The sequence below is a fragment of the Saccopteryx leptura genome, chromosome X (genome assembly GCF_036850995.1).
Source record: "Saccopteryx leptura isolate mSacLep1 chromosome X, mSacLep1_pri_phased_curated, whole genome shotgun sequence".
NCBI lineage: Eukaryota > Metazoa > Chordata > Mammalia > Chiroptera > Emballonuridae > Saccopteryx > Saccopteryx leptura.
Genome location: NC_089516.1, coordinates 23314342 through 23458520, shown reverse-complemented (window position 1 = coordinate 23458520; position 144179 = coordinate 23314342). Strand labels below are relative to the sequence as shown.

Here is a 144179-nt window from a genome sequence, read left to right as displayed (position 1 = left end):
CATGGCCTGTGATTAGTGGGACACAATTGTAATTCTTCTCTATCCTAATCCCAGGCACCCTCGGGCCCACCGGTGCTCTTTCTCAGACTCTCAGAGGTTTAGGAACACTCTCAGCATCATTCCGCACACCAGGCTGCTGTGCACGGGCCCGTGAAGCGACTTCAGGTGCATCTGCTGGGGAACCTCTCTTAGCGTCAGTATCCTTTGTTCTGGTGCCCTGTTAAATGAGAGGCTTCTCTGAGAAGCAGTCTCCTGACTACCCCCGGGATGGAGAGCACACCTCCTTCTATCCTCAGATTCCACCTGAGGCTTATATCACTCCTGGACCCATCAGAGAGAGAGAGAGAGAGAGAGAGAGAGAGAGAGAGAGAGAGGAACAGACACATCAGTTCGTGTATATGCCCTGACTGGGGATCGAACCAGCAACCCTCCACGCTCCAGGATGAACCAACTGAGCCGGATCACACTCTGGGACGATGCTCTAACCAACTGAGCTATCCAGCCAGGGCTCTAATGAGATTGTTACCTGATCTGGGCATGAATTACTCTTACATCATCATGCATTCTTACTCACTTTGTTGTTTATGAACAATCCTCATGTTCTGTTTCACATAGGAGGTCATAAATCGAGTGAAATGGAAAAAAATGTTCTTTGAAAATTCTAAAGCTCTTTAAAAATATAAGGTGACATTTCAACAAATGTCTTCATAATGGATAATATCTTCTTAGTTTGAACTTAGCACAAATTTCGGGGGGGGGGTGAAACAAAGCACTTCACAATTGATTATCTTAAAATCTGAATTTATATAAAGTTGCCTGGACCTGAAATTAGTTAAGAAAACACCTTATTTCTCTAGGGCATGATACCCTTTTGCAGGATATTGCATTAGCTATGTACCAGCCGCTGATTTTTTTCTAGGCATCAAAACTAGCTTTAGACTTCATTTATCTTCTTGTGTCACACACAATTAATTATAAGATGACTTCTTCAAAAACATTGACCATTCTATTAACATATTCATGTCACAGTCAGCCCAAACAGTCCATGGTCCTGAATTAAAACGAAGAGGAAAATGTGTGGCATTCAACTTGAAATCAGAAATAAGTTGACCAGAAAGTAGCAGAGAAATTCTACAGATAGTCCTTTCTCACTCCTGATACGTATTAGGCTATCCCCTAAGGCCGTTGGACCCACAATGCTGGATAGTTTACACTCTTTCCATGGTGAACAATTTTACCCTGAGACAATCTGATTTTAATAAATCAGATATAGCACTGGGGAGAAAGAAAAGTTACCAGAAAGGGATCACATGGAAGGGAGAAAGCTAGTTGCATCTACCTGCTTTACTTTGAGGATGACAAACTCTAATAATAATAATAGCTAATATTTACTGAGTACTTACTGTGGACAGATCACTGTGTCAAGATCCTGCACTTACAATATCAGTGTAATCATCACAACCACCATGAGTTAGGTACTTTCATTGTCTCCATTTTATAAATGAGAAAAATAAGACGCAGAGAATTTAAGCGACTTACCCATGATCAATCACACAGGAGAAATACTGGGATAATGAATGCACCTAACTCATAAGGTTGCTCGAGCATTAAATGAAATATTCCACATAAAGCAACTAGAATATTATAGAAGCTAAACAAACATTAACCATCAGGATAAGAAAGAGGAAGAGAACTGATCTGCAATGACAGAAAATCCAGTAAAAGCAAGAGAATCAAAGGTAAGATTCAGAGAGAAAAAGAGAAATACTGACAGTGACACCCCTGGTTCCAGCTATTCCTCAGGTCCAGGTCCTTCCTGAACTCTGTAAGTCAATAAATGCACCTTTCTGATTAAGCCACTGCTATGGCCCAAATGTGTCCCTTCAAATTCACATGTTCGATTTCATCTTCCAAAGAGGATGGCATTAAGAGGCAAGACTTTGTGTGTTTGCAATATTTCATAATATATTATTTCTAGTACCTAACAATAGTTAACATTTTATACTTTAAACTTCCAGACATCTCTGTGCATATGTATGTATATATATATCGGCAAATATCTAAGTTCAGGTTGTTAACAATATTGCGCTCATAGGCTTCATAGTACTTTTTCACTCCATAGTGTCATGAACATCTTTTATGTTAACCCTTTGAGTACTGAGTTTTTTTCATGCTTGCTGACCCCTGGGAGCGAGGTGGGTTTTTTTTTTGTATTTTTCTGAAGCTGGAAACGGGGAGAGACAGTCAGACAGACTCCCGCATGCGCCCGACAGGGATCCACCCAGCACGCCCACCAGGGGGCGACGCTCTGCCCACCAGGGGGTGATGCTCTGCCCCTCCAGGGCGTCGCTCTGTCGCAACCAGAGCCACTCTAGCGCCTGGGACAGAGGCCAAGGAGCCATCCCCAGCGCCCCGGCCATCTTTGCTCCAATGGAGCATCGCTGCGGGAGGGGAAGAGAGAGACAGAGAGGAAGGAGAGGGGAAGGGGTGGAGAAGCAGATGGGCGCTTCTCCTGTGTGCCCTGGCCGGGAATCGAACCCGGGACTTCTGCACTCCAGGCCGACACTCTACCACTGAGCCAACCGGCCAGGGCCTGGGTTTTTTTCATAAAATGAAATTAGTTCCAGTTATAGCTTTATGAACTTAAAATCATGTCTGTTTGATAACCAATTTATGGAAACAAGAAGAACATACATTTGCCTTTTTTTAATGTTGCCTTACACATTTTTAAAATAAAAATTTTTGTACAATTGTACTCTGGATGGTCAGGAGGCACGAGGACGTACAGGAATGGTCGTACTACTCAAAGGGTTAATGAATATATATTTTAAATATCTTAATGGATTATAACACTTCATTATATAGTTGTGTAATTTTTAACCAATCCTGTATTATCATATATCATATTTGTTTCCAATATTTCAAAACATTACATTATCTTACAAAGGTCTTTGTTCAATTATGTGACTATGGTATAGTCTTATAAAAAACTTTTTAAATCTTTCCATTGATTTAAGAGAGAAGCATCAAATTGTTGTTCCACTTAGTTGTGCACTCATTGATTGCTTCATGTATGTGACCTTATCAGGAATGGAACTTGTGACCTTGGTGCACCAGGACGATGCTTTATCCACTGAACCACCCAGCCAAGGTAAAAAAAAAAATTTTAAAGGAGTAGTTTCTTTTTCTTTCTTTTTAAAATTATTTTATTTATTCATTTTTAGAGAGAGAGAAAGAGAGAGAGAGAGAAGGGGTGAGGAGCAGGAAGCATCAACTCCCATATGTGCCCTGATCAGGCAAGCCCAGGGTTTTGAACCGGTGACCTCAGCATTTCCAGGTCGACACCTTGTCCACTGCGGCACCACAGGTTAAGAGGTAAAAAAAAAAAAATTTAAGCCCTGGGCAGATAGCTCAGTTGGTTGGAACATCACCCCGAAGCACAGAGGTTGCCTGTTTGATCCCTGGTCAGGGCACAGATAGGAACAGATTGATGTTTCTGTCTCTCGCACTTTCTTCCTTCCTCTCTCTCTAAAATCAATAAAATAAACATTTAAAAAAAATTTAAGTGAAGATGCTTAGGCAAAAGAAGTGTACTTTTTATTTTATTTTATTTTATTATTATTATTTTTTGTTGTTGTTGTATTTTTCTGAAGCTGGAAACAGGGAGAGACAGTCAGACAGACTCCCGCATGCGCCCGACCGGGATCCACCCGGCATGCTCAACAAGGGCGATGCTCTGCCCCTCCGGGGCATCGCTCTGCCGCGACCAGAGCCACTCTAGCGCCTGGGGCAGAGGCCAAGGAGCCATCCCCAGCGCCCGGGCCATCTTTGCTCCAATGGAGCCTTGGCTGCGGGAGGGGAAGAGAGAGACAGAGAGGAAGGAGGGGATGGGGGTGGAGAAGCAAATGGGCGCTTCTCCTATGTGCCCTGGCCGGGAATCGAACCCGGGTCCCCCGCACGCCAGGCCGACACACTACCGCTGAGCCAACCGGCCAGGGCTTATTTTATTTTTTATTTTTATTTTTTCAGTGTGCATGTGCACATGAAAGGGAGAGAAAGGAAGGGAGAGAGATGAGAAGCATCAACTTATAGTCGCATCAATTTAGTTGTTCATTGATTGCTTCTCATACATGCCTTGATGGTGAGGGGCAGCCAAGGTGAGCCAGCGGACCTTGGGCTTCAAGCCAGCGACCTTGGGCTTCAAGCCAGTGATCATGGGATCATGTCTATAATCCCAAACTCAGAGTTGATGATCCCACACTGAAGCTGGCAACCTCGGGGTTTAGAACCTGGGACCAGTGTCCCAGGTCGACGTTCTATCCACTGAACCAACCGGCCTGGGCTAGAAATGTACTTTTTTTTTTTTTTAATTTGTTCATTTTTTTAGAGAGAGAGGTTGGGGGGGAGAGAGAGAGAGAAGGGGGAAGGAGCAGGAAGCATCAACTAGTAGTAGCTGCTTCTCATAAGTGTCCTGACTGGTCAAGCCCAGGGTTTCAAACCAGCGACCTCAGAGCTCCAGGTCGACGCTTTATCCACTGTGCCACGACAGGTCAGGCCAAAAATGTACTTTTTAAAGCTTTACTATATATTGCTAATTTGCCCTTCAGAAAAATATATTCTAATTTACACTTCAAGTGTGTCTGAGATTGTGTTTTTCTCCATTTTAGTCTTTGCTATTTTTAATAATCTTTATTTATGGATCTTTGGAAACCTAAACTTTCCAACTGACAGAAGGCAGCTAGGGCTGTTTCTCCATAGCTAGCTGTCCAAAGAGAGATGTGTTTGCTTAAATGTAACATTTCTCAACAAACTCCCTACCATGATAAATTGCATTTTGCTGAGTCATAGGAAATGTGACAAGTTAGGAAAATATTGTCTCTGCCCTTGAATTCAGTGTTATATATTTTCTTATAGATATTTTTTAAACTGCTCTCTCCTTTACTTCAAATAGTGACTTAATGTGCCCTGGAGTCTAATTAGTCTAATTGGACAAGGAGATTAAAAGGTCTGAGAAAAGTGATTCAAAGCAAAGGGTTTTTGTTTTTTGTTTTTTTAATTCCATTGGCAATTTCCTGCTGTTTTTCGAAATTGCCCTGAGTGCCCGAGTGACACTTCCCCTTTCGTTTCTAACAACAGACCAATGAAAATTAAAATCGTGTTCCAGGTTTTGGTAAATGTGGGCCTCGCCCTTCCAGTTTCTGGTTTGACAAGTACTGTTGGGATGCAACAAAACAAAACAAAACCTTAACCAGGTTAATGTGGTGCCATGTAAAACAAGGTGCAGAAGAAGTCACCTCGAGCTTATTCAAGTTAACCCTTATTACACACTTCTCCCTAAGAAATTGCTTAAGTAAAATAGTAAGTTTAAAAATGTTTTAAGTTAAAAAGAATTGCGTAAGTAAAATATATTCTGGTTATAGTATACCATGACCCTAATTTAGATCTCTGTTAGCACTAATGAACATAGAATAGTTCAGAGAGGACCCAATGAATTCCTATTTTGAATCTGGTCAATGAAAAAGAAGAAGCATGCTCAGATTTCAGTGGACACCCAGAAAGCTTCCTTCACTCAGGTTTTATAATCCAAAGACAACTGCTTATAATTTTTACTAAACACTCTTAAATGGTCCTGGTAAGGCTTCTTTATACAGTACCAAATAATTTTATGGGCAATGCTCTAACTCAATTCAAACTACAGACCTATTGGTTTGCTGATCACTCAATTTAAATTCAATATGTGTTCCTATCTGACAAACTTCATGTTTGAGATTGTTCAGCCAATGCTTTAAATGGGCATGACTGGCTAATAATACTCTTTTATAACTTTTGGTGACATCTGTTAAGAATAACAAGTTATCCTGACCTGTGGTGGCGCAGTGGATATAGCGTCAGCCCAGAACACTGAGGTGGCCGGTACGAAACGCCGGGCTTGCCTGCTCAAGACACATATGGTAGTTGATGCTTCCTGCTCCTCCCCCTTCTCTCTCTCTCTCTCTCTCAAATGAATAAAAATAAAATCTTAAATGAATAACAAGTTAGCCCTGGCGGATGGTTTGGTTGGTTAGAGCTTTGCCCCTACACGCAGAGGCTGCTGGTTTGGTCCCCAATCAGGGCACATACAGGAACAAATCTGTCTCTCTCTCTTTCCCTTCCTCTCTCTAAAAACTCAATAAATAAATAAATAAGAATAACAAGTTATTTGCGTTTATTTATTTATTTTTGCCAGAGAGAGAGACAGACAGAGGGACAGATAGGGACAGACAGACAGGAAGGGAGAGAGAGATGAGAAGCATCATTTCTTCATTGTAGCACCTTATTTGTTCATTGAGTGCTTTCTCATATGTGCCTTGACCAGGGGGCTACAGCAGACCAAGTGACCCCTTGCTCTAGCCAGCAACCTTGGGCTCCAAGCCAGCCACCCTGGGCTCAAGCCAGCTACCTTTGGGCTCAAGCCAGCGACCATGGGGTACCACACTCAAGCTGGTGACCTCGGGGTTTCGAATCTGGGTCCTCTGCATCTCAGGCCAATGCTCTATCCACTGTGTCACCACCTGGTCAGGCTTGCAGGTTTAATTTAACTGACTGCTCCTTAATCATTGACTGTCAGATATGGATGGCAACTCCGTGATCTCACTATGGACTTCTGATTATTCACACTTATTAGAACCTCTACCTCAGCACCACTGTAAGAATTAGGGTCTTTAGAGCCCTGGCCAGATAGCTTGATTGGTTAGAGTGTGGCCTCAAAATGCAAAGGTTGTGAGTTTGATTCCCCGTCAGGGTACATACAGAAACAAATCGATGTTTCTGTCTCTGTCTGTCTGTCTCTCCCCATCTTCATCTATAAAATCAATAAATAAATTTAAAAAAAAAAAGAATGAGGGACTATCCAAATGGCCTCCTGATAGGTAAGTCAGTGAATTTATATGGTATAATATAGGGCTGCATTCTACCTCCCCTCTTCAGTTTCTATTTTGACTATTTGCAAATCTCTTTTAGATAACCTAGAATCATACCCTTTCACTTTAACTCCCAATATAGAATCGAAATTATCAGTATGATTCTTTATTGATATGACCTTATAGCAATATTGATAGGCAATTAGTTCTGTTATCTGGTTATTATCAGACACACCCCTTGCCAGACCAGGCAGTGGTGCAGTGGCTAGAACATCCACCTGGGACACTGAGGACGCAGGTTTGAAACCCTGAGGTTGCTGGCTTGAGCAAGGGGTCGCTGGGTCAGCTGGAGCCCCCGCCCCCCTGTCAAGGCACATATCAGAAGCAATCAATGAACAACTAAGGTGCCACAACTATGAGTTGATGCTTCTCATCTCTCTCCTTTTCTGTCTGTCCCTGACTGTCTGTTTCTTTCTCGCACGGGCTAAAAAACAAAAACAAAACAAACAAACAAAAAAACCCCGCAAAGACATAGCCTTAAGGCAAAACTATAAATATATATGCCTGTCTATTCCAGGTAAATGAGAACTCTTTCTGATTTACTTTACTGAGACAGAAAGGAACACATCTGCCAAATCAATGTCTCCGTATCATGTACCTAAAGCCGCGTTAATCTGCTCTAACCCAGATACCGCACCCAGCATGGCATCCATCCATGATCATTCCCCAGGCTCCATCCAGTTTCTGTAGGGGCCAGACTAGCAGATTAAAGACTTTACGAAATCCTCTTAGGTCCTTAGGGGTAGCACTAATCTCCACCATGCCCGGGGATGGAACATTGTTTTGAGCTATGGGGGTGGAGTAGAGGGTAGGGGATTATGTTTCATCCGTTGAGTCTTCTCTGCTATGAGAGGTCTTACTGCACATACAAGCCAAGCACCAAGGTGTGGTTAAATCAAATGCCAAGTCTGTTAATATCAATTTTACATTCAAAGAGTAGGAAAATGCCGAAAATGCCTAGCAGGTGATTCCATAAAACCAGTAGAGACATTATAAGCTAGAGATTTTGGCTCCCATATGCCTGTACTTTACCATGGGGCCATGATCATGCTCTCAGCCTCTGTATATCAATATCAACTCAGAGCCTATGTCTAATTGTCCTCAAAATGTCTGCATGTTTCTCTTTCCCAAGTGTACGGCCACTGAGTAAATGACCGCTAGCCCCTTTGGGAAAGCACTGGGGGAGTCTCTGTGTCTATATTTGCCGTAGGGTAGCAGGTTTCCTCCACCAGGGGACCTGAGGCTAGGTCTTCGTGGACCTGTCCTTCATTCAGTGAAGGCCTGAAAGCTGGCTCGGGTCCAGGACATGGGCAATAGCTCATGGCTTTTTTGTTGGAGCAACACTCTAAACGTTCTGCACATTCACGTTTGCCTCTTTTTTTTTTTATTAATTGACTTTTAGAGTGACAGACGGAGGGAGAAAGAGAAAGAGAAAGAAACATTGATTTGTTGTTCCACTTATGAATGCATTCATTGGTTGATTCTTATATGTGTCCTGACTGGAGATCAAACCAGCAACCTTAGTGTATATGAACAATGCTCTGACCAACTGAGTACTTGGCCAGGGCCTGGCCTCCTTTTGATTATATTTACTAAGTAGCACCTTTGTTGTATACCCATCAGTTTTGCTCCTAGGGAGCTATAGGTTTTTAGCCATCTTTACATTTCTCTCCAGGTTAAGGCTTCTTGGCAACCACTCCAACCTTTCTGGTCATGATGATCATTGCATCCCGATAACTTCTGTGGTTAAGCACCACCACCTGTTCTTTATTGCTTTTGAGTCCCATCCCATCATCTCCCTTGCTATCAACAAGCCAACCCATGTGATAGCCTCTCTGTCTTAACCCTGGCCGGCATGCAGAGGAAACCACTACTAAATGTCTTAGCAATGCTGATACCTGGCTCCCTAATGCATTTCTGATGGTCGTGGTGAACAAAATATCCTCTGGGTTTTTCTACAGAGCATAATCCACTGGTGATTCATCTGGTCTCATATAATATATGCATTCCTGTCTGCCCACGTCCCTCAGACTCTTAATTTCTTGTTCTATTGTTTGTTATGGCAATGAAGGCATTTCAACTTTGCTTAGGCTGGGCTACCACTTTCTCTCTAGGCATATAAAAGCCACCCTACATGGTGGATAGAGCGTTTTACTGGGATGCAGAGGATCCAGGTTCGAAACCCCAAAGTCACTGGCTTCAGCGTGGGCTTATCCGGCTTGAACGCGGCCTCATCCAGTTTGAGTGCGGGTTCACCAGATTGAGCATGGGATTATAGACATAACCCCATGATCGCCGGCTTGAGTGTGGGATTATAGACATGACCCCATGATCGCCGGCTTGAGTGTGGGATCATAGACATAACCCCATGGTTGCTGGCTTGAGTTCAAAAATTGCTGGCTTGAGCCCAAGATTGCAAGGGGTCACTCCCTCTGCTGTAGCTCCCCCCCTCTTCGGTCAAGGCACATATGGGAGAACAATCAATGAGCAACTAAGGAGCCTCAACAAAGAGCTGATGCTTCTCACTTCTCTCCCTTCCTGTCTGTCTGTCCCTATCTGTCCCTCTCTGTCTCTCTCTATGTCTCTATCACAAAATAAATAAATAAATAATAAAAATAAAAGCTACCCTAACAGTGAGTCTGCCCCATCCCTGGGGGGGGAGGGGGCTTGCCAGAATATTAATTCAGTAAATTCTCCTTGCCCTGGCTGGTTAGCTCAGTTGTTTGGAGCTTTGTCCTGAAGCATGGAGGTTGCTGGTTCGATCCCCAAGTCAGAGAAGACAGGAAAATATGTTCCTGTCTCTCTCCTGCTTTCATTCTTTCTCTCTCTCAAATCAGTAAAATAAACATTAAAATAAATAATTAAACTCCCCTTTATGCAGTCTTCGTTTCTGTCCCCACTGACAAACCCCTCTCAACACCCAGACCCTTGGTACCACGCCCTTCCCATCCCATCCCAGCTCTTGCTGGCATGTTTGACAGGTCTTGCAGCTCCCTTGGAATATGGTCCTTCTCCTCCTTTATCAAGTTCAGCACTTCCCCAGCTTAGTTATTGGCCTGGCAAGCAGGAGACATAGTGAGACATAGGGGGGCGGGGAGGAAGGGGGTGGTGCCTAATGGGGCAAAGACTGCAGTATCTTTGTCCACTGGCGGCAGGGAGCATGCTAACTCTTAATAGGGAGGGCTGGGTCACCTCAGAAGGCTTTCAGGGGCCAAAGGAATCTGGTGTTAAAGCAAAATATTCGCCTGACCAGGCGGTGGCGCAGTGGATAGAGCATCGGACTGGAATGCGGAGGACCCAGTTTCGAAACCCCAAAGTCACCAGCTTGAGAGCGGGCTCATCTGGTTTGAGCAAAAGCTCACCAGCTTGGACCCAAGGTCGCTGGCCTGAGCAAGGGGTTCCTTGGTCTGCTGTAGCCCCACGGTCAAGGCACATATGAGAAAGCAGTCAATGAACAACTAAGGCAGGGGTCCTCAAACTTTTTACACAGGGGGCCAGTTCACTGTCCCTCAGACCACTGGAGGGCCAGACTATAAAAAAAAACTATGAACAAATCCCTATGCACACTGCACATATCTTATTTTAAAGTAAAAAAAAACAAAATGGGAACAAATACAATATTTAAAATAAAGAACAAGTAAATTTAAATCAACAAACTGACCAGTATTTCAATGGGAACTATGGGCCTGCTTTTGGCTAATGAGATGGTCAATGTGCTCCTCTCACTGACCACCAATGAAAGAGGTGCCCCCTTCCGGAAGTGCAGCGGGGCCGGATAAATGGCCTCAGGGGGCCACATGCGGCCCGCGGGCCTTATTTCGGGGACCTCTAATAATGTGTAGCAACAAAAAACTAATGATTAATGCTTCTCATCTCTCTCCATTCCTGTTTGTCTGTCCCTGTCTATCCCTCTTTCTGATTCTCTTCTGTATCTAAAAAAAAAAAAAAAAAAAAAAAAAAAAAAATTAAACTGAGTACATTTAAAAGACCTCATTGGCTTTATTCAGCAATTCACAAATCAGGCAGCACTCAGTGTAGCAGGTAGAAAGGAGCTCAAAAGAGCTGTACAGTTCAAGAGGGTTTTATAGACTGAAGTGAGCAAGAACAAGGAAGTTATGCTGGGCATTTGCTGATTGGCTAAAGCAGGGTTACTTTCCTTATATGCAGCACAAAGGAAGTTTTGGAGCCGGGTCAGGTAACTTGTGCTGCAGGCAAGTGCTGATTGGTTGACAAGGCCTTCCTTTTCTGGGAGAGCCAAGCAGAAACACTTAGTAAAGTTTGGGTTTGCTGTCATAGAATTAGCATGAGTGACACTATCTTGGGACTAATCCGGTTTCTTTAACACTGAGAAGCCCATCTCTTCAGGGGTGTCCACCCATATGTCCTCATCCCATGTATCAGAGTCCCAGGTTGTCCCAAAAGGGATCTGACCTTGACATAATAGACTGACTCAGCTGATCAGATTCAATTATCTTTGAAGATCAGTGAATATAACTATTAAATCTTGAGTTTAGTCCTCAGCTTTTTCTGCTCTCCACTGCAGAAGATAAGGGCCTCTTTGTAATCTAGCAAAGAGGCCTTCTGGCCTCAATACCGATTTTCTTTTCTTTTCCTTTTTCTTTTAGTGAGAAAGAGAGACAGAGACAGAGGCAGACAGGAAGGGAGAGAGATGAGAAGCATCAACTCATAGTTGCAGCACTTCAGTTGTTCATTGATTGCCTCTCATATGTGCCCGGCTCCAACCAAGTCAGTAACTCCCCACTAACGCCAGTGAACTTGGGCTCAAACCAGTGACCTTGGGCTCAAGCCAGCGACCTTGGTCTTAAGCCAGTGACTATAGGGTCATGCCAAGCATCCCATGCTCAATCTGGTTACTCTGTTTTCAAGCTGGCGACCTCAGGGTTTCTTTTCTTTTTTTTTTTTTTTTGGTATTTTTCTGAAGCTGGAAACGGGGAGACAGTCAGACAGACTCCCGCATGCGCCCGACCAGGATCCACCCGGCACGCCCACCGGGGGTGAAGCTCTGCCCACCAGGGGGCGATGCTCTGCCCCTCTGGGGCGTCGCTCTGCCGCAACCAGAGCCACTCTAGCGCCTGGGGCAGAGGCCAAGGAGCCATCCCCAGCGCCCGAGCCATCTTTGCTCCAATGGAGCCTCGGCTGCGGGAGGGGAAGAGAGAGACAGAGAGGAAGGAGGGGAGGGGGTGGAGAAGCAAATGGGCGCTTCTCCTATGTGCCCTGGCCGGGAATCAAACCCGGGTCCCCCACACGCCAGGCCGATGCTCTACCGCTGAGCCAACCGGCCAGGACCAGACCTCAGGGTTTCAAACCTTGGTCCTCAGTGTACCAGGTTGACACTCAATCCACTGCACCTTCACCAGTTAGGCCACACCTATTTTTTGATTGTTTATGAACTGCCTTCAATTTTTCATTATCTCTCTGTAGGATGTCATTGAAACTTAATAGCAACCAAACAATTCCATTGTTCTTGTATCTACTGACACTTCCGCTCCTCCCTGCACCCTACCACCTGGACTTTTCAAATCCCTGCACCAGTCAGAGAATTGCCCCTCCACCAGAACCTTCTCCCTAATCACCAGCAGTGTCAGTTTTAGCCATTGGATACATTAACCCAGGGCCTCTCCACATCCCACAGAGCACCCAGGATGAGGTCCCCATTGCCAGGAAGGTGGTGAGTGGCCAGTCACCAATCCCCATCTTTTCTTCTGCTCTCTCAGACCACGCCCAGTACCAACTACAAATGTCAGTTCAAATCTTCTGGGTAGGCAATGGTGAGACAGAGTGCAAAGTGCAAAGTTTATTACTGGGGAAATTTAACACTTGGGGAAAATGAGGAGAGAGAAAACAGAAGCAACAGAGAAAGCCTTCAAACTGTGATGCAGATCAGACGCCTATAAAAAAATGGAGGAGCCTGACCAGGCAGTGGCGCAGTGGATAGAGCATCGGATTGGGATGTGGATGACCCAGGTTCAAGACCCCGAGGTCGCCGGCTTGAGCGTGGGCTCATCTGGTTTGAGCAAAAGCTCACCAGCTTGGACCCAAGGTCGCTGGCTCCAGCAAGGGTTTACTCAGTCTGCTGAAGGCCCCGGTCAAGGCACATATGAGAAAGCAATCAATGAACAACTAAGGTGTCGCAATGAAAAACTAATGATTGATGCTTCTCATCTCTCTCCCTTCCTGTCTGTCCCTATCTATCCCTCTCTCTGACTCTCTCTCTGTCTCTGAAAAATAAATAAATTTTAAAAAAAAAATGGAGGAGAAAGTAGCATGGGGCAGAGAGAGCCCTCAGACTGCAGTGCCAACCCAGTGGGGAATCAAACAAAGATTGCCCATTAGTGAGTCCTTGAGGTGGGCAGGAAGGGCTGGGCCTTTACAGGCACATTAAGCTCAGTCATTGGCTGGTCTTGCCCCAGAAGGGCGGGGCCTCACAGCTCTGTGCTGAGGCAGGTCCTGAAGATACTGAAGTTGGAGGCTGTTGGCTAACTGCACTCCTGGCACCTGATGAACAAGGTCTTTCTTTTTTTTAAAGATTTTATTTACTGATTTTACGGGGGGGGGGGGGGCAAGAATAAATTGCTCCCCTCGAGCTGTTCATTGGTTGCTTCATCATTTGTGCATTGACTGGGCAAGCCCAGGGTTTTGAACCAGCGACCTCAGCATTCTGGGTCGGCGCTCTATCCTCTGTGCCACCACAGGCCAGGTGAGCAAGGTCTTTCTTTTTTTTTTTTTTTTTAATTTTTTTTTTTTTTATTCATTTTTAGAGAGGAGAGAGACAGAGAGAGAGAAGGGGGGAGGAGCTGGAAGCATCAACTCCCATATGTGCCTTGACCAGGCAAGCCCAGGGTTTCGAACCGGCGACCTCAGCATTCCGGGTCGGCGCTCTATCCTCTGCACCACCACAGGTCAGGCGCAAGGTCTTTCTTGAAGGAAGATGCAAGTGACACATCTTGTTTGCCATAGCAGCAAAATTACCAAATGTCCACCTCATTTTCACCAGTAATATGAGTATCTTCTGTACTAAACAAGTAAGTCACGCAGACTTTTATTCTCATGGTTCTTTTTTAAAGAAAATTGCCTCACCTCCAACTTCCACAGAGAGAAAAGTAGATAAGAAGTAGAATCACTACCATTTATTAAGCACCTGCTATTTTTAGATACTAAACAAGGTGCTCAGTATAAATTCTCTTGAACCTTTATGCCACTTACTGTGCTAAGATAACTCTAATCTCCAAGGCTAGGCCATCCCGTGCTACTGACAAAACTGAACAGAACAAAGTGGCCACCTTCCCTGACTCAGGTTCAGTTTCACTCTGGTCCCCTTTTCCCCACTGCTTTTTTTTTTTTTTTTAAACTCCAAACCAGTGGGACTTTGGCGGCCATGCATTCCTGGTTTTATCTCTCGGTTTCTTCTCCTTGTGATTACTCTTTAGATTTGCTGCTCATTTTCACTTGGCTTACCTTCTAGGCTTCCGTCTCAGACACAGTGTTCCAGACTTAGGTCCATTTTCTGAACCACGCCCTGGTACCCTCAGGTCTCTGTTCCCAACCATTAGTGTCAAAGGTACCCAATCCAACTCCATCTTCCATCTACCCAGGGGTCATCCCTGCTTGGTCTCCATTATTTGTGGAGCAAGAAAAAAATAAAAGAATCAGGCAAGATGGGGATTATTACCCCAATTTTACAGATGAAGAAACTGAGTCCTAGAGAATTTGGGTAACTGTTTAAAAGCTAGTATATTGCATAGCTATGTGTCTTAGTTATTGTTAGGAGATATTATTTAAAATTTGGGAAACAAGGAAAAAATTGGGTGGCATGTTGTAAAGCCAGAAGCCACAGCCAGGGCCACTATCACAGCAGCCACCTGGCCCATGCAGGTTCGCATTGGATTCGGACAGTCGGTAAAGAAACAACGGAGCCACAAACTGGTGGGCCATAGTCTTTAATCCTAGCTTGCACCGGCGGGCAAGTAAAAACACACACTGGGCTCCAAAACCCACTCACATTCAGTGCTCACAAAGCCACTGACTTATCCGAGTTTCCTAGAATCAAAGGTTTCTAGCTCACCAGCCTTATTCTCCTCAGTTCCCCATCTCCTTCCTTCTCCAGCGTTAAACTGCACAAACTGGCCTCTCACTCAATACTCTGCCATCTTGGCTGCTTCTCCTGGCCACAAGGCCTCTTTCTGCTCTCTGTTCTGCTCCCTCTGCTCTCTCATGCTAATCATCCCAGGAACCAAGAGAGCAAGCTCCCACTCCGTCCTCATTTTATAGTGTAGAAATCCAAACCCTTAATCCAATATACAAAATAGAGAAGTCTCTAATACAAAGTCACTTTCTGAGGCATGATTGGATTGTACCACCCCACATCAAAAAGGGTGGGAAAGGCTTAATCCCAAAACCAAGCCCCAGGCTACAAGGATTCTCAACACACATTAATATCACCTGGGCAACAGCCTCACGTGGGCAGTACCATCTTTAACAAAGTGAGCATAATACATTTTATCTGCCCAACACATGTCCTTTCAATGCCATCTTGGGATTTATTTTTTAATTGAATTTATTGGGGTGACATTGGTTAATAAAAGTATACAAGTTTCAGGTGTGCAATTCTATAATACATCATCTGTATATTGTATTGTGTGTTCACCACCCAAGTCAAGTCTCCTTCCATCACCAATTACCCCCTTACCCTCTTCCACTTCCCCACAACCCCCTTTCTCTCTTGTCCATCTTGGGATACTGACAGGATCACCCAATGATTATTTAATTATCTGGGAAATATCTGGGTACAACTGCCAATTTCTATTAATGAAGGGCTTGGACTCTATTGGGTAAATGTTTTTAGGTTTGCTCGCTTGTATTAGGTCAGCGCCACGTGTGTGTAGTCTATGGAAGGCTGTGGTGCTTGCCCTCAGGGCAGCAGATTGCAAATTGCAGATTGCCTTCCTGCTTGGGAGGGGCCATTGTTGGCTACTGTTTGCTGGAGAAGGGGTTTCCCCCCCACCCCAGCCCGTTTTGCTGGATGCAGAGTACAGAGAGGAGTGTTGAGGGGTTTGGGAGGCCTGCTGAGGCTTGTGGGGATCTGTGAGTCCAGTAAATCCAGAGAGTGAGTCAGGGCTTGGGAGCCCTGAGTGAGAGAGAAGTGGTCTTCCCTGCCTGTTTGCTCATCTGCTGGTACGAGGCTCTAACAAACGGAATAGCCCACCATCTTCTCGCTCCACAGTTCCTTTACCGTCTGCCTGAATCCAATGTGGAACATACATGGCCATGGCAGTGGCCACTGGCCTTACGGACTCCAAAGGTATATGGCAATTTTTCTTTGCAATAGAAAATACAGCCCCAAAGTTACAGTTTCTATTTTTCTTTCATTTAATTTATTGATTTTAAAGAGACGAAGGGCAAGAGAGAGAGACAGGTACATTGACCTGTTCCTGTATGTGCCCTGACCAGGCGTCGAACCTACAACCTCTGCGCATTGGGACAGTGCTCTAACCAACTGAGCTATCCAGCCAGGATGCAGAGTTAGTTTCATTGCCCTTTGGACATTAACCAGTTTTGTCTCCTACTTAGTAAATTTATTTCAAACTGCCTTTCCTTTTGGATTATAAATATGTCAGTCCTCAAAATGCTCTTTGAACCAGCATTACCATCTTATTGAGCTCCTCATTAATGAGTTGAATAAAGTTTTTGACATATATCTATTCTATATTTGTATAAGAGCCATGTTTTTAATTTTTTTTAATTTTTAATTTTATTTTATTTATTCATTTTTAAAGAGGAGAGAGAGAAACAGAGAGGGAGAGAGAGGAGAGACAGAGAGAGAGAAGGGGGGAGGAGTTGGAAGCATCAACTCCCATATGTGCCTTGACCAGGTAAGCCCAGGGTTTCGAACTGGCGACCTCAGCATTTTCAGGTCGACGCTTTATCCACTGCGCCACCACAGGTCAGGCCCATGTTTTTAATTTTTGAAAATCACTCTTGGTGCTCTCTCCCTCCTGGAGCACACCCACACCTTCACTCCCTCTCAGGCGTGCTCCTCCTAAATTCTAAGGGACCCCACAAGACTTGCAACCAGGGGAGCAGTGGGCAGCGGCAGCGTGTCCTGGGCTCACCCTGATCCCGTCTCCAAGGCCCTGGGCTCACCCCCGATACCGTCTCCAAGGCCCTTTACCTCTGACTTCCCAGTGAGCCAGAGCAGCCCAGACTCGGCCCCATTCTGCCTAGGTTCTTGCCTGCTGCTTCTTCTCTCCTAAGCCCTTCCTTGTTTTGCTGTCCCCGGCTTTAATAAATGTACTCTCAAAATCACCTGGAAAAAAACAATCACTCTTTGCAACCATGATGTTTGACTTCAAAGTCCTTGGTCTTTCCCTAGACTAGATGACCTTTCAAGATGGGGATGCCAATATCTATTTGAACAGAAAAAGAGCTGTGACCCCTGAGGTTAATTTTCTCTAGAACTGAAAGATATCTTTTGCTGCTTATCTCTGCTCATGTCAGGGACCGGCCCTCCTCTCGGGCCTTGTGTTTGAGAACAGCTTTCTTCTTCTGGAAATTTCTGGGAAAAGGAATAGCTCAGGTACACTGACCGTGAGATCTGCCTAAGAAATTGTTCCTGAGATTTTTGAAATCTTTAAACAAAGCCTAAGTGTTTGAAGCAAAGGCTTGAATTCCACTTTGAGGGCTCTTTTGCTTTGGGAAGCCTTTGGGATACATAAAAGTAAAGCCAAGGTGCTATTCCAAAATGGACTATAAAGAGCTAATCTTCTCTGTACACTGTAACAAATGATCTCCATTGTGGGCATGATGACACGCTGAGAGTGTATGCTGCTTTGCGTCACAGTAACTATTATTGTCTGGCAAGATGCTGGAGTTCCTTCTTCTACTCTTAAAACACAGAAATGCTAGAAAAGATATGAAAAAAAAAAGTTAAACAAAGTTGAGCTCAAAAGCAAATCCCTGGGTGTCAGAAGAACAAGGGATGTTAGAATGAAAGCGGTGAAGAGGAACTGGTATCAGGCAACTTTTGGAGTCTTGGCCCTGGAGACGTAACTCAGGGGCTGTGCAATTGACACGAGAACAGGACTAGAATCCAAGCTAAAGGAACAAGTCAAATCAGGAAACCAGACCTGAGCTCTCTAAATACAGGTAGGCACTAAGAAGAGTATCCCTGTTCTTAGGCAGAAAGAAGTAGAACGCATACAAGCACAGTGCCCACTGTGGACCACTGGAGGAAATAGAGCTATTGTAAGAAACTGGAACCCCAATCTCTGCCTGGGATGGGGTACAAGTTTGCACTAGCTTAGAATATGAATTTCCTCTGCTGAGATACTTATTTGAAACTGATCTTAAATCTATGAATTTTGCAAAGCCAGAGAAGAAGCAAATGTTAAGCCAGCTGAGACCCCCCCTCAGATAATACCCACTGAAAATGAGCTCACAACAAAAAATTACAAAGGACATGAGGACGTTCTCTTCCCTGAAAGTCTGCCCTGAGTGATGCTATTAATCAGAGAATCCATTGCAAGGAACCACAGAGAAATCTTATTACGTGTAGAGGAACCATCTTCTCCTTTTCACTAATTCCTTTTTTATTTTTTATTTTTTAAATTTACTGATTTTTAGAGAGGAAGAGAGACAGAGAAAAATTGTTGTTCCACTCACTCATGCTGTCACTGGTTGATTCTTGTATGTGCCCCGACGGGGGATCAAACCCGAGCATCCTTAGCATGCTGGGATGATACTCTAATCAACTACCCAGCCAGGGCCTTTTCTCCTTCTTCTTTTTTTTATTTTATTTACAGAGACAGAGAGAGAGGGATAGATAGGGACAGACAGTAAGGAATGAAGAGAGATGAGAAACATCAATCATCAGTTTTTCGTTGCGACACCTTAGTTGTTCATTGATTGCTTTCTCATATGTGCCTTGACCGTGGGTCTTCAGCAGACCGAGTAACCCCTTGCTGGAGCCAGCGAGCTTGGGGTCAAGCTGGTGAGCTTTGCTCAAGCCAGATGAGCCCGCACTCAAGATGGACAACCTTGGGGTCTCGAACCTGGGTCCTCGGCATCTCAGTCTGACGCTCTATCCACTGCACCACCTAGTCAGGCTTCTCCTTATTCTTAATGAACCTATTAAAAAGGAACATCTGCCTCTTTAAGCAATGGAAAGAGTAGTGCCATAATGAGGGCACTTCCCGAAGCCAACTCTGAGACAGGATTCCAGTGCAAGTAGTTCATTTAGGCTGTACAGAAACTGCCTCAGATGGGGAGTGATGCAGAGAAGGCAGGCAGATTAGATGCATTAAGCCAACTGCTGTGGTGAATAGGTGGAACTTAACTCCATGGGGCAACTCTGGTGAAATGGTATAAAATACACACCTCCAAATTATCCCACCCAAGGGGCAGGGCCAGAGCTCGGGTATTAATAATAAGTATAATTTGTAATCCAGGATAATTATTATAATCAGAGTTTTGGCTAAAGGCTGCTCTCAGAAATTTCACTCCCTGGCATTTCTGTACTGCTGTGCCAAGCAGAGCTGTTCCACGGCAAAAACCTTTAGACGCAAAGATGCAGCTACTGGCCAGTGAAAGTCGGAGAAAACACACTGAAACGATGAAGATGGGAGGGCTGTAGACGGGGCACTGAGTATCAACTACCAGCAACTTGCGGCTGCGTGTCTGCCTTTTCATTCTCTTTGACTACATAGGGGTGGAGAGAGTGCAGGCACAGTATAGAGTCTCTTCTCAGGAACACATTTATATGTTTCTTTTTTTCCTCTGACTCCCCCGTGTTCAAGTCCTGGGATGCCTTTGTATATAGCTCAGGGGTTGGGAACCTATGGCTCGCAAGCCATATGTGGCTCTTTTTTTGTTTGTTTTTTCTTTTCTTTTTTTTTAATATATTTTTTTAATTTTTATTTATTCATTTTAGAGAGGAGAGACAGAGAGAGACAGAGAGGAGAGAGAGACAGGGGGGAGGAGCTGGAAGCATCAACTCCCATATGTGCCTTGACCAGGCAAGCCCAGGGTTTCGAACCGGCGACCTCAGCATTTCCAGGTCGACGCTTTATCCACTGCGCCACCACAGGTCAGGCGAGATGTTTGTTTTTTCTGAAGTTGGAAACGGGGAGGCAGTCAGACAGACTCCCGCATGCGCCCGACTGCGGGATCCACCTGGCATGTCCACCAGGGGGCGATGCTCTGCCCATCTGGGGCGTCGTTCTGTTACAACCAGAGCCATTCTAGCGCCTGAGGCAGAGGCCATGAAGGCATCCTCAGCACCCGGGCAAACTGCTCCAATGGAGCCTTGGCTGTGGGAGAGGAAGAAAGAGAGAGGAAGGAGAGGGGGAAGGGTGGAGAAGCAGATGGGCGTTTCTCCTGTGTGCCCTGGCTGGGAATCAAACCCGGGACTCCTGCACGCCAGGCCGACGCTCTACCACTGAGCAAACCGGCCAGAGCCCAGATGTTGCTCTTTTGATGGCTGCATCTGGCTTGCAGACAAATCTTTAATAAAAAAATAATAACGTTAAAAATATAAAACATTCTCATGTATTACAATCCATTCATTTCCTACCGCTCATGTTCATGGTTGCGGGTGGCTGGAGCCAATCACAGCTGTCCTCCGGGACAACACCAAATTTTTATTGGATAATGTGTAATGTATATGGGTTGTTGTGAGGTCAGGAAGTAAACTTCCCTCCTTTTAATCAAGTAGTCAGCTAGCTAATTGCAGAAACCCTTTTGACAAAGAAGATGGCTAAAAGAAAGAAAGATGAAGAGTATCGTACTTTTTAGCAGGAATGGACAGAGGAATTCGCCTTCGTGGAGAGAGCAGGTTCTGCAGTGTGTCTAATATGCAATGATAAAATTGCATAGATGAAACAGTCAAATATAAAGCGGCACTTCGACACACGCCATACTACATTTGCATCGAAATATCCAGCGAGGGACAGCAGGAAGAAAGCATGTCAAGAGCTACTGTGCAGAGTGCAAGCTAGTCAGCAACAACTCAGTGTTTGGACCCAACAAGGTGACTGAAATTCGGCTAGCTTTGCTGGTGCTTTAGCAATTGTGAGAAATGGAAAGCCATTCACAGATGGGGAGTATGCCAAAACATTCATGCTTCATGTTGCCAATGAACTTTTTGATGACTTTTCGGATAAAGACAAGATAATCAAAGAAATAAAAGACATGCCTCTGTCGGCAAGAACTGTTCACAATCATACCATCATGATGGCAAATCAAATTGAGGCAACACAAGTGAAGGACATAAATGCAGCACCATTCTTTTCTCTCGCTTTGGATGAGTAAACAGACGTAAGCCATTTATCCCAGTTCAGCGTGAGTGCAAGGTATGCTGTCGGTGACACACTACGTGAGGAAAGTCTTGCTGTTTTGCCTATGAAAGAGACAACAAGAGGGGAGGATTTATTCAGGTCTTTCACTGAGTTCGATAAAGAAAAAAATCTACCGATGGATAAACTTATTTCTGTGTGTACTGATGGTGCTCCGTGCATGGTGGGAAAAAACAGAGGATTCATAGCGCTTCTTCGTGAACATGAAGACCCATGCTAAGTTTTCACTGCATCCTACATCAGGAGGCGCTTTGTGCTCAGATGTGTGGAAAGCAGCTTGGTGAAGTGATGTCGCTGGTCATTCAGGTGGTCAACTTTATTGTTGCCTGAGCTTTAAATGATCGCCAGTTTAAAACACTGCTGGATGAAGTTGGGAATAATTATCCTGGTCTGCTTCTGCACAGCAATGTGCGTTGGTTGTCAAGAAGGAAGGTGCTCAGCCGTTTCGCAGCTTGTCTGAGCGAAATCTGGACTTTTCTTGAAATGAAAAACGTTGAGCATCCTGAGTTAGCTAACACTGAGTGGCTCCTGAAGTTCTACTATCTCGTGGACATGACTAAACATCTGAACCAGCTCAATGTGAAAATGCAAGGCATTAGAAATACAGTTTTATCCCTTCAACAAGCAGTGTTTGCATTTGAAAACAAGCTGGAACTCTTCATTGCCGACATTGAAACAGGTCATTTACTACAGTGGTCCCCAACCTTTTTTGGGCCACGGACCAGTTTAATGTCAGAAAATATTTTCACGGATTGGCCTTTAGGGTGGGACGGATAAATGCACAAAATAAAATTATGTGACCGGCGTAAAAACTGTGGTACTTTTAAATATAATTGTCGAACTTACGATATTTATTGGGCTAAGTTAAACGAGGAACGAGCATGTCCTCATTATTCAGGCTGTATTTAAATTTGTTATTCTGACAATGTTTCCTGTCTAACATCAATATGTAATATGATAGGTTCAGGCTTGCTACCAATCATGAACCTACGACAATAAAAATAAACATGAATCCACTGTGTACTCGTATGCAACTTTATTAGAAGCGTCCTCTTAACATCGCACCAACAACATAACATGAGTAACATCCTCTCTGCCTCCAAACACTTTCCAGTCGCTATGGTAACGTTTAAACATGCCTTAAAAATAAGATACAACACAAAAACAAATATAAAGTGCATGAAAAATACAACTCACCATTGTTATGAATATTGTAAGTTAAGGGTTATTTATTATAATGTTTATATAGAATGATAGTAGTCTATCTCTCAACAACCATAACACTAAATCAGTGGGAGTCCTGAGCTTGTTTCTCTGCAACAAGACGGTCCCATCTAGGGGTAATGGGAGACAATGACACCCGAAGTGTGTTGCTTATGTCCAGTCTATTCCGTAATTTTGTTTTGGTTGCTGTCACTGCAGAAAATCCTGCTTCACACACATGTTGGAAATGGCAACAGGGTTTTTAGTGCTTTTGTGGCGATCTCGGGGCATTCTGCCATGACTTTAATCCAGAACACTGGCAGAGTTGTAGTCTTGAACATATATTTAAGGCCGCCATCATTTGCGATCTCCAGTAGTTGATCCTCTTCTTGCATAGACACGCTGGATTCATCTGGTTTGTTGACAAATGGATCACGGATCTATCCCTTGGCAATTTGTGGGTCTTTTGTGGTTGGGCAGTAATGTTCAAACTCTTTTAAAAGCAAATACAGGTGATCGTGCACCAGCTGGGACAATGAAGGCTTGGGCTCAGTCTCTTCCCAAATTCCCGCGAATGTTTGAAACATGTCGAATATACCCCTGTTCACGCGTCGTCCCCACAAATCCAGTTTGGCTTTAAATGCAGCTACTTTATCTGCCAACTTGACGACAGTTGTCATTTTCCCCTGAAGTGACCTATTGAGTTCACTGAGGTTAAATATGTCGCAAAAGTAAGCGACTTTTGCGACTCATTCCTTGTCACTGAAATGTGCTGCTAGAGGTGACCTTTTTTTCTGAGAGAAATCTCTGCAGTGGCTCTTGTAATTCCAACATTCTGGCCAGGGACCTCCCTCGGGATAACCATCTTATTTCTGTGTATAAGAGAAGGTGTCTGTGCTCCACGTTCATTTCCTCACAAAGCTGCTCAAACAGGCGCGAGTGAAGGGGGTGTGCTTTGATGTGGTTAATAACTTTAACAACATCATTCAATAAGCTGTTAAGTTCCTGTGGTATATTTCCACTAGCCAGCATTTCCCTGTGAACGACACAATGCATAGACTCGCATTCAGGTGCAACCTCCTTAATCCGAGTAGTTAAACCAGACATCCTTCTGGTCAAGGCAGCAGCTCCATCTGTGCATATGCCGACACAAAAAGACCATTTCAGTTTTCCTGATATATAGTCATCCAGAGATTTAAATAGTTCTGTGGCTGTGGTTTTGGTTGGCAATGATAGTGCACATAACATACCCTCATGCACATCCTCTTGATAAAGAAAACGCATGTAAACAAGTAGCATTGCCTTGTTGTCAATATCTGTAGATTTGTCAACCTGGAGAGCATACCACAGTGATTTATTAACCCTTTCCAACAATTGTGATTCAATGTCCTCTGCTATTTCCTCAATGCACCGTGTGACAGTGGTAGCCGAAAGAGGCATCTGTGCTATCTTTTTAACCACAGCCTCGCCTGACCAGGCAGTGGCGCAGTGGATAGAGCATTGGACTGGAATGCGGAGGACCCAGGTTTGAGACCCCGAGGTTGCCAGCTTGACTGTGGGCTCGTCTGGTTTGAGCAAAGCTCACCAGCTTGGACCCAAGGTTGCTGGCTTGAGCAAGGGGTTACTCGGTCTGCTGAAAGCCCTCGGTCAAGGCACATATGAGAAAGCAATCGATGAACAACTAAGGTGTCGCAACGCGCAATGAAAAACTAATGATTGATGCTTCTCATCTCTCTCCATTCCTGTCTGTCTGTCCTTATCTATCCCTCTCTCTCTCTCTGTCCCTGTAAAAATAAATAAACAAACAAACAAACAACAAAAAAAAAACCCACAGCCTCTCCTAGAAGTTCACGACAAATGTCTTTAGTAGCTAAAAGGATCAATTCTTCACCAATGGTGAATGGCTTCTTAGCCTTAGCAACACGATTAGCCACCAAGTATGATGCTCTCAGTGCACTCACATTTATTGATGTAGTGGCCACCAGTAATTGTTTCTGTCCTTCTTGTTCATGCTTTTTTCTTTCGAAATACTCAGAAGTCTTGTCTTTTAAAGTAGGGTGCTTGGTCTCCAAGTAGCAAAGCAGTTTTGAAGGCTTCATTGCCTCATTACTTAGCCGGTCGCCACATATTATGCAGAGCGGCCTTGGTGCGCGAGAATCACCAGTTGCGATAAATCCATACTTCAAGTAGGATTCCTGGTATTGTCTGTTAAATGAAGCCTTCTTTTTCTTCGAGGTCGTAGGTTCTTCTTCTGTCTCCTCACTGGCCCTTTTCCACTTCGCAAAAAAACTTTCAATGGAATTTTGTTTTTCACTCATTTTGCTAGTTTATGGGTTTAATTTTAGCGGCAACGTATCATGTGAGCGAGACAAGCGTCAGGAGTAAGTCTTAGATGGATGTAACAGAGGGAATCTGGTCATTTTTTTAAAATAAAATAAAATATCGTTCAGACTTAAATATAAATAAAACAGAAATAATGTAAGCTATTTATTCTTTCTCTGCGGACCGGTACCAAATGGCCCACGGTCCGGTACTAGTCCATGGCCCTGGAGTTGGGGACCACTGGTTTACTACACTTTGAAAAACTGAGAGAGTTTAAAGATGCATGCACAACAAGTGACCCTGCTCAACATCTTGGTCTCCAGCAGCTAGCGGGCTTCACATCTAATCTCCTGCAGTCATTCAAAGCGCGCTTTGGAGAATTTCGTGAGCACACTCGTCTTTTTAAGTTCATCACTCATCCACACGAGTGTGCAGTGGACAGCACTGACCTGAGTTACATCCCCGGTGTCTCCGTCAGAGATTTTGAGCTTCAAGCTGCTGATCTGAAGGCATCAGACATGTGGGTGAATAAGTTCAAGTCACCAAATGAAGATTTGGCAAAACTTGCACAACAGCAAGCAGAGTTGGCGAGCAAACACAAGTGGGGAGAAATGAAAAAACTTCAACCCGTGTACCAGCTGATTGTCAAAACTTGGACCGCGCTTCCCGTCACATACCACACACTGCAGCGTGTGAGTATTGCTGTACTAATAATATTTGGCTCTATGTATGCATGTGAGCAGTCTTTCTCACATCTAAAGAATGTTAAGACCAACCTACGATCACATTTAATGGATGGAAGTCTCAATGCCTGCATGAAGCTTAACCTCACCACACATCAACCAGACTACAAAGCCATCAGCAAAGCCATGCAGCACCAGAAGTCACATTAATGGTAAGAAGTACTTTATTCATCATTGGTTAGCAACAGCATAACAACGTTATTAAAAAGAATTCCGCCCTGGCCGGTTGGCTCAGCGGTAGAGCGTCGGCCTGGCGTGCGGGGTACCCGAGTTCGATTCCCGGCCAGGGCACATAGGAGAAGCGCCCATTTGCTTCTCCACACCACCCCCTCCTTACTCTCAGTATCTCTCTTCCCCTCCCGCAGCCAAGGCTCCATTGCAGCAAAGATGGCCCGGGTGCTGGGGATGGCTCCTTGGCCTCTGCCCCAGGCGCTAGAGTGGCTCTGGTCGCGGCAGAGCGACGCCCCCTGGTGGGCAGAGCGTCGCCCCTGGTGGGCCTGCCTGGTGGATCCCAGTTGGGCGCATGCGGGAGTCTGTCTGACTGTCTCTCCTCGTTTCCAGCTTTAGAAAAATACAAAAAAAAAAAAAAAGAAAAAGAATTCAGAGACCTATTGTACTTTAAAAGTGTTGGCTTTACATAAAATGCACACATTTACTTGTATTTAGTGTTAAACATATTGTATGGCTCTCACGGAATTACATTTTAAAATATGTGGCGTTCATGGCTCTCTCAGCCAAAAAGGTTCCCAACTCCTGGTATAGCTTTAAGTGGATCTGATTGATCTGATCTTCTTCCATATCTTTTTGTGTTAACCCTGAAGCCTTTAGGGCAGTGGTTCTCAACCTGTGGGTCATGACTTTAGGGCCTTCACTTTAGATACCCAAAGCACTCAGGCTCTTGCAATCCAAAAAACTCACCTCTCATACAGTATGCAAAGAGCTTCGAAAGCATATTTTGGCCCTGGTTCGTTGGTTCAGTTGTAGAGCATTGGTTTGGCATATAAATGCCCTGGGTTCAATTTCTGGTCAGGGCACACAGGAGAAGCAACCATTTGCTTCTCCATCCCTCCCCCTTCCCCATTTCTTTCTCACTGTCTCTTCCCTTCCCACAGCAATGGCTCAATAGATTTGAGCACATTGGCTCCAGTTGCTGAGGATGACTCTGTAGAGCCTCCTCCTCAGGTGCTAAAAATAGCTCACTTGCAAGCATGGCCCCAGATGGGCAGAACATTGGCCCAGACAGGGGTTGCTGTGTGGATCCCAGTCAGGGCACATGCAGGAGTCTGTCTCTCTATCTCACCTCTTCTCACTTAGAAAAGAAAGGAAAGAAAGAAAGAAAGAAAGAAAGAAAGAAAGAAAGAAAGAAAGAAAGAAAGAAAGAAAGAAAGAAAGAAAGGCTATTTTGCAGCACAAAAAAAAAAGATTATCTTTTCTCTCTTTCTGCTCATTTTAATATGGGAAGAGATGCAAGGGTATAAAGAAATTACCAATAATGAAGAACATGTTAGTTTACATTTCAAAATACTATTCTGTTATAGGAAATATGGCATTACTTTGTTTTCTATAAATCACTTTAAATTGTGTTTTGAGTCTCCATTCCCACTGGGCAGATGATCTCAATCATTATTAGGACAATTCCCCTGTCACTGTTAGATCAGAATCTAGCAATCTTATAGAAAAAAAGGAAAAAGGGCCTATGTAGTAAAGAAATTGACCTTGCCAAAAGAGTGGTCTGCTATTTGTCCTAGCTTTTGGATGTGACACTTGGAAATTTCCAAGTGATAGGAATGTCGGTTATTCACAGTGCACTCCGTGGACCACACCTGATAGGTTATGTTAATGAGATGACTCAGGGTGGAGCCAGCCACACTAGAAGGGTTTTCTATATGGGTTGGCCATACTACAAAGACTAACCATGTGATGAGAGGTGTGGGCTTGAGAATTAATTCAACCACAATCAATCAATCAAACGTATATAATAAAGCCACTCCCCAAAAAAACTCTGAACACTCAAGCTTGGGTGAGCTTCCTGAATTGATAACATGCATGGAATACTGTTGGAAATACTCTGTGCTCATTGTTACACATCAATGTCAGGAGAGTAATGCATCCTGAGAACAATGGAAGTTTTGGGACTAGAACCTTTTGGAGGCCTCCTAGACCTCTGCATCTGAGGTTAATGTCAATGTATTTTTTCCTTTAATAAATATAACTAGTGGAGTACAGGTATAACAGTTTCAGTGAGTTCCATGAGTCTTTCTAAGGAATTATCCAACCTGAAGATGGTTTTGAGAAACCTCTGCTTGTGTACTGTTGGTTTGAATATAAGTTGGTATAGCCACTATGGAAAACAGTGTGAAGATTCCTCAAAATATTAAAAATACAACTGTTATATGACCCAGCAATTCCACCTCTGGGTATATATCTGAAGGAAATAAAATCACTTTTATGCAAAGATATCTGCACCCACATGTTCACTACAACATTATTTACAATAACCAAGACATAGAAACAACCTAAGTGTCCATCAGTGGATGAATGAATAAAGAAAATGTGATGTATCTATATTTATATCTCTATATCTATCTATCTATCTATCTATCTATCTATCTATATGCCATCCTAATCTGCAGGGGATACATTCAAAGATTCCCAGTGGCTGCTTGAAATCACAGAGAGTACCAAACCCTATATATAAATATATTATGTTTTATTCCCTATAGATACATACCTGATATGTTAATTTATAAATTAACAAAATAGAGCAATTATAACAATATGCTGTAATTAAAGTTATGTAGGCCTGACCAGGTGAAGGCATAATGTACAAAGCATCGACCTGGGATGCTGAGGACTCAGGTTCAAAACCCTGAGGTTGCTGGCTTACCAGCTTGAGCGTGGGGTCGCTGGACTGAGAGTAGTATAATCTACATGATCTCATGGTCACTGGCTTCAGCCCAAAGATCACTGACTTGGCTGGAGCCCACCCCAATCAAGGCACATATGAGAAGCAATCAATGATCAATTAAAGTAATGCAAATACAAGTTGATGCTTCTCATCTCTCTCCCTGCCTTCCATCTGTCTCTCTTTCTATCTCATAAAAAAACAAAATGTGGGTACTGGCTGGTTGCCTCGGTGGACAGAGTGTCACCTAGGTGTGCGGACATCATAAGTTCACTCCTCAGTCAGAGCACACAGGAGAAGCGAACATCTGCTTCTCGCGTCCTCCCTCTCCTCCTTCTGCCTTACTTCCCCTCCTGTAGCCAGTGGCTCGATTGGTTCGAGCATTGGCCCTGGGTGCTGAGGATAGCTCAGTAGGTCCAAGTGTCGGCCTCAGGTGCTGAGGATAGCTCGGTTGGTCTGAGCATTGGCCTCAAGTGCTGAAGATAGCTCAGCTGATTCAAGCACTGGCCTTAAATGAGGAGTGCTGAGTGAATTCTGGTTGGGGCTCATGCAAGAAACTGTCTATCTCCCGGCCTCTCACTTAAAAAAATTTAAATTTAATTAAAAAAAAAAAAGTTATGTGAATGTTGTCTCTCTTTTAAAATAACAGATAACCAGACCTGAAGATGGCAGCGAAGTAGGCAGACGCACAGACTACCAGCTCACACCACCGAACTGGATTACAAACTAATTTATGAACAATCAGCATGAAAAACCAACTCTGGACTACATGAACAGCTCTCAAAAACCAAGGAGCAAAGAAGAAGCCACAACAAACCTTGCAGAGAGTGCCTGAATCTCCCCTGCTTACAGGAACAGAGGGGGGGGTGAGGCTCCAAAGAAAAGAGCAGAAAATACTGCTCACAGCCACTTGCCTGGTTACCAGGGAACGAGGTATGTTGAAAGGGCTGGCTTCTCTTCCAAAAAGAAAGGGGAGAGAGCCTGACCTGTGGTGGCGCAGTGGATAAAGCGTCGACCTGGAAATGCTGAGGTCGCTGGTTCGAAACCCTGGGCTTGCCTGGTCAAGGCACATATGGGAGTTGATGCTGCCAGCTCCTCCCCACCTTCTCTCTCTGTCTGTCTCTCCCTCTCTGTCTCTCTCTTTCTCTCTCTTTCTCTCTCCTTTCTCATTTTTTTAAAATGAATAAAAAAAAATAAAAAAAAAGAAAGGAGAGAGAGAGAGACAGAAGGCGAGGGGCAGAGGAATGCAGGGGACAACCTAAGAAGCTAACTCATCCAGGCTGGCGGTGGCCATAGCTGGGGGAAGAGCTGATCCTTCCACAAAACAAAAGACTAAAGTGCTTCCAAGTCACAGATCTCCAGACATCTCTCCAGCTCCAATCAGCCCAACAAGACACAGCTGAAAACAAGAAGTAGGGAGGAGGGGCAGGAACTCGGGTCTCCATGGAGACCTGAGATACACCTCCCCCTACTGAAGCTGAGAAAACACCCTGCCCCCAGACAGAGTAACGAGCAGAAGAGGACTTCAGGGTCTCAGGTTACAGCCATTGCATTCCTGGATACAGTTTCAAATAAGCCCCCTGCTGAGATCAATAAACAAGACTATCACCTGTTAAAAGAAACAAATAGACCTGTGGTGGCACAGTGGATAAAGCATTGACCTGGAAATGCTGAGGTCGCCGGTTCAAAACCCTGAGCTTGCCTGGTCAAGGCATATATGAGAGTTAATGCTTCCAGCTCCTTCCCCCTTCTCTCTCTCTCTCCCTCTTTCACTCCTCTCTAAAAAAAAAAAAAAAAAAAAAAAAAAAAAAAAACCAGGAAAAAAAAACAAATAAATCAAGACTTCAGAGCGACACAAATCCAAAAGTGAATTACAAATAAAAGCTGATGCCAACCCAAGAAGACCTAGAAATAACACAATTGAAAACGAGGCAGACAACAACAAGCCTAGACTCAACTAGCTCTACAAAAAAAACACCCAAACACACAGACATAATGAGAAGACAGAGAAGTGCAATCCAAATGAAACCACAAGAGAAACCTCCAGGAAATGAACTGAGTGATATGGAAATAACCAAACTTCCAGATGCGGAGTTCAAAATAATAATTGTAAGGATGCTCAGGGATCTTAGAACAACAATGGATGGTCATTACGAATACCTAAATAAAGAAATAACAAGTATAAAAAAAGGATATTGAAATATTAAAAAAGAATCAGAGATGACAAATACAATATCAGAAATGAAGAACACAATGAAAGGAGTTAAAAACAGGATGGATGGAGCTGAGGATCAAATCAGCAAACTAGAGGACAAGTTGAATGAAGGCATGAAACAGAGAAGAAAAAAGAAAAGAGACTCAAAAAGTCTGAGGAAACTCTTAGAGAGCTCTGTGACAACCTAAAGAGAAATAACATCCGCATCATAGGGGTTCCTGAAGAAGAAGAGAAAGAACAAGGGATAGAGACTTTGTTCAATCATATCATAGCTGAAAACTTCCCTAAACTAATGCAGGCGAAACTCTCACAACTTCAAGAAGCACAGAGAACTCCACTAAAGAAAAACCCAAAGAAACCTACACCAAGACACATCATATTTAAAATACCCTATCTAGGTGACAAATAGAAAATATTAAAAGCTGCTAGAGAAAAAAAAGCTATCTCCTACAAAGGAGCCCCCATAAGGATGACATCAGACTTCTCAACAGAAACACTTGAGGCCAGAAGGGAATGGCTAGAAATATTCAAAGTAATGCAGAACAAAAACCTATAACCAAGACTACTTTATCCAGCAAGGCTATCATTTAAAATTGAAGGAGAAGTAAAAAGCTTCCCAGACAAAAAAAAAAAACCTCAAGGAATTCATTACAACCAAACCAATGCTGCAGGAAATATTAAGGGGCCTGTTGTAAACAGATCAAAGTGGAAAAAGAATATAGCAAAAGAGGAATACAGCTTTAAAGAATAAAATGGCAATAAACAACTACATTATCAATAATAACCTTAAATGTAAATGGATTAAATGATCCAATCAAAAGACATAGGGTAGCTACGTGGATAAGAAAACAGGGCCAGTACTTATGCTGTCTACAAGAGACACACCTTAAAACAAAAGATGCACATAGACTGAAGATAAAAGGATGGAAAGAAACATTTCATGCAAATGGAAATGAAAAAGAAACTGGGGTAGCAATACTTATATCAGACAAAATGGACTTTAAAACAAAAGATATAGTAAGAGATAAAGAAGGCCACTACATAATGATAAAAGGAGCAATCCAACAGGAAGATATAACTATTATAAATATCTACACACCTAATATAGGAGCACATAAATATATAAAGCAGACTTTGATGGATATAAAGGGCAAGATCAACAGCAATCCTATAATAATAGGGTATTTCAATACCCCACTAACATCACTACATAGATCCTCAAAAAAGAAAATTAACTTGGCCTGACCTGTGGTGGCGCAGTGGATAAAGCATCGACCGGGAAATGCTGAGGTTGCCGGTTCGAAACCCTGGGCTTGCCTGGTCAAGGCAAATGTGGGAGTTGATGCTTCCAGCTCCTCCCCCCTGTCTCTCTCTCCTCTCTCTCTCTCTGTCTCTCTCTCCTCTCTAAAATGAATAAATAAAAATAAAAAAGAAAGAAAATTAACAAAGAAACAGCAGACTTAAAGGGCATACTAGATCAACTCGATTTAATAGATATCTTCAAAACCTTTCACCCAAAAGCAGCAGAATATACATTCTTTTTTTATTATTATTATTCATTTTAGAGGAGAGGGAGAGACAGAGAGAGAGAAAGAGGAGAGGCAGAGAGAGAGAAGGGGGGAGGAGCTGGAAGCATCAACTCCCATATGTGCCTTGACCAGGCAAGCCCAGGGTTTCGAACCGGCGACCTCAGCATTTCCAGGTCGATGCTTTATCCACTGTGCCACCACAGGTCAGGCCAGAACGTACATTCTTTTCAAGTGCTCATGGTACAGTCTATAGGATAGACCACATGTTAGGGCACAAAAGTGGTCTCAACAAATTTAAGAAGAAAAAAAAAATTTAAGAAGATTGAAATCATATCAAGCACTTTCTCTGATCACAATGGCATGACACTAGAAATCAACCACAACAGAAAAACTCAAAAATTCTCAAACACATGGAAACTAAATAGCAGGTTGTTAAATAACGAATGGATTAAGAATGAGATCAAAGAAGAAGTAAAAAATTCCTAGAAACGAATGATAATGAGCATACAACAACTCAAAATTTATGGGACACAATAAAAGCAGTACTGAGAGGGAAGTTCATAGCACTACAGGCACACTTTAAGAAGCTAGAAAAAGCTCAAAAAGAAAACTTAACTTTGCATCTAAAAGAACTAGAAAAAGAACAGCAAGTGAAGCCCAAATGTAGTAAAAGGAAGGAAATAATAAAAATCATGGCAGAAATAAATGACATAGAGGCTAAAGAAACAATACAGAGGATCAATGAAACTAGGAGCTGGTTCTTTGAAAAGGTAAACAAGATCAATGAACCTTTAACCAGACTCACCAAGAAAAAAAGAGAGAGGACTCAAATAAATAAAATTAGAAATTAGAGTGGAGAAATAACAACTGACATAACAGAAATATAAAATATTGTAAGAAAATACTATGAAGAACTGTATGCCAAAAAACTAGACAACCTAGATGAAATGGACAAATTCCTTGAAACATACAATCTTCCAAAAATCAATCTGGAAGAATCAGAAAACCTAAACAGACCAATTATACCAAATGAGATCGAAACAGTTATCAAAAAACTCCCAACATGCCTGACCTGTGGTGGTGCAGTGGGTAAAGTGTTGACCTGGAATGCTGAGGTCACCGGTTCAAAACCCGGGACTTGCCTAGTCAAGGCACATATGAGAGTTCATACTTTCTGCTCTTCCCCCCTTCTCTCTGTTTGTCTCTCTCTGTCTCCTCTCTCTAAAATGAATAAATTAAAAAAGAAAAAAGAAAACTCCCAACAAAGAAAAGTCCTGGGCCTGATGGCTTCACAAGTAAATTCTACCAAATATTCAAAGAAGAACTAACTCCTATCTTTCTCAAGCTATTTCAAAAAATTCAAGAGGAAGGAAGACTTTCAAGCTCCTTTTATGAGGCGAGCATAATTCTGATTCAAAAACCAGGCAAAAACAACACAAAGAAAGAAAATTATAGGCCAATATCCTTGATGAATATAGATGCTAAAATCCTCAAAAAAAATATTAGCAAACCGGCTCCAACAATATATGGAAAAAATCATACACCATAATCAAGTGGGATTTATTCTGTGGAGGCAAGGCTGGTACAATATTTGTAAATCAATCAATGTGATTCATCACATAAACAAAAAGGAGAAAAACCACATGATAATTTCAATAGATGCAGAAAAACATTTGATAAAATCTAGCACCCATTCATGATCAAAACTCTAAACAAAGTGGGAATACGGGGAACATACCTCAACATGATAAAAGCCACAGCCAACATCATACTCAATGGGCCAAAATTAAAAGCAATCCCCTTAAGATCAGGAAAAAGGCAGGGGTACCCCCTTTCACCACTCTTATTCAACATAGTCCTGGAAGTCCAATCCTAGCCATAGCTATCAGACAAGAAGAAGAAATAAAAGGCATTCAAGTTGGAAAAGAAGAAGTAAAACTATAATTATTTGCAGATGTTATAATATTGTATTATATATAGATAATACAATATTATAACATATAATATATATATAGAAAACCCTAAAGTAGCAGTCAAAAAACTACTGGACCTGATAAATGAATTCAGCAAAGTGGCAGGATATAAAATTAATATTCAGAAATCAGAGGCATTTTTATACACCAACAATGAACAGTCAGAAAGAGAAATTAAGGAAACAATGCCCTTCACTATTACAACCAAAAAAATAAAGTACCTAGGAATAAATTTAACCAGGGAGATTAAAGACTTGTACTCGGAAAATTATAAAACATTGATAATAGAAATCAGGGAAGATACAAACAAGTGGAAGCATATACCGTGCTCATGGTTAGGAAGAATAAACATCATTAAAATGTCTATATTATCCAAAGCAATTTATAAATTCAATGCAATACCAATTAAAATACCAATGACATACTTTAAAGATATAGATCACATATTCCAAAAATTTATATGGAACCAAAAAAGAACACGAATAGCCTAGCAATCTTAAAAAAGAAGAATAAAGTGGGAGATATCACACTTCCTGATATCAAGTTATACTACAAAGCCATTGTACTCAAAACAGCCTGGAACTGGCATAAAAACAGGCATGTAGATCAATGGAACAGAACAGAGAACCCAGAAATAAACCCACAGCTCTATGGACAACTGATATTTGACAAAGGAGGTAAGTGCATACAATGGAGTAAAGACAGCCTCTTTTTTTTTTTTTAATTTTTATTTATTTATTCATTTTAGAGAGGAGAGGGAGAGACAGAGAGAGAGAGAGGAGAGACAGAGAGAGAGAAGGGGGAGGAGCTGGAAGCATCAACTACCATATGTGCCTTGACCGGGCAAGCCCAGGGTTTTGAACCGGCAACCTCAGCATTTCCAGGTCGACGCTTTATCCACTGCGCCACCACAGGTCAGGCAAGACAGCCTCTTTAATAAATGGTGTTGGGAAAATTGGGCAGCTACCTGCAAAAAAATGAAACTAGACCAACAACTTACACCATTCACAAAAATAAACTCAAAATGGATAAAAGACTTGAATGTAAGCCGTGAAACCGTAAGCATTTTAGAAGAAAACATAGGCAGTAAGCTCTCCGACATCTCTTGCAGCAATATATTTGATGATTTATCTCCATGGACAAGTGAAATAAAAGACAGGATAAACAAATGGTACTATATCAAACTAAAGAGATTTTGCACAGCTAAAGACAATAAGAACAAAATAAAAGGAAAAACTACACAATGGGGAATGTATTTGACAATACGTCTGATAATGGGTTAATAACCAAAATTTACAAAGAACTTGTAAATCTCAACAACAGGAAGAGAAACAATCCAATCAAAAATGGGCAAAAGAAATGAATAGACACTTCTCCAAAGAGGACATACAGATGGCCAGTAGGCATATGAAAAAATGCTCAACATCACTAATCATTAGAGAAATGCAAATTAAAAGCATAATGAGATATCACCTCACACCAGTGAGAATGGCACTCATCAACAAAACAACACAGAATAAGTGTTGGCAAGGATGTAGAGAAAAGGGAACCCTCCTGCACTGCTGGTGGGAATGCAGACTGGTGCAGCCACTGTGGAAAACAGTATGCAGATTCTTCAAGAAATTAAATATCAAACTGCCTTTTGACCCAGCTATACCACTTTTAGGAATATACCCCAAGAACACCATAGAACGGCTCCAAAAGGAGAAATGCACCCCCATGTTTGTGGCAGCATTGTTCACAATAGCGAAGATCTGGAAACAGCCCACATGTCCGTCAGAGGATGAGTGGATTAAAAAGCTTTGTTACATATATACTATGGAATACTACTCAGCCATAAGAAATGATGACATAGGATCATTTACAATAACATGGATGGACCTTGATAACATTATACGGAGTGAAATAAGTAAATCAGAAAAAACTAAGAACTATATGAATCCATACATAGATGGGACATAAAAATGAGACTCAGAGACATAGACAAGAATGTGATGGTAATGGGGGGAGGGGAGGCGAGGAAGGAGAAAGAGGGGGTGGGGGGAGGGGAGGGGCACAAAGAAAACCAGATAGAAAGTGACGCAAGACAATTTGACTTTGGGTGAGGGGTATGCAACATAATCAATTGTCAAAATAATCTGGAGATGTTTTCTCTGAGCACATGTACCCTGATTTATCATTAAAATTAATAAAAGATTAAAAAAATAAAATAAAATAACGGATAACCAGTCTGATAACCCAGACAGTTACTAAGTGACTAATAGGCAGAGAGTATATACAACATGGATACATTAGACAGAAGGATGATTCACATCTTGAGCAGGATAAATGAAATAGGATGACACATATTTCATCTCACCATTTGGAATGGCCCACAATATAAAACTTTTGAGTTATTTCTGCAATTTTCTGTTTCATATTTTCAGAGCATGGTTTCAGACTGCAGATAACTGAAACCATGGAAAGTAAAATTACAGGTAAGGGGAACTACAATATAGAGAATAAAATATTACAGAGCCATAAAAAAAGAAGGAAATCCACTCTGGCCGATAGCTTGATTGGTTAGCGTCATCCTTATGCACAAAGGTTGAGGGTTTCATCCCCGGTCAGGGCACACAGGAATAGATCGATGCTTCTGTCTCTCTCATTCTCCCTTCCTCTCTCTCTAAAATCAATCAATAAATTTCAAAAAAGAAGGAAATTACCTGACCTGTGGTGGTTCAGTAAATAAAACATTGACTGGCCCTGGCCGGTTGGCTCAGCGGTAGAGCGTTGGCCTGGCGTGCGGGGGACCCGGGTTCGATTTCCGGCCAGGGCACACAGGAGAAGCGCTCATTTGCTTCTCCACCCCGCCCCCCTCCTTCCTCTCTGTCTCTCTCTTCCCCTCCCGCAGCCAAGGCTCCATTGGAACAAAGATGGCCCGGGCGCTGGGGATGGCTCCTTGGCCTCTGCCCCAGGTGCTAGAGTGGCTCTGGTCGCGGCAGAGCGACGCCCCGGAGGGGCAGAGCATTGCCCCCTGGTGGGCAGAGCGTGGCCCCTGGGGGGCGTGCCGGGTGGATCCCGGTTGGGCGCATGTGGGAGTCTGTCTGTCTGACTGTCTCTCCCCGTTTCCAGCTTCAGAAAAATGCAAAAAAAAAAATAATAATAAAAATAAAATAAAAAATAAAAAATAATAAAACATTGACTCGGAATGCTAAGGTTGCCAGTTTGAAACCTTAGCTTGCCTGATCGAGGCACATATGAGAAGCAACTACTATGAGTTGATGCTTCCCACTCCTCCCCCACTTCTCTCTCTCTCTAAAAAACCAATTAAAAAAAGGAAATCTTGCCACTTGTGATAACACGGATGGAACATGAGGGCATTATGCAAAGTAAACTAAGTCAGATAGAAAATGTCTGATACTGTATAACCTGACGTATAAGTGGAATCTTAAAAAAAAAACTCATAGAGAAAGAGATCAGATTTGTGATTCCCAGTATTGGAGGGGTAGGGGAGAGGGGGATTGGATCCAAGTGGTCAAAAGGTACAAATTTCCAGTTATAAGAGAAATCAGTACTGGGAATGTAGTGCACAACATGGTGACTATAGTTAATGCTACTACACAGTACACTAAGGGAGTAAATTAGCCTGCCCAGGCGGTGGCGCAGTAGATAGAGCCTCGGACTAGGATACAGAGGACCCAGGTTCAAGACCCCGAGGTCGCTCAGCTTGAGCGCGAGCTCATCTGGTTTGAGCAAAAAGCCCACCAGCTTGACCCCAAGGTTGCTGGCTCCAGCAAGGAGTTACTCGGTCTGCTGAAGGCCCGCAGTCAAGGCACATACGAGAAAGCAATCAATGAACAGCTAAGGTGTGTGCAACGCGCAATGAAAAACTAATGATTGATGCTTCTCATCTCTCTCCGTTCCTGTCTGTCTGTCCCTGTCTATATCTCTCTTGGACTCACTTTGTCTCTGTAAAAAATAAATAAATAAATAAATTTTAAAAGAGAGAGAGAGAGTAAATCACCTGACTAGGCGGTGGCGCAGTGGATAGAGCATCGGACTGGGATGCAGAGGACCCAGGTTCGAGACCCTGAGGTTGCCAGCTTAAGCACAGGCTCATCTGGTTTGAGCAAAGCTCACCAGCTTGGACCCAAGGTCGCTGGCTCAAGCAAGAGGTCACTTGGTCTGCTGAAGGCCCGCGGTCAAGGCACATATGAGAAAGCAATCAATGAACAACTAAGGTGCTGCAACAAAAAACTGATGATTGATGCTTCTCATCTCTCTCCATTCCTGTCTGTCCCTATCTATCCCTCTCTCTGTCTCTGTATCAAAAAAATTAAAAAAAAGAGTAAACCCAAAAATTCTCATCACAAGGAAAATTTTTTTTTCTTTTGTAACTATATGAAGTGTTTATAATCACTAAACTTGTGGTAATGATTTCACAATATATGTATGTCAAGTCATTATGCTATACACCTTAACATTGCATAGTACAGTATGTCAATATATCTTACTGAAACTGAAAAGAAAGGAAGGAAGGGAGGAAGGGACAGATGGGGTGAGGGAAGGAGAGAGGGGGGAAAGGAGGTAGGGAAGGAAGGAAAGAGGGAAGGAAAGAGGGAAGGAAGGAAAGAGAGGAAGGGAGGGAGGGAGGGAGGGAGGGAGGAAGGAAGGAAGGAAGGAAGCCCTGCATTAGTAATTGGTGCCAGAATTCTTAGGCAAACTTGGCAGTCTGGAGGACTGTACCCATAACAACAAAGTTTGGCTGACTCCATGTAGGTCAACTAACCTCTATTTCATCCTACCTAATTGTTCTGTTGTCAAAACTGAATTTTCCTTGAAGAATGGCAATCCCCGGCTTTTGTACCCTGCATAGGTGGGTCACAGAATTTGCAGAGGTGAGGACGCCCATAGCTAGGGTCTATGTCCATTTTGCACCAATCCCTTTAAGTGTTGCTGGCTCCCTGAGAGTCTGCCAGATCACTGCCCCTTGTATATCCTTACCATCAAAAGTACTCATAAATAATACTGTTCATTAGTGTGCCAAACAGGAAACAACCCAAATGCCAAACAAAAGTAGAATGGAGCCTGACCTGTGGTGGCACAGTGGATAAAGCGTCGACCTGGAAATGCTGAGGTCGCCAGTTCGAAACCCTGGGCTTGCCTGGTCAAGGCACATATGGGAGTTGATGCTTCTGGCTCCTCCCCCCCTTCTCTCTCTCTGTCTCTCTCTTGTCTCTCTCCCTCTCTGTCTCTCCTCTCTAAAAATGAATGAATAGAGTAAAATAAAAAAGTGGAATGGATAAGTATATTGTGGCATGGCATATTATTCAGCAACAGGAATGAACAAACTAAATGACACACAACGTGAATGAATCTTACAACTTAATGTTGAATTGTGGTAAGGTACCAAAGAATTGCAAAAATTAATATTTTAGGAGGAAGAGTCGGGTTTCTTGTACTCTCCTCTCTGTAGGGAGTGAGGGGAGAGGAATGTAGGAGTTTGCTGGCTTGCAGAGACACACTGTGTAGGAAACCCCCTTTACTAGGAAGCTTAAAGGGCATTTTATGATTTAGGCCAAGCCTTCAGAGATTTGGTCAATATGATTTCTATACTTGTGTGTGATTTACACCAGCTCAGGATGGACAGCATTGTGTTGTAAATGGAGAGGGGAAAGCAGACTTGGATTGCCTCCGTTCCCCCACACCTGTAAGGAAGACGGTAAATAGCTAGCCAGGTGCAGGGAAAGGGAGGATTAAGCATTCTTTCTTTAATGGGCCATTCACAAACACTTAGCCCCTGACACCATGTAAGCTCCCCCTCCCATCCTGAAAACGTGTGATTAAATACCTCTAAACAAAGGGATTGCAGATGAACACTAAAAGATTTGGGAATGTCTGTTAATATATAAAAACATTTTCGCTATTGTGTTACCTTGTAAGTTTTAATAGGTAGGAATGTTTTTTATGGGTCCTATAGACAGATGTTATAAGCTTGATGATGATTTTGTCATGACCCCCTCCTTTTCCCGCCAACCTGTGTGATCAAGTGTATATAACCTGCCTCAGGGCTATATTCGAGACTGCATGAGTTGGGTCAGATATATCGTGTTTGTCATATGCAGCCGGCTTATTAATAAATCTCCTTTTAACAAAACTCCTTAAAAATTCATTTGGACTTGGTGTCTCTATGTAAAGCCGGCGGAACGGTACTTTACAAAAGAATGAAAGAACCTACAAATAAGAGTACAAAACTATATGGTTCCACTGACATAAATTTTAAAAACAGGTTAAACTAATAGTGACAAGTAACAGAATATGACACCTCAAAATGTGCCTCTTTGACATAGAGATTATTTTGAGGTGGCATATTTTTTTTAGAAAAAGCAGGTACAACAGAAACTCTATAAAAAGAGAGTAGAATTTGCCCTTTGTGAGAGAAATTTATATTTATAATGTTAATTCCCATTTGTAAGGATATCTCCCCATGTTTACCAGGAAGAGAGGGTGATTCTAAATCACAAGAAACTCTTATCAATGGAGAAAGTGTGAACTGAAATCTACATAACAATCTAACTGTGTTTTTCCTGATAAGCCCCTACAGCTGGTCTTCCTACCCCAACAATTTTCTTTTGCCTTTAGCTGAAGATGGTACAATATTTCAGAAAATATCTTAGGCCATTTCAGATTTTATTCAGATCTCCTGGCTCTCTCCCATATATACAGGAGGTATACATGTTATTAAACTCGTTTTTCTTCTGTTAATTTGTCTTTTATTACAGTCTCAGACGAGAGGTCAGAAGGAGAGGGAAAATTACATTTTATCTCTCAAGGTTATGCAAGCAGGTTGTGACTGAAGGGATACAGAAGAAGGCTTCTTGAATTCTGGAAATAATCTCTTTCTTGATCTGGGTACTAGTTATTATATGTGTGTTCACCTGGTGAAATTTTGTAGAGCTACACACTTAGGATTTGTGCGTTATATATGTTATATTTCAATTAAAATTTTACATTAATAGAATATCCAGCTGTCCTTTTGTGCTCAGGAACACTTCCATTCAGTGAAGTGAGGGTTGAGGAAAAATTCCAGGATGGGAGGTATTTGTGCATGACTTACGCCTAGGATGACCACCTTGTCCTGGTTTGCTCAAGACTTTATCAGGGTTTTGTATTAAAAGGTCCATGTGCCAGGAACTCCCCTTTCTCAAGTCCTGGGCAAACTGGGACAGTTGGTCACCTTCTTTCTGCTTTCCAAGACAAGGTGGGACAAAGGGAGGTTTACAGTTGTGAGCACACGAAACAGAGTTTATTCTTGTATTAATAATTAATTATTGTATGATTTTCCATATACATTATAAACCTACTTTGGCTCTACTTGTATAATACAAATTTGGAAAGGAGCACAAAAAGTATTGACTAACTTTCTGGAACAGGGGGAGGAAGAACACACATTATGCCCTTGTTAAAAAATTTTGATTTCACAGCTTAAAGTTTCTGTATTTTTTTTTTAATTTTTTTATTTTTTTAAAAAGATTTTATTTATTCATTTTCGAGAGGGGAGAGAGAGAAGGAAGGAAAGAACAGGAAGCATCAACTCACATATGTGCCTTGACCAGGCAAGCCCAAGGTTTCAAACTGGCGACCTCAGTGTTCCAGGTTGATGCTTTATCCACTCCGCCACCACAGGTCAGGCCTGAAAGATTTCTTAAAAGAATGGGTTTAACACTGACTGGGTCACTCACTTGGTTAGTGTGTCATCCCTATAAGCCAAAAGTGTGGGTTCGATCCCCAGTCAGCGCACATACAACAAATCAACGTTTCTCTCTCCCTCTTTCTCCCCCCCTTCTCTAAAATCAATAAAAGAAAAAAAGAAAGAGGACCTGTGTAAAGCCAGTAGCCACGACCATTATCACAGCTGCCTGGCCCATGCAGTTTCGCATTAGATTTGGACAGACGGTAATGAAACAACGGAGCCAAGAACTGGTGGGCCATCATCTTTAATCCTAGCTTGTACCCGGTGGGCAAGAAATACACACACTGGGCTCCAAAACCCACTCATTCAGTGCTCACAAAGCTACTGACTTATCCGAGTTTCCTAGAATCAAAGGTTTCTAGCTCACCAGACTTATTCACCTCTGTTCCCCATCTCCTTCTCTCTGCACAAACTCTGCACAAACTGGCTTCTCCTTCAGCACTCCGCCATCTTGGCTGCTTCTCCTGTCCTCCATGTGGCCTTTCTCTGCTCTCCCTGCTCTCCTCTGCAACAACATGGCCTCCGTGCCCTGCAACAACATGATCTCCTCTCCCTGCGACAATGTGGTCTTCTTCTCTCTGCCAAAATGGCTTCCTAGCTCATCCTTTTTAAAAACTTTTCGGCGTGATAGCCCTCATCCAGCACACAGTAGCATAACTAAACCCCTGCCCAAGCGGCAATGTAATCAGCTGCCCCACGTGGGCAGTGGCCATCTTTAACAATAAAAGTGAGCAAAACCAAATCACACAAATTTTACAAACTTATTTGCCCAACAACGTGTCTTGGGGCCCTGGGTCTAAATCTCCAGCAGCATGGTTAGGCGGAAAAAACAACCTGCTCGCCATCCTGGAGTTCTCCAATGCTTTTCATACATCAAGTAGGGGAGAAGTATGTAAACCATTCGGAGAGGATTTACGTTAGCTACAGACAAAGGCCTGGGACACAGTGAAGCAGGGCTAGCTCTGGACAGACACAGCAGTCCCTAAAGCTCATGAGCAAACAAAAAGCAAAGACCCCTGGGGTTCGATGGCACCTGGGTATTCTGTCTTTTTAGATAATCTCGGAAATAGCCACCTGGAAGTTAATTTAATAATCCCACCATACAGTATGGAGTCTGAGCCGTCTTTTATTGGTTTTGCACTGCAGTTAAGTGATGAACCCCTTTTCGTCTCTTCCTTCCACCCTCCGGCCTGCTGTAATTTAATTTAGGACATCTCAGAATTTTCTCCTTGTCACTCTCAATAAATCATCCCGCCGCAATACTTAATAGTTTACTCATCATCGTCACAATCAACGAAAGATCTCTCTGCTTGGGAAATCAAAGACACTATATCATTCTAAAAGTCAGAATCTACATTAACCTAAAAGCTCAAGTAACATGCCGGCATACACAGGACCATCTGAACCTAGATCCAGAGGGAGATACTCAGTTGGAAAGTTTACTTTTAAAAAGGTCAAGTTATTCTCCCTTAAGTTTCAGTAGACAAGTGATTTTTAGAGATAGAGGCCCCTAGAGGGCTAAAGGAAATGCCATTATAATGCAAATAAACCTGCCTGCAACCCAGCTGTGACATTTGATACCAGAGAGACTATGACTGAAAATACACAGCACCACTCTGGCTTTTGTCAAACCAAAAGGGAATTGTCTGAGACAACTAGAACTTGCAAGGACAAAAACCAAAACATGAGCAGTTCCATTTATAGTTCAAAAGATGAGAAGGTTGGAGGCAGGTGGTAGGGGTGAGCTCCACAAGAGCGACCCAACAGAAATATTGAGTTCGGTGCTGGCCAAAAGTTCTAAAACGGGAAGGAAGCCAGCGAAGAGAGAATCCAGTTTAAATGAACTTCTCAGTCACTCAAGGCCCTAACGCGTTAGTCCTTTCGGTCTCCTACTGCACAGTGATTAAATGGGCGCCCAAACTTCCCTGATTAAAAACATTTTCTAGGGCCCACTTCTCCAATTCCAGTTCTATAGCACTTAATGTTTTCTCCAAAATTGCTTTGGGGAGAGCAATCTCATGTCAGGGAAATGAATTCAAAAGCGCTTCTTACCAGGGCTGAGGGAAATTCGTACCTTCAATCTACAACTCGGAAAAGATCAGGCTTTAGATTGCCTTGGGAAGATCATGAAATAAATTCAAGCATCCTGATATTGAGCGAGGTAACCTTTAAGACTGTCTACATACACATTTAGTCTTTAAAACTGTCATTTTAAAAATAGGTGATTATCAGTATTCTTCAGCACAGCATACTTATTTACCCAAGTAAACTATTTAACTAGCATGTTTCGTAAGCATTAGCTTTTTATAAATATCTCCTTTTCAGAAGCCTTCATGACTGTGGGGCATACTGTGTATTTAACCGCTCCCTGCACTGCACAGCTCAGTATTCAGCCACAGACATCAAAGGGACCTCTATGTGGGTTTCTGTATCTTTTCTGTCTAGTCCCCGCCTTCCCAGTACTTTGACCAGCATACACATCCCTCCATTGGACAATCTTTCTGGACTCATGGGTGAACAGAAGAATATGCCACACCAAAATGTACTTCTTTGGCTTATTTATTATCTTGGGCTAATTATTTTTATTTATTTATTTATTTTTTTATTTTTTTAATTCATTTTAGAGAGTAGAGAGAAAGGGGGGGGGGGAGAGAGAGAGAGAGAGAGAGAGAAAAGAGAGAGTCAGGGGGGAGGAGCTGGAAGCATCAACTCCCATATGTGCCTTGAGCAGGCAAGCCCAGGGTTTCGAACCGGCAACCTCAGCATTTCCAGGTCGACGCTTTATCCACTGCACCACCACAGGTCAGGCTTGGGCTAATTATTTTTGAGAGGCTTCAGACACAGGAGAACCTTTGAAAACAGTAGAAATTGCCCTTTGGTAAGAGTTGTACATTTGAAAGGGAAATCTCCTTTTGTAAATGTGTCTCCCTCTCTATACTTGGAAGAGGAGAATGACTCTAAATCTCTAGAAACTGACACAACAATCTTACCCTGGTGTAAAGCCAGTATCCACGGCCACCATCACAGCCGCCTGGCCCATGCAGGTTTGCATTAGATTCGGACAGACAGTAATGAAACAATGGAGCCAAGAACTGGTGGGCCATCATCTTTAATCCTAGCTTGCACCCGGCGGGCAAGTAAAAACACACACTGGGCTCCAAAACCCACTCATTCAGTGCTCACAAAGCTACTGACTTATCTGAGTTTCCTAAAATCCAAGGTTTCTAGCTCACCAGCCTTATTCACCTCTGTTCCCCATCTCCTTGTCTCTCCACAAACTGGCTTCTCCTTCAACACTCCGCCATCTTGGCTGCTTCTCCTGGCCTCCTCCACGTGGCCTCTCTCTGCTCTCCTCTCTGCTCTCTCCTCTAATGCTAATCTCAGGAACCGAGAGCGCAAGCTTCCGGTCTGCCCCACTTTATATTGCAGAAATCAAAACCCTTAATCCAATATACAAACAAGAAAGTCTCTGATACAAAGTTACTTATCTGGGGCATGATGGGATTGCACCACCCCACATTAAAAAGGGTGGTAATGGCTTAGTCCTAAAACCAAGCCCCAGGCTACAAGGATCCTGCCTGCCCACAGCCCGCCCCCAACACATATTAATACAATCATGCCCATCCCAAGCAATCACTTGGGCCACGGGCTTCCACGTGGGCAGCGCCATCTTTAACAAAGTGAGCATAATATATTTTATCTGTCCAATACCTGGTTTACTGTGTTTTGCCTGAAAAACTCCTGTAACCACCTCCCCTCCACCTTTTTTTTTTTAATTTTTTATTATTATTTATTTATTCATTTTAGAGAGGAGAGGGAGAGACAGAGAGAGAGAGAGGAGAGACAGAGAGAGAGAGAAGGGGGGAGGAGCTGGAAGCATCAACTCCCATATGTGCCTTGACCAGGCAAGCCCAGGGTTTCGAACCGGCGACCTCAGCATTCCCAGGTCGACGCTTTATCCACTGCGCCATCACAGGTCAGGCCACCTTCTTTTGTCTTTAGCTGGTGATGGTATTTAAGGTGGTGACATGGGCCATTTTGGTGTGTTACTCGGTTTCCTGGGTCTCTCCCATGTGTACAGGAGGTATATATGTTATAAAACTTATGTTTTCTTTTCTCTAATCTGTCTTTTATTACTAGGGGTCTCAATCAAGATTCTAAAAGAGTAGAGAGAAAATTATTTTTTCTCCCGTAAATGGACAATGGTGTGTATTGGGTCAGTTTGCTTGGCCTTATGTCCATTTAGGGACAGACCCCTCACAGCCTTTATACATATGACTTTAATTCTTCCCTACATTGTTTCTTGGCCTTTCGGCTAAGATCAAGTGTAATTCTTCCTTCCATATGGATCCTCTAGCAAAAGCCATAGCTTAACACAATCTTGGAAAGCCTCATTCACATACATGATCCAGAAGGTGCCAGTCAACTAGAGTTGTGTGATGCCTAAGCCCAGTCTCACACTCCAGTTCTATTTCTGTTCATCTAAAATAAGGATTGGGCCTGACCTATGGTGGCGCAGTGGATAAAGCATCGACCTGGAATGCTGAGGTCGCCAGTTGGAAACCCTGGGCTTGCCTGGTCAAGGCACATATGGGAGTTGATGCTTCCAGCTCCTCCCCCCTTCTCTCTCTCTGTCTCTCTCTCTTCTCTCTCCCTCTCTGTCTCTCTCTTTCCCCCTCTCTCTCCTCTCTAAAAATGAATAAATAAAATTAAATTAAAAATAAAATAAAATAAGGATTGGCCCTGGCTGAATAGCTCGGTTGGTTTGAGCATCATCCCAAAGTACAGAGGTTGCTGGTTCAATCCCTGGTCAGGGCACATACAGAAACAGATTGATGTTCCTGTCTCTCTCTCTCTTTCTCTCTTCCTCTCTTTCTCCCTCTCTACCACTTCCTTTCTAAGAAACTATCAATAAATTTTTAAAATGAAAATAAGGATTGTCACTTGTTCACATTGCCCTTAAAGTCAATGTCTCCATGTTTTTTTGATTACTAGCCCCATCAATAAAATATTTTTAATCACACTCTTATATATACATTTATTTATAAAATATATACATATGCCAACACAAACACACAAAGAATTTTTAAGTGTGAAATACAAACCTAATGTATATAGAACTTCTAATAATTTTTGAGATCATAAGATTCACTGAAAAAGCAAGATCCACATATGCTGCCCATGATAAACGCACTTTGAGTTTAAAGATGGAAACAGGTTAAAAGTAAAAGCATTGGAACATGTAAACCATGCTAACACTAATCAAAATAAAGCTGGACTGCTTATATTACTATCAAAGTCCATTTCAAAGCAAAAAATAATATCAAGGATAAAGAGGGTCATTTGGTAATGATAAAGGAATCAATTCATCAAGAGTATATAAATAAAATTATAATTGTTTATGAATTTAATAATGGAGCTTCAAAATTCTTGAAGCAAAAAACAAAACAAACAAACAAAAGAACAGCCCTGGCCAGATAGCTCAGTTGGTTATAGTGTTGTCCTGAAGCGCAGAGGTCACCAGTTCGATCCCCAGTCAGGGCACATACAGGAACAGATCAGTGTTCCTGTCTCTCTCTCTCTAAACAAGCAAACAAAAAATAAACAATAGAACTGGAAGGTACAGTAGATAGGTCCAAAATTACAGACAAAAATTTAAATACCTCTCTCTCAATATTGATAAAACAAGTAAACAAAAAAAATCAAGTATATAGAGGACTTGAATAACACTATCAACTAATGTGACCTAATGAACATCCCCCAAGAGCAGAATATGTATTTATTTCAAGTATACAAGGACTATTTACCAAGATAGACCACACTCTGAGCCATAAAGCAAGTCTCAATAAATTTAAAAAGGATTCAATTCCTACAAAGTGTGTTATATGATCACAATAAAATTAAATTAGAAATCAACAATAGAAAGATCTCTGGAGAATCCCCAAATAACACAACTCTAAAAATGCATGAGCAAAGAAGAAATCAAAAGAGAAATAAGAAAGTATTTGGAACTATATGAAAATGAAATACGACATTAAAATTTGTGAATGCACTTAAGGTAATGCTTAGAGAAAAAGTTATTGCACTAAACACCTATATTACAAAAGAAGAAAGGTCTGAATTCAAAGACGTCAGCTTCCATGATTAGGTGGGAAGGTAAGTGACTTGTATAAGTCATGTACAGAGATTCTCTTTATAAGAATTATCTTCTGCTTAACCAGGTGGTGGCACAGGTTTGAAACCCCGAGGTCACCAACTTGAGTGCGAGCCCACCAGGCTTGAGCACGGGATTGCCAGCTTGAGCATGGGAACATAGACATGATCCCATGGCCACTGGCTTGAAGCCCAAGGTCGCTGGCGTGAGCCCAAGGCTGTTGGCTTGAGCCCAAGGTCACTGGCTCTGCTATCTGCTGTAGCTGCCTCCCCCACCCCCCACCCCCATCAAGGCACATGAGAAAGCAATCAGTGAACAACTAAAGTGCCAGAACTACGAGTTGATGTTTCCTTTCTCTCTCCTTTCCTGACTGTCTATCTCTCTTTCTCTCTCTCTCTCTGAAAAAAAGAAAAGAATTGTCCTCTGGATTCTCTTTTTTGAGATTCTTACTCTTGGCCTCTTTTGGTGACTGGTAATGACATATAGGCCATGTGCCTTCTTCTCACTCACCCCTCTGCTAGGAAGGAACTCCCTACCTCCACTTGCATCCCCTTGGAAGCTTGAGCAGAAAGCAGTTTCGAACTCAGGAGAAAGAACACATGGGAAAGCCCTTTAGGCCAGTTTCCAATCTAGGTAAGAACAGTGCTCACTCCTCACTAGTGATCCAGGCCACCTCAGCTGGTCTCAGAATTCCACATAGAGTCCTGGGGTCCAAAGCACTACAGAGTCTGCTTGGGCTGCCAAAACAAAATCCCATAGACTGGGTGCTTCAAACTGCAAAACTTTATCTTCTCCCAGTTCTAAACAGTGGTAAGTCCAAGATCAAGGTGCTGGCCAATTCAGTTCCTGCTGAGCGCTCTCTTTATAGAGTGCTGATAGCCAACTTCTCACTATACTTTCATATTACCTTTCCTCAGCACATGTGTGTGGAGAGAGAAAGGGAGAGAGGGAGAGTAGGAGGGAGAGAGAGAGGGGGGGAGAGAGAGAGAGAGAGAGAGAGAGAGAGAGAGAGAGAGAGATATCGACCTCTTCTTATAAATCCACTAATCCATCCTGAGGTCGCCACTTATTTGACATCTAACGTTCATCACGTTCCAAAGGCCTCATCTCCAAACACCATCACATTGGGGGTCATGGCTTCAACACAAGGGTTGTAAGGGGAGGGGACACAGACCTTCAGTCCATAATGGAGTGTTTCTACTGAATAGCTCTCCCAGAAATTTAAAACATGGCAGGTTGCTTGTAGAGAATTCTGGGACATTTCTTCCAGTCATCATTTTTTCTTTCTTGAAGTTCCAGCAAATATTTTGCATCACTTTGAACATCAAAGGAGAAAAGGGACTCTTTATTTATTCAGGGCACATAATGATCTTACAAGATTAGCACAATGTCCTTAACTAGAAGAATGCAAGATCCGCTGCAGGAAGGGGTGGAGAGCAGAGAAAGAACTGTCAGAGGGTCCTGGCTGGTTAGCTCAGTCGTTCAGAGCATCATCCGGAAACATCAAGGTTGCAGATTCGATCCCCAGTCAGGGCACATATGGAAAGTGACCAATGAATGTACAACTAAGTGGACCAACAAATGAATGTTTCTTTCTCTCTCTCTCCCTCTTCCTCTCCCTGTCTCTCTAAAAATCTATCAATAAAAACAAAATAAAATAAAGGAACCCCAGAGTAACTGAATGTCAATGGCGCAAAAACATGACTTCTTATCCAATGTGATATCGATCTTCAAAGACCTTCAGGTCTTAGGTCTTCAACAAATTACTCACCTCTCTGAAGCTCTATTTCCACATTCGTAAAATGAGAATAGTAATAGAAACCAATTCTCAAACTTGTTGTGAGACCATTAGACTATATGAAGAATGCTTGAAAGTGCTGATTTCAATATTAATGTTGCCCATTTTTTGGATCAGTGTTTTCTCAGACATCATCTCCCACTAGAGACACATCGGAGACACTGTGACATATTGTATTTACACAGTTTGGGCCCTTCCTCCTCTTCTCTGGTTTGAATATTCAGAGATGTTAAGCTGAGATTAAACATCTTTTCACCCAGTCTGCATGCTTTCACAAATTTTAATAGTCTAAATTATAAAATACTACTATGCCTTCTCCTTGTTTTTTTAAAAATATTTTATTTATTCATTTTAGAATGACAAGAGAGAGAGAGAAGGGGGAAGGAGCAGGAAGCATCAACTCCCATATGTGCCTTGACCAGGCAAGCCCAGGGTTCTGAACTGGGGGCCTCAGTGTTCCAGGTTGATGCTTTATCCACTGTGCCACAGGTCAGTCTCCTTGTTAGAATAAAAAAAATCCAACTCTTGTCTGACTGGTGGTTGTGCAGTAAACAGAGCATTGACCTTGGACGCTAAGGACTCAGGTTTGAAGCCCTGAGGCTGCCTGCGCGAACACGGACTCACCAGCTTGAGCACAAGGTCGCTGCTTTCAGCATGGGCTCACTGACATGACCCCATGATCGCTGGTATCAGCCCAAAAGTTGCTCGCTTGAGCAAGGGGTCACTGGCTTGGCTGGAGCACCCGTCAAGGTCCATATGAGAAGTAATCAATGAACACCTAAACTGATGCAACTACGAGTTGATGCTTCTCATCTCTCTCTCTCTCATCTGTCTCTCGCAAAATAAAAGAAAAAAACAATCGAACGCTTTTCCAACTACTTTGGTTAAATATTTTCCAATGGATTTTATGATTATTTAAAAGAAAAAAATCCATTAATATTTATACATTAACCTAATAAATATTTATTGAGCATCCACTAAGTACTATTCTAAGTACCAGGTATACAGTAGTGGACAAAGTAAAGTCCCTTATATTTCAGGCTAGTAAAAATAACTACAATAATATAAACTTCTCAAAGTCGGCTGACTTTGTTCTAGAACTTCTGTTTAAAATGGTCATGGCTGTTGGAGTCTGTCTGACTGCCTCCCCGTTTCCAACTTCAGAAAAATATAAAACAAACAAACAAACAAAAATTAAAAAAAAAAAAGAGGCCCTGGCCGGTTGGCTCAGTGGTAGAGCGTTGGCCTGGCGTGCAGGAGTCCCGGGTTCAATTCCCGGCCAGGACACACAGGAGAAGCGCCTATCTGCTTCTCTACCCCTCCCCCTCTCCTTCCTCTCTGTCTCTCTCTTCCCCTCCAAGAGCCAAGGCTCCATTGGAGCAAGGTTGGCCCGGGTGCTGAGGATGGCTCTGTGGCCTGCCTCAGGCACTAGAATGGCTCTGGTTGCAGCAGAGCAACGCCCCAGATGGGCAGAGCATCGCCCCCTGGTGGGCGTGCCGGGTGGATCCGGTTGGGCGCATGCGGGAGTCTGTCTGACTGCCTCCCCATTTCCAACTTCAGAAAAATACAAAACAAAAAAACAAACAAACAAAAAAATTAAAATGGTCATGGCCTCCATTCTCAAATAAAGCTGGTATTTAATTCGTATTTTGACAGTGCAAGCTAATGAAGAAAACTTTAGTACTAGAGATGAAGTAATCTGAAGTTTATCAGATGAAATGAACATCAAGAAAATGACATATAGGCCTGACCTGTGGTGGTGCAGTGGATGGGGTGTCGACCTGGAAATGCTGAGGTCGCTGGTTCAGAACCCTGGGCTTGCCTGGTCAAGGCACATATGGGAGTTGATGCTTCCAGCTCCTCCCCCCTGTCTCTCTCTCTCCCTCTCTCTCTCCTCTCTAAAATGAATGAATGAATGAATGAATGAATGAATGAATAAATAAATAAAGAAAATGACATATAATAAAGAAAATGAAAAAAAAAAAAGAAAATGAGCATGCTAAGAAGAAATAGAAAAATCTCTTTGTGACAACCATTAATTTTTCATTCTCTTTCATTCTCTTTAAAGGTTTATTTTATAATCTAAGAAGGGAGGAAACATCATGAGGTACTTATAATAAATTACAACCTCCAAATCTACAATAAATATATCTAAAACAAAATAAAATAATTTTAGAAGTAACTTTAGCAATTTGATAACCACATTGAAAAATTTTAACAGTGCACAGGTTTTCTCATCTTTGCAGTTTTAATTTCTTTTTTAAAATTAATGTATTTACTTATTTTAGTGGGGGGAGGGGAGCAGGAAGCATCAATTTCCATATGTGTCTTGACCAGGCAAGCCCAGGGTTTCAAACCAGCGACCTCAGCAATCCAGGTGGACACTTTATTCATTGCGCCACCACAGATCAGGCCTCATCTATGCAGTTTTAAAAGTCACTGCAGTTGTTTTACTATACTTTCAAAATCAAATTTTTGACAGGGCCCAGAAAGTCAATTTCATTGCTAGTTATGCTAGTTATGGGATAATTTTTAAACATTTATACCAATAATATCAAAACTAGCCAAATTTTCACTGCCATGGGGGGGGGGCTGTCTGAGTTTCCTTTTTCAAAGTGAGTCCTTTGATACTAATCTGAAGGTGCCAGTTTTCTATTTCCCTGGCCCCATGCCTCCTACAAGTTGCTGACTCACTTTATGGCGTGGAATTAAGAACCTATCTGAATCAATAGGCATTTGTAACACAGAGTGCTAATTCTCCCCCAACATGCATTTTCTCTTTCTTCTAAGGAAACAGAATTTTAGCTAGGCACAGCATTAATAAAGGTCGGCAAGATTTTGGAGAGCAGCTCACAGGCATCAAAAACAATACCACTGGGGTAAATAAGGAAGATTTATAACACTGAGCAGTCTCTGCTGCTTCCTGCTACTTTTAGCAACATCCTACAGAGGGATGGACCCCAGTCAGAACTAGCTAGACAGCAACCAAAAATGGAAGAGAACACAGCTCTGTCAACAGCCATTCTTGTCTGTGGCCTGTGATTTCAGAGTCCCACGCAACTGCAAAAGCCAACTGCTTTCTGCAGCTCCACAGTGAAGCAGTTTAAAGAAGCTACAAAAAAACGGAAGCCTTGGCAAGAGATATCACTGGGCTCCTCCAGCACCTTCCTTTCTGCCCAGTAAATGAGAGCCAGAGCAGGGGTAAAGAGCACATCAACAACGTCAAACTCTTGCTCTGGCCAGAGAGCTTGCTTGGTTAGAGCGCAGGCCCAATACGCAGTGGTTGCCAGCTCAATCCCCGGTCAAGGCACATACAGGGTCAGATCAATGTTTCTGTCTGCCTCTCTCTAGAAACAAGAAATTAAAAAAAAAAAAAGAATGTCAACCTCCCACCCAAACCTATTAAGAAGAGCTTAAGGAAGCCAACTCTCAAGTTGAATGACAGGAAGATGAGTCAGCACAGAGAACAGTGAAATGGCAAGAGCATAGCCTGGAAGAGCACAGGCCACAGTACTTCTCTTTTGTTGTTTTCAATCTAGAGCTTTTGTCACCTATGGTACTGGATCATCCTTCCGCCTCTGGAGCTGTGCTTGGGGCCACTCTGACCCTGTCTTTTCATTAGCAGGCAAGGAGAGGGTCCCTGAGGGAAGACACGGTTGCAGGGCTCCTGGGAAGCAAGAATCTATCAGCATTCCAATCTGGCCACACGTTCCTGAGGACATCCGGGTTCCCAGGCTGTCCTGGGGCAGGTGGATCTGCAGTGTTCCCGGGCAGGACAGGCCTGTGAGCAAGATGGACGGCCACTGCTGGCAGAGTGTGCCACAGGTGAGCATCGGGACAGGGCCTGCGGGTCTCCAAGGGCAACAGCTCCAAGTCAGTTACCTGCAGTGTTACCAGCTGGAGAGTTCTTGCTCCTCCCGGGCTAGCAATCAAGAAAGAAGCCATGTTGGGCAGATAAAATGTATTATGTTCACTTTGTTGGAGTGACGCTGCCCACGTGGAGGCCGTTGCCGAGGTGATATTAATGTGTGTTGGGGGGCAGGCGGGATCGTTGTAGCCTGGGGCTTGGCTTTGGGATTGGGCCTTTCCCACCCTTTTTGATGTGGGGTGGTGCAGTCCAATCATGACTCAGAGAAGTGACTTTGTATTGGAGACTTCCCTATTTTGTATATTGGATTGGGGGTTTGGATTTCTACACTGTAAAGTGGGGGCGGAATAGGGGCTTGCTCTTGGTTCCTGAGATTAGCATGAGAGAGCAGAGAGAGTAGAGCCAGCAGCGGAAGGAGGCCATGTGGCCAGGAGAAGCAGCCAAGATGGCGGAGTGCTGAGTGAGATGCCAGTTTGTACAGAGTTTGTATCTGGGATAAGGAAGGAGATGGGGAACTGAGGAGAATAAGGCTGGTGAGCTAGAAACCTTTGATTCTAGGAAACTCGGATAAGTCAGTGGCTTGGTGAGCACTGAATGTGAGTGGGTTTTGGAGCCCAGTGTGTATTTTTACTTGCCCGCCGGGTGCAAGCTAGAATTAAAGACTATGGCCCACCAGTTTTTGGCTCCACTGTTTCTTTACCGACTGTCCGAATCCAATGCGTACCTGCATGGGCCGGGCTGCTCTGATGGTGGCCCTGGCCATGGCTCCTGGCCTTACAAGCCATAATCAACAGAGGAAGTGAAGCAGATTCAGAAGGAAAGTTTATTCAAGACTAAGTAGGAAAGCTCAGTGTCCAAGGTAGCGCACGCTGGATGGAGAATGGTGGCTCCCCAATGTACTGCTGGCGCCTGGCTTCTATGGTCACACGCTTCCTTCCCCCCTCCGGTGGGCTGGCGCTTCATGCAAGCGCAGAGCAGACACCTTTGTTCTTTGCATTCCCCTCAGTGGGCTGGCACTGGTTTGCACAGGCGCAGAGTGGATTTCTTTGTTCTCCATGTCCTTCTTTTGATGGGTTGGCTCTGATTGGCGCTGGCTAACAAGAGCTACACGTTGTAACACGCAACATACGCTTCATTAACATCTTAGTTCTCCACCCAAGAGTGTGTCTTTTCCCTGGGATGTGACTCAGGGTTAAGTGGCCTCCTATACATGGAGTGACTTTGATTGGCCTGGATGAGAGGACCAGGGCTGAGGTCCCCCTGCTTCAGGGCAAACTGCCGCTTCCCACTGTTGCCCACCATGGGAAGCACAGCTTCGGCTGAAAATCTGCGAAACCCAGGCAGCTGAAAGAGGGCGACTATGGACACAAAGCTGTTGGCCCCACGGGAAGCCCCAGCTTCTGGGCCCATGTGCAAGACGCGGTCTGGTGCCGAGACCAGCTCAGCTGTGGGTGTGCACGAAAGGAAGGCGCTGCAGGACTTAAGAAAAAACATACACAAGACACAACAGAGAAAAGATGGGTACAGGGGACTCCCAGCCTCTAGGACCGAGACCCCAGATCACTGCAGCCTCATCGTATTTATTGGTCTCTTTGCTCATTAAGCAAATCAGCAGAGCCTGGGTTCACAGGTGCAGAGAAGGGTAATTAACTAATGTCTTTCAGGTATGTAAGGAAGAGGCCATAGGGATCAACTGTTTCCCTTTAAACAATCTTACCAGTGCTTGCAGGGACAGCGTTCTGCCCCCATAGGACCTGGCGTTCCAAAGTCTGCACACAAGACTGTCTCAGGAACACAGTCTAATTCCCAGCCATTTTCCCACAGTCTGGTTCCTGGGGTCTGTGAGACCTTCTAACCCTGGGCCCTGCTGCTTCCTGGCTTCTTCCTCCAGAGGACCTCATGGCCAAGACAGACTCCCACTGCCTGGCAGGTGACCCTGCCCATGGTTACTGCTACATGTCATTGACAAGCAGCAAATAGAACGGAAGCCTACTAAATATAAGTGGGAGTCTGACAGCCCAAAACACCCCCAAAACCTGGCTTGCAAATGCCTACGATGATTAGAATCTCTGTAAGGAAGGCAAAATAATTTTCCCTCTACATTCCTAAATTCTTGCCTGAGACACCCCTATAATAAAAGACAGATTAACAGTAGAAAAACAAACAGAAGTTTAATAACATGTACACCTCCTGCATACATGGGAGAGCCCGAGGAAAACTGAGTATGTTCCTAAATGGTCCAAGCTACCACCTTAAATACCATCTCCACCTAAAGACAAGGGAGATGATGGGGTAGCCCAGCAAATAAGGGTAAGGTTGTTATGCAGATTGAAGTCATTGTCTTCTCCACTGATAAGAGTTTCTAGAAATTGAAAGTCATCCTTCTCTTCCTGCTATACAGAGAGGGATAGACTCACAAATGGAGTTTTCCTTTACAAATGTTAATGTCTCTTACAAAAGGATGATTTCTACTCGGTTTTCAGAGCTTCTCCAGTTGTATGCTGTTTCTTTAAAATTATTAGCTGAACATAATCCTTTTGTCAAGGAGGCATATTTTGGAGTGGCCAATTCTGCTCCCCTTGGGCTCTGGCCGGGTGGTTCAATGGATAAAGTGTCGACCTGGTGCACCAGAGGCTGCGGGTTCAGGACCCCCACCCGTAGGTCAGGGCACACAAGAGAAACAATCAATGAGTACACAACGAAATGTAAAAACTAAGGGGAACAATGACTTGATGCTTCTCTCTCTCTCTGATCAATGGAAAAATTAAAAACAAACAAACAAAATACCACTTCACCCCTAAGCAGTGTTAGGACACCCAAGTTCCAGCAGGAAACCGGCTGCGAAAGCTGAATAATCCCCAAGAAAGGTCCACTGCAGGTGTGGCCATCATAATCAATGGAAATAAATAAACCTTCCAGAAGGCAGAGACTATAGCCATAGGGGACAATGGACAAGCGGCACCACTGCGGTACCTTTAAGAGAGCTGTCTGATGAGCTAAGAAATTTAATGATAAGGAGCTTCTTCATTTCCAAGCTAGTAGGACTAATAATTGCCATGAACTGATGACTGCTGAGTGGTTCCAATTCTCCCTTTCCAGGATCAGCATTTCTTGTCACCTTCATTCTACTACACCATTATGTTGTAGATGGGGCACCTCACTTATCTTTTATCGACTGCAGATTCACAAGGAGATACATCTAAACCTGACATAGGGGATGACACATCACTCAGACATTCTGGCTGTATTGCCAGTGGCCATAGACATGCAGGTTCCTATTGGATTCAGAGAATGGTGGGCCATTGTGTTTATTAGAGTCTCGCAATGGGATGAGCAGGTAGACAGGGAGAATGGCTCCTCTCTCCCTCTCTCTCCCTCCCCCCCCCCCCCTCTCTCTCTCTCAGGACTCACAAGCAAAACAGGCCAGGGGAAAAAACCCCTTCTCCGGCAAACAATAGCAAGCAATGACCCCTCCCAAGCAGGTAGGCAATCCATAATCTACAAGCTGCCACAGCCTTACACAGACTATACACACATGGCTCATGCACCAATCAGGCAAAGTACAAGGTGAGCAAGCCTAAAACACTTGTGACACACTTGTTTGCCCAACACTGGCCTTTGAGATGTATGAGTGTAGGAGAGGAAAAATAATCTTTCCGCTGCCCTTCTAGGTTCTTGGCTGACACCCGCACCCCCGTAATAAAAGATTAAGAGGAGAGAAACAAAAGTTTAATTATATGTATACCTCCTGGAGATACACAGGAAAACTGACTAAGTCCCCCAAAATGGTCCCAGCCACTAACTTAATCATTTGTCAGCTAAAGACAAAAGAAGTTGTTGGGGGTTGAAGGAGGACAGTTATTCAGGTTGTCAGGAAAGCACAGTAAACAAGGATAAGGTGGTTATGCAGATTTAAGTCCTGCCTTCTCCATTGATACAGAGATTTAGTCATTCCCCTCTTCCTGGTAAGTGGCAGAGACACCTTTACAGATGGAGATTTCCCTTACAAATGTAAATGTGTCTTACAAATGGGCAACTTCTAGTCCTCCACTCAATTTCAGAGCTTCTGCTAGGTCCCCTGATTCTTGAAAATAAGCAGCTCAAGATAATCAATAAGCCAAAGATGCATATTTTCGGGTAGCAAATTCTGCTCCCTTTCAGTAGTTAGAAGATTGTACTTGGGAGTTCTCTCCCCTGGCAACAGGTTTGTTCCATGTGTGTGCATAGATGTCTGTGTGACCAGAACGGCAATGGCTCAATGGCTAACAGTTTTCTCCCAGTGTTTGCCTCTTCTTTGAGTATGTGGCCACTGTAAAGCCAGTGGCCGCAGCCACCATCACAGCCGCCCGGCCCATGCAGGCTCTCATTGGATTTGGACAATCGGTAAAGAAACAATGGAGCCAAGAACTGGTGGGCCATCATCTTTAATCGTAGCTTGCACCCAGCGGGCAAGTAAAAACACACACTGGGCTCCAAAACCCACTCACATTCAGTGCTCACAAAGCCACTGACTTATCCAAGTTTCCTAGAATCAAAGGTTTCTAGCTCACCAGCCTTATTCTCCTCAGTTCCCCATCTCCTTCCTTATTCCAGATACAAACCCTGCACAAACTGGCATCTCACTCCACACTCCGCCATCTTGGCTGCTTCTCCTGGCCACATGGCCTCTTTCTGCTCTCTGCTCTGCTACCTCTGCTCTCTCATGCTAATCATCCCAGGAACCAAGAGAGCAAACTCTCGTTCTGCCCCCATTTTATATTGTAGCTTCACAACCTCTAATCCAATATACAAAATAGGGAAGTCTCTAATACAAAGTCACTTCTCTGAGGCATGATCAAAAAGGGTAGGAAAGGCTTAATCCCAAAACCAAGCCCCAGGCTACAAGGATTCTGCCTGCCTTTAGCCCACCCCAACACACATTAATATCACCTGGGCGACGGCCTCCTCCTGTTATCTTTAACAAAGTGAGCATAATACATTTTATCTGCCCAACAGCTTCTCACTCAGCACTCCACCATCTTGGCTGCTTCTCCTGGTCTCCTCCACGTGGCCTTTCTCTGCTCTCATCTCTAATGCTAATCCCAGGAACCAAGAGAGAGCAAGCTCCCAGTCTGCCCCACTCTATAGTGCAGAAATCAAAACCTTTAATCCAATATACAAAATAGGGAAGTCTCTAATACAAAGTCACTTATCTGAGGCATGATGGGATTGCACCAACCCACATATAAAAGGGTGGGAAAGGATTAGTCCCAAAACCAAGCCCCAGGCTACAAGGATCCTGCCTGCCCACAGCCCGTCCCCAACACACATTAATATCACCTGGGCGATGGGCTTCCACACGTGGGCAGCGCCATCTTTAACAAAGTGAGCATAATATATTTTATTTGCCCAACAGCCACCTAAAATAAAAACTTCACTTCCAAGTCTCCCTTACAATGAAATGTGGTTATGGGATTAGTCCTAGCCAATGGTATGTGTAAAGCCAGTAGCCACGGCCACCATCACAGCAGCCTGTCCCAGGCAGGTTCGCATTAGATACAGACAGACGGTAATGAAACAACAGAGCCAAGAACTGGTGGGCCATTACCTCTAATCCTAGCTCACACCCGGCGGGTGAGAAATACACACAATGAGAAAACACTTCCCTTTCCATTCAGGGCTCCCAAAGCCACTGACTCATCCGAGTTTCCTAGAATCAAAAGTTTCTACCTCACCAGCTTTATTCACCTCTGTTCCCCATCTCCTTCTCTCTGCACAAACTCTGCACAAACTGGCTTCTCCTTCAGCACTCTGCTATCTTGGCTGCCTCTCCTTTCCAATACTAATTTCAGGAACCGAGAGAGCCCATGGTCTGCCTTATTTTATAGTGCAGAAATCAAAACCTTTAAGCCAATATACAAATAAGGAAGTCTCTGATACAAAGTCACTTATCTGAGGCATAATGGGATTCCTCATGAGAGTGCACCACCCCACATCATGCAACAGTAAAAGGAGTGGGGAAAAGTTTAGTGTTGAGAAGATCTTAGTATTAAAAAGGTGGGAAAGCCTTAGTCTTAAAACTAAGCCTTAGGCTATAATGACTTTGCAGGCTTATAGCCTGTCTCCCACACCCAATACAAACTATAAGCGAGGAAAACTATATATCATATTTACAAACTTATTTGACCAACAACACCATACTATCCTAGACTTTTATAGGAGAGATTTTATCGATCTCCTATACATGCTAATACTTATAGCTTAATTAATAATTATAGATCATAATCTAATTCCAGATACCATGAAGGAAATAGAGTATTTCTCAGCTTTGTATAAGAATGATAACTTCTTTAGTTTTGAGCAATATAAAATCTAAAATGTGATAGACAAATGGTTAATAACTATACCATATTATGGCCAATAGTCAAGGCCGTCGCCATGGCCATGAACATGCAGGTTCTCATTGAATTCGGGCAGACGGTAAAGAAACAGTAGAGCCAAAAAACGGTGGGCCATTCCTTTATTAAAGTCTCACACCGGCCAAAAAGCAAACACACAGGGCTCCCAAAGCCACTGACACTTTCTCCGGTTCCACAACCAGGAGAACCTTCTCCAGTTTCTCCTAGAATCAAAGCCCCCACCAGTCTCAGTAGGGCTCCAAAATCCCCTCAGCTCTGGTTTCCCATCTGCACACCTTCTCTCTCTCTGCACAAACTGGTTTCTTCAGCACTCTTCATTTTCTCTGCAAACATGGCTTCTTTCTTCAGCAGTCTCCATTCTCTCCTCTTTCACTCTGCAAACATGGCTTCTTTCTCCCTCTTCTCCTTCTCTCACTTTTCAAACCTTTCTGGCATGAAAACCTCTCCTCCAGTGTTGGGCGGATAAAATGTATTATGCTCACTTTGTTAAAGATGCCGTCGCCCAGGTGATATTAATGTGCGTTGGAGGCAGGCAGGATCATTGTAGCCTGGGGCTTGGTTTTGGGATTAAGCCTTTCCTACCCTTTTTGGTGTAAGGTGGTACAATCCTATCATGCCTCAGAGAAGTGACTTTGTATTAAGAGACTTCCCTATTATGTATATTGGATTAAGGGTTTGGATTTCTACACTATAAAATGGGAACGGAGCGGGAGTTTGGCGCTTGGTTCCTGAGGTTAGCATGAGAGAGTGGAGAGAGTAGAGCCAGCAGCTAAAGGAGGCCACGTGGAGGAGGCCAGGAGAAGCAGCCAAGATGGCGGAGTGCTGAGTGAGATGCCAGTTTGTACAGAGTTTGTATCTGGGATAAGGAAGAAGATGGGGAACTGAGGGAAATAAGGCTGGTGAGCTAGAAACCTTTGATTCTAGGAAATTCGGATAAATCAGTAGCTTTGTGAGCACTGAATGTGACTGGGTTTTGGAGCCCAGTGTGTATTTTTACTTGCCCGCCGGGTGCAAGCTAGATTAAAGACTATGGCCCACCAGTTTTTGGCTCCATGGTTTCTTTACCGACTGTCCGAATCCAATGCGAACCTGCATGGACCAGGCTGCTGTGATAGTGGCCCTGGACTTGGCTACTGGCTTTACATCCAGCAAACATTAGCAAAACAATGGCTGTTGGGTAGATAAAAAATATTATGCTCACTTTGTTAAAGATGGTGCTGCCCACGTGGAAGCCAGTCGTCCAGGTGATAATATTAGTTGCCCTTCTTGCTTGGGATGGGCGTGATTATATTAATGTGTTTTGGGGGAGGGCTTTCACGTCAAAAGGTTTTAAAAAAGATCACATTGTTCCGGGAAGAGTGATTATGTTCTAGGAGGAGCCCATGCTGGAGGAGAGTAGAGAAAGGCCACGTGGAGGAGGAGAAGCAGCCAAGATGGCGGAGTGCTGAAGGAGAAGCCAGTGTGTGCAGAGTTTGTGCAGAGAGAAGGAGATGGGGAACAGAGGTGAATAAGGCTGGTGAGGTAGAAACCTTTGATCCTAGGAAAACTCCGATAAGTCAGTGGCTTTGGGAGTTCTGAATGGAAAAAGAAGTGTTTTCCCACTGTGTGTATTTCTTGCCCACTGGGTGCAAGCTAGGATAGAGATAATGGCCCACTAGTTCTTGGCTCCGTTGAGCAAACATAGCAATCATATTTTACAAACTTATTTGACCACTGTTGCATCCCCTTTGTTTGCTTTGCAATCCATACCACAGGCATTCCTGTGCAAGGAATGAGGTACATTATTCAAACAAATTACAGTAACAGTACAAATCATACAATTTCAACAATTACAAAGGTGCCCTTCACCATGTCTCTCTGAGCACTTTTTCCAGAGCGCAAAATGTCCTTGGAACTTCTGTCCAACGGGATGAAAAGCTTCCCAGTGAAGGAGGGCCACCACCTGAGCCCAACTCGCCCCCATCAGGGTCTGTCATATTATCCAAAAGTCACATGTCCACTCAACAAGAGAGCTGGTATCCCCTCTGGTTGCAGTCCAAGAGTCAGTCCACACACATGGGGCCTCAGGCCTCCCCCTTCATCTCTGCCGTCATGGCAGCTCTTCAGACACTGCCCCAAGGAGGAGCACAGGGCAGTGGTGGCCAACATTTCCACCTTTGCTCCAGAGCCATCCACCCCTATGTCCTACAATCACTGCAAACCTACCAGGGGCTTAGCAGGTACTCTTTGCTGCTGGGCTTTTACCTTCCGGAGTCTGTGGATGGCAACGTCAAAATGCCTGCCCCCGCCGACGCAGAGCTGCTCCGCCGGCACAGCTCCATCTTGGGCTCCTGTGGCTGCTGGCTTTTGTGAAGCTGAATCCAGAGTTGTTTCTCTAACAACTGCTTCTGCCAACGGTCAACTTCCAAGGAAAACTGCAACTCACAAACCTGATTGGCCTCCTTCTCCAGTACTCGCTCCTGTACCAGGATCTGCATCTCTTTCTCCCGTGGCCATTCCAACTCCTTGTGCTGCTTGCTTTGCAGGCCTCAGGCAGCCTCTTCCATAGCCCTATTGGTTTCCTCTCTGAGGGCTGTAAAAAACAGCCAGCCCAAGGTCCCCAAAAGGACAGCCATGGGGAACCATAACAACCAGTCCTCTACCTCACCCCTCAACGGTGGTGGCGGCTCCATACCAATCTGATCCAAATCCTGTCAACTACACCAGATGTATGACCAGTAGTCACAGTTGTTGCAGCCATGTATATGCGGGTTCTCATTGAATTCAGACAGATGGTAAAGAAACAGTGGAGCCAAAAACTGGTGGGCCATTCCTTTATTCAAGTCTTGCACCGGTGGATAAGCAACACACAGGGAAAACACTGCCTTTTCACTCATTCAGAGCTCCTAAAGCCCTGACACATTCTCTAGTTCCACAACCAGGAGAATCTTCTCTGGTTTCTCCTAGACTCAAAGGCCACACCAGTCTCAGTAGGGCTCCCAAAGCCCCTCAGCTCTGGTTCCCCCTCTGCACACCTTCTCTCTCTCTGCACAAACTGGCTTCTTCTTCAGCACTCTGCATTCTCTCTGCTCTCACTCTACAAATATGGCTTATTTTTTCCCCCAAAACTTTCTGGTGCTAAAACCTCTCCTCCAGCAAACATTAGCAAAAATAATGGCCCTTCCCAAGCAGGAAGGTAATTTCACAGACCACATACACCTGGTGCTGCCCAGCCCGCAATGCTAACTATAACTGAGCAAACATAAAAATCTTATTTCACAAACTTATTTGACGAACACTGTATTAACAACTCAATCAAATTTGTAAGAAAGACACCTAAAGCCTGTAGTTAGGAGAATAAACAGTAAATTAATCCTTGAGCAGATACATATGGTGCAAGAAAATTACTTGAAAAATGTTTAACCTATCCAGGCGTCCCCAAACTATGGCCTGTGGGCCGCATGTGGCCCCCTGAGGCCATTTATCTGGCCCCCCCGCCGCACTCCTGGAAGGGGCAACTCTTTCATTGGTGGTCAGTGAGAGGAGCACTGTATGTGGCGGCCCTCCAACGGTCTGAGGGACAGTGAACTGGCCACCTGTGTAAAAAGTTTGGGGACCTCTGTAAATCAATGGAGTGATAATTAAACTGATCAAAGGATTTTATGTTATATCTAATAATTATATCTTCACAGCATTTTCTATATGAGAAAATAAGACTTGAAGAGGTTGAACAAATCACCCAAGCCCTGGCTGGATAACTTGGTTGGTTGGAGCATCGTCCCAATGAACAGAGGTTGCTGGTTCAATCCCCAGTCAGGGTACATATAAGAACAGGTCAATGTTTCTCACTCTCTCTTTTTCTTTCCCTTGGATGATTTTTTTAAATCATCCAAGGTCACATACTTAGGAGGTGCTCAGAGCAGGATTTCAAACCCAGGGGTGTCTGACTACAGAGATCGAGTACTCTCAGCTATAAACTATTGCCTCCCATGCCAAAGAACATTTATTTATTTTTATTTATTTATTTATTTATTTTTTATTAAAGACTTTATTTATTCATTATAGAGAGGGGGGGGGAGAGAGAGAGAGAGAGAGAGAGAGAGAGAGAGAGAGAAGGGGGGGAGAAGCAGGTAGTATCAACTCTCATATGTGCCTTGACCAGGCAAGCCCAGGGTTTTGAACTGGCAACCTCAGCGTTTCCAGGTTGATGCTTTATCCACTGCGCCACCATAGGTCAGGCAGCCAAAGAACATTTATAATAATAACACAGAATACTAGAAAGACTGGTAAAGAGGCTCTTTCATTACTGTCCAGTCTGTTCTCCAATATCTCACTGCCTTTCCCTCGCTCTGTTCTGTATCATAGAAAACGAAACTTTCCAGGTTCATTTGCTTTCTGGCCTCTGTTGTTTTGCCCAGTGAATAGTACTTGCAGAAGATTGGAGAGCAAGAAGAGAGTTCAAAGCACTTTTCTCCCGTTCACTTTGCTTCTTACACCATCTCTTCCATGGATCCAGCTTTTGTAAACCTCCCTTGATGGTCTCAGCTAGTACTAGACACTTCTTTTTTTCTTTTTTAATTTACTTATTGATTTTGGAGAGAGAGAGAAGGAGGACAAGGAGAGGGGGAGGGAGGAAAGGAGAGAGGGAGGGAGGAGGGAGAGAGAGAAATACTGATATGTTGTTTCAACCATTTATGCAGTAAGTGGTTGAGTTATTTATTTATTTGTTTGTTTGTTTGTTTTGTGTATGTGTGAGAGAATGAGAGAGAGAGAGAGAAAGAAAGGAGAGAGACGAGAAACATCAACTCGTAGTTGCAGCACTTTACTTGTTCATTGGTTTCTTCTCATACTTGTGTTGATGGGAGGGAAGCTCAGGCCAAGCCAGTGACCTTTGGGCTCAAGCCAGCAACCATGGGATCATGCTGATGATCCGGAGTTCAAGCTGGTGAGCTTGCACTCAAGCTAGATCAGCCTATGCTCAAGCCAGTGAACTCGGGGTTTCGAACCTGGGACCTCAGCATCCTAGGTTGACACTCTATCCACTGCACCACCACTGGTCAGGCTCCACCACTTTTTTATCCACTCATCTACTGATAAATACTTGGGCTGCTTCCAAATCTTGGTTACTGTAAATAACACTGAAATAATCATAGGGGTGCATATATTCTTTTGAATTAGGGTTTTGAGCAAAATAGGACCAAAAAAAAAGAGAAAAAAACTCATAGATACAAACAACAGTGTCATAATTGCCAAGGGGGAGGTGAAGTGGAGGAGTATATACAGAGAATAAATGGTGATGAACGGAGATTTCACTTGGGAGGGGTAAACATACAATACAGTGTACAGAAGATGTGCTGTAGAATTGCACATCGAAACCTGTATAATTTTGTTAACCAGTGTCACCGCAATAAATTAAAGTTAAAACAAGTTGTTTTTTTTTTAATTGAGAGTGCGTGCACATGTGAAAGAGAGAGAGAGAGACAGACAGAAAGGCAGGAAGGGAGAGAGATGAGAAGCATCAATTCTTCGTTGAGGCACCTTAGTTGTTCATTGATTGCTCTCATATGTGCCTTGACCAGGGGGCTACAGCACAGTGAATGACCCTTTGCTCAAGCCGGCGACCCTGGGGTTTCCAACCTGGGTCCTCAGCATCCCAGTCCGATGCTCTATCCACTGCTCCACCACCTAGTCAGGCAACAAAAAATTCTTAATGGTAGACTCAGATGTGGGATATGCCATTTCTGCTCAAATTCCACTGGCCAAAGCAAGCCCTATGACCAAGTCTGATGTCAATGAGGTAGATTCTGCTCCTAGACGAAGGCCCACTGTAATTGGCCCTGTAAAGGCCCAGAGGAAGTGGCTAGCAAAGATCTCCAACAAGAATAAAATCTACCACAATAATCAATAGACATGAAATATGTTTGATATAATGATAAGGAAAGAATCTACAAAAAGATTTTACAGGCCCTGGCCGGTTGGCTCAGTGGTAGAGCGTCGACCTGGCATGCAGAAGTCCTGGGTTCGATTCCCGGCCAGGGCACACAGGAGAAGCGCCCATCTGCTTCTCCACCCCTCCCCCTCTCCTTCCTCTCTGTCTCTCTCTTCCCCTCGCGCAGCCTAGGCTCCATTGGAGCAAAGATGGCCCGGGCGCTGGGGATGGCTCCTTGGCCTCTGCCCCAGGCGCCAGAGTGGCTCTGGTCACGACAGAGCGACACCCAGGAGGGGCAGAGCATCGCCCCCTGGTGGGCAGAACGTCGCCCCCTGGTGGGCGTGCCGGGTGGATCCCGGTCGGGAGCATGCGGGAGTCTGTCTGACCGTCTATCCCCGTTTCCAGCTTCAGAAAAATACAAAAAATAAATAAATAAATAAATAATAATAAAAAAAGATTTTACATATACTATTATGGTGGAGTCTGCTAGTGGTCTACCCAAACCCATTCTATTATGTTTCCTGGGCATATGAAGTTAGATAATTCTATTATGTTTCCTGGGCATATGAAGTTAGATATAATCATATAACTAAGTTCTAGTTAATGAAACTTCTTCCTACCTGGAAATAGTGTCAGATCCCATAGGTGACAGGTTTAGCCCTGCAGGACTTCCCCTTGACTCCCCTTCAGATACCAACTGCAAGTCCAATTTGTCTCTTGTGCTTTTGATTTCCTGGCTATAAATTGGAGGTTCCAGCCTGACAAGGCAGTGGCACAGTGGATAATGCATAAGCCTGGGATGCAGAGGACCCAGGTTTGAACCCCAAGGTCCGCAGCTTGAGCGTGGGCTCAACTGGCTTGAGCAAGGCTCACCAGCATGAGAGCGCGGGGTCACTGCCTTGAGCGTGGGATCATAGACATGACCCCATGGTCACTGGCTTGAGCCCAAAGGTTGTTGGCTTGAGCAAGGGGTCACTGGCTAAGATGGAGGCCCCCCCATCAAGGCACATATGATAAAGCAATCAATGAACAACTAAGGTGTGGCAATGAAGAATTGATACTTCTCATCTCTCTCCCTTCCTGTCTGTCTATCCCTCTTTCTGTCTCTCTGTGTCTCGCTAAAAAATAACTAAATAAGTAAGTAAACAAATAAATAAATAAATTGGAGGTTCCTATAACCCAGAGGTCGGGAATCTTTTTGGCTGAGAGAGTCATGAACGCCACATATTTTAAAATGTAATTCCATGAGAGCCATACAATGACCCATGTACCTTATTCATTATCCAATAAAAATTTGGTGTTGTCCCGGAAGACAGCTGTGATTGGCTCCAGCCATCAGCAACCATGAACATGAGCGGTAGGAAATTAATGGATTGTAAAACATGAGAATGTTTTATATTTTTAACGTTATTATTATTTTTTCTTAAAGATTTGTCTGTGAGCCAGATGCAGCCATCAAAAGATGCGAGCCATAGGTTCCCGACCCCTGCTATAACCCCTTCCCTTGTGCTCGATTTATTTGCTAGTGCAGCTCACAGAATTAAAGTAAACGGTTTACTTACTAGATTATTAGTTGATTATAAAAGAATATAGTGCCTGACCTGTGGTGGCGCGGTGGATAAAGCGTCAACCTGGAAATGCTGAGGTTGCCGGTTCGAAACCCTGGGCTTGCCTGGTCAAGGCACATATGGGAGTTGATGATTCTAGCTCCTCCCCACCTTCTCTCTCTGTCTCTCTCTCCTCTCTCTTTCCCTCTCTGTCTCTCTCTCTCCCTTTCTCTCTCCCCTCTAAAATGAATAAATAAATAATTTTAAAAAAATAATAAAAAAAAATAAAATAAAAGAATATAGCTAGGTTATAGCCAGATAAAAAACTGCCTAGGGCAGGCATCCCCAAACTAGGGCCCCGTGGGCCACATGCGGCCCCCTGAGGCCATTTATCTGGCCCCCTGCCACACTTCCAGAAGGGGCACCTCTTTCATTGGTGGTCAGTGAGAGGAGCACTGTATGTGGTGGCCCTCCAATGGTCTGAGGGACAGTGAACTGGCCCTCTGTGTAAAAAGTTTGGAGACCCCTGGCCTAGGGCAAAGTATGGGGGAAGGGGCACGAAGCTTCCGTGCGCTCTCTGGCACACCACCTTCCCGGTCCCTCTGCTACCTCCACCTGCTCACCAACCTGGAAGCTCTCTGAACCCCTTCCTTTTGCATTTTTATAGACAGTTCATTAGAAGGCACAACTGATGAAAACATTGGCCACTGGTGATTAATTCCACCTCCAGCCCTTCTCCCCTCCCCAGAGTTTGGAGGGTGAGGCTGAACATTCCAACCATCTAATCACAGAGTTGGCCTCCTTGGCAGCCAGCCCCCATCCTGAGGGGCTTTCCAAAAGTCATCCCATTAACATAAACTCAGGTGTGGTTGAAAGGGGCTTGTTATGACTAACAAAAGGCACTTTTATAACTCGTATCATTTAGGAAATTCCAGCAGTCTTGTGAGCTCTGTGCCAGGAATGTGGGCAAAAAACCCCCAACAAAAACCATATACACTTCTTATTATAACTCATAATATTGATATTACAAGGACCCACCCACTCTCCTGTACCCTGATTTACCATCTCCCAGCTTTTCCCTCCCATATGGAGGCTCATGACAATGGGTCAGACGATTATACAATGAGAAGTATAGAAAGAATTCCTGTCTCTGACTGGGAGCAAGACACACGAAAGTAAACAAATAATCTTTTTAAAGTACTAAAAGGAGATGAATAACTGAGTGCAGAAGATCGATTGAGAAATTCTCTTGGGAAATACACTTGTAAGGAACTAAGAAAAACAAAATTGGACAGAAGGAAACACAGATTCAGGATGAAGCTGCAACCAAAGATTCAGCCTATCTCACAAGAAATTCTGAGTTGTCCGGAATGAATGCAAGGACGCCAAGACTGTCTATTTCCACAGCGCTAGCTGCGGGCCACCTACTGAGAGAGTTCCTAACCTTGATCGATCCCTGAAGGCAGAGGTGACTGCTAGCAAGAAACAGAGGTGTGTAAGCTGTCAGGAATCAACAGCCCGGGCAACTCAGGGATAGGTGCATTGCCCTGAAGAAGGGGATCTTGGTGGGGACTCACCGTTTCCACTACAAATGCTTTCTAATTTGGCTATAATCTTAATGAGGTCACTCCATAGGAACTCTTTCTAACTCACCTCGCCACTCCTCTATCTGATCAGCCAAAAAATGTTTTCCTTGCCTGCCTTCTCTTACCACTGTTATTCACCCAGTGGATCTATAGCAAAAATACCTGGCTGGCTCACTACACAAGAGTTGTTGATTTGTTCTAGTGACAGAGACAGAGACAGAGACAGAGAGAGGAACAGATAGACAGATAGCAGGAAGGGAGAGAGATGAGAAGCATCGCTTCTTCACTGCGGCACCTTAGTTCTTCATTGACTGCTTTCTCATATGTGCCTTATGGGGGGTGGGGAGGGCTGTAGACAAGCTAGTGACCCCTTCCTCAAGCCAGCGACCTTTGGGCTCAAGCCAGCAACCAAAGGGTTACGTCTATGGTCCCACTCTCAAGCTGGTGAGCCCGTGCTTAAGCCGGTGAACTCGGGGTTTCGAACCTGGGTCCTCTGCGTCCCAGGCCGATGCTCTATGCACTGCGCCACAGCCTGTTCAAGCATACAAGAGATTTATTTATTTTTGGTATTTTTCTGAAGTTGGAAACGGGGAAGCAGTCAGACAGACTCCCGCATGCACCTGACCGGGATCCACCCGGCACGCCCACCAGGGGGCGATGCTCTGCCCATCTGGGGCGTCCCTCTGTTGCAACCAAAGCCATTCTAGTGCCTGAGGCAGAGGCCACAGAGCCATCCTCAGCACCCGGGCCATCTTTGCTCCAATGGAGCCTTGGGTGCAGGAGGGGAAGAGAGACAGAGAGGAAGGAGAGGGGGAGGGGTGGAGAAGCAGATGGGCGCTTCTCCTGTGTGCCCTGGCCGGGGATCGAACCCAGGACTCCTGCACGCCAGGCCGATGCTCTACCACTGAGCCAACTGGCCAGGGTCTACAAGAGATTATTTTTGAAGAAATCTATTTGTGATTATCTCAACTTGAGAGTTGAGGAAGGTGGGCAACTGTCAGCCTCTCTATGAGGATTCTCTTAGTGCATCACTGAGCTTACCTAGCATTAAGGAAAGATAAATTGAGTCACAATGAATTTATTTAGAAGTGAATATTGGGCATGTTTTCTATGTGAAATGTACTCTTTGGGAAAAGAAATTAGGGATTACTTTGTATTGGTCAAGAGAACTTGCCGCCTAAATGTTTTTATTCCTATTGTTAACTAAACTTTGACTCCAAACAAGAAAAAGATGTTGAACCAATCTGAATTAAGCTCTTTCTTCTGAGAAAGGTTACCACTGACAGCTTTGGTAGAGACGAGCCAGTAGGGCGCTGGCCACTGGGTGGGGCACCGGTGTTTAGGAGTAGGCAGCTAGCAGGGAAAGGGTTGATCCTGGTCACCAGCTAGAGTTACTGAGATTGGTGTATTATATCCATCCATTCGGGTGATAGCTCAACACCCAACCCAATTCCTCTGGCTTATTCCAAAAAAACGTCCTGGTGAGTATTGGTGAGTCATGTTCCAGTAGGAGTGCTAACCCATTATCCATCATCAGGCACACAATTCTCACGTTAGAGAATGCCAAACCAAGAGACAATGAGTGTGTCTCCCACAGGTGAAAGGCTGGAGATGATGGACAACTGGTGTCTCTTCCTTCTTCATCCTTTGCACTTAATTAATCACATTATTCCCCCTCTCTAAGTGTTGGGTATAAGAGGGCTCAAATCCATTGTTCCTTGTGGTTATAAAAGGGAAAATTAAAATAGGCTGCCTTTAGTTCTTCTATCAAACTCAGAAGGCATTCTGTCTGACACTCTCATTACTTAGGGTACTGTCCAATACAGGGCAAGTGCTAAACGAAGGTTGTTAGGTGGGAAGCAAAGCAGGGTATAGAATACAGGAAGGAATTCAGATTATGAGGAACCCCTTTGCCATTGAGAATCAGCAAATCACAAGGTAAATATCAATCAGAGGGTCTACAAAGAAGTGAAAATTAACGTAATTTAAACAGAGTGTTGTAGTACAAACAGCATGTTTGTCTGAGAGTGGTCCTGGGAACTCATGCTGGGTTGCAGGCAAAAAGCTAACTGGAACAGGGATCTCCTCTTCTCCCAGAGGGGTGGTATGCACTCGAGCCCAGCTTCCCATGGGACTTCCTCCCCTTTCAGGAGGGCTGTGACATCCATTCAGTCTCAAGGTCCCAGACAATGCCTATAAATCAGCTGGCACTCTAAATCCAAATTGCCTGGCACCAAGCAGTCCCAGCAGCCCCTCACCCACAAGGTTCCTCGTAGGCTTTCTCTACAAGAAGGGAGAAGCCGGATCACCCTTTAGGCCCAACAAGGGGTCCCTCTCACCAAAGTTCAATTAGCTACTACTGGCCCAACACACCAGCTGCAGAAACCAACAATGAACCACAGTATGGCATAATTTCTCAAGGAAACCAGCCAGCCACTTGAGTCAATTGATTATTTTGGATCCCTTCCACATGGGGTGTGACTGTGGGGCAGCAGTTCATTCTTTCCAGAACTGATTCACACTCTTGTTATGAGTTTGCCTTTCCTATCCACGGTTCCCCCAGCAGTACCACCATTCAAAAGATTACAAAAGTCATCTATTAATGTGGTATTCTATACAGTATTGCTTCAAACCAATGGACCCTTGTTACCACAAAGGAGTTGCACATGACCATGAGAACCACTGGTCTCATCAAATACCTCATCACTCAGAAGCAGACAGCCTCAGGAAATGGCCCATTAAACGCTAACTTTTTAGCTTTTAGAGCATACTCTGTGAAGTTGCGGTGACTTGCTAAGAGAGAACCCTTGTTAGTTTCATGAATAGCCTCTATTCTTGCCACCATGAGTGACCCTGGGTGAGACCAGAAGAGCTGCCCAGCTGAGCCCAGCCCAAATTGCTAACCTATCACATAACGAGCAAATACAGTGGTTATTATTTTAGACCGTTATGTTTTGGAGTGGTTTGTTACGTGGCAATGATTATTGATACAACAAGGGAACCCGAAATATCTGAAGTGGTACATAAGATGTATTTAATACAGCTGAATAAAACGCAGGCTGAGTACTATCACAGTCTAAAGGGAGCGTCTAGGCCCTTCCCTAAAGGCTGGCCAAAAGGCAGCAAAACAGGTTCTATGACTATCACCCGAACACCTCCTCCAGCCTGTATAAGAAAGGACTAGCTCTTCCTCTGCTGGTGCTGCCTACAGAGGTGGCAGACATCTCCTATTCGGCACCATGGCTGCCCTCAGACCCCTTGGAAAGTCCAAGATTTTCAAAAAGAGGACCGAGACGTTCCTCTGGCCACAGTAAGTCCGATCTGTCAAAAGTAAGCATAACTGACAGAGACCTAGAGGCATTGACAGTAGCATGTGTGGGTGACAAGGGCCAGATCTTGAAGCCCACCACTGGTTAGGGGAGCAACAAGAAAACAAAACGCATGCTGCCCAGCGGCTTTCGGAAGTTCCTGGTCCACAATGTCAAGTGTTGCTGATGTGCAACAAATCTTACTGTGCGGAGGCTGCTCACAGCATTTCCTGAAAGAACCACAAAGCCATTGCAGAAAGAGCAGCCCAGCTGGCCCTCAGTCACCAACCCCCAAACCAGGCTGCACAGGGAAGAATACGAACAGATAGCTTGTGCACACAGCTGTCTTGTATCGATAAAACCATAAAGTTGAGCCAAAAAAAAAAAAAAAGACTAGAAGGGAAATTTTTATTACTTACCGCTTTTGAGGAAATGTAGATTTTTCTCTCCCACCAGGGAGGGCAAAGCCGAGCGAGGGGGTCTCTGAAAGCTGAGTCAGGAGTGTCTTCAAGATGTGTCACCTGCCTGACCTGTGGTGGCACAGTGGATAAAGCGTCTACCTAGAAATGCTGAGGTCGCTGGTTCGAAACCCTGGGCTTGCCTGGTCAAGGCACATATGGGAGTTGATGCTTCCAGTTCCTCCCCCTTCTCTCTCTCTCTCTCTCTCCCTCTCTCTCTCCTCTCTAAAAAAAATGAATAAAAAATTTTTTTTAAAATCATTGTTTAAAAAAAAAAAAAGATGTGTTACCTTCTTGCTGCTTCATTACTGAACAGCGCCTATTTAGAGGCCCAATCCAGGCAGAGAGTTTAGGGAGAGCTGACTACATATCCTCCGAGTTTGGAGACCAGAGTCAGTAGGGACACTGCTGCCTGCCTCTTGCCAAAAGAATTATGAAGACAGGAAGATTGCGGGAGTAGCAGACAAGACAGCATGTCTGTTGTTCAGCGTGGCAAGGACATGTGAGTTTCCTGTGGATCAAGAACATCAAAGAACGCAGCCACCTTTAGCCTCTTGCTTGTGCCCTGCCAATGGGTGAGGGGATGCTGGCGTTAAGAAGTTGTGGTATTCCACAAAAGGCAGGGACTGAGAATCAGTCAGAAAAGGATGACTCTATACCAAAGAACTGTACTTGAGGAGGGTGCTGAAGAATCATGGCATTTGGGTGCCAGTCATGGAGAAGGCATTGACAACTAAGAGAGGACTTACAGCAGGATCAAAAAGTAAGAGACCAAGTAAAAGAGACCAGGGGCTGAGGAAAGAGGCCAGACAGAGGAAAGAGCATCATCTGAGTCCTCAGATGTGCTATAAAATCTGCAGTGGAAGCCTAAGAGGGACCCTCAAAGGAAACCAAGAGAGAATGAGTCCATTTTAGGAGTCTGCTAAATGCAGAGAAGACAAAGGCATCTTATGACTGCACCTATAAAGCAGTAACTTGTCCACCTATACTCACACCTTTTTCGCTTGAAGGAGAAGAAACTGTCACTAGCAAAATGGGGCAGGAGATGTAGAAGGAACAGAAAAAGGAGGATTACACCTGCTATTTGACGTTAACCTCCCCACTGATGAAAGAAAACAAGGTATAACTTTAAATCAAGTTCTGAACTTTGATTATTTTATGGGGCTGCTGGTTGTCTCCCCAACCATTCAACCATTTTTCTTTTTAGTGTGTATGTGTGACAGAGACAGGTAAGGACAGACAGACAGGAAGGGAGAGAGTTGAGAAGCATCAATTCTTTGCTGTGGCTCGTTAGTTGTTCATGGACTGCTTTCTCATATGTGCCTTGATGGGGGCGGGGGGCTACAGCAGACTGAGTGACCTCTTGCTCAAGCCAGCAACCTTGGGCTCAGGCCAGTAACCTTGGGCTTCAAGCCAGCGACTTTTGGGCTCAAGCCAGCGACTTTTGGGCTCAAGCCAGTGACTTTTGGGCTCAAGCCAGCAACCACAGAGTCACGTCTATGATCCAATGCTCAAGCCAGAGACCAGAGACCCTGCACTCAAGCCGAAGGAGCCCATGCTCAAGCCAGCGACCTTGGGGTTTTGAACCTGAGTCATCTGCTTCCCAGTCCAATACTCTATACACTGTGCCACCACCTGGTCAGGCTCCCCAACTATTTTTCTATAGTCAGAAATTTTAGCTAGGTACAAGACTGCTTTAGGATAAGACCACATTCCCCAGTCTCCCTTGCAGGTAAATACAGTAACATGATTGAGTCCTTGTCAGGAGACTGTGAACCCAAGTGATGTTAACAACTTCTGGGCTGTGCCCTTGAAAGAAATGGATAGGCCTTCTCCTTCTCAATGATTGGAATGGTGCTGAGCCAGCCTGACCTGTGGTGGCACAGTGAATCAAGTGTTGACCTAGAACGCTGAGGTCACCAGTTCGAAACCTTGGGCTTGCCTGGTTAAGACACATATGGAAGTTGATGCTTTCTACTTGTCCCCTCTTTCTTTCTCTCCTCTCTAAAATGAATAAATAAAATCTAAAAAAAAAAAAAAAAAGGAATGGTGCTGAGCCATTCTAGACCCAATATACTAGGAGAACATTCTAGGGATGATGGAACAAGAGACAGATGGAGACTGACCTGCTTTGTGTAACAGGGCTGCTGTATTAGTGCACTTTGCCCTGTAATAGGGCAAAAGTCGCAGTAAAATATTACAATGCACATTTATTTCTCAGTCATGGGTTTGTGAGTTGACTTAGGGCAGTTCTGTTTGATATGAAACCCTGAATTTGAAGTTTTCTATAAATGTTTTAACACAATGGCCCCCACTAAGTGGGATGTGCAACGGGAGTGAATAGCCCCTTTCTGACCACATCCAGCTTCCAAATTGAGTGGTTCTTAACACCTGAGCTGCTCTGCTTGAGGATGTGGGTCAAGTTCAGCTCTGCTCTACGTGTCTCGTTCTCATCACCAGGTTGGAGGCAGATCTGAAGCTCTCAGAACAGTGCTGCTTCTTTGCCATAGTAGCACTTGGATCCAGTTTGCAGTTTTGCCCACACTAGTGGACACAGCATCTTTTTTGTGTTTAACTTTTAAAATGTATTTATTGATTTTAGAGAGAGAAGGGACAGAGAAAAACAGTGATTTGTTGCCGTTCGCCCATTGGTTACTCTTCTACGTGCCCCCATTGGGGATTGAATCTGCAACCTTGGCGTGTTGGAATGATGCTCTAAACAACTGAGCTACGGGGCCAGGGCTTAGGCACAGCATCTTGAGATCCCCTCAGAGACATCAGTACCAGAAAGTGCTGCTCCCTCCTCATAGGTCCCTCCTCAAGGCACCTCCTTTAATTTAATTTTTTTTTATTTATTCATTTTAGAGAGGAGAGGGAGAGACAGAGAGAGAGAAGGGGGGGAGGAGCTGGAAGCATCAACTCCCATATGTGCCTTGACCAGGCAAGCCCAGGGTTTTGAACCGGCGACCTCAGCATTTCCAGGTCGATGCTTTATCCACTGCGCCACCACAGGTCAGGCTCAAGGCACTTCCTTTAAATGTCTAAATTGTAATAACCCCAATCAGTTCCCCAAGCTCTAGGCAAAGGAGATGCATCCTGCAGTTGCTGCCACTGCAATATATTTTCTCTTCTTGCTTTTTCAGTTATCTAATTACCAATTCTTTATATTAAATTCTTTATTAAAATAATGACGGTGGTTTGTTTCCTGACAGTCCTCTAATTCACTGTACTAAATCCCATGCCTGTGAGACTCCCCTCGAAACTTTTCCCTTTGATATATTTCATGACATCCCACCCCCAGTATCTGTCACTCCCCCGCACTCATTTTTATCACGAAATTTACTATGAACTGTCATCATTGTTTTTTTCCCTCGTCCATCTCCATGTCAGGCCAATAGCTCCCTGAGGTGAGAGAACACATCTGTTTCCTAGCACATAGGAAACTGAACGACACACGTTTGAATGAATGAATCAACGAATGAGCGAGCAAAAATAAAATAGTAAAAGAAGGAGTTAATAGTATGAGATTTCCCAAGGTTCCGAGTTGATCCCCGGTCAGGGCACATACAAAAATCAACCAATTGACTGCATAAATAAGTGGAACAAATTAACGTCTCTCTCTACCTTTTCCTTCCTCTCTCTAAAATCAATTTTAAAAACCAGTATGAGATTTGGAAGGCTCAAATAGCGCCAAAATAAAGAGAAAGTTAGATGGTGCTGTGAGAAACAGGAGGGATGTGGCTGCCAACTGAGAGTCCAGCTCTGAGCACACATTAAGCTCCCAATAAGTAACGCGAATCTACAAGAGGATGAACACATAGCCAAGACTTTGCAAAGACTACTCGGTGACAGGGACGGAAAGGAGAAGGGAAAGGTTGCAGAACTCCCGGGGACGCCAAAGTGTGTTGGCCCTTTGGGTTCTAGAGGGATGACCCAGACTTTAAGGGACGCGTCTCACTTCACCACTGGGTCCTGCCCAGCCCTTTCCGGAGTTTCATTCTGGTTCCTCCGTCTCTCATTTTCAGCTCCGCGCCTCCAGAGGAAACAGGTAAAACACGGAGCTGGGTGCTATTTAAAGGACTTTTCTGGGCATGCGTTATCGCCCGCCTTCCCGCCCCTGCGCAGGCGCAATAACCTGCTGTAAGTAGTACTGCCCCTTGCCGATGTGGGGAGCGTTCGCTCAGAAGGCAGCTCAGGCTACTCTAATTGACCACCTTTCCAGTGGGCCCCCGACCTCCGCTCGGTGGGGCAAGGCTCGCGAGATCGCCCTCGGCTGTGCCCGGCGGCGCCATCTTTGTGTCTGGCGAGCGACGGCGCCCGACGGGAGACCTGAAGCCCGAGGCTCACATGCCAGGCTCTCGCTGAGAGCGGATCCAGGAAATACAAGGCGGGCCTCGGTGGGAGGGACGCACTGGGGGAGGAGGGAGGAAAGGGGGCGGTGGCAGCGGCGGCGGCTCTCACCGTATCCGGGCTCCGCGCGGCACGCACCCGAAGGGGGGGTCGGGCGGGGAAGCGGCGCCGGCCCGGACCCCCCGCGGGAACAGGCTGCGGGAGTGGCTGCGAGGTGGCGGCGGCGGACGGAGAGCGGCGGCTGCCGGGTGAGCGTCCGCGAGGAGGCCTGGCACCTGCCCGGACCGGGGCGTCGGGGTGGCCCCGGGGTCGACACGGTGACCTCGCGCCCGGGCGGTGGGTGTGTGCCCGGCTGCTGGGGTCCCGGGGGCTCGGCTCGGCTCGGCCGGAGGTCTGTGCGGGGCCTGGCGCGCCCGCCCCGGGAGGCCGAGGAGGGAGGGAGTGGCCGGGGGCCTGGGTTAGCCTTCGCCCCCCGGACGGAGGGGATGATGTCCTTCCTCGCCGGACCCTGGACTTTGAGAAGAGTTAATCCCTGCGGACGGGCTTCAAGCTCCGGCAAGGTGTTTGGGGATGAGAACTAACGCACCAAGGTTGGGGTTGTTGAGAATCGTGGGGAAGGTTAGTAGTAATTGTTCCAAAAGAGGTTTGCAAATGATTGTGGGCAGGTGTGGAGTAAGAAGAAAACATCGTTTACGTTCATGTAAAGATCACACGGGTAGTCCTCCGAGGTCCCACAGATTAGAAGTATTACCAGCGGAGTTCTATAGCTGAGTACTGTGTGCCAGGTCATTAAAGTTCATAAACGCGGGATTTAGGTGGGTTATCGACAAAGCTGCAGATCAAGTCAGAACTTCATATGGTTAATGAAAAGTATTTCTGTCCTTACTGAACTGTAATTTTAAAAAATTGCTTAAGAAAACTTGTCGCCTTTGGTCCAGACGGGGCTTGTCAATTCCATGTGTTCTTCAGTGATGTTTGTCAGTCAGACAATAATTTTGGCATGTGATGTATTTATTTCTAGTTTGTAAAAATAAGACTGAATGGGAAAGAACAATTTGACAATTTGAAAAGCTTCCTTTGTACACTTTTTTATTTTGGAAGGATAAGGGGATTTTTTTTTTTCTTTGCAAATGTTTTGCAGTAGTATTACAAGAACATTTGTAAGAAGAAATATTTATATCCAGAAAGGGCTTTTGAGATGAGCTTAATTGTTCACAGTATTCCATTTTAAAGGGTATCGCGTTACCCATGGCATGTTTTCTGATGGTGTCTTTTTTACGAACACTTGAAGATTGCAAGCATATACACAACATAATTTTAAATCAGTGTATGATACGAAGTTTTTGAACTTTAGTTTCCTCCCCCCATTTGCCAACAACTGGCTTAATCAAGAAAGACTCGAGTGAAGGTAAATATTAAATATGTGATCTTCATCTTTATACATTTGACAGAATGTAATAATCCATGTTCTGGAACTCTGAATTTTCTTCCATGTTTGACAGTCTTCTCAATTATAGATATTGCGCTCTGTACAGTTTGGTTTGGAACAAAGGGAGTTAGCGTTGATTATATTAAGGCTTGGTGAATTACGTACTTTTGCATCTAATCCTCACAGCTACCCTGTGCCAAAGATAACGTTATCCCTATTGTACAGATAAGGACACCTCCAGCATTCTTCAGTAACTTTCCTGAGGAAGTCCGATCGCTGGTAGATTGCAGAGCTAGGACTCAAACTCATGTGTCTGATTCTAGAATGTGTTTTTTCTACTATGCTCTGCATAAATGTATGTGCTGACTGATACAGATTTTATGAAAATGGAAATCTTTGTTACAAAGAGACCTTTCAATTCTGTTGGTAATCTTGAAAGCTTTCAGTGTTCTTGGCTGAAGATAATCTCAAGATTCTTCTTTTCCAGATGTCTTCATTTTCTAGCCAGAGGTAACATTTTAGCAGGTCTGCTGATTAGTAAGGATTCCTAGTAGCCTGTAGTGACCTATTTGAAATTCAGATGTTTTCAGTAACTTTGCCTCCAGTTTCAGCATGCCCAAGATACTTCAAATATTTTGTTTATTCTGGTCCTGAATAGTTTTTCAAATTATATTATTAAAATAAAATAGCAACTATTTCTAGGAGTTTGAATTTGTTTTATCATAGCTTATGGAGGTATGCACACACATACCCACCCACTACTCCCTCACCCACCTACCTACCTTCTCCAGCAAGTGGAGGGCTTGATAACAGACGCTGCTTTTCTTCTCTTTAATTTAGCACAGAAGTTTTGGACCTAGTTTGTGGTCTGCAGAAAACACGGTAGCTGTTCTGGGCTCCAGTATAATCTTCTGTGGGGCTAGGGAGTGAAGGACCTTCCAGTTCCCAGGCAGCAGCTTAGGTGTATCAGAGGTCCCCAAACTTTTTACACAGGGGGCCAGTTCACTGTCCCTCAGACCGTTGGAGGGCCGCCACATACAGTGCTCCTCTCACTGACCACCAATGAAAGAGGTGCCCCTTCCGGGAGTGCGGTGGGGGCCGGATAAATGGCCTCAGGGGGCCACATGCGGCCCGCGGGCCGTAGTTTGGGGACGCCTGGTAGGTGAAACAGCAGAAACATCTTGCTAGTACAGTACATGGCTGTTGGTCACTTTTAGTCCCCCAGTGGTCTCTGCTCTTGCATCTTTGATGTACTGCTGAGCTTGTCATCCTGGCCATTATCTCTGCTTATGAGAGTTCACCTGAGCCCCTGGCTGGGTGCCCAGTTGGTGAGTGCCGTCCTGATACACCAGGGGTCCCCACATCATCTCGGGCCGCATGCGGCCCCCTGAGGCCATTTATCCGGCCCCTGCTGCACTTCTGGAAGGGGCACCTCTTTCATTGGTGGTCAGTGAGAGGAGCATAGTTCCCCTTGAAATACTGGTCAGTTTGTTAATTTAAATTTACTTGTTCTTTATTTTAAATATTGTATTTGTTCCCATTTTGTTTTTTTACTTTAAAATAAGATTTGTGCAGTGTGCACAGGGATTTGTTCATAGTTTTTTTAATAGTCCGGCCCTCCAACGGTCTGAGGGACAGTGAACTGGCCCCCTGTGTAAAAAGTTTGGGGACCCCTGTGATACACCAAAGTTGCGGGTTCCATCCAAGAAACAAGCAATGAATGCATAAATTAATGGAACAACAATGTTTCTCTCTTTCCCTCTTCCTCTCCCTAAAAAAATCCATGAAAACCCAAAATCCAGAGTGTTTAACTGAAGAGTAGCTGCTAAAATTAAAAAAAAAGAAAAGAAAAAACAATAGGTTGGGTGCTGGCACTGATCGGCCAGCAGGTCCTTTGGTTCTGTTTACCTGCCGAATTAATTATTCCTGGCTGGAAGTTCTGGAGAAGTTACTATGGAATTTGGGATTTGCTGCTCTCCTGTTTTTTATTTTTTTTAATTTATTGATGGATTTTAGAGAAAGAGGAAGGGAGAAAGAGAGAAACATCAATTTGTTGTTCCACTTATTTATGTGTTCATTGGTTGATTCTTGTATATGTCCTGACCAGGGATCGAACCCACAACCTTGGCATACTGTAAAGTCACTAGAAGCGACTGAGCTATCCCATCAGGGCAACTGCTCCTTTTTTTTTTTTTTTTTTTTTAATTTATTGATTTGAGTGAGAGGAAGGGAGAGAGAAAGACGGGAACATCAGTCTGTTTCTTTATGTTTCTTTATGTACCCTGACCGGGGATCGAACTGTCCTTTTTTTAAGGAAATCGGGGGCCTTCAGTTAAGTAACCATGTCTCACGGCAACAAGGGCATTAGGGGCTGAGGAAAAAGAAGTCCTGTGCTTCTCAGGGTGCATCTGCATATGTGTGTTATATGCAGTTTGGAGCTTTGCTTGAAATAAAACCTTGGAATCCTGATGGGCAATGTTTGATCTGAATGAGCAAGTTTTTCATTATACTTATACTCCCAAGAAAAAGTTAAATATACTTCCTTATTTTGTGAAGGTAATTACTCGTAGTATTTGGGCTGTTGGAGCAAAAAAATCAACAAATGATAATGTAACCGTACTCAAGTAAATAAAGCTTTTCTGAAGTGATTTATATTGCTGCTATATAAATAAAAGACACCAGGAAATTGTCTCCTATGTTTTTAAAAGCTTATCTTCATACCTTCTGCATAATAAACCTCAATTTATTACCATGGCCGCAAATATTCATTTGTCTAAAAGCGAAATGGACCTGATGAAATATTTGGAACTGTCAATGAATTAATCCCAAATACCTAAGAACACTTATAGTTTAATTCACTGGCAGGTCTATTCATTTGTTGAACCGTGCAACATCCCACCTGGTCCTGCTGCAAATCGCTCCCCTTCCTTTCCTTCCTCTTGTTCTGACGCTGCTTCTGCTGGTACCTGGAGCCTTCCCCCGGTTCTCAGTAGTTGATCTTGAAGTCTTTGACAGAGTGAATGCAGACGAGGGCCAAACACGGTATTCCAGAAGCTCAACAGGGACCTGGACAAGACCCTTTAACCCACTCCCTTCTTTCTTGAAAGGAGAATGAGTAGCCAGAGGGAGTGAGGCGCTGTCAAGACCTTTGCCACGGTTTCTCTTTTTCTTTTCCTTCCCTCTTAAGCGTTAAAGAGGAAAGTTTGTAAAAGTCCATCTGCTGCAAGAGCCCGCACTGTTCGCTTGTGCTCTTGTGCAGCCGGCCCGACCCCCACCCTTTTCCCTTGTTCCTGTTAGTTGCCAAGTCACCCTTCATCTTTGTCTCCCAAGTGGGCCTTGCCTTCCTAATCCCATGGTCTCCCCTCACCGCAGCTCTGTCATTCTGTCCTACCTCTGAGGTCTAATAAAGTGCCAGCCGCCCTCCTTCATGCCTTTCCTTATGTTCTGCTTTGATCATGGAAACCTTGGCCTATGGTCATAGGGGAACACAGACTCCTAGTTGAGAGAGGGAAGAATTCTACCTCCAGGGCTGAGTGGAGCAGGGTAGTGGCTTTTATTCTAAGTTGAATGCTAAATGGGGTTATAGGTTCAGTAATTTATTATACTACTTTACCCTTATGGGTGTGTTAAGTTTTTGTGGGCTGGCTTGGAAACCTAGCACATATACCTTTGTTTCCTGGGGAAGCAAGTTCTGAGGTTCAAATAGATGATTATAAAAATCAGCTTGTGCTGCTGAAGTTGGGGGTTGCATGCTTTCTTCTAATCACTCAGTAGATGAGTAGAGATGCACACCTTGAGCTCTCCAAAATTAGATGTGTTATGTGCATCAGATGGCTCTTTTGGGAGATAAACTGATAAATAGCCTTTTTAGATTGTCAGTGAAAAATTTCTGAATTTAGGAACATGTTTTGAGTTCATTCCACCCGAGGTTAACGTTTGTCTTTAAAGCAGATGCTAGTGTTGTGGAAAGAACAGTTTTTCTTTTGTCATAAAAGGAATATCTTGTTCCCACTATATCTTGCTGCTGTTTTGAAACTTTTCAAGGGTGTTGGAATTCTTAGTTATTTTACCCTAGTTTATACTTAGTGGTAAACACGAACAGTGTGTTTTACCTGAAGATTTTTTTAGTGTTTCTCTCTTTTTTTAATTGATTGATGAGAGACGGGGAAGCATTCACTTGTTCCACTTAGTTGTGAATTCATTGGTTGCTTCCCATATGTGCTTTGACCAGGGATTGAACCTACAACCTTTGTGTTTTTGGATGATGCTCTAGTCGACTGAGCTAACCAGCCAGGGCTGAAGATTTTTTAAATAAAGTTTTATTTGTTTATTGTTGAAGTTACATGCAGTTTGCCACTTTGTAGTATTCAATTAAGTGAAGGATTTAAAAATGAAAAAAGCAAAGCAAAATATGTATTTTTTTTAAGATTTTTTTTTCTTTCCCAGAGACAGAGAGAGTCAGAGAGAGGGATAGACAGGGACAGACAGACAGGAACGGAGAGATGAGAAGCATCAGTCATCAGTTTTTCGTTGCGCATTGCAACACCTTAGTTGTTCATTGACTGCCCTCACATAAGTGCCTTGACCGCGGGCCTTCAGCAGACTGAGTGACCCCTTGCTTGAGCCAGCGACCTTGGGCTCAAGCTGGTGAGCTTTTTGCTCAAACCAGATGAGCCTGCACTCAAGCTGGCGACCTCGGAGTCTCGAACTTGGGTCTTCCGCATCCCAGTCCGTCGCTCTATCCACTGCGCCACCGCCTGGTCAGGCTAAAAGATTTTTTTTATTTATTGATTTTTTGAGAGAGGGAGAATGAGGGGGGGTGGGTGAAGCAAGAAGCATCTATTCATAGTAGTTGCTTCCTGTATGTACCTTGATCGGGGAAGCCCAGGGATTTGAACCGGCAGCCTCAGTGTTCCAGGTAGATGCTTTATCCACTACACCACCACAGGTCAGGCCGCAAAATATATTTTGAATTTATTCTCCATAAATGTGTTCAGGGCCTGACCTGTAGTGGCGCAGTGGATAAAGCGTCAACCTGGAAATGCTGAGGTTGCCGGTTCGAAACCCTGGGCTTGCCTGGTCAAGGCACATATGGGAGTTGATGCTTCCAGCTCCTCCCCCCTTCTCTCTCTCTGTCTCTCCTCTCTCTCTCTCTCTCTCTCTCCCTCTCATCTCTAAAAAAAATGAATAAATTAAAAAAAATGTGTTCAGTATTGGCTTGGTTGAAGGACATATTCCTAATAAAAGGCAAGATGGGATTCTGTAATGGGGCCCTAGGGTCACAAAACCACTGTTGTTTTTAAAATGAATATGAATCAGCCCCCTTTATTTGAGAGTTTACCAAATTATATAATTGCACGTAGAGTGCAGTGGTTAAAAACATGATCTTCAAGCATGTCTGACCTGTGGTTGCGCAGTGGATAGAGCGTTGACCTGGAAACTGAGGTTGCTGGTTCGGAACCCTGAGCTTGCCCGGTCAAGGCACATACAAGAAGCAATCAATGAACAACTAAAGTGAAGCAACTACAATCTCTCTGTCTCTAATCAATAAATAAAATCTTAACAAAACAAATCAAAACATGATCTCCAAGGGTAAAATGCTCAAATGTTCAATCTTACTTTTGAAATTAACTAGCTCGGTGATCTTGGGCAAATTGCTTAATCTCTGACCTGTTTCCTCATTTTTGAAATTAGGATAGGGTAATATGTATCTACCTCAGAGGATTTTTGTGAGGATTAAAAGAGCCAGAGGATGTATAATATTTAGAATGTCCCTAGCAATGGTAAATGCTCAGAGTTAGTTCCTTTTGTTATTATTTTGTCATTGTCATTATTATTGCTACTATTACTACTTTACCTTCTGAGATGACACCCCTTCTCCCCTTCTGTTCCGTGTGTGTGAAAGATATTTGTTTATTCGGTAATTTTTTAATGCAAAGCTTACTGGGGATCCAGGCAGAGAAGTATATTGCTAATTTTTAGGTATAAGTAAATGTGCCACTTTGAGCAAAACTGGCTTATTTAAGTAGCTATAGTCTTTATTGAAATTTGATTATATGGCCTGACCAGGTGGTGGCGCAGTGGAAAATTTGTTTATATTGTCATGGGGTTTGGGGATCTTTGTAGTGGGAGGCATACTCAATTTCTAAATGGTCCATTTATATGAATGTTTTTGAAATCAATTCCATTTTCCCACAGAAATAATGTCATATATGACCTTCAGATTCTGAGGCTAGCCCAACATATCTGAATTTGAAAACTGATAATACTATAATTATATAATAACTAGCTTCTACATGTAACAGTGTCTCAACAAGAATAGCACTAAGTACATCAGGTAATGAAAGATTACAGTTTTAAAGATGGGTGGCGGTGCCTGACCAGGCGATGGTGCATTGATCTGGGACACTGAGGACCCAGGTTCGAAATCCCTAGCCGCGGGCTCGAGTGTGGGATCATAGACATGACCCCGTGGTCGCTAGTTTGAGGCCAAAGGTCGCTGGCTGGAGCCCCCCCCCCCCAATCAAGGCACATATGAGAAAGCAATAAATGAACAGCTAAAGTGCTGCAACTATGAGTTGATTTTTCTCAGTTCTCTCCCTTCCTGTCTGTCCCTCTCTGTCTCCTTGTCTCTGTCTCTCACACGCTTGCACGCACACGTGCGTCTAAATTAAAAAAAAAATAGATGGGTGGGGGAGTCGCATTCCTTCACAATCCTAGCGTGTACCCTGAAGCCTTGGGCAGAGGGATTCTTCCCTGGTGGTAGCTGAGGACAGACTGAGCAGTGACAGGTCCCTAGAAGGCAGGAGCATTTTCCTGGCCCGTCTCCTCAGAAGGCTATAGTATCATGGTTGCCTTCAACTCTGTTCTATCACTTACAGAACTTCTTGTCTGTCAAGTTTAGTTATAAGTACTGCCTACCTTACAGGGTTCTGGAGAGGTTTAAATGTGTTTCTCTAAAGCACTTGAAAAAGCACTGGCCCACAAGCGAGTGCGTAGGGAATGCTACGTATTTACTATTATGCCGTCCTCTTCAAAGACCTCTAGAATACCCCCGCTTGGTGGCCCACTGCCCATATGTATTGTACTTGCGTAGGACTGATCTTTCCCACTGAGAAGTGCTTTTGAGAATGTTCATTTTCATCCCTCCTTAAGGTAAGCATCTCTCTCCTTTTTTTTCAGGCTTTTCTGGGGTTTGTTTTATTTAGTTATACTGGAGAAATAGGTAGCATTTAGAATCCCTTCTGCGAACCTGTCCCCATCCTCTTTTCTGGCCTTGTGCGGATGGAGACACTTAAAGATACCTGACTGTGGACATTTACTTGGGTCAGAATTTTGAGGTACAAGCTTTTAAACTTTTGATACTTCTCACTAAATCCTTTACTTTTATTTTTATTTAAAATTTTAATGTTTATTTTACTGATTTTAGAGTGAAAGAAAGGGAGAGGAAGGGAGGCAAAGAGAGGGAGGGAGGGAGAAAGAAACATAGATCCATTCCTGTCTGTACCCTTACCAGGCATTGAACTGGCAACCTCTGCACTTCGGCCAACGCTCTAACCAACCAACCTATCCCATCAGGGCAGTACTTTCTTTTTAAATAAACTTATTTTTTAAAATAATTTTAGATTTGCAGAAAAGTGGCAAATACTACAGAGTTCCCATATACCCTTCACCAAGGTATCCATGACCATGGTATATTTGTCACTAACATACGACCCTAACATTGGTACATTACTATTAGCTAAAACTGCAATTTTATCCAATTTCCCCAGTTTTCCCACTAATACCCTTTTTCTGTTCCTTGATCTAATCCAGGATACCATGTTGTATTTAGGTTTTGTTACATTTGTGTTTATATAGAGATCTCCAGTTCTTTAGTAGATTAATTTCTGTGGCCATAAAACCATTTTCTAAGTTTTCTGCAGGTTCTCAAAAGGCCAGGTATTTCCCCAGGGATGGTAAGTCCAGGAATTCATCCTCGCACTGGATTTTATAGTTTAAAGTAAAAAGAGAGAGTTCAATGATAGAGGAAAGAATGGTATGGGGATAGAGTGGACATTAAAGCATTTTTTATTATTTAAAACTGCTTTCACAGGACTAAAAGATGTTTTTGTTTGTTTTTTGTTTTTTTTTACAGAGACAGTCAGAAAGGGATAGAAAGGGACAGACAGACAGGAACGGAGAGAGATGAGAAGCATCAATCATCAGTTTTTTGTTGCAACACCTTAGTTGTTCCAAAGCACAGATGTTGCCAGTTCAATCCCCAGTCAGGCACAGAGAGGAACAGATCTGTGTTCTCTTTTTCTCTCTCCCCCTCTCCCCCTCTCCCCCTCCTCTTACCCCCTTCCTCTCTCTTTCCTAAAATAAAAAAAAAAAACTAGTGTAAACAGAAAATTATCTGTTGGGTTTCACATCATGAACTTTACTTTAAAAAAGTCTTATCTTTTCTGCCCCAGAAATAGTTTTTGGGTGTTAGTCATGGATGGCAAAGAAGTTAATTTTGAGTTGGTAACATCTGGGTGAGCATGTTTTCATTGACTGTGGTATGTGTTGAGGGCACTGCCAGTAAACAAACTCTTCTTGGTGGGTGGATCCCCTGCAACTTGCAGAAAATCGGAAGAAGGGTGAAGTTAAATAACTTCAATTGTTTCTACTTACCAAGAGCTCCTTATGACCTTGGACAAATCACCCAACTGCAAAGGACCTTGGTTTCTTCGTTAGTAAAATTAGGAGATTTGATTAGGTATGTGGATCTATTAGTTCATTTCTGAGATTTGAAAGACCCTCTTATTTAATGAAAACCTCTAAAACCAAGTTGCTTGTCTTAGACCTCTATAAATTAACACTAGTCACTAAATCTGGATATAAATCGGTTTATTTGGGGGCGGTCAGTTTGTTTCAAACCAATGTTTTACTGTAAGTTTGACAGTTAGCATGTTGTGTAACACCTGCTTTTAAAAAGTTTGTTAGTTGATTGCTGTGCTCTGACCTGAAGGAATGGACTTCAGACCTTTTTGCTCTCATATCCCCTAACCCAGTGGTCGGCAAACTCATCAGTCAGCACAGCCTAATATCAACAGTACAACAACTGAAATTTCTTTTGAGAGCCAAAATTTTTAAACTTAAACTATATAGGTAGGTACATTCCTTATTGAGGTAGCGCCCACACGTGGTATTTTATGGAAGAGCCACACGCAAGGGGCCATAGAGCCGCATGTGGCTCGCGAGCCACAGTTTGCTGACCAGGGCCCTAACCAGTTTTTTGTTTTTTATTTTTTATTTATTTATTCATTTTAAGAGGAGAGGGAGAGAGAGAGGGAGAGGGAGAGAGAGAGGGAGAGAGAGAGGGAAAGGGAAAGGGAAAGAGGGGAGGAGCAGGAAGCATCAACTCCCATATGTGCAAGTGCGCAGGGTATTGAACCGGCAACCTCAACATTCCAGGTCGATGCCCTGTCCACTGCGCCACCACAGGTCAGGCCCTAACCAGTTTTTAATAATAGGTACTCCTTCATGCTTAAAAGAATTTATTGAAGCTTAATATATATGCAGAGAGCGCACGTCAGTAGTGAACAGTTTGGTGAATTTTCCCCCTGAGCACACTGTGTACCACCATCCATATCAAGAAAGGGTACATTACCGGTCACTTAGAAGCCCCTTTGTTTGCTCTTCTAGTCACTTAACCACCCTGTGTCCCAACCTTCACCCTGACTTTTAACATCACAGATTTGTTTTGCCGACTTTTGTACTTTGTACAAATGGAACCCTACTGTACTTCTTTGTGCAGGATTATAAATGTGAGATTTATCTACAACGTGTGTAACTGTTGACTATTCTTATTACTACATATTTTATTGTGTGAATAGATCTCTAAGTATTCTGTTGATAGATACATTGGTAGGTCTCAGTTTTTGGAGAATGTCTGTAAACTTGGTGTAGGCAAAGACTTCTTAAGTAGGACTTAAAAATTTTCTAGAGTTCTAACTAGAGAAAGAATGAGAGAACTAGTTTTTATTTTAATATAGGCACCAAAATAATTTTTAAAATATTAATAATATAGTAAAATCTTTTATTCTGTAAATCTCAGGGAAAGGGGCAGTATATATAACTAGATCTTCTAGGTAACTGAGGTTTGTGCTTTTTATAACTATTTTGGGTGGAATTCCTTCAAAAGTGTCAGGTATTTCTCTTTTTTTTAATCTTTTTTAAAAATTTTTATTCATTTTTTAGAGAGGAGAGAGAGAGTCAGAGAGACAGAGAGGGAGAGAGAGAGGAGAGAGAGACAGAGAGAGAAGGTGGGGAGGAGCTGGAAGCAACAACTCCCATATGTGCCTTGACCAGGCAAGCCCAGGGTTTCGAACCGGCGACCTCAGCATTTCCAGGTCGACGCTTTATCCACTGTGCCACCACAGGTCAGGCTTGTTGGGTATTTCTTTGCCTATTTTTTCTTTTCCTATTTTTTTTTTTTTAAATTTATTATTGATTTGAAAGAAAGAGACAGAAACAGGAACATTGATCTGTTTCTGTATGTGTTCTGACCGTGGATCTAACTGACAACCTCTGCTCTTAACAACCAAGCTATCTGGCCAGGGCTCTGCCTTAGTCCATATAATGTTGAATAGAAGTAGTAATAGAGGGTAACACTGTCTTACTCCCTTTGCCAGAGGGGAAACTTAGAACATTTATCCACTGCATATGATACAATTACTCTATTAGCTTAAGGAAGTTTCATTCTGTTACTGGTTTGATTAGAGCTTACATCATTGTAATATGGGTTTTATCACATGCTTTTCCTACTGTTGCTTGCTCCTTGCATCAAATTATATTGATTGATTTCCCAATGTTGAATCAACTTTGCATTCCGGGAATAAACCCAGTTTGATCATTATCACATTTTCCTTTTATCTGCTTAGAAATTTTGAGTCATTGTTTCTTTCTTATTTTTTTAGTGAGAGAGAGACAGACAGACAAAAAGGGAGGGAGATGAGAAGCATCAACTCATAGTTGCAGCACTTTAGTTGTTGATTGCTTCTCATACTTGCCTTGACTGAGGGCTCCAGCTGAGCCACCCATTGACCTTCAGCTTAAGTCAGCGACCATGGAGTCCTGTCTATGATCCTGCACTCAAGCCAGATGAGCCAGTGCTCAAGCCAGGGACCACTGGGTTTCGAACCTGGGTCCTCAGCATTCCAGGTCGATGCTCTATTCACTGTGCACCACCAGTCAGGTGGATCTTTGTTTCTTGAGTGAGATTGGCCTTTGTTTTCTTGTACTGTCCTTATCAGGTTTTGTTGGTCTTGTAAAATAAGTTAAGGAATATACCTGCTATTTCTTTTTTTAGATAACATATAATAGAGATCACATGATATTTGTCTGTCTTTTACATAGCGTAATGCTTACCAAGTTCATCCATGTTGTCACAGATGGCAAGATTTCATTCTTTTTTTGTGGCTGAATATTCCATTGTCTATGTATACCACATTTTCTTTTCTTTTTTTTAATTGATATTAGCAAGAAAGGAATGGAGAGAGAGAGAGAGAGAGAGAGAGAGAGAGAGAGAGAGAGAGAGAGAGGAACATCAATCTGTTCCTGTATGTACCCCGACTGGCGATCAAACCCATAACCTCTGTGCTTTGGGAACAATGCTCTAACCAACTGAGCCATCCGGCCAGGGCCACATTTTCTTTATCCATCCATCCATCCACTGATGGACTCTTTCTCTATTATAATGAATGCTGCAGTGAGCATGGGCGTGTATATATCTTTCTGAATTAGTGTTTTCGTTTTCTTTGGAGAAATACCCAGAAGTGGAATTGCTGGAATATAGTAGTTCTATTTTTAATTATTTAAATAAATTTTATACTGTTGTCCATAGTGGCTGTACTGGTTTACATTTCCACCAGCAGTGCACGTGGGTCCCATTTTCTTCACATCCTTGCTAACACTTGTAATGCTGGCCTCGTAAAATGAGTTTGGAAGTCTTCTATTTTTTGAAAGAATCTGGGAAAGATTGGTATTTCAATTCATTCTTTAAATGTACTTTTGTTTGTTGGGAGGTTTTTGATTACTGATTCTATCTCCTTAATAGTAATTGGTCTGTTCACATTTTCTCTTTATTCAATATTCACTCTTAGTGGGTTGCACGTTTCTAGGAATTTATCCCATTTCTTCTAGGTTATCAAATTGGTTGACATATAATTGTTCATTGTAGTCTCAATGATTCTTTATAATGTCTCCTGTTTCATTTATAATTTTATTTGAGTCCTCTTTTTCTTGGTGAGTCTAAAGGTTTGTCTATTTTGTTTCTCCTTTCAAACAACCAGCTCTTAGTTCTGTGGCTCTTTTCTATTATCCTTTTCATCTAGTTTCTCTCATTTTTTGTTATTTCCTTCCCTCTACTAATTTAGAGTTTTGTTTGTTCCTTTTTTTCCTCGTTTTTGAGGATTAATGTTTTGTTTTATTCTTGAAATGGTTCTTAGTACATGAGGTAGGCATTTATTGCTATGAACTTTCCTCTTAGAATTGCTTTTGCTGCATACATAAATTTTTTATTTTCATTTGTTTCAGGTATTTTTAAAAAATTGTCTTTTGATTTCTTTTTTTTTAATTTATTTTTATTTTTTTATTATTTATTCATTTTAGAGAGGAGAGGGGGAGACAAAGAGAGAGAGGAGAGACAGAGAGAGAGAAGGGAGGAGGAGCTGGAAGCATCAACTCCCATATGTTCCTTGACCAGGCAAGCCCAAGGTTTCAAACCGGCGACCTCAGCATTTCCAGGTCGACGCTTTATCCACTGTGCCATCACAGGTCAGGCCTTGATTTCTTTATTGACACATTAGTTCAGTAGCATGTCGTTTACTCTCCACATATTTGTGAATTTTCCAGTTTTCTTCTTATAGTTGATGTTTAGTTTTTATAACTGTTTGTTCAATTATATTTTTATAAAAATTGGTTCATTTCATCTGTATTCTCAAATAATGGCATCACAGCTATGTTCTTTTATCATTTAATGTCTACATATTTCTTAGTAAAGGCCCCCTCCCATTTTAACAGGGTTTAGATATAGCCATCCAATTTACCCATGTAAAGTGTACAATTCAGTGGGTTTTTAATACATTCGGAGCTGGACAGCAGTCACTACAGTCAGTTTAAGAACATTTTTCATCACCCCAAAAAGAAATGTTGCACCCATTAGCAGTCATTCCACATTGTCCCTCAGCCCCCCCCCCCCCACCTTTTTAATGTTTTACTGATTTTAGCAGGAGGGAAAGGGAGAGAGAGAGAGACACAGGAACACTGATCTGGTCCTGTCTGTGCCCTGACCGGGGATCAAACCAGCAACCTCTGTGCTGCGGGATGATGCTCCAACCAACTGAGCTGTCTGGCAGGGCCCTCAGTCCTGTTTCTCCTCATCAGCCCCGGGCAGGCACAGATCTTTTTGTCTCCAGGGATTTGCCTGTTCTAAAATTTTCATAGAAATGTGATTATACAATATGTGGTCTTTTGTGACTGACATCTTTCACTTTGAAGGTTCAGCTATGTTGTAGCATATGTAAGTACTTCATTTTTTATTGCCATATAATGTTCCATTATATGGGTAGACCACTTTTTTTTAATCTATTGGGGTGACATTGGTTAATAAAATTCTATAAATTTCATGTGTACTGTTCCATTATACATCACCTGTACATTGCAACATGTGCCCACCACCCGAACTCTACTGTCACCATCTATTTGACCCCTTTCACCCTTCACTCCTTACCCTTACCCTTCCTTCTGGTAACCACCGTACTATTGTCTGTATCTAAGTTTTGGGGTTTTTTTGTTGTTGTTCATTTATTGCTTTCAGTTTTATATCCCACATATTAGTGAAATAATACGGTCTGTCACGTATTTTGCTTAGCATCATATCTAAAAATGAATAAGTAAAATAAAAATAAATAAAAAAAGAAAATTTTCAGGTGTATACCCAGAAGATGGGTTGCTGGGGGCATATGGTAACTGTATTCCTAACTTTTGAGGAGCCTCTAGATTCTTTTCCATAGTGGCTGTATCAGTTCATATTCCCACAGCCTCCCCAACACTTGTTATTATTTGTCTTGTTGGTAACAGCCATTCTATCAGGAGTGAAGTATCTTTTTGTAGTTCGATTTGTATTTTCCTACTAGCTACTTAAGTTGAGCATCTTTTCATATATCTGTTGACCATTTGTATGTTTCTTGGAAGAAGGATCTATCTGTTCAGGTCCTGCCCATTTTTTAATTAGATGGTTTGTTTGAATTATATGAGATCTTTGTATATTTTGGATATTTATCCCCTTGTCAGAGCTGTTGTTTGCAAATATCTTCTCCCATTTGGTTGGTTGCTTTTTTGTTTTGTTATTGGTGTCTTTTGCTGTGCAGAAGTTTTTTAGTTTGATATAGTCCCATTTGTTTATGTTTGCCTTTATTTCCCTTGACTTTGGGGTCAAATTCATAAAGTCTCTGTAAGACCAAGGTCCATTAGCATAAGTTTAGTGCCTATGTTCTATATAATTTATTGTTTCAGGTCTTTGATCCATTTTGAGTTAATTTTTGCATATGGGACAAATAGTAGTACAATTTCATTCTTTTGTATGTGGCTTTCCAATTTCCCCAACACCCTTTATGGAAGAGGCTTTCTTTTTTATTGTATGTTTTTGGCTCCTTTGTCAAAAATTATTTGCTCAGATCCATGTGGGTTTTATTTCTGGGCTCTCATTTATTCATCAGTTGATGGACATTTGGGTTTTTACTTTTTGACTATTATAATGGTGCCATGAACATTCATGTACAAGTTTTTTGTGCAGTCATATTTTCATTTCTCTTGGACCTTTTTCATTCTTGATACTGGGTATACATATCTTTTTCCTCTCTTTTAAAAACTAATTTTCGCCTGACCTGTGGTGGCTCAGTGGATAAAGCGTCAACTTGGAATGCTGAGGTCACCGGTTCAAAACTCTGGGCTTGCCTGGTCAAGGCACATATGGGAGTTGATGCTTCCTGCTCCTCCCCCTGTTCTCTATCTCTCCCTCTCTCTCTCTAATAAAAATGAATAAATAAAATCTAAAAAAAGTAAATAAATAAATAAAAAATAATTTTCCTAGAGGTTTAGCAGTTATAGTAATTTTTTCAAAGAACCAATTATATGGGTGTTTTTCTATTTTATTAATATCTGCTTTTATAGTCATTATTTCTATTTACTTCTTTAGGGTTGATTTTGCTTTTCTTCTAACTTCTTAACAGGGGTAGTTAGGTATTCATTTGTAACCTTATTTTCTTTCCAACATGCATGTAAAACCACAACTTTCAGTTTGAGATATTGCATCACCAGCATCCCATACATTTTAGTATATAATGTTTGCATCATTCTTATTTTCATTGTAATCTTTTCATTGATCAGTGAATTATTTAAAAATGTATTTTTAAAAAAAAAAATTTATTTATTGATTCTTAGAGAGGAAAGGAGAGGGGGAGGGAGGGAGGGAGGGGGAGAGAGAGAGAGAGAAACATTGAATTGTTGCTCCACCCATTAATGTGGTCATTGGTTGATTCTTGTATGTGTCTCGGCCGGGGATCAAACCTGCAACCTCACGCTAACCAACCAAGCTACCTGGCCAGGGCTAAAAATATATACAGCTCACAAAAATTAGGAGATATTTGAAAATGAATATGAAGCTATAAAATATCCCCTAATTTTTGTGAGCAGTATATTTCTTAAGTTTCAGTAATATGAGAATTTTCTAACTGTATATTTAATATTTGGTTTCTGGTTTCATCACAGTTTCCTTAGAGAACTTTCTCTGAGTGATTTCTGTCTTCTAAAATTTCTTGATTTCCTTTATGGCTCAGCATGTGGTCAGTTTTTGGTAAATAAATACGTAAGTACTTGAAAAGCATATATGCTGCAGCTGTTGGGTATAGCGTAATATATATGCCTATTGCTCAAGTTTGTTAATTGTGTGCCTGACCTGTGGAAGCGCAGTGGATAAAGCATGGACCTAGAATGCTGAGGTTACCAGTTCGAAACCCTGTGCTTGCCTGGTCAAGGCACATATAGGAAGCAACTACTATGAGTTGATGCTTCAAGCTTCTACCCCCCCAATCAATTTAAAAAAAGTTTATTAATTGTATCTGTGTCCTTACTGATTTTTTTGGTCCACTTATTCTTACAGCTGAGAAATACCTTAAAATCTGCCACTGTGATATTGATGTTTGTTCCTCCGAAGTAGTTCTGTCAACTTTTGCTGTGTATATAGTTTGAAGCCATGTTATCAAGTATATGCAAGTTTAGTAAATTATTTTGTTCTGGTGAAGTAGACATTTTATCACTCTTACTGTGGCTTCTTTGACTCCAGTGATGCTTTTCTGTTTGTCTGAAACTACCTTAACTATATATCATCTTTATTTTGGCTAATTTACATGATGCATTTTTCTATCCTTTTACTTTTAACCTTTCTGTATTTTTCGTGGCCCTCTTGAAGGCAATATATATTTGTAGATTTAAAAAAATCTAGTCTGGTAATTTGTGAATCATTTAATTCATTTATATTTAATGTAGCTACCAGTTATTTTTAGATTATGGATAGCATCACATTGTTTCCCACCCATTCTGTTTTTCTTTTCTCTGTTTCATTTGAATGATTACTTTCATATCAGTTTTTTCCTTTATTGGTTCCGAGATCATGCACTCATTTTAATTTTTTTATCATTACCTTAGCACTTACGAAAGTCTAAAGTGTCGATAACTTTTACCTTATTCCTGGTTGAAGCAAGAACATTAAAAATACCTTAGTCGCATTTACTTACCTCTTGACATACATGCTGTTGTCCTGTAATTTAATTTTCTGTATATATGTGTATCTATATATGTTTAAAAGCTGTTCAGATTTAATGTATATAACTTAATGAATTTGGAGATAAGTTTCTGGACATGTTTTAAATCCCTTAACACATTATTTTATATAGTCAGTGTTCCATTAGATTTTTTTACATGTTTGCTTACATTTTCATGGGTCTTCATTTCTTTCTGCATCTGTAACCTTCCATTTTGGGTCAGTTTTCTGTTGCTTTCTGATTTCTTAGTGGGGAGGTATGCTGGATGTGAACTGTGTTTTTGTCTGAGAATATTTCATTTTCATTCTTGATGGGTATTTTCTCTGCAGTACAATATGTACCAGATTGGCAGCTGTTTTGCTATCTGCTTCTTAGAGATACCATTACACAGTCTTTCAGCTTGCATTTTTGTTGTTGAGAATTAAGTCATCCATCTAACTGTTGCTTGTCTGAAAGTAGTAGTTTTCACCCTCAGGATGCTTTTAAGTTTTTCTATCTTGATTTTCAGCTAGGAATTCATTGAGAGTCTTAAATTTGTTGTTTTGACATTTTTCATCATTTTTGGAAAATTTCAGCCATTCGAATAATGCTTATCTTTCTTTTCCTTCCGGAATTCCAGTTAACTGTGTTAGATGTTAGAACTTGTCACTGTATACTTATGTTTCTTACCCCTTTTTATCCTGTGCTTTCTTTCCCTGATCTATCTTCTGAATCAGTATCTCAACTGTGTCCATTGGATGTTAAACCTGTTCATTGATATATATATATATTTTTTTTTTCCATTGATATATTTTTTAATTTTTACAGAGAAAGAGAGAGGAAAGGGAAACAGGGAGCAGCATCACCTCGTTGTTCCTCTTACTTTTCCCATTTAGTTGTGCACTCACTGGTTGCTTCTCATATACCCTGACTGGGGATCGAACCCGGGACCTTGGCGTGCTGGGATGATGCTCTATCCACTGATGCACGTAGACAAGCCTGTTTATTGAATTCTTAATTTCAGTTTTTGTATTTTTCAGTTACAGAATTACTCTTTGCTTCTTTTATTTAAAATTTTTTAAAGTTTTTTTTTAAGGTTTTATTTATTGGATTTTAGAGAGAGAGAGGGAGAGAGAGAGAAGGGAGAGTGGGAAGCATGAACTCATAGTTGCTTCTTGTATGTGCCTTGAAAGGGCAAGCCCGGGGTTTCAAACTGGTGACCTCAGTGTCCCGGATTGCCGCTTTACCAACTGTACCACCACAGGTCAGGCTACTCTTTGCTTTTTAAAAAATCTCCTATGTTAGCCCTGGCTGGTTGCTCAGTGGGCTGGAGCGTTGTCCTGAAACACCAAGGTGGCGGGTTCCATTCCCCATCAGGGCACATGTGGGAAGTGACCAGTGGACACACAACTAAGTGGAACAACGAATGAATGCTTTAAATCAATTTTTAAAAAATCTGCTATGTCACTTTTTATAGTTTCTACTTCATTGCTGAGATAATTAAGTGTCATTGTCACCTCCTTGAACATAGTAAGCATAATTTAAATTTTATGGTTGATTTTAATATTTGGAGTGCCCGTGAGTCTCTTTTTGTTGTTTGTTTCTATAGCTTACAATCTTGTTCTTTTGTCTCCTCATGTATCTGATTGCCTTTAATCGTATGCTGAAAAATTGTTGAAGAAATTATTTGAGGCCAAGGATGATAACTCCCAGAAAGATTTTTTTTTTTTTTGGTGGCATCTCCTTGAGGGAATCTAGGATTACTTAGTCTAATCCTCGGCTTTTGAGATTTTTCTGGGCCAACCAGATGACTCGGGGCCAAGTTGCATTTAGTGTATGGCCTGGTTAATTTCTGGTTCACCCCTATTTTAAGGTGCAGCCCTTCAGGTTCCTGACCTGAAGGTGAGGGAAGAGGAGTTTTCTTTTATCCTTCTCGGCCTATCAGTTTGTCAGGTAGTTTAAGCTCTAGTGTCTAATGGATTGCTCGGCTCACATCTCTGAATTCCAGTCCTTGAACGGCTTCAGCACAGTTTGGTAATCAAAGCCATTCGAATTTAATAACTAGGATATCATGGGGGCCGTGGGAACCCCTCATGGTTTGCTAGGGATGCAACTACATGTCTTATTGCTAGCTTTCTATGACCCCAAAGCCCTAGAAAAGCTTCAGGCGTCCCCTCTGCTGTCGCCTGCTCTGCCTTTAGTCCCAGAGGCGACAGCCCGGAAAGGGGAGCCCAGCAGTTCAGGCAGTTAGATCAAGATGTACACATCGCTGCATTCCTTTCTGTGACCTTTAATTTGTACACTGTATCACTTGCTCACACTGTCTTGAAACCTTTCAAAGTTTGAATCTTACCTCTCTGGTTTTTCTTTTTTTTTTTAGGACAGTTGTCTTCAGCCTTTTCTTCGAGGTTTTTATCGTGAATTGCTGCATGTCAAACTGGCCAACGTATCCTATAGTTGAAGTTTCACCAGTTGACAAATTGGAGGTAAGGAGTATATATCTGTGCTGTCTCCCTGTAATATAGTAGAACAAAAACTTTTGTGAAGACTGGGCCATGTTGCCATTACTTCCACCCTGATCCCTTTTGTACTTCTAAGAGCAAAAAAAAGATGTTCAGATGATTTCATGTGTTTCGATTTAGGCCCTCAATCAGGACCCTAAGCAAGTTTTTTGTACAATTCATTTGTTATTGGAAAGCTTACCAGCAAATGGAAGGATAATGTAGCAGTTGATTTGAGTAAAGGGGGCTAATCAGCCCTACCTAGGGCCCAGACCCCCAGTGCTTAGAGCTGGCGCAGCTCTAAGGAGTGCGTGTATTTGCTCATACTCCACTTCCTCGTTTTTACTGTAATTTCCTTACTCTTAGATACTTGTTTAATAACTGACTTGTATAGATGATAAATCTAATATTGTTTTTTAAATTAAAAAATATATAAAATTTATTGACCTTAGAGAGAGAGAGAGAGAGCAAGAGAAATATCAGTTCCACACATCCATGTCCTCATTGGTTGACTTTTGCATGTCCCCTGACTGGGGACCGAACCTTCAACCCTGGTGCATTGGGATGTTGCTCCAACCAGCTGAGCTACCTGGCCCAGGCAAGGGTATATACATTTTTTTTTCAAGTGCATGGGAGAGAAAAATGGGCAGTAAGGGAGAGAGATGGGAAGCATCAACTTGTTGCGGCACCTTAGTTGTTCGATTGCTCTCTCACACATGCCTTGCCGGGGCAGGAGGGGAGCTCCAGTTGAGCACTGACCCCGTGCTTAAGCCAGTGACCATAGGGTCATGTCTCTGAGCCCACGCTCAAGCCGGGGGCCCTGTGCTTTAGCCAGATGAGCCTGCACTCAAGCCAGTGACCTCAGGATTTTGAACTTGGGTCCTCAGCATCCCAGGTCGACTCTCTGTCCACTGCACCATCACCTGGTCAGGCGAGGGTATACATTTTTAAATGTAATGCAATTCTTACTTTGGTAGATCTGTATCAAGAAAAACTATTTAACAATATCAGCTTTGATTTTCAGATAGCTTGTCTTACCACCTTATAAAGATGTTTCCACTCTTTTTAACAGCTGTTCCCTGGTATAATAACATATGTGGGTATGTGTTGTGACTTAAACACTGGGCAAGCTGTTAATGAGGCCTGTTATATAATTTTGGCTTTTAAGCAAGTTTTTAAATCCCTCTAGCCTTCAGTTACCTTCTTGGCTGAAACAAGGTTGGGTTCAGGGTTTCTTAGCCTTGGTACTATTGACATTTGGGCCAGAGAATTTGCTGTCAGGGGCTTTCTTGTGTACTATAGGATATTGTGCGTCCTCCCTGGACTCTGCCACTAAATGCCAGTTAGCACCCCTCCCCAGTATGACAACCAAAAATGGCAGCAGACATTGACAGATGTGCCTTGCGGGGCAGAATCTTCCCCAGTTGAGAACCACTGGGTTTGATGATATGTAGAGTTCCTTCCAGCTTTATCATTTTAATACATATATTTTTAATTCTATTTTTCTTTGCATCCCAGTTTAAATGTTATCTCTTCCATGAAGCTTTCCTCAGTGTTCCTTTTCCTTGTCCTACCTTAACTGTTTCTTTTTCTGACAACGTATTTATAGGGCTTCGCCCTACTCACTTTTATAACTGTGGTTCTCTCACTTTGAGGGTCTGAGTCTTCTGTAGTTCAAGTGGAGTGCTCTGATTTTATTAACTGAGGGAACAGGGCACTCGGGTGTGTTGTCAGGCTAGACATTGTTAAAGAGATGGTCATCAATGGCATTTGTGTAAATCTTGCAAACCCTTACGGTAGGAAATTTCTATAGCTTGTGATGTTGAATTTCAAGGTTAATAAGACTGATAACTCATTTTAAAAAAATTTTTATTTATTGATTTTAGAGAGAGAGGAAAGAAGAGAGAGAGAGAGACAGGAACATTAGTCTATTCCTCTATGTGCCCTGATCAGGGATTGATCAGCCTTTGTGCTTTGGAGTGATGAAACTGATAACTTATTTTTTAAAATCTATTAGGAGACAAGAGTCTCCAATAGAATGTGAAGGAGCAGCATAAAACACATTGAGGCTGCATTTAAGAAAAATAAAGTCACATAAAACTTTATAATAAGCCTGACTGGGCGGTGGCGCAGTGGATAGAGCATCAGACTGGGATACGGAAGACCCAGGTTTGAGACCCCCGAGGTTGCCAGCTTAAGTGAGGGCTCATCTGGTTTGAGCAAAAGCTCACCAGCTTGAACCCAAGGTCGCTGGCTCGAGCAAGGGGTTACTCAGTCTGCTGAAGGCCCGTGGTCAAGGCACGTATGAGAAAGCAATCAATGAACTAAGGTGTTGCAATGAAAAACTGATGATTGATGCTTCTCATCTCTCTCCGTTCCTGTCTGTCCCTGTCTATCCCTCTCTGACACTCTCTCTGTCTTTGTAAAAAACAACAACAAAAAACACCTTTATAATAGAAGAACCCTGGCTGGGACCTGCCCTGTGGTGGCGCAGTGGGAAAAGCGTTGACCTAGAGCACTGAGGTCATGAGTGTGAAACCTTGGGTCTGTCCGGTCAAGGCACATACGAGAAGCAACTATGTACAACTTGATGCTTCCCGCCCTCGCCTTTCTTTCTCCTCTATCTAAAATGAATAAATAAAATCTTAAAAAGAAAAGGAAAAAGAACCCTGGCTGGGTTGCTTGGTTGGTTAGAGCTTCATCCTGAAGCTCAGAGGTTGCTGGTTCAATCCCCAGTCAGGGCACATACAGGAACAGATTGATGTTCCTGTCTCTCTCTCTTCTCTTCCCCTCTCCCTCCCTCCCTCCCTCCCCCCCCTCTCCCTTCCTCTCTCTCTAAAATCAATAAATTTAAAAGAAAATAATTCTAAGTCACTATTTCTCAAAGCAACCCACAGTAAGAAATACATTGTAATCATTTTTTGAATTAGTATTAACCATTACTATGTGTGAAGCACTCTAATATTTTCTATTAAGTATTTAAAAGCAAACCAAACATGTCACCCTCTAAATGTATTACTTAATATACTAAGAGGTCACAAGCCACCGTGGTTCCAAGTAATACAACGAGGAGATAAACGGCCGCTGACGTACGTTCACAACAGGTTGTCCTGTCTATTTCTTTTTTTGATAATGTCATTTAAGAATCAACCCACCAGAGACCTCAAAACATCTCAGCTGGAGCAAAGTAGTTTTTCAAGTGTTTCAAAGTCCTACATTTTGTCATTGACACTAAGTATTCAGTGCGTACAAGATATTGTAGCTGAAAGAACGTTTGGTTTTCATTCTCAAGATTTCTAGTGCTAAAACCGAGAGGAAAATAAACTATTTAAACCATTATTTCAAGTGCTGCCAGTGATAGTAACAGAAAGACTTGAGTAGGCATTTCGGGAGGGGAGGGCGGGAAGCTGCGCAGAGCGAAGCTGATGAGGGAGTGTTGGCATGGATGTGGGTGGGGTTTGCATTGTCATGTCAGGGAACTGGAGAAAGCAATCACACCGGGTAGAAGACAGTATTCGTGTATGTGCAAAGCACTTCTTGCTCATACTTGAAGTTCATTTTTTGGGGAACGTTTAAGATAAAGTAACAGAAATTAAGATAAAAAGTATGGTAACGTGCCGAGATGATCCAGTACAAACGAGGTATGTTATTTTAGCTATACTGTGGTTATAAAATGAGGTTGAGTCAGGAGATTAATTAGAAACGTGTGTCTGATGGCTCTGCTATAAGCCAACACTTGCCCTGAAATTATAAAGTTAACATTGAATTCCTAGGTTTACCAGGAGTGAAGGTAGCCTCTAAGTGATGGGGAGAGAGAATGCTCATTTGTCTAAATAAGCCAATAAAGCTACTACTATTCTATATATAAATTGTTCTTTATGGAACAGAAATAGGTTATATAGTAGTCAGCATTTTAAGAAAAGTTATATGCTATTTTGGCTGCACAACCGAAAATTTTATACATGCTTGATAGGCTCGGGCTCATCCTTTCTTCTCTAAATAGAATGGGGGGGGGGGTGCTTAGACCGTGAGTCACAACCAGGTATGCTGCAAAAGCCTGCAGAAAATGAGCTGTGGACTCGCTTTCGTCTTTCTGAACTGCTTCTCTCTTCAGTGGGATAGTAGAGTTTAATTGCTGTAGAAGATGTTTGTGACCTAAAGGAAAAGAAGATTCAGCTTGCGATGACTTGGGAAAGAACCACCTACCCTAAAACTATGGTCTAGCCTCTGTCTCCTGTTACATTAAGACACCAGGAGTGTAGGAGGTTTTGTCATTCTTCCATACTGAGTTTGGAAGTTAGCAAAAGGATAACTATCTCATTTTGTCAGCCTTCCAGACTACTGACAAGAAGGTGCTTTCAGAACTGGCGATGTGACTAAGACTCCTGTGCCAGGGCTCATAAACCATCTTGAGGTAATGAAAAGCATTTGTTTTACGTAGATTTTCTTTTCCGGAGCAGTTTTAATTTTTCAGAAAAATTGAGAAGACAGTACGGGGAGTTCCCATACACCCTGCACCCAGTTTCCTGTTATTACCAGCTTACATTAGCATGGCACATCTGTTAAAATTAATTAACCAGTATTGAAACGTTGTGATTAACTGACGTTTATACTTTAATTTCTGTTTCCTTAGTTTTTACCTAACGTATGTTTTATTTCAGAATCCCACCAGGGTCCCATATTACGTTTCGTCGCCATGTCTCCTTAGGCAAACTCTTAGCTGTGACAGCTTCTCAGACTTCCCTTGTTCCCATGACCTTGTCAGTTTTGAGAACTGATCAGGTATTTTGTGGAATGGCCCTCGATTGGGATTTGTCCGATGTTTTTCTCATGATTAAATTGGGGGTGCGGGTTTCGGGGAGGAAGACCACATAGGTCAAGTGTCCTTCTCCCAGTCTCATCACATCATAGCAACGTGATTTATCACTGTTAATGTTGACTTTGGTCACTTGGCTCAGAGGGTATTTATCAGGTTTCCCCACTGTAAAGTTAGTCTTTTTTGAAAACTGCTTTGCATACTGTGGTGTCTGGAAAGAATTCACTAGGTATAGTCCACACTTAAGGACGGGAAAGCTATGCTCCATATCCTTGAGGGTGTTCTACATAATTATTGGGAATTCTTTTACATGAAAGGTTATGTCTCTTCTCCCCCATTTATTTATTTATTCAATCATTTCTTTTGTCAATATGAGCTCATGGATATTTATTTTATACTTTGAGTCATAATCCAGTACTGCTCTATTTTGTTGCTCAGGATTCTCCGGCTTCGGCCATGGGAGCACTTCTGGCAGGCCCGGTGTCATTTTGACATGCCCACATTGTCGTCGGGTTTTTTTTGTTTTGTTTGAGCACTTACTTATTTGCACCACAAGACATTCCAAACTCATCCTAAATCACCCTTGTTCCTGTTCTAGCATCAGCAGTTTCTCCCCAGAGCTCTGCTTTTATTGGAGAATGAATGAATGCCTTTGGAAATTGAGATCTGGGTGCTAGTTGTGCTCCTTGCTGCTGGAGTGTTGCTGTGTCTAGGCCCTCATAGCTGAAGTCTTGTGTATATACTTTGTGTATATGTATGCGTATCTATAAATATTTCTGTGTGTCCCTTTCTATATAATAGAGGTCTATGTTTATCTGCTGAACATGAGCTCATACTGATGTCTTCAACTCGGATAGATCAGTCTGGTCTTTTCCTCTTGCTTATCTGTAACCTCCCACTCCAATAGTTAGAAACATAGTTCCCACCATGTAGGTAACAGTATCTGAATTGTTAACCTGTCCTCGTATGGGAAACAACTTGATCAACTAGAGTACAGAGCTTATGTATAGTTCCTTTTGTCTTCAAAGACTCCACTCATTTCCAGTTACGTAGGTCAGCACTGTTCCTCTATCTCCTGCGTGACACTGTTTCAAACATTTTTGTAATACAGTTAGGTTCTGTCACACTGTGTCTATTTCTTCCTGGGATCCCCGATCTCCTAAAAAGATTTTTTTAAATTTGCATACTTTAAGATTCACTCTTTGTTATAAAGTTATGTGGATTTTGACAAGTGCATAATGTCATGTATCTACCATCATAGTCTCATATAGAATAATTTCACCGCCCTATAAATTCTCCTGTGCCTCACCTAGGAAGCCTCCCTTTCTTGGCACAATCCCATGGGAACTGATTTTCTTTTTAAAGATTTTATTTACTGCCTGAACAGGCGGTGGTGCAGTGGATATAGTGTCGTCCTGGGACGCTGAGGATCCAGGTTTGAAACCCCGAGGTTGCTGGCTTGAGCGCAGGCTCATCAGCTTGAGTGAGGGTTTGCTGGCTTGAACATGGGATCATAGACATGACCCCATGGTCCCTAACTTGAGCCTAAGGTTGCTGGCTTGCACAAGGGGTCACTGGCTTGCTGGAGCCCCCCGGCCAGGGCACATATGAGAAAGCAATCAATGAACAACTAAGGTGCCACAATTATGAGTTGATGCTTCTCATCTCTCTCCCTTCCTGTCTGTCTTGCTGGCTGTCTCTCTCTCTCAGTTGCTTTCAAACAAATTGATTGATTGATTTTAGAGAGAGGAGAGAGAAGGGGGGAGCAGGAAGCATCAGCTCCTAGTTGCTTCTCATATGTGCCTTGGCTAAGCTTTCAAACCAACGACTCCGCATTTCAGGTTGAGGCTCTATCCACTGTGCCACCACAGGTCAAGCAACTACTGATCTATTTACTGTCTTATAGTTTTGCCTTTTCCAGAATGTTCTTGAGATATTTTTTAAAATAAATTTTTATTAATTTTAATGGGGTGACATCAATAAATCAGGGTACATATGTTCAAAGAAAACATGTCCAGGTTATCTTCTCATTCAATTATGTTGCATACCCATCACCCAAAGTCAGATTGTCCTCCGTCACCTTCTATCTAGTTTTCTTTGTGCCCCCCCCAAGCACCACACTCTTGTCCATGTCCCTTGAGATATTTTTAAAGTCACTTTCTAAAGGTACCTTTGCCCTGGCTGGGTAGCTCACTTGGTTAGTGTTGTCCCAATAAGCCAAGGTTGCAGGTTCAGTCTCCAGTCAGGTCATACACAAGAATCAGCCAACAAATGCATAAATAAGTGCAACAACAAATTGATGTTTCTCTCCCCCCCTTCTTTTCTCTCTCTCTAAAATCAATAAGTAAAAATTAAAAAATAAAGTCAACCTTTGATTTCTCTAACAATTTATGTGTTAAAATATTACTAATAAATAAGAAATAAGGCTTTCCCATTTAATTTTTTAAATACTACCATGTGAGGCCATTAAACTTTGTTTCATTTTTTATATACTCCTACCTCCTGTGGCTGACCTCAGCTCTGGGAGGAGATCCCGAGTAGAGGCGCACATTACCAGGCCTGCATAGGTGGCTGTTCGCAAACAGATATCCACTTGTGGGGAGGAGCAGCAAGTTTACATTTAATCTCAGTATGCTTCTGTTTGTTTCTGGGGCTTTATTTAACTTGACGATGCTTTTGATGATTCTTTTAATGTGACTTTTTTTTTTTCTTAGAGAGAGAGAGAGAGAGGGAGGGAGGGACAGACAGAAAGGGAGAGAGATGAAAAGCATCAACTTATAGTTGCGGCACTTGAATTACTCATTGATTGCTTGGCTTGTCATGTGTACCTTGACCGGGAGGCTCAAGCAGAGCCACTGCCCCTTTGCTCAAGCTGGTGAGCCCGTGCGTAAGCCGGCGACCTTGGGATTTTGAATCTGGGTCCTCAGTGTCCCCAGTCAATGCTGTATCCACTGTGCCACCGCCTTGGTCAGGTACACATATTTTTATTGGACTGGTCTGCCTTAGAGTTTTAGCAAGTTGCCAAGATAGGACTCCTGTGACTACTGTAAATTATAAATTCCCTTATTCTGAAAATGAGAAGTAATCACCCCATTAAAATTAATAAAATCTATTTCAGTATCAAAAAAAAGGTGGACAGTTCAAACCCTGTTTTAGAAAAAAATGTTATATCAACACTAAAGACTTTGAAATAATTTACATTTTAAATTAAAGTATAGATTGTTAACCTGGTAGAATCTCTTGGTATTTCAGATTTGGGATGTTTTAAAAGGGGCAAAGTGGAAAAATACACATTGATTCAGTAGACTAAACCTACTTTTCTTTTTCCCTAAGTATTCACAAATTGTCCTACAGAGGAGATCGCTGATCCCCAATATTTTATTGGGATGGGTGTACATGGGGCAAGGTTCATCTAATTCTATCTTACTCGTTAGATTGGTTTAGTATAGTAAAATTGTCATTTAACAAACATTTTAGCAGGTACCAGGTAAGGTTCTGGAAATGTATTGGTGAACATGGCATGTCCCTGAATAGAACTAGGTTTTGTTTGCTTTTGTTTTGACTTTTTGGAAATAATTCCAAATTTTAAAAAATTGCAAGAAAATGATACAAAAGAACACCATGTATGCTTTACCCAGATTCACCTGTTAACATTTTTATTGTTTGCTTTCTAATTTGCTGGCTCTTTATGCGCATGTGTGTGCATGTGTGTTTGTATATACATGCATATACATATATATTTTTCTTTTTTTTTCCTTTTTTATTTTTTTTAAGATTTTATTTATTCATTTTAGAGAGGGGAGGGAGGGAGGGAGAGAGAGAGAGAGAGAGAGAGAGAGAAAGAAAGAGAGAGAAGGGGGAGGAGCAAGAAGCATCAACTCCCATATGTGCCTTGACCAGGCAAGCCCAGGGTTTTGAACCGGCAACCTCAGCGTTTCCAGGTTGACGCTTTATCCACTGTGCCACCACAGGTCCGGGTACATATATTTTTTTCTTGAATCATTTGAGAGTAAGGTACATGTGTCATGCCCTTTACCCCTAAATGCTTCATTGCCTAATCCTAAAAATAGGGACACTCTCATATATAATAACCAGAGCACAATTATCTAGTCAGTAAATGTAGTAAATTCTATAAATTTAGCATTAATAGAAGACTTTTTCTAATCTACCATCCACATTTCAGTTTTTTTAATTGATCCATTCATTGTTGAAAAATATCTTCCTCAGTTAATATAGGATTCATTCTAGGATCTGGTATTCAATTAAGTTTTCATCGCTCTATCCTTTTCTGTGATATTTTTCTAGCCTTTGCCTTTTAGGACATTGGCTTTTTTCTTCTTCTTTTTTTTATTTTTGTCATTTTAGAGAGAGAGAGGGAGAGGAGAGAGAGAGAAAAGACAGGCACATCAATCCATTTCTCTATGTGCCCTGACAGGATTGAAACAGCAACCTTTGCATATTGGGACGAGCTGTCTGGCCAGGGTGAAGTTGGCATTTTTTTTTTTCCTGTATTTTTCTGAAGCCGGAAATGGGGAGAGACAGTCAGACAGACTCCCACATGCGCCCGACCGGGATCCACCTGGCACGCCCACCAGGGGGCGACGCTCTGCCGCGACCAGAGCCACTCTAGCGCCTGGGGCAGAGGCCAAGGAGCCATCCCCAGCGTCCGGGCCATCTTTGCTCCAGTGGAGCCTCGGCTGCGGGAGGGGAAGAGAGAGACAGAGAGGAAGGAGAGGGGGAGGGGTGGAGAAGCAGATGGGCGCTTCTCCTGTGTGCCCTGGCTGGGAATCGAACCCGGGACTTCTGCACGCCAGGCCGACGCTCTACCACTGAAGCCAACCGGCCAGGGCCAAGTTGGCATTTTTAAGATGATATTCTTATCCCTCCCCCTGCTGTTCTTTTAAATAGAACATTACTTATTTGGAGTTTGTCTGTTTCCTCATGAGTAGTTTCATGTTATGCAGTCATGACTGGAATACTCTGTTCTTCTCAGGGTATCACATTGGCAGGTGTACACTGTCTATCTGTCCTTCATTGGTGATGTTAGTTTTGATCATCCAGTCAAGATGTTGCTCAATTAATCCAGTATATAGTTAAATTTTTCCCTTTTGCAACTAATTAGCTGTTCTTTTTTTTAAATTATTTTTATTTATTTATTCATTTTAGAGGAGAGAGAGAGAGATTGAGAGAGAGAGAGAGAGAGGGAGGGAGAGAGAGAAGGGGGGAGGAGCAGGAAGCTTCAACTCCCATATGTGCCTTGACTGGGCAAGCCCAGGGTTTTGAACCGACAACGTCAGCATTCCAGGTCAACGCTTTATCCACTGCGCCACCACAGGTCAGGCTAATTAGCCGTTCTTTGGGGAGCTACTTTTAAGACTATTTACATATCCTACTCGTCATTCAGCTCCCCTTAGATTTGGCATCCATTGATGGTTCTTGCTTGAAGCAGTCTGTATACTGTGATGGCTACAGAATGGTTTCTTCCAGCTCCCGCACTCCCTGCATGCTTACCACTCAGATTCTACTCAGCAAAAGCCCTCCCTTCTCTGTCTATGTAAGTGTGTACTTAATTGTTTATTACTGATACAGACTCATAGGTTTCTCTTTTCTACAGGCCTAGAATTCATTACTGTCCTTGATTATTTTGGTGCTCAAATTGTCACAGATTGGGCTCAGCAGGAGACTCTTCAAGCTGATTCACAGGTCCTGTGACTAACTCCCCTCATTTTTTGAGTAATTGCTCACTCTTTGGTATAACAGCACATTTCTGGTAGAGCTGCTGTTTCATACGACAGCTTCCGGTACACAGGTTTTCAGTACAGTATGTTGGCTTCTCCTGGGACGGGAAGCACAGCCTGCTGCGGCGGCACAGTGGAGGGCGCTCTGGCGCCAGTAGGACAGGCCGGGCAGCAGGACTAGGGGGTGCGGCTCAGCTCAGGGTGCCACTGGTGCCAACATGGAGGGGATCAGTGTGCTTGGAGAAGCAGAAGAGAGGCGGAAACCAGAAGTGTCGCAGGCAGATAGACGATGATGAGCGAAAGCTCTGAGAAACGGTGGCACAGGATATTCATGCAAAGGATCAGGCATGGCTGTTTGGTTTGGGTACAGAGAGTATAAGAGACATGGTCAGATGTGCATCACAAAAAACATACTCTGACTGTGATGCGGAGGAAGCCAAGAACAGAGTCAGGGACACAGCAGGACACTGATGACAATAATATTCAGTTATGCCCTGAATAACGGCAACTAATGCTTCCTCACTTATGACTGTTTGCCATTTAAATTCTACTGTTATTTCCATTTTACGGATGAAGCATCAGAGGCGTAAGGATTGAGTATCTTTCCTAGAGACTAGTAAATGGCAGAATCAGGGTGTAAACCATGACCCACTTGATTTCACACACAGTTTAGCTGGTTGTACAAGAATAGGAAGTCAGGGATAACACCCTGGTTTCTAGTATTGTTAACTGAGTGGTAACATTGATGGAGAGAAAAGAACATTTGGGTAGGGGTTCTGCTAAGGAGTTTCTTTTTGGATATATTGACTGATATCTTTGAGCATATCCTTATGATGCTGTGTTTTAGGCAGTTGGCTATGTGTCTAGAGTCTTGGAAAGGGTATGATACTTAAGATACCAATTTGGGAGTCATCAGCCTTTCAATGTTTTTGAAAGCTTAGTGTATCCCTGACCAGATAGCTTGGTTGGTTAAGGTGTTGTCTCGATACACAAAGGTTGCAGGTTTGATCCCTGGTCAGGGCACATACAAGAACAGATCGAGCCTGACATGTGGTGGCGCAGTGGATAAAACGTTGACCTGAAATGTTGAGGTTGCCGGTTCGAAACCCCAGGCTTGCCTGGTCAAGGCACATATGGGAGTTGATGCTTCCCACTCCTCCCCTGCCTTCTCCCTTACTCATTCTCTATCTCTGTCTCTGTCTCTCCTCTCTAAAATGAATTTTAAAAAAACAAGAACAGACTGATGTTTCTGTCACTTTCTCTCTAAAATGAATAAATAATTAAAAAAACAAAAATCCTTAGTGTAGTGAGTGTAATCAGTGGGCAAAAACAGGTAGAATTAGGAGCGGCAGTTTAGGGCAAAAACAAGGTAGACATTAATGTGATGAGAGGTGGAAGAAATCAGACTAGTATGATGTCACAGAGGCTGTAAACAGGAAGGAATGATAGTAGTGTTAGATGCTTCAAAGGTCAAGGGGCATAGGGACCAGAAGATATATCATGTGACTTTAGCAGCAGAGATGATGGAGAGAGTATTTCAGAGGAACAGCGAGATGAGCCACAGTGGAACAGACTAAGGAATGAATTGCAGGGACCAGCCTCGCACAAGGTGGCCAGAAGCCCCATCCATGCATGTACACACTGGAGTTATCTCTATTCTTCACCCACGTTTTACTTTTTCCTCGTGTTCCTCAGACCTCCTCCATTTTGATGGTTGGAAGTCATTAAGGCAGTCCCTGACAGCTTTTTTTACCTGTAGTTAGGCAAAGTCATATATATATATATACATAGGGGCTTTGTGACTACCTTCTAGATACAAAGAGTACATAACTCTTGAGAGTCTTGGCTTGAAAGGAAGAAGAGAAATAGCTAGATGCCCAGTAAGTCAGTAGATTGCATACAAGATGAAATTCCATGCATATAATGAAAGTCGAATTAAAGATTCCATGGTATTTATTTTTAAATTATCTACTTAATTATAAACAAGCAAAAGTAATTCAGTATTTTCTTTAAATACTTTTTATTTTAAAAATATTCTCTGTAGTTCTCTGCATTGCTTTAAGTCAGTAATTTTCAACAGGTATGCCACAAAAATCTTTAAAACATGCAGTACCTGACTATATAATCAGGGGCACTGACCTCTTTTCCCTTAGATTGTCACCTTAGATTGTCAAATAAAAAAAGTGATGAGCCACCTGACCAGGCGGTGGCACAGTGGATAGAGTGTCAGACTGGGACGCGGAGGACCCAGGTTTGAAACCCGAGGTTGCCGGCTTGAGCATAGGCTCATCCAGCTTGAGCGTGGAGTCACTAACTTGAGCTGGGATCATAAACATATCCCATGGTCGCTGGCTTGAGCAAGGGTCACTTGCTCTGCTGTAGCCCCCCCAGTCAAGGTACATATGAGAAAGCAATCAATGAACAACTAAGGTGCTGCAACAAAGAACCGATGCTTCTCATTTCTCTCCTTTCCTGTCTCTGTCGTACCTGTCCCTCTGCCTGACTCTGTCTCTGTCCAAAAAAATTTTAAAAAAAGATCCAAAACAACAATAGCTATCCAGTGTGAATGAATCAAATTATACCTTTTCTTTGTCAGATCATCAAAAAAATACTATGTTTTGGTGTGCCACAGAAGTTTAGTAATTAGTTTATGTGTGCCATGAGATGGAAAAGGTGGAATATCGCTGCTTTAAGTAATGGTATGATTTAAAGTTCTGGGGCCTGTTTGCAAGAAATAGAAGATTTAGTGTGGGATGCCTCTCCCTTATGTGTGTGGTGTAGACATGTGTCTTCTAACTGTGGTTTCTAGGAATCCTTTAAAAGATGCAGATGATTACTGCTCATTCTTAAAAATATTTAACTGATTAGCAAGTGAGCACATCAGAATTATTACGAGATTGTATGGTACACACATTAATTTTTCCCCTTTTAAAAATGGTAAATACAGATTAAACAGTAGATCGGTTAATTAAGATTGGTTAATTGACCCTTGATGCTGCTAGTTGCTTTATGACTTCGTTATTACTGCATTAGTTGCCTTATTTACATGGGTGCTTAACTTGACTAGTACCAGTAAGATTGGGGGTCAGTTTCCTGTACTCAGAACTGCACTCCCACATCCTGCCATTTCAGCACCTGTGCTGGCTGCATCAGAACTAATTGAAAGCCTAGCTGGGCAGGTCTGGCTAATGATGGCACAGCTAGCACACTTTCTGAGAACAGAAGATTCTATGGTAATTACCAGGTGTGTGTGTGTGTGTGTGTGTGTGTGTGTGTAGGAGGTTGCGGCTATAGCGGAGATAAATGGTGATGGACAAAGACTTGGCTTGGAGGGGTGAACAGACCGTGTGTGTGTGTCTGTGTGTGTGTGTCTCTCTCTGTGTGTGTGTGTGTAGGAGGCTGCGGCTATAGCGGAGATAAATGGTGTGTGTGTGTGTGTGTGTGTGTGTGTGTGTGTAGGAGGCGGCGGCTATAGCGGAAATAAATGGTGATGGACGAAGACTTGGCTTGGAGGGGTGAACAGACCGATAGATACAATATACAGAATATACAGAGATGTGTTGTAGAATTGGGCACCTGAAACCTGTATAAGTATGTTAACCAGTGTCACCCCAATAAATTCAATTAAAAAAAAAGAAAACAGAGGATTCCACATTTCTACTTTTGTTTGTCCAGTTGTTTCATTTATACATTGAGTTTCCTTCACTCAAACTTTAAATTCAAACATTTTGGCTTCAAATGTAAGGCAGATAGGATAAGCATGCTTTGTAGTGATATTATCAGGTCCATATTTTTGTATTCTTTCAGACATCAAAATAATTACTCTGCTTTAGAGAATTATGTGATAGCCATTGAGAAAACATGAGTGATTATATACAAGTAGGGTTTCTCAAGGCTAGAAAAATATGTTTGCCAAATAATATATAATACTCTGTATTTTTATTCTAGGTGCTCATGCTGCTTTTTTTTTTTTTTTAAGTTTAAATGAAATTGAAGTTTGGGGGAGGAGGTTGGCTTTTTTGTTGTTTGTTTTAGGTTCAATTGGTCAACTTTCCAAATTTAGAATTGGGTCTCCTTATTTTAGGTCTCTCCATTTTAGTCTATTAATATTAGGTTTCTATTTGAATAAAGTGAAATGTGTAATTAAATTGAACTATTCCTCAATTTCTTTTAATAGAAAATGACCGCGGTATTGGAAGCCCATTACTATTGGAAGGCCGGTTAGCATCCATTTCCTAAGAGAAACTTGGCCACCGTCCGCTCTGGCATGGCGCAAAGCAGCCCACAGCTCGATATGCAGGTTCTCCTTGACCTCCGACAACGTTTCCCTGAGATCCCAGAGGCTGTGGTGTCTCGGTGCATGTTACAGGTACACTGTCCTCCGATGAGAGGGACATTGAGCTGTATTTTTCCTTATTACAACTGGCTTTGTGTTGGGGGAACTAGAACTCGGTAAAATTTTCTGGTGTAGGGGGCGGGGGTGACATTTAGAGCAGGTTTTCTCAATTGGGTGTTATTAACATTTTAGGCGGGATAGTCTTTGTCGTGGCGGGCTGCCTGGTGCTGAGCAGCATTCCTGACCTCCACCCACTAGATGCCAATAGAATCCCCACACCTGTGACAGCCAAAAATGTCTGGATGACATTGGCAAATGTCCAGTGGAAAGCAAAATCTCTTCCATTGAGAACCGCTGATTTAAAGAAAACAGTAAATACAGCAAAAAGGAAAACAAATTCTCCTCACATTCCACTTCTTAAGTTGTTTGGGCTGTGTCATCAGTCCCCAAATCTGTAGAATCGAATTTTCAATCTCAAATTTATAACTTCTTTCTGGTTGGTAACGCTTATTAATATGTCTGTCTAATTTTAAGTGTAAGGCCACTCTCTTTACTTTAATCACATTCTTTTGTCATTTCATCTCTGATACACCATGTCTTCCAAGAGGCAACAGAGCAACAAGCCTCACTTCCCTGTCGCCTTTTATGTCATCTTTCACATCTTTCACAGGCTCTCAATGTCTCGGGCGGTAGCATTTCCCTGGCTGGGCGACGTTTGTTAGCAGCCCTTCCGTCCTGCCCGCTGGACTTCCTCACACAAGCAGTTCAGACTCTACCTGCCTGTAGTGTGAGGGAATCAGGTTAGAACTAAGCCTGTGTAAAGTTGAGCTTAGTTACGAATAGAAGCTCACGGAACAGTGCTGGTAACAGAGGTGCTTCCTTTGTTTGCAAGCGCTCCTACTAGGTCCAGACCTCTGCGCGTATGACTTCAGTACACTGGCACATTCCCAGTCTGAATTTCTGCGCTGGAGCCTCTCGGGTGGGTCTCCGATGGGGTAGAGGCCTTCCCACTGGAGTGAAACCAATGAGGCTCTCCACTAAACCACTTGCTTCCGGGCAGTCTCTCCTAGGGCCCCACCTAGCTCTGGTCTTTTTCTCTTTGAATTTTATTTCATTTAGTCCTGTATTACCTGTATTTTTTCTCTTTTTTTAATTGCTTGATTTTAGAGAGAGAGAGGTAGAGGAAAGGGGGGAAGCATTCATTTGTTGTTCTACTTAAGCGTGCAGTCATTGGTTGCTTTCCCTAAGCATGCTGACCAGGGATGGAGCCCGCAACCGTGGTGTTTTAGGACACCAACCCACTGAGCTACCCGGTCAGGGCTTGGTGGCTTCATCTCACTTACTGAACTGAATCAGTGTACTGTAAATTCAACTCTGATAACTTACTCATTGTCTTTATTTAGTCTTTTATTTTTTTGTGCCTTTAGTATTACTAGAGTTAATTGGTATGGAACTTACCACCTACTGGGTCTGGAAAGTTTCTCTGTTTACATTAAAATATAAGTAATTAAATATATATATATGAGACTCAGTAGTTTGCATTTAATACATAAGTCTTACAGCCTGTTTCTGAGCTCTCATCCCGCAATTTAGGATGACTTCTTAAGAGTATGTTTTTTTTGCATCGGTCCTTTGCAGAGTGTTCATATGTCTTCATAAAAATTCTGACCTTGGCCCTGGCCGGTTGGCTCAGCAGTAGAGCATCGGCCTGGCGGGTGGGGGACCCGGGTTCGATTCCCGGCCAGGGCACATAGGAGAAGTGCCCACTTGCTTCTCCACCCCCCCCTCCTTCCTCTCTCTCTCTCTCTTCCCCTCCCGCAGCCAAGGCTCCATTGGAGCAAAGATGGCCCGGGCGCTGGGGATGGCTCCTTGGCCTCTGCCCCAGGCGCTAGAGTGGCTCTGGTCACAGCAGAGCGACGCCCCGGAGGGGCAGAGCATCGCCCCCTGGTGGGCAGAGCTTTGCCCCTGGTGGGCGTGCCAGGTGGATCCCGGTCGGGCGCATGCGGGAGTCTGTCTGTCTCTCCCCATTTCCAGCTTCAGAAAAATACAAAAAAAAAAAAAAATCTGACCTATCACTGGCAGTGGCACAGTGGATAGAGTGTTGGTCTGGGACGCCGAGGACCCAGGTTCTGAACCCTGAGGTTGCCGGCTTGAGCGTTGAGCTTATCCGGCTTGAGGGTAGGCTCACCAGCTTGAGCACATGGTCACCAACTTGAGTGTGGGATCATAAACATGACCCATGGTCACTGACTTGAACCCCTAAGTTGCTGGCTTGAAGCCCAAGGTCATTGGCTTGTGCCCAGTGGTTGCTGGCTTGAAGCTCAAGGTCGCTGGCTTGAGCAAGGGGGTCCCTAGCTCTGCTGTAGCCCCCCCCCCCACATCAAGGCACATATGAGAAAGCAATCAGTGAACAAAACTAAGGTGCTGCCACTCTGAGTTGATGCTTCTCATCTCTCTTCCTTCCTGTCTCTCTCTCTTGCTTAAAAAAAAAAGTCTGACCTCTTTACCTAACTAAACAATTTATTTCTTTGTTCATGTATACTGTTTAAAGTTCCTTATCTATTTTTCTCTTTTTATATCATTTAACAGGTCAGATATGACATTTGAATCTATTCTGGTGGTATTTTTTTTAAATATTTCTTTAAAGATAATACTTAAGTATCTTGTATTTGTGGTTTTAATTTTTTTCATAGGAAACTGTATTCAACTTGTCGCTGTAGACATGCATTTGAAATAGGCTGACAAATCTAACTTTGTATTATTTTGAATCTGGATCCTTTTTACAAAGTACTAATTAGGCTACCAGATTCAATGTAGAAAATATGAAATTTCAGGATCATTAATAAAAATAACAAATAGTAAATTTAGGTTTCAAATAAAACTCTGTAGTTCGTGTTGTCCCCTTAATTCATTGGCTTAAAAAAACCTTTTTAAATATATTTTCCCTTTAGATATGTCAGTGACATTTTCTAATTGTCAATTTGATTCCTTTGGTTCCATATTTGTTTAATATCTAGCTTTTCTTCCTTGATCAGCATGATTTCCCAGAAGGTTAAAAAAAATCTAGACTTAGAGTTATGATTATTTTCTTATATTTCAACATTGTTTTCCTTTTTTAAAAAAGATTTTATTTATTCATTTTTAGAGAGGGGAGAAAAAGAAAGTAGGAGAGAGAAGTGGGGGAGGAGCAGGAAGCATCAACTCCCATATGTGCCCTGACCAGGCAAGCCCAGGGGTTTTTTGAACGGGCGACCTCAGCATTCCAGGTTGACGCTTAAACCATGGCGCCACCACAGGTCAGGCTTACATTGTTTTTCTGTGGCTCAGAAAGTATTTTCAAACATATTTGAATTTGAGGCCTGACCAGTTAAATAGTTAAGTGCTTGTTTTCAAGCCATGCAACTTTCCTGGCATTTCTTTCCTTATCAATAAATGAGCTCTCCCAGCTCTAAAATCGCAGCTGTGTCCATCCTGTCTGAGGTCTAACCTTATTGGGTTCTCGGTAGAAGTAGGTTTCCTTTCATTTTTATATAAAGTGTATTTTTCCTTAAATATATGGTAATAGGTATATATGTGCATATTTGTATATATTTATGAACTACAGAACAGGTGATGATAATGAGAAACATCAATAGACATAGATTATTTCAAAGGTAATGAATAATAGTGTTGTTTTAGGCTAATAAAAGAGTTTTGAGTTTTGTATTTTAATGAAAAACTGCCTTATATCTTAAATTTTAAAAAAAGATGGAACCTGTTAATTTTATTACTGACGATTGGAACATCTAAAATGTTTGTTTGATAATTTTCATCGTTGTATGTGTGTGTATAACTCAAAGAATTCAAGTCCTTAGGTGATTTTGAACATTTATGCCTGGCCTGTGGGGGCGCAGTAGATAGTGTCAACCTGGAACGCTGAGGTCATCAATTCAAAACCCTGGGCTTGCCTGGTCAGGGCACATATGGGAGTTGATGCTTCCTGCTCCTTCCCCTTCTCTCTCTCTCCTTTTTCTCTCTCTCCTCTCTAATCTCTAAAATGAATAAATAAAATCTTAAAAAGTTTACCAAACCTTTCATTGGGTAAAAACTCAAGACTGGGTGTGTGAAGAATTTCATTAAGTCAGCCAAGACTTGGTTTTGTATTAAATTACCATAACTTTGGAAAAGTCATGGAGCCATAGTTCAAAAAATGGACTTTTAAAAATTTATTTGTTTACTTAATCTTTCATAATGATACAGAGAGTTGAAGTTATATAGTGATAATTTTGTTTAAAAGTGAAGTCTGCTTTAGAATTTTTATTGTTTTGACTCTAGGAACTCTATTATATATATATTTTTCCCTTTTGTGGTTTCAGTGTCTTTAGAAAAGCATGGTTATTTTTATGTTTATCAGTTTAAATATTAATGATGGCTCTTACTTATACTTGTATATTTCAGCAATTGTGGTGAATCCAAGATTAGCCCAACATTTTAATTTGTTGAGATGCAACAAGTATAAAATGAGTCCTGGATTTGGAGTCAGAAAAGTTGGGCTTGAGTCACAGTGCTCATTAGTAGGTACTTTATGTTTCTGTTAGCAGTAGCAGTAGCGGTAGTACTAGTCATGTGAGCTTAACGTCTGTAAAATAATGTGAATCGTTGGAGATCTCCTTTTCAGGATAGATGACCACGAAGCTTTTTGTGCTTAAAATACTGTTCTCTGCTTATTCTATGACAGTCCTATTTGCATAATTCTCTGGCAAAGCTTGACTTCTACTCTTCAGATTTGTTCATTTTGCCAATGTTACTTTTACCATTTTTCTCGCCTAGAATAACAACAATCTTGAAGCCTGCTGCCGAGCCCTTTCTCAGGAGAGTAGCAAGTATTTATATATGGAATACCATAGTCCAGATGACAACAGGATGAATAGAAATCGCCTCTTGCACATTAACTTGGGTGTCCCTTCTCCTAGTAGCTACCATCCAGGAGATGGAGTGCAACTGAATGGTGGTCGAACACTGGTACACAGCTCAAGTGATGGACATATTGACCCCCAGCTTGCGGTGGGGAAACAGCTGATATGTTTAGTGCAGGAACCACACTCGGCTCCAGCTGTTGTGGCTGCTCCTCCCAACTACAATCCCTTTTTTATGAATGAACAGAACAGAAGTGCAGCTACTCCTCCTTCACATTCACCTCAGCAGCCGTCCTCCATGCAAGCAGGAATGAGTCCATCTGCTCTGCAGGGCCCCTCGCCGCCGCCGCCTCCGTCATACATGCATATACCTCGGTACAGTACAAACCCGATCACTGTTACAGTATCCCAAAACCTCCCTTCTGGACAGACTGTACCAAGAGCTCTCCAAATTCTTCCACAAATTCCAAGCAATCTTTATGGGTCTCCTGGTTCTATTTATATTAGACAGACATCTCAGAGCTCACCAGGAAGACAGACTCCTCAGAGTACACCATGGCCGCCCTCCCCACAGGGCCCTGTGTCTCATTATAGCCAGCGTCCTTTGCCTGTGTATTCGCACCAACAGAACTACCCCCCTTCCCAGTACTCCCCCAAACAGCAGCAGATCGCGCAGCCTGCCTACCACTCGCCGCCGCCCTCTCAGTGCCCCTCCCCCTTCAGCTCTCCACAGCATCAGGTGCAGCCTCCCCAGCTGGGCCACCCGAGTGGCCACGTCTTCATGCCACCTAGTCCCTCAACTACTCCGCCCCACCTGTATCAACCAGGACCTCCTAGCTATCACAAACAGGGAAACCACTCAGTAGCTTATCTCCCATACGCAACATCTAGCTTGCCTAAAGGATCCATGAAGAAGATAGAAATTACAGTTGAACCCTCTCAGCGGAGTCCTTCCCCCATCAGTAACCAGCCGTCTCCACGGAACCAGCACTCACTGTACACAGCCACCACTCCACCTGCCAGTTCTCCTTCAAGAGGGATCGCCACTCAACCCAAACCTCCATTTAGTGGTAACCCGGTGTATATTACATACACTCAGCCCACTGGGCCTTCGTGCGCTCCGTCACCATCTCCTCGGGTGATGCCAAACCCAACTACCGTTTTTAAAATCACCGTAGGCCGAGCAACGACTGAAAATCTTTTAAATTTAGTGGACCAAGAAGAACGTTCTGCTGCCCCAGAACCTATTCAGCCCATTTCAGTGATACCAGGCTCTGGGGGCGAAAAGGGAAGCCATAAATATCACAGGAGTTCTAGTTCGGGGTCAGATGACTATGCCTATACACAAGGTAATCTTAACGCTTCTATGAAACTTAATCTGTGTGGTGGGGTGGCAATCTCCCGTTCCAAAGTGAAACAACTGATATTAGCTATTTAGTTTTAACTAAATGTTTAGGAGTAGTATTTATTAAATATTGGGCAGAAGCATTGCTATTAAGAATAGGGTTAGTGCTTGAGAATCATCTATAGACTTTTTTTTTTACTTTATTGATTTTAGAGAGAGGAAGGGAGGGAGAGAAAGAGAGAGAGACAGAAACATCAAGATCTGTTTCTGTATGTGCCCTGAGTGGAGGTCAGACTGGTAACTTACCCATATCGGGAAGACACTAACCAACCGAGCTATCCAGCCAGGGCCAGGCCGCCTTTAGGCCATGAAAATGGACGCATGGAATACTGACCTAATAAGACATTTTTTAAAGAAGAACAGTCATTGGGAGAAAAATACAGATAAATGAAATAGATACTTTCAAAAATACAAATTACAGAGTGGGGAAAAGATTCATAGAGGGTAGGTGAAAGAATTTGAATCTTGATGGCTTGAAGGGTGCGATATTTGTGAGTAGTGTATATTTATAAGAAGTTGGATTGGTAGTGAAGAACATTGTTAGATTAGTTAAAAATGGACCTAACTAAATGTAAAGGAAAATTTTTAAAGAGTCTATTTGGCCTGACGTGGTGGCACAGTGGATAAAGAATCAACCTGGAATGCTGAGGTCATAGGTTCAAAACCCTTGGGCTTGCCTGATCAAGGCACATGTAAGAAGCAACTACTATGAGTTAATGCTCCCCCCCATACAATAAATAAAATCTTTAATTAAAAAGTCTATTGAGAGCCTGACCAGGCAGTGGTGCAGTGGATAGAGCGTTGGACTGGGATGCGGAAGGATCCAGGTTCGAGACTCCCAAGGTTCGCCAGCTTGAGCGCGGGCTCATCTGGTTTGAGCAAAAAGCTCACCGGCTTGGACTCAAGGCCGCTGGCTCCAGCAAGGGGTTACTCGGTCTGCTGAAGGCCCACAGTCAAGGCACATATGAGAAAACAATCAATGAACAACTAAGAAGGCGCAACGAGAAACTAATGATTGATGCTTCTCATCTCTCTCCCCGTTCCTGTCTGTCTGTCCCTGTCTGTCTCTGCCTCTGTAAAAAAACAAACAAAAACAAACAAACAAAAAAAGTCTATTGAGATTGTTTCAAGAGATCTGAGAATTTGGTGTTCTTTTAGTGTATAAGAGGGAAGTAATTGATTGTAATTCATTATGCCTGGTATTAAGCCTGTTTAAAACAGGTATGGAGTTAAGGAGAATCTTAGGGAAAGTAAGGATGACAGAACAAGAGGATGTATAAATGATGTCATTTTGGCAACACTTACAAACTAAAGCAGAAATAAAGGAGTCTAGCATTAGAAAGACAAGAAAACTGAGACTCATGGACATAGATAAAAGTGAAGTGGTTACAAGGGGAGCGGGGGAGTAAAGAGGGACAGATAAATACACGGCGACGGGAAATGATTGGACTTTGGGAGATGGGCACACAGCACAATCCACAGTTCAAACGCTATAGAGATGTTCACCTGAAACCTATGTACTCTTTTTTCTTTCTTTTTTGTTTTTTTATTTGTGACAGAGACACAGATAGGGAAAGACAGGCAGGGAGAGAAATGAGAAGCATCAATTCTTCTTTGAAGCATCTTCATTGTTCATTGATTGCTTTCTCATATGTGCCTTGACCAGGGGGCTCCAGCAGAGCGAGTGACCCCTTGCTTAAGCCAGCGACCTTGGGGTCATGTCTATGATCCCACACTCAAGCCAGCAACCCCGTGCTCAAGCTGGTGAACCAGCACTCAAGCCAGCGACCTTGGGGTTTCAAACCTGGGTCCTCTGCGTCCCAGTCTGACGCTCTATCCACTGTGCCACCGCCTGGTCAGGCGAAACCTATGTACTCTTATTGATCAATGTCACCCTGTTAAATTTAATTTCTAAATAAAAGAAAGACAGACATGAAAGTAAATGCCAACTCAAGTTGTATGACAGGGTTCCTTACAAACATTTTATACATTAGCAATGTATGTAGACATTTCCCAGTCACTTGTTCAGTGTTATTCTCTGCAATGACTTTATCTGTAATGCTATAGCCTTGCTGTTACATCAGCGAGCAAGGATGGAGAGGTTAGCAAAGCAGTTGAAACATGAGAAAGAGGAGCTAGAGCGACTGAAGGCTGAAGTTAACAGTATGGAGCATGACCTGATGCAGAGACGGCTCAGAAGGGTCAGCTGCACCACTCCGATTCCAACGGTAAGTGATCTCTTGGGAAGTGTTGGATGGTAAGGTGGGGCTGTTCTGTTTTGGGTAGAGGTTTTTGTTTTTAAACAATGGATGAAGGACTTTCGACTTCAGTAGTTCTTGTCGAAATAATAAGATGTTTTATTTTTTTCACATGTGTGAATTTCATAGGCTCATCAGCATTTTCAAATACTGACAATTATAATCAATGTATAGACCTCATTTACACTAAAGTGCTTTCTGTCAAAATAGAAATGAAAAGTTTGCCCTTACCAAATATTTTATAAATTATTCTCATGTATTCTTCTAAGCATAGTATAAATTTTTTCAAACAAACAGTCCTAACAGGAACTGCTCTATTGAAAAGCTTTGGATAATATATTTTTAACATGTTAATTAATATTTTCTCAAGATCTTAAGCAATTCTGAAAATTTTAAAACAGTCTTTAAAATCTTGTCACATCACCAACTTTCTCTGATCCAACCACCAATCATTTCACCTTTTTTTTTTTTTTGTATTTTTCCGAAGTTGGAAACGGGGAGGCAGTCAGACAGATCATTTCACCTTTTAACATTCATTCAGTCAGTCAACAGCATATTTTGCAGTTTGTGAATGTGGTCCTAATGCTAGGTGCTTGGTGCATACCTGTTAATGGGAGAAATAGGCCCATCAACAGATAACATGGGTAAACACTCTGTATGCTCATGGTTAGTGATAAGAACAGATAGGTCAGCTAGTTTCTGTATATACTTAATGCTCTTGCATGTGCAAATTCTGTCTGTCCTTCAGGGCTCAACTCAGTCTCTACCTTTTCCAGAGTCATTCCTCATTCTCTTCCCTTCTGTAAAACTAAGGGTAATCTCAAAGTTTACTAGTTTAGAGAAGTGGCCACATACGTCAGCCCTCTTGCAGACAGCATGTCTGCTCCTTTGGCCCCATAGAAAAATTTTAACTGAAGTTCATGGATTCAAAGGAGATCTGTGAATCCCTGAAATTATATGCAGTTTCATGTGTGTATTTATATGGGAAGCAGATCTGTAGCTTTCATCTGATTTTCATCAGGTTATTATTAGATAGAAGGGAAAAGGGTGCGGAACCACTGCCCTAGACAGTGGAATATTGCCATACAGGTAAGAGAGGCAAGGGGAGAGCATTTTAGAAGGGAGGAGCACAGAGGGTAACGGAGACTTCAAGTCAAGACAGAGACTTTCAGGATGCAGCGATTCCGGTTCCCTCGCGTGAGCTGAGATTTCTGATGTCCTAACAGGTTAATATGCATAGGTGGAATGAGGCTTAGACCTTGAACACTAGGTCGAGGTGTTTGACCTTTATTCTGCTGGTCATGGGGAACCAGTGGATATTTTTGAAAAGACTGTTGAGAAACAGGCATACTTAGTAATTTAGTGAAATTTTTTCTAATACTGAAAATGTTCCAGAGATATCTTTAAAAGGTGATGTTTCTGCCTCATTTTCGCTCACTTGAATCCTTTCATGAGAGGAGATACTGAAGAATTAACTCACATGGGAAACCACCTAGGGCAGTGGTCCCCAACCTTTTTTGGGCCACGGACCGGTTTAATGTCAGAAAATATATTTTTTAATTTTTATTTAATTTATTCATTTTAGAAAGGAGAGAGAGAGAGGAGAGAGACAGAGAGAGAAGGGGGGGAGGAGCAGGAAGCATCAACTCCCATATGTGCCTTGATCAGGCAAGCCCAGGGTTTCGAACCGGCAACCTCAGCATTTCCAGGTCGACGCTTTATCCACTGCGCCACCACAGGTCAGGCAATGTCAGAAAATATTTTCACCGACCAGCCTTTAGGGTGGGACGGATAAATGCACAAAATAAAATTATGCAACTGGCGTAAAAGCTGTGGTATTTTTAAATATAATTGTCGAACTTATGAGACAAGCGTCAAGAGTGAGTCTTAGATGGATGTATCTATCTCCTCGGACTGGTACCAAATGGCTCACGGACCGGTACCAGCCCGGGGATTGGGAACTACTGACCTAGGGTGACTGGCCACTTTGGAGTCCTTTAGGTACTTGTAGGGCGTGAACAAATTTTCTTAGCATAGCATAGAAGTTATTTCCTCTAACCATCTAAGCTTTGATTAACAATTTTTTTTTTTTTTTTTAACAGAGAGAGAGTCAGAGGGATAGATAGGGACAGACAGACGCGAACGGAGAGAGGAGAAGCATCAATCATCAGTTTTTCGTTGCGACACCTTAGTTGTTCATTGATTGCTTTCTCATATGTGCCTTGACCGTGGGCCTTCAGCAGACCGAGTAACCCCTTGCTCAAGCCAGCGACCTTGGGTCCAAGCTGGTGAGCTTTGCTCAAACTAGATGAGCCCATGCTCAAGCTGGCAACCTCAGGGTCTCGAACCTGGGTCCTCCGCATCCCAGTCCGACGCTCTATCCACTGCACCACTGCCTGGTCAGGCAACAACTTCTTGCTGTTTGATAATCCCTAGTAAATAAAGCCCTATTGGTTTTTTGTTGTTAGAAGTAGAGAGCTGTAATGTAGCATAGGTTAGTTAGTGCTTCAAAAACCCCAGATTTTTAGATGAGAGGTTTTAAAGAAGTGCCCATCTGATTGGATGTTTGTTAGAATTAAATAAGCTAACACATCAAACAATTTATATAATGTATAACAAATAGTACATATTCTTCCTAAAATAAAGGCTGGTTGCAAAATACTTGAAAAATCTGCTTGAGGAACATACCCAAACTGAAGCATTTTGTAAAAATGATTTCTTTTTTTACTTTAGGAACATGCATAACACAAGGGAAGATTCCGTGCAGGAAATTAATCAGGAAACAAAGGACTAGTGTAGGATTACACAGTAAAGAATTGACTTGTTTGCTATTAAACACGTATTGCTACCTTCACGTTTTCAAACAACTTTGTTTTCTCATTAAGCAGTGTGTAAAACATTGGTGAGAAGTGTGCCTCATGAGACTAGCGTGCACATTTGTGACCAGCTCTGTGTACAAGTGCAGAAACTTAGAGGAACTAACGGGGGCAGAAGTGCAGGATGCACGACCACCACGTTCTTCTCAATCTGCTCTTTGCAAAGCATTGTATTAAATGCCGCGCGGTAGATATTGTAGCCTAAGGAGATCTGTATGTAAGAAGATAACACGTATCTGTCTATGAACCTGTATGTATCTGAGAGTGTGTGAGAGAGAAAATGTAAGGCGAGAAATCAGGATAAATCAGACGTACTGACCAGCTGAATGCTTGTAATAGTAAATGCCTTTGGAATTCGGAGAAAGAAACTTGTTCGTTTTTTGCCGGTAGTATCCAAGATGAGACAATTTCATGGAGGAGGAGGAAATTTAAGTTACATTTTGAAGGATACATAAGATTTTAATGGGCAAAGAGCTGCCAATCAACCCCTCCCCCAAGTTTTTCCTCCCATTCATCTTCTTGACTAATTGGGTTTTTGGACCAATCTAAAACTTTGAGTCCCAGATGCATAATTGGGGCCAAGCCACCAAAGAACATTGGAGGTCTTCGATCTCGGTCTCTGGGAGACAGCTTCTTAAAGTGCTGAAACTGTTGACTCAGAGGAGTTCTCACTTGGTATTTGTCAGCTTTTGAAGAAAGTTTAGAATTTTTCACTTGAAATGTCAGATATAAACATCTTGTTTTACTAACAACTGTGAATTGCTCACAGCTAATCTTGAAACCCCTTCTCCATGAAAAAATGTACTCTTTGACAAATGGTAGTGACTTTAGAGACAGCTTTCCCCCCCTCAGTCAGCTTTGAAAAAGGACATAGGAATCTTATAGATAAACTGAGTTCAGTGAGTCCCAGTGGTCTTTGGAAATGAGCCTGTTGACAAGAGCTTTTTTGTTGTTGTTAAAAGCAAACGGGCGTAACCTCTTGACTATACAGCTTCACTATTCAGGAACACTGGCTAAAACATCCCATCACCCCAGTATATAGGAAGGATCAGCTCCTTCAGGCACTTGACTTTCCTGATACAATTCTATAAAGAAAATAGATTCTTTCATGTCTTCTAGAAAGACAGCAACACTCTTTGAAGTCCTTGAACAAGTGCTTTATCTTTAATATAAATGTTCAGGTATGTTTTAAACTCAATGTTTTAAACTCTTAATGTCGTCTGGTTATTAGACAAGGTATAAGCACTTGACATGTTAATGTCACATAGTTTATCCATAGAAATGAGAGAAGAAAAGCAATCTTTAATATTTCTAAATGATTTTTATGTTCCCTTGGCATTTTAAAGGATTGTAGCTCTTATTATATTTTGCCTGTTATAGCACTTATTTTAAACTTTGGATAACTTCTAATTTGGTGGGCATTCCCAGTAATTCTAGCAATATCTCCTAACAGCATAAGATCTGTTATGCTGCATTATTATAAATTATTATCTTGCATTATTATAAATTAAAATGACCTTTTTTTTGCTCATTTTTCTTCACTTTTATAATAATGTGTTTAGCAAAATACATGTTTTTAACAGAATGGGATTTGATTTTATTTTGTCTTCCTATCATAGCAGATTTTTTTCCTTTTACTTTATAGAAATCACATTGAAACCATCCTGGACAAGACTAAAAATCATGGATGTTGCTTATTTAAAAGGTTCATACTTAGAGTTTCCCTTACCATAAAAGTATAGAAATAAAATATTCTCAGTGCTCTGTGATTTAAAATGGTAGCATTCTGTATGATAGAACAGTCTAGTATTGTAGCACGCCACATTATATCAGATTTTGTTTATATGTGGCCATATTGATTGATGTCCCCATTTTACCTGACGATTCCTTGAAAAATATAACACACAGGACGTCTTAAATATGCCCTCTTACAAACTAAGGCCATATTCTTGGTAATAACCAATCAGAACGATTAACATGAATAGCAGTTCTTAAATGTTGGGCTTGATAATGACTTTCCCACAATTGCTATTTTGGGTCCTTTCTTACTAGCCTGAGGAAATGACAAGATTGAGAAGCATGAACAGACAACTCCAGATAAATGTTGACTGTACACTGAAAGAAGTTGACCTCCTTCAATCTAGAGGTATAGACTTGATTATTTGGTAAACCCTAAGTAATAGTGTGGTGTTTTAAACTGCTTAAATAGCAATCATTTTGGTTTTATAGAGTTAAGAGTTAGTTTTTATCTATTATCAGTTACAATCCTAGCAAAGAGATCCCAGCACCCCATGGTCATAGATTGGATTGCAGGAATCCAACAATTGTTTGACTTTGGTAATTTCACCATCAAGACTGTTCTGTGTTGTTATTCTGTATTTTTCCTTTTAGTTATTTACTGTATTTTATAAGTTGATGGATTTTCATTCTAAAACTTAGTAGGTTTCTATTATATGAATCATCTAAGATATTTGTAAAAATAGGGATCCCAAATCAGAATATCAGATTTCTCGGTTTTAAAGTAAATTCCATATGCCATTTTTTTATAAGCTGTTACATGAAAACATCTCACCATATCTCAAGTACTCGGGTTTTTTTCCTAGCTTTCTTATGGAAGACATACCACAGTAGAAGCTCTCTTAACCGACTTGCATGTACCCAGCTCCCCAGGGTGGAGGCGGGCTCTTCCCTGCCTCTGTAAACACCGACTGAGCCACAGCTGCTGCCCCGCCCTGACGGCAGACTGCGCGCTGGCCTGTCCGTGTGCTGTTGTCGGCCCATCAGTGGAATTGTCTGCTTACCAACAGTCAGTTGTTTCTATTCCTAAACCTGTTTATGCCAGCTACTACACTGACGGGAAGGAAGGAGAAGCAGCTTTTTCTATAAAAACCATAGGCAAATCAGATAGGGACTGTGAATTCAATATGGGTGAAAGCAACTCTAAAAGGATTAAGGGGGAAATTTAAAATCTTAAGAGGATTCTGCCCTCAAATGTTCTTATAGTACTTTCTTACTCCATTCTAAAGAGATAAAAACAAATTATAGTTCAGGGTTCAGCAAACTAGCCTGCTGCCTGTTCTTTAAAATGAAGTTGGAATGGGACATAGCCACACCCATTTTTTTACATACTGCCTTGGACTGCTTTTGTGCGGGTCAGTGGCATGGGTGAGGGCTTGCAATGAACTATAACAGGTCCACAATTCCTAGTGTCCATTAGCTTCCTTTACAGAAAGAGTTTGCCCACCATACTTTAGCTCATCTCGGGTGTAGTTTATATAAGAAAGACAATATAGACCCTACAGTCAACAGACAACAGGTAAAGAAAAGGTCTTGGTCCAACCTTAAAATATTGAGATGTTTATAAGTTTTTGTTACATTAAAGTTGATGTGTAATTTTTCTTGACAATTCTGTGTTTCAGTCAGCCTCTCCCTGTACTGTTCTTAATTGTGGCATCTAAGAGAGCTTCTACTGTATTTTAAGAAGTATATATAAAAGTACCCCATTGCCATTTTTTGCAGTAGAAGCAGGGGAACCTAAACGATATGGAACTATCAGAATAGAAGTTAATTTGAATGTGAAAGTTGAATGATCAAGTTAGGTGCCCTTAAAGTTATTTTCAGAAGCCTAGTTACTCTACAGTCTTATTGCTACTGTATTATAAGACAGCATTAAAAGTTTTTGTTTTTGTTTTTTGCTTGTGTGTTCTTTGAAACAAAACAAACACACATTTGGTTAGGATACCTATAGTAAGCCTAATGGGATCTAGAAATTAGAATATCAGCTATAACTTCAGTAATTGAAGAAATACATATGCAGCATCTTAAAGCGTAAAAACTCTCAGTTAATATATCAAATAGCAAGCATTGTGGCTTTCATGAGCAGTCATAGGAATTATTTTCAGAAAATACCTTGAAAAAGCAACTGTAATAGGACCTGCAAGGGAAACCACTATTAAGATTTTATAAGCGAAGAGCTGTGTTTTGGGTCTCCATTGGGCAACAAATAGCTCTTTTTGTGGTGATTAAGCATTTCTAAATCTCTACTCTTCCATGCTAAACTTTTAAGTTCCCGGAGAAAGAGTCTAGACACTTGGGGGCACATTTAGATTAGATACAAATTAGTGTAGATTTGCTAAACAGCAGTTTTATTGTTGGTTTTAGTGAAGAAGACTTTTTTGGGGGGAAAATTAGGTCTAGAAATCAAGAGATCCAATGTATTTGAACTTCATTAGTGCCATATTGCATCCTCTGGGAATAAGCGTGGATACAGTTATAAAGCTTAGTGGGAACTGTGCAGAACAAGCAGATTGTAGCGACAGGTTCACAGAAATGAAGGTAGGACCAAAAACTGGCCCTGGATCAGACTGACCTCAGAGGAGTCCTGGCATTAGATGGTGCTAGAAATAGACACCAGATTGGGGAGGGAACATTTAAGGGATGTGAAAGTTTTGTGGCAATTGTTCTATTCTCAAATTGGCACCATATCACCTTTTATCATTGATAAATTTGTAGGTGACATTTAAGATTCTCCTTTTCATTGAAAAATTGTTATAAATTTATATATTTGGGTTTTTTGATAGTTGAATTTATAATCGATTACATTTTAAGGTAAATTATGAAATATACAGAAGTAGTGAGCTTTCACTATTTAACAGTATTTAAATTTCTTATGGTTTATTCATTAAAATAAAAACCAACAGTTCAACCATCCTTTCATTTCTCGCTTTCATTTGCCTCTCTAAATGTGCCACATGGTCATCCTGCCCAAAGAGACTAGCTTTACAGTTAGTTAGAAAAATACTCCTTTAGGTGAGCACTGTAGACGGACACTGGTCTGTTTGTGAGATGATAAAGAAAACAATTTCAGTGGGAGGAGAGAGTAGGATAATAGAAGGAGTTTGGAAACCTTGAAAATGTTTCCCTTCTTACATGTTTTATTTCCATATTTTCCTTAACAAAAGTCTCAAACAACAGGAGGAAGAACTCTAAATTGATTTTATTTTCTTTATAGGAAACTTTGATCCAAAAGCTATGAATAATTTTTATGACAACATAGAACCTGGCCCAGTGGTACCACCCAAGCCATCTAAAAAAGGTGAGTAGGGAAATGTCACAATCATCATACAAATAAGTATGAAAGTCTTTTGGGAGTTCACATTTATAGCTGAAGAAATCCACTCGAGATAGTCATTAAATTGTTCAACATAAAAAAGTTACCATGCCTGACCTGTGGTGGCACAGTGGATAAAGCATCAACCTGGAAATGCTGAGGTTGCTGGTTTGAAACCCTGGGCTTGCCTGGTCAAGGCACATATGGGAGTTGATGCTTCCAGCTCCTCCCCCCTTCTCTCTACCCCTCTCTCTCTTCTCTAAAAAAAAATGAATAAATAAAAAAAAATAAAAATAAAAAAGTTACCATATTTTGATGGGAATGCAGCATAATCAAATGTCAAAATAACCTAGAGATGTTTTCTCTGAACATATGTACCCTGATTTATCAATGTCACCCCATTAAAATTAATAAAGAAAAGAAGTTACCATATTGATGTTAACTCTTTAGAATTATTGTCAAAGGTAATTAAATGGGATATATAATTTTTTTTTCTTAGTTGAAACGGTTTTATAAAGTTAAAATTTACTCAGCACTGTAAAAACTATAATCCTAAAGGATACTTCTTATTAGAATGGAAAGTTTGATCTGCAGTAGAGCTAAGATTACTTGATAGAAATAAGAATACTTGTGTACTCAGCAGGAGAGCATCTTAGATCCTACGTAAATCCAAGGTTTGGAGGAATCCCTTTTGGATCGTTGTTAAATCATTCCCATGTATATGAAAGGTATCGAGAGCATTTGAGATCTTGCTGCCCAGCATGTCATCAGTTTGGCTCAAATAAGCTCATAAAAATTCAGATGTCAAATATTTTTATGTATCTAATATATTTTTTTATGTATCTAATATTTAATTGGCATTTCAGAATCTTTTTTTAAGAGATACAAGAAGGGAGAGAGATGAGAAGCACCAACTCATTGTTGCATCACTTTAGTTGTTAGCTGATTGCTTCTCAAACGTGCCTTGAATGGGGATGGGGGGGCTCCAACTAAACCAGTGACCCCTTGCTCAAGCCTCGGGGTTTCGAACTTGGGCCCGCAGCATCCCAGGTCAATGATTTGTCCACTGAGCACCACTGGTCAGGTGACATTTCAGAATCTTAAAAAATTAATTTGAATTAAATTTAAATGAGTCATTGAATTTAAATTTTCTGCCCCATCCTTACTAATGACCCATGTTGTTTTATAAATGAAATAATCAAGACTAAGCTAAACTATGCATTTCACATCTTAATCCTTAAAGCTTTAAGCAACTCAAAATAGATTGATCATAAAGACATGCAGTAGTGGAAAATGTCTTTATTTATTTAAAATTACCTAAGGGTGTAACATAAAATCGCATCAGAATTATTTAATCAGGGGAATGTGTAAATTCTGTTACCTTACCTGAATTAAAATAGTTATTCCACCAAAATTTAAAAGTAAAGCTTAGTATAGAGTGTTTTACACATTTCAGCACAGTATCTGTTGTTCTTTTTGTTTAATACTACTATGGATATTTCACGTGATCTGAATTTAAAATAGCCTACTAATTTCTAAAAATGGCACAACAAAGAATCTTGTGGGTGACTGCCAAACACCGGATTTGACACTAGCAACATTATATACAGCTAAAAGTTGAAAGTCACTGGGCTGATCACTTTAACCATTTGGATTAATAATGTATGAGTGGTCTTTTTTTTTTCTTTTTTTCCAGAGACAGAGAGAGAGTCAGAGAGAGGGATAGACAGGGACAGACAGACAGGAACGTGGAGATGAGAAGCATCAATCATTAGTTTTTCGTTGCGCATTGTGACACCTTAGTTGTTCATTGATTGCTTTCTCATATGTGCCTTGACCACAGGCCTTCAGCAGACCGAGTAACCCCTTGCTGGAGCCAGTGACCTTCGGTCCAAGCTGGTGAGCTTTTGCTCCAACCAGATGAGCCTGTGCTCAAGCTGGTGACCTCGGAGTCTCGAACCTGGGTCCTCCGCATCCCAGTCTGACGCTCTATCCACTGCACCACCGCCTGGTCAGGCAATAATGTATGGGTCTTTAAACTTGTTTTTGCTTGAATGTCCAGTGAAGGATTACTTACTGGTAATTCAACAGATAACCTTTAGTTAATTGATTAAAGGGCAGTTGTGGAGGAATCACCCTCTTTAAGGGAGTGCATTAAAAAGTTATTACCTGGAGCGTGGCCTGTGCTGGTGCAGCGGATAAAGCGTTGACCTGGAACGCTGAGGTTGCTGGTTCAAAACCCTGGGTTTGGCTAGTCAATGTACATAAGGGAGTTGATGCTTCCTGTTTCCCCCTTCTCTCTCTCTCTCTTCTCTAAAATGAATAAATAAAGTCTTTTTAAAAAAAGTTGTTACCTGGGAACCGAGGACCAAGTTGGTAAGACATTGTGGAAAATATGTCCACCTCGAGCTACCTCACAGCATAAAGTCTCAGGTATGGTCTGAGGAGCCCCCCCATAAATAACAGACATTTCTGCCACTTGGAAAACTTCAAGCAGGGGTCCCCAAACTTTTTACACAGGGGGCCAGTTCACTGTCCCTCAGACCGTTGGAGGGCTGCCACATACAGTGCTCCTCTCACTGACCACCAGTGAAAGAGGTGCCCCTTCCGGAAGTGTGGCGGGGGCCGGATAAATGGTCTCTGGGCCGCATGCGGCCCGCGGGCCGTAGTTTGGGGACCCCTGTAAGAGGTTACCTCCCTGGAGCTGGATACAGAGCTAGACCTCTCTTTGGGCAAGGTCAAATTCTTTATTATAAATTAGAAGAAATTTATAGCTTTTAATACTAGTGTGAAACAAGAAGATCTAAAATTAGTGACCTAATATTCTATCTTAAGAAACCAGAAAAGGCCTGACCTGTGGTGGCGCAGTGGATAAAGCATCAACCTAGAACACTGAGATCGCCGGTTTGAAACCCTGGGCTTGCCTGGTCAAGGCACATATGGGAGTTGATGCTTCCTCCCCCACCCCTCTCTCCTCTAAAATGTAAAAAACAAAAGCATCAAGTCAAACATGAATTACCAGCATCATAAACGAAAGTGGGGTTACCTGACCTGTGGTGGCACAGTGGATAAAGGCATCGACCTGGAACACTGAGGTCACCAGTTTGAAACCCTGGGCTTGCCTGGTCAAGGCACATATGGGAGTTGATGCTTCCTGCTCCTCCCTTCTCTTTCTCTCTCTCTCTCTCTCTCTCTCTCTCTCTCTCCTCTCTAAAATGAATAAATAAAACCAAAGAGGGCAAAACATTTGAACAGACATTTCACAAAGGAATATATAAATGGCCAATAAGCACATGAAAATGCTCAACTTGAGTAGACACTAGGGTAATAAATGTAAATTAAAATCCTGAGATGCTATGTCATACCCACCACAGTGGCTAAAATTCTGAATTTTGGAAAATGGTTTGGACATTTCTTGTAAAATCATTTACGTGCCTTATAGCCCCATCAATAATTCTACTTCTAAATATTTATTCAAGAGAATCTAAAGCCATATGTCTTACAAAATGACTTGTATTTTAGAAAACTCATACCATTTTTATTCACAATAACCAATAACTGGATATAGCCCAAATGCCCATGAGAAAGAAGGTGAATGGATAAGCAAATTGATATTCACCAAGAAATATAAGGAACAAACGTTTCTTGAGGTAAGGAGGCCAGGTACTCAGAATTTCTAGCGGTGATAAGATTTTTTCAGGTAGGTCATTCTGCCTTCTGTCTGTAAGACCAATACCATGTGTTGAAGGTGGCAGGTTCCTGTTTGGTCTACTTCTCAGTTGGGAATTGTGCAGGGTTTGCATTAATCTGCCATTAATATCAAGCTTCATCTAGCTCCCTACAAATACCTTTATGCTAATTAGGGTACCATGGAAAACTGATAGTGGATAGTCCAATTACATAAGATAGATGCTGGATGCTACAAACATGAGACATGACTCCTACCCAAGCTATTTATACTCTACGACTACACTTTTAATAAAAAGACTAGAGAGCCATCTAAAGAAATATGTTCATTAGAAATGGATCTCTACTTTAGAGATCTAATTGAGCTCTCAGTATATATTACATAATAATATATACTGTTGGTGAGAGTATAAAATGCTAACCTTTAACCTTTTTCTATTAAAATTTGTAAGTGGAACTTGAATGATTTCTGTAATTCTTTAGGAAGCCTTTTTATGATAGATTTTCTAAAGCTATTTCATTTTAAGAAGTCAAATTTGACTTCTTTTAAACAGATTCTTTTTTTTAAAAAAAGGCCTTTAATGATGCAAATCATCTTACATACCACTTAAATTTAAAAAGTAAAATGTATAAGCTCTGGCCGGTTGGCTCAGTGGTAGAGCATCAGCCTGGCATGCAGGAGTCCCGGGTTCGATTCCTGGCCAGGGTACACAGGAGAAGCGCCCATCTGCTTCTCCACCCCTCCCCCTTTCCTTCCTCTCTGTCTCTCTTTTCCCCTCCCGCAGCCAAGGCTCCATTGGAGCAAAGTTGGCCCTGGTGCTGGGGATGGCTCTATGGCCTCTGCCTCAGGTGCTAGAATGGCTCTGGTTGCAACAGAGCAACATCCCAGATGGGCAGAGCATCGCCCCCTGATAGGCGTGCCGGTCGGGTGCATGCGGGAGTCTGACTGTCTCCATTTCCAACTTCAGAAAAATACAAAAAATAAAAAATAAAATAAAGAAGAAAAAAAAAGTAAAATGTAAATAACAGGCAGAATTGCTTTCTTGGGCTTGTTCGTTACATACTAGAAATCCTAGTGGAATCTAGACATTTATCTGGTCATCTGAATAATAAGCGTGATAATTAGAACGAGATAGAAAAGGAGATAAAACTTTGCACTGGATTTTTCAGGTAAGCAATACAGTGTGCACGAAAGCTCCCCCATCCTACCCTGTCACTGGCAACTCATAGTGGCGAAGCACCGACCCCTTGGTGTCCCACGACTGGAGCACAGTCCTGGTTGTCTTGGCCGCCTGACCTGGTTCTGGTCTAGTCTGTGCACCAGGAGGTGATCAGTGCTGTAAAATACACAAGCTGAGTAAGGGTGGCGAGGAGCTATGTGACACTCTTGAACTGCTTTGCAAACCTAAGTAGAACTTGACAGTAGTCTTTGGAGCCTAAGGAGAAATTGACTCTGCTTTTTCCTCTGATAATACAGTACTTTAGTGCCTAAGCACCACACTTAGGATTCTGGAGCACTGATTTCCAAAGGTGGGTTGTTCTAGGGAACTGCGTATAGGCGAAGAACTGACTAGAAAATGCAAGATCTTTCTTTGGTTCTTAAGGGCAAACAATGTGAAAGTCTGCCATTTCTTGCTAATAACCTAGCAAGAAATTAGGATGCTTGCAGTCCACATGGAAAGTATCCACTGGGCTTTTGTACATGTAGGTAATTGGAATTTAGGAAATGATTGGGGAGCATGCATTGTCAGTACATAGTATTATTTTGGATTGGTTCTGATTTTTCAAGTTCTTTAGTTATAAAATGTTATAGTTTAATGCTATCATTATTGTAATGGGCCCTTTGGTTAGCCTTACATGGGCAATTTCATTTCAACCCATAATTTTCTAATAACTTTAGCTTAATCAGGGAATGGGTAAAGTATACTATCCCAAATTTTGCTTTCACTTCAACATTTATTACTAACTTTGTACCCCTAACCCACTAGAATGTGGAGAACTGGTGAAATAAGGCTTTTATTCCATGTAATTGGAGAGAGTAGAGGAAGTCAGAAGAGCCATTGCTCCGTACTGGCTGTAAACGTGGTAGTAAACGTGGCGCTTGCCCGCCCAGGAGAATTAAAGGTAATAGAAGGAGTAAACACTCAACTGTGCGTGTCCCGGGAGAGGATTCTGTTAGCCTGTCCACTCTTCTACATGAGTGCCTTGATCCCTTCTTCCTGGCTTTGCTTTTTCTCATGCAGACGCGTCAGACCCCTGCACAATTGAGAGGAAGGCCCGAAGAATTAGCGTGACCTCCAAAGTCCAGGCCGACGTCCATGACACCCAGGCGGCCGCTGCAGACGGTTTGTACTGGAACGCCCCGAGTTGGTCCGAATGGCCAGAGACGTGTGGTGGCCTTGTAGGGTTATCAAGAAGTGAAGGCCACCTTTTTTGTCTTTACTTTAAAACATTGCTTTCTCTACTGAGTGTCTAAGGCTGTGCTGTCTAATAGAAATGTTAGCCACATACACCATTTAAAATATTCTGTTAAACACATTAAAAAAGTAAACAAGTAAAATTTAATTTTAATATATTTTCCTTAATCTAGTATACACCAAGTGTTATCATTTTAGTATGAAATCAATATAAATTATAAGTGAGATATTTTATGTTCTTACTTTCATGCTAAGTCTTCAAAGTCTGGTGTATATTTTACACTCACATCGCATCCTAATTTAGAGTGGCCACATCTAAGTGGCCACAATATTAGACAGATTGCGCTAAGAGAACAGATCTAAAAAGCAAGGCCAAGTCAATAGAACTTGAAAGCTCTGGAGTTTTTAACTTCTTGAACTTTATCCTGTGAGTCAGTGTAAATAAGGTTTCTAAATATATTGTATGAGTTTGTCCTAGTATTCTACTTGATATTTCTTAATATTGAGTAGGTGGAAAGATCCCAACCTAAGAACAAACCAATGGCAAAGGTACATTCCACTTCGTCTAGTTGAAAACACTTCTTTCTTTACCATTGGCGCATTTCCCACAGGAAAAACAACAGCTATCTTCGAAAACTGTGTAGAAAATGTTTAGACTTTTTGAAAGTTTTAGTTGCTTTTTGAGCATTTTGTCTTCTGCATGCTAATTACTATATAATATAAACAATGTTAATTAAGTTGATAAGTGATATTTGTGAGGATGGTTGTTTTAGGGTAATTTAGCCTGTTAAAGGAAAAACCTGTTTATTGTTGTGTATATTCTTTTTTTATTTTCTATAAGGCTGAAAATATCTTAACTTGTAAACTATTCCATAAAAATTTCACACCTGTAGGTCAATGTATTTTGGGTGTTAGATGCTGCTGTTTAGACAGTACTTCCTTATGATGACATGAGCAGTGCCTTCTTTTAGGACCAACAATAAATTCTAAATTAGGGGCCTTTTAAATATATTTTTTCAGAAGTTACTTCAGAGTGATTGATTTTATTAAATTGTTAGGGTACCGAAGGCCAGGAAATATGCCACCCCCAAAATACGCCTGTGTCATTAGGATTATTTTGGAAGACTACAGGTGCAAGAGAAGAGCCCAAACCAGAAGTGACATGTACAAAGGAAGTCTCCATCTGTACGGGTCTCTAGGGCCCACAGAGAGCGCTGGGGACTGCACCTAGAGTTTTAGCAGTGGAGAAAGGCATCCACTTTAACCTCCCTAACAAAGCCCATCCTTGTTTATTGCACTTTCGTAGTCATCCTTCACAGCTGGCCCCCGCCCCTGACCTCCTCTTCTGTGTTTAGCTGGAGGTGTTCAAGGTGGTGGTTTGAGTCATCTTGGGGCGGCAACAGTTTTCCTGGTTTTCTCCTGTTAACCTAGCTTTGATCTGTCTCTGATTACACGAGGGTCTCAGCTGAGAGCTCAGAAAGGTAGAGGAAAAGATGTTTCCTCCATTACAGTACTGAACAGTGAAGAGTCCCCAGGTATCCTGGATCAGTCAGGTTTGTGTACTTTGGACAGAAGAGGAATTTGAAAACCCTCACCGTATTAAACATTTACATTACACCGCTACAATATAAAATTGAAGGCTGCGTTTGGAGTTAGCATAGAAAGATGAAATGTAACAGTTTAAGGGTTAAACATCTTAAATTTTCTCACTCTGTGATAAATACTTGTTATAAGTGTTCGGTTTTCAGGGCATTTTTTTTTCTTTTAAAAGGTAAAAAGATTACTATACAAGAGAGGATCTTTTCTGGAAAGGCATGGCATGTAGGAACATTTCCCTGTAACAGAAGAAGGCCTTGGCAATATGCTTTTTAGTCCTCCGTGAGACAAAAAAAGAAAACTATTAAAGGGTGATAATTGCAGTTAAAAGCACAGTTGAAGTCAGAGAAACAAGCCCGCCTCCTTTTTATAGTCACAGGAATGGGCTGGAGAACCCAGTGGTTTTCTCTTCTATTGTGAGACAGCCGTCACCTCCTGATTGAGCCTGAGCAGTAAGCGTGCGGTAAGGTGCAGTCTAACGCTCAGTTCTCTTTACGTTCCGTTCACATCAGCCTTTTGTCATAAAAGACAGATTGGTAAACCACGGTCAGCTCATTAACTTGCAGTGGAAGATATGCTTAACCCCAAATGGAACTGATTTAAACTGCTCCAGATTTCTGTCTCTTGTTACCTGTTTAGGAAGGCTTGCTTGCCTGAGATCATACTCTCACAGTGAGGCTTTTCCTATTTGGTTTGATTTTCTTTATGGTGCATTTTCACAGCCTCCTGACCTTGTTCCGGACTCCAGGCTGAATTCCATCCAGAGACCTTTAGCCTCTAGTTACTGACCCCACTTTAGTAGGGACTGTTCCTAAAAGGCAGATTTACAAATCAGCTGCAGAAGCAAAGAGCCTTTTTGGACACAAGGCCAAAGGGAATAGGACCTAGGAAGACTAAAAGTTAAGTTTGAAGGGGTTGCAGAGTAAAATCCCAAGGACCAACCTAAGGGTGCCAGCATTTTATATTGCTAGGTATGAACATTTAAAAAACTAATAGGTAGTAAGGAATCTGAGAATAAAAGATGACTATTTATATTGAATGAATTTGGCTTTATGAAAAATTAGCCTGACCAGGCAGTGGCACAATGGATAGAGCATTGGACTGGGACAGAGAGGACCCAGGTTTGAAACTCTGAGATCACCAGCTTGAGCCCAAGGTCGCTGGTTTGAGCAAGGGGTCACTCAGTCTACTGTAGCCCCCCGTCAAGGCACATACAAGAAAGCGATCGATGAACAACTAAGGTGCCGCAATCAAGAATTGATGCTTCTCATCTCTCTCCCTTTCTGTCTGTCTGTCCTTCTTTCTGTCTCTCACACACACAGTAACTGTAGGGAGTGTCTTTCTCTTTTCTCTTTTTTACCATTCTGGGGAGAAGTTTGTTATGGACTCTGTCTCTTATGAACCATTATTATTAAACTCATGCATACTGTGAAACTGAAGGTCTCTTGCAAGAAGGCACACATTTAGCCAGCTGTTGAAGGTGGCAGGGCGAGAGGGCGAGGGTGGCAGCGGGGCAGAGTTCATGTGAACATGCTGTAGGACACCGCATTTCCATTTAGCTTGGAGTACGTACCCATTACCTGTGGGTAATGAGTTAGGAGGTAAACTATGCAGGACTGCCATCTTCTTAGAGCAAAAAGATAAACAGTTTAGGACAAAGTAGAAGATATGCCATAAACTCCCTGCTTGGTTCTACATTTCTAGTTGCTCTGTGTGTACTAAGGCTGTGTGCCTTTCACTTAGGTAAGGTAGGATGCTACCTTTTTTTTTTTTTTCCGTACTTTTTTCATTTCCATTTGGATTATACTTGGAAAAAAGTCAATCTCTTTTCTCTTTCCATCATAACTTCCCTCAGAGCACCTACCCGGCCCCTCCAGACAGAGCCCTCGGATGCAACCCCGAGATGAAGACTACGAAGGGGCGCCGTGGAACTGTGATAGCTGCACCTTCCTGAACCACCCGGCTCTGAACCGCTGCGAGCAGTGCGAGATGCCCCGGTACACCTGAGCTCAGGGCAGCCTGGGCCGGGTCCACAGTGCGGCCGAGCGCCCGGCAGAGGGCCGGGGCCGCGGCAACCTTCGTCTGTCCAGCCTTTTCATTTCACATTACACGGGGGCAGGGGCACTGGCACTGTGGCCGCCTGTGCTCACTACAGAGAAACAGGGAGGGCGCTTTTTCTTCCCTTTCTTAACTCGTTACAGAGTGAGAGACAGAAAGGGTACTTGAAACTGGGGAAGGATTCACTCTCGAAAGAGTGTACACAGGGAAGTCGAGAACTCTTTTGTGGAATCCCAACTGTTCAAGTTACTGCTGAGTGGCCCTTATTTGATATAAACTAGAACTTGGAATCCTAGCGTGATGTTACAGTTTATGCACACGAACTGTGAATCCCAGAGCAGGCTCACCCAGTCCCAGCTCTCTGGGAAGCCGAGGCTGCCCCTGCGTTTCCTGTTGCTTCCTACTGAGGAGAAGGGCTGGGGCTGGGCGATAATAAGGGTATTTGTAACTGCTGCTGTTTTCAGGTGTAATTTCCAACACACAAACAAGATGTTTTAAAATGTGATTTGTAGTAGTCAGGAATTAGGCATATTGTGCCCTTTGTCGAAAGTACAATCAGAGGTGATGAGAACCCTTTTGCTTGTACAATGATTCATCAAGCTATATCAACACTGGTAACTAAGACCTAATTACGCTACATAATATGTTTTTTAAGTTACTGCATGCTTTTGTTAGGTCATTGGTTTTAAAAATAACAAGTCCTTACAAAGTATGATTTTATGAATGACCTTCTTGTAAGACTGTGCTTTGCCAGTAGCACAGTGAATGTATGCCAAATATACATCCATTCCAACATCCATTTGGACATTTTGATCTCAGCTGTCGTTCGACAAGAAATAATTGCCATGCATAAAGCCTTTCCCCCTCCTTTCAATTCTGTGAGGACTTCATGATGTTTACAGCACAGGTAATACTTTGTGCCATAATCCTAACCTAGCTGAGAAAGAAATCAATCGTTAGTTCAATATTTATTTGCACATACGTTAGTAAACCAATGAGGGAAGTTACAGTTGGTCAATATCGCCAAGTTGCACACTGTTATTTGGGGGAAGAGAAGGCTAGTCAAGACTTATGAAGAAAAAGATGAATACAAAGGACTTTGAAACCAAGAACTTTTCAAATTGTAACACTGTATTCAGAAATAACATTGAGTTTGTTCAAGTAGCTCAAGGGATACTGAAGCGCCCCTTTCAGAAACTGGAACTTGAGGGTGTGCGCAACAGCAGAGATACAAAGTCACTGGGAAGTTAGTAATAAGACATTTAGTTAGTGTCTCTCCATTGTTGAGAATTTTGGAATCTTCCCCTTACTTGCGTAAATATGAACTGATAAAATTGGCAGGTTTTCTAATCCTTAAGGAGTTTACCTGAGGTTTACTTTAGGAATATCCGCACCCACACCCCTCACTAAACACAGACACACACACACACACATCCACACTCCCACACTTCAAGCTGTCATTGTATTCTAATTTGGCAGTCACCTCTGGCAGACCTGGAGCCCTTAATAGCATAATGAAACCAAAGGCATAACAGCTCATCATAGTTTTCCATTACAATCATACTTTCACACTGCAAAGCGTGGCTATGTAATTACACTGATAAAACATCTCTCACAGCAACTGGCCAAACTGTGAAAAGCACGGTGAGAAAGCAGATGGAGTGAAAGCATTGACTCGAACACAGCATTCTTGAAAGGCTGAGAACTGGTGTCTGTCAGTCCTGTTCTGTACCGTGCCAGACCCTTTGCCTTGGTCTGGTTTCATCTCTCCTTAGTCATGGTGGACCCCACTTGATCTTCAGCAACAAACACACTGCGTGCTGTTCTAGCTAAAAGGTCCCCAGTTTCCTTAGTGTCATGCTGAAGTGGCAGCAGTGAACGGGGCAGTTGTCAGTGGAGAATGAAAGTAGCATGTATGAAAACAGCTTATGCTTTATTAAAACCGTGTAGATGACTTTCAAACCCCTGCATGCTCCTCCATCCCGGTTACTCAGTGGCTGTCCTACAGTAGGTGCACGGTTCCAGCCCTTCGGTGTTCTATCTAGTCAACCATTGTTTTCACGGGCCAGGAAGAGGGAGCGCGGGTCGGTTTCACAGGTGTGAGGGGCGGGGTGTGAGACATCAGACTGATTGTCAGGAAGCTTTTTGTGTGTGTTCTTTTCTGATTGTGCACAAGTTTCATATACCAACTAGGCTATATTCAGTTTTTGAAATGAGCAAAACCATTTGACACTGATAAATTTGATATATTTAACTGTGTCCTAGGTATGCACTACTTCTTGCTTGTGACCAGTTTGAACAAGAATTCAGTTGGTCAACTTGCAAGGTAAAGGATCTCCTGGTCAGATTGATACTTACAGATACTGGCATATAACTACCTGGGATACAGGTTGGATGGTGCCCACCCGCCGAGGTGCCTGTGCTCTTTGGATCAGTTGGTACATTTCTTTATTTTTATTGAAAACATTTTTTCTTAACACGTAGACCTAACTACACATTTGAAATGATTTCACTGTTTTGTAAACTGGGTTTTTTAAAAGCACATTTACTATTTTGTTAAAGTACATAGCTCTCTGGATTTTGGAGTTGGTCTTAAAAGTCTATAGAAGCAATAGAGGAGCCAGAAACTTTCCAAGCCTTGTATAAATGTTTGAAATTGATAATGAACTTGTTTGGGAGACGGTAGAGGCAGGGTGTTTTAAAGAAACGAGATGCATTGTAAAAAATGTAGTTTTAGAGCAGATTAATGATGGTGGGGAAAGTGTTGCTAATTTGTTTATTTCCCTGAAAGCAACGGGATGTGTGATGAGCGGTTTAATAATTTTTAAGGAGCTGGTCTCAATTTTAGTACTTTTTAATTTCCTTAAATTTTGTCATTGCTTTGTCCCAGTTCTCTAGGGTTCATACCCAACTTTCTGTGGCAACTCAAGTTTTATATAGTATTTTAAAAGGTAATTGTAATGTCTGACAGTATAAACAGAAAGAAGGTATAGAAAAATTGTCCTTTGAAATATCAACAATGTATCCTGGAATGTGAAGATGTCCCTTTATAGTTAAAATTGATTTTATTTTAATATTGTAGTCATTGTTCAGACTTTGAATGAGTTCATGTTACAGTGTGTCTGTATTATCTGTAGAGGAGAAATGATAATTGAAATGTTACTTTTTTAAAAATCAATAAATCGGGCACTGTCTGTGTTGCACCACTACTGTATCTTTCTGAAAGAATTACCAGTATTTTCTTACTGTAAAAGTTAATTCTGATGATGTTTTCACATTCACCAGACATGCATTTTTTCCTGTATTATGTGCATCTCCAAATATTTAAAACAAGTAGATTTTGCATGGCATGGGCATTCAAAGATTAATAGAATGACTCAACTTTAATTTTTTAAGCCATGAAAAGTTACTCTGAGACTGAACAATTCTAAATTCTTACTGATAATGACACCCAATGTCCGTGTCTTCCCTACTGTAAAAGAATTGATCAGTTTCTTCATTAAACAGCAAGAACTTATTAAATCTTGTAAATACCATGTCTCTTAGATTTCTGTGTATGCTGTGAATCAAATTATTTTGAAGTGAAATTGTACAAAGGCATTTTAAAAGGCTATGCATGCATCGTACCTCCAAACAGTACATATTCGGAAAGGCAACAATTCTGCAAAATAAATTAATAAACTAAAAGTAAACATTACATTCTGCATCTTTTCTGTATAGTTAGAAATGACTTAGAGTATCAAATTTGTCCTAGTTCCAACACTCCTATTATTTCTGGACTGAAATGTGCTGTCTCAGAAATCTAATCTTTGATCACATTTCTGTTCTATTAGAACATGTAGTAACATTAAATTTGAGATATTAAGTGTACGTTAATTTTAAAATTGAGTTAAATATATACAAGCAAATTTTATAGAAAAGGTGGAATATGTTAGGAGCTTACGTTTTTCCACTTAAATGTTTACTTACAAAAAAATTTTTCTTTTTTTATATGATTTGTAGCTAGTTTTTCAAAAGCAAATAATCACTGAGGTCCTGAACCTCATTTTGCTGGGGTCTGGAGTCAGCCTTCCCAACATATGCACAGAAATCACCACAAATTATAGTAAATAGGCTTTTTAATCATTAAGAATATGTATTTAGGCCCTGGCTGGTTGACTCAGTTTGTAGAGTGTTGGCCTGGCGTGTGGATGTTCCAGGTTCAATTCCTGGTCAGAGCACACAGGAGAAGCACCCATCTGCTTCTCCACCCCTACCCCTCTTGCTCCTCTCTGCCTCTCTCTTTCTCCTCTCCTCCTGCAGCTATGGCTCAATTGGAACGAGTTGGCCCCAGGCCCTAAAAAATGGCTCCAGTTACAACAGCAAGGGCCCCAGATGGGCAGAGCATCTCTCCTTAGTGGGCTTGCCAGATGAATCCCGGTCAGGGTGCATGTGAGAGTCTGTCTCTGCCTCCCCTCCTCTCACTAAAGTTAAAATAAATAAAAAGAATATGTATTTAGCTCTGACCTGGTTAGAGTGGTGTCCTTATACACCAACTTTGCAATTCGATCCCTGGTCAGGACACAGAGAAGAATCAACCAATGAGTGCATAAGTAAGCGGAACAACAAATTGATGTTTCTTTCTGTCTCTCTGCCCCTACCCCTAAAATCATTAAGAATAAAAATATAAATTTCTAGTACATTTTTTACTATATGAAAATTTGCATAGATAAAACAAGAATTATAAGGGCCCTGGCCGAATGGCTCAGTGGTAGAGTGTCGGCCTGGCGTGCAGGAGTCCCGGGTTCAATTCCTGGCCAGGGCACACAGGAGAAGCGCCCATCTGCTTCTCCACCCCTCCCCCTCTCCTTCCTCTCTGTCTCTCTCCCCCTCCTGCAGCCAAGGCTCCATTGGAGTAGAG

General features: G+C 42.4%; 1 protein-coding gene and 1 non-coding gene across 10 annotated transcripts; one reads left to right on the top strand and one right to left on the bottom strand.

Moving 5' to 3' along the window:
- Positions 1–2517: 2517 nt before the first annotated feature.
- Positions 2518–2593, bottom strand: TRNAS-GGA (transfer RNA serine (anticodon GGA)). Its single transcript has one exon. It is a non-coding gene; the product is annotated as a tRNA-Ser (tRNA).
- A 74412-nt stretch (positions 2594–77005) lies between these two features.
- TAB3 (TGF-beta activated kinase 1 (MAP3K7) binding protein 3) lies at positions 77006–142976 on the top strand. 9 transcript variants are annotated; one of them, XM_066356076.1, is made up of 11 exons: positions 77152–77576; positions 97967–98072; positions 102417–102501; positions 112819–113010; positions 117415–117530; positions 117787–119221; positions 121345–121505; positions 126464–126557; positions 129423–129506; positions 135452–135553; positions 139077–142976. In XM_066356076.1, exons 5-11 carry the CDS (start codon positions 117477–117479, stop codon positions 139226–139228), a joined length of 2082 nt encoding a protein of 693 aa, XP_066212173.1. In that variant the 5' UTR covers positions 77152–77576; positions 97967–98072; positions 102417–102501; positions 112819–113010; positions 117415–117476; the 3' UTR covers positions 139229–142976. The 9 variants fall into 9 exon arrangements, with proteins under 9 accessions (XP_066212169.1, XP_066212170.1, XP_066212173.1 ...); XM_066356072.1 differs by lacking the exons at positions 77152–77576; positions 117415–117530 and adding an exon at positions 77006–77026; XM_066356073.1 differs by lacking the exons at positions 77152–77576; positions 117415–117530 and adding an exon at positions 77098–77118.
- The last annotated feature ends 1203 nt before the right edge of the window (positions 142977–144179 follow it).

Excerpts from the sequence above, each read along its gene's own strand:
- TAB3 (XM_066356072.1), top strand. The coding sequence starts at position 112,909 with ATGGCGCAAAGCAGCCCACAGCTCGATATGCAGGTTCTCCTTGACCTC. Across the intron at positions 113,011-117,786 it reads TGTCTCGGTGCATGTTACAG|AATAACAACAATCTTGAAGC; the intron begins GTACACTGTCCT and ends TTTCTCGCCTAG. Across the intron at positions 126,558-129,422 it reads TGACCTCCTTCAATCTAGAG|GAAACTTTGATCCAAAAGCT; the intron begins GTATAGACTTGA and ends TTTTCTTTATAG.